This window comes from Sciurus vulgaris (genome assembly GCF_902686455.1).
Source record: "Sciurus vulgaris genome assembly, chromosome: 11".
Taxonomy (NCBI): domain Eukaryota; kingdom Metazoa; phylum Chordata; class Mammalia; order Rodentia; family Sciuridae; genus Sciurus; species Sciurus vulgaris.
In genome coordinates, this window is record NC_136472.1 from 12,662,186 (window position 1) to 12,799,373 (window position 137,188).

Below are 137,188 nucleotides of genomic sequence, written 5' to 3' on the forward strand. Positions count from 1 at the left end.
TGTGAATGTGTTTTGTAAACGAATTGCCATAAACAGGAGGAAGAATAGATAAGAAAGCTTAGTAGAAGTGCTATAGGGTAATCTTGGGTTTCAAGAAAAGCTGACTTTAAAAGTTGGTGTGGGGCTGAAGACCTGAAAACAGGGATCATGTCTTGCAGATTTACTATTCTGATGACAACAAGGAGTTCAAGGTTAACAGCTTGTCATGTTACCCAAGTATGTAGCCAAGCTGATCCTTATAATCCATTTGATTTCTGAATCTGGAGGAATCTTGGCATTCAGCAGTCAGGGATGGTACATGATACCATACACAAACCAGAGCTTTCACATCTCGATTCACATGTTCCAGCTGCCACTACCCAAGAAGCCCAAAGAAATGAACCTGACAAACCACTTATTTTTTTTTTTAATGAATAAGAAGGTAAAGAATTAAACCAAGGACCGGATGATAATGTGTACAGTAAGATCAGTGTGAAAGTAACCTTTAAGAGAAGGAAAACTACCTGGCGAGGATAATTGTGAAACTAAATGGAGAGGAAAAATAACTGGTACCTCTAAAGAGTTTATTTTTTGGTGGTACTAGAGACTGAACCAGGGCCTCATGCATGCTAAAGCTCTACCACTGAGCCACATCTCAGGTCCCCCTCAGAGTTTAAACAAATGTTTTCAAGTTGGGTTCCACGGACACTTGCTAAAGTCTAGTAATCTTTTTGTGCCCCATATGACCTTTCTTTTTTTTTTTTTTCCTTCAGACTAAAGTAATGACTGGTAGCTAAGAGAGTACGTTCAGTATGACCTAAGCAGTACTATGGTGGTGTAGAAAGGAGGGACCTGGCCCCATGTGGTTGTGCATGCTTGTAATCCCAGCTACTCAGGAAACTGAGGCAGAAGGATGGAAAGTTCAAGGCCAGCCTGGGCAACTTAGTAAGAACCTGTCTCAAAAAATTAAAGGCTGTATCCCATTTGTTTACAATAAAAAAAAAAATTAAAGGCTGGGAGCAGTGGTGAACACTAGTAATCCCAGCAGTTCAGGAGGCTGAGACAGGATCATGAGTTCAAAACCAGCCTCAGCGAAAAGTGAGGTGCTTATAAGCAACTCAGACCCTTGTCTCTAAATAAAAACGGCTGGGGATGTGGCTCAGTGGTTGAGTGCCTCTGAGTTCAATCCCCTGTACCCCACCCCACCCCCACAAAAAAAAGGACATGTGTGGGTTGCCTATAGGTTCAGATTCTAAGCTGGATACCCTGAACACAATGCACATGACAACATGAGTGTATCTCCTTCTGCCCCATAGGATCATTATATGGGTTAAATATTGCTTACAAGGCACTGGATGAATTTGCCTCCTATAAGTTTCAGTCATGGTATGAAGCCAGAAACCTACACTGTGTTTTCTAAACACTTCCTCATCTGGACTAAAGAAGTCCATAGAGATGACCACTGTAGTCCACTTGCTAGTTCTAGCTGAATGTGAGCAACTGAGCAGTCTGCCAGTTCACATAACCAGGCCCTCTCCACTGTCCTAAAATGTTTGTGTATGGGTTATAAGGTGGCTTCCCTCACATTCCAATGCACACAGCCTCTGGCCACAGTAACTGAAAAGACTTCCGGTCCTCCACTGCCTTGATTTCTATTATTACAGTGCTCTACTCCAGTGTGACCAACTATCTACATAAGAAGCCCCAACAACTTCCAGAAGAATAAACTTTTGTAGAGCCACCCTCGGGAAACACAATGGTCTATGCTTCCACTTAATCATGTCCTTGTTTTTAACCATTATTCTCACCTGCAAGTGTACCTGGTGAGAAATGGAATTTTCTTCATCCAGAAAGACTCATACAAACCTTCCAGTTCCACCTGTCAGTAACCAGTTGTGCAGCCCTGTGTCAATTCTAAGCCTGCAAAGTTAGGAATTGGACCTACTTGGTCTCTACAGTCCTTTTGAATTCTAATGTTGGGATTTGATAAGCCAATTCTATACTTCCCGCTGAACTTTACATTAGTTTATCTGTGCTGCTCGAAGGATGGACTTAACCACTGAACCTCTAAATCAAACTGGGAGGTCAGGAAGGGTGGACCCTCCAGTTGGTTGCTGGGATTATTTCAAAACAGATCCAGAAAGCAAGTGTGAGAAGCAGCAGCAAGTTGGTCTTCATGGAATTTGAGATTGAACTACCAGGGAAGCTCCTGTTGGACTCTGTTACTATTTCATGGCTGATGAGACCTATCCACTGTAGTTTTTGAATAGACCCCAAGGGCAGCTAGGAGGTAAGAGCACAGAGAAGAATCAGGGAAATGCATCAGTGCTTTGGACAGTGGAGACCATAAGATAAGAAGGGTCCTAATGAAGAGGAGAAAAAAAAAGCCAAGTTAAAAACCATCATAGAGGCAGGAGCAGTAGCGCATGCTTGTGATCCCAGAGGCTTAGGAGGCTGAGACAGAATTGCAAGTTCCAAGCCAGCCTCAGCAAAAGCAAGGCACTAAGCCACTCAGTGAGACGCTGTTTCTAAATAAAATACAAAACAGGGCTACGGATGTGGTTCAGTGGTCAAGTGCCCCTGAGTTCAAAATATATAAGGTTAAAGGTCAATTTTTTTTTTTTTTTTTTTTTTAGTAAAAGCAGATATTCTAGGATACTCTGATGACTGACACACAGGTCTCAAGATTTCCTAAAGTGGATGCTGTCTTTCATGACTCCTGGTGGCTTCCTGGGATGAAAAAACATGGCCACTCCCAAGCAAAATATAGAACAGTTCTAAAGATTTCTTTTTACTTGGAAAAAGAAACGATACACTCATCTAGGGCACCATTCTCTCTAGTTTGGAAAAAAAAAATGTGTTTAACTCAAAATTTTAAATGACCAAAAGAAAAGAAAAAAAAAAATGTGAATGTGTTAAGTTTTGAATATGCTTCTTCCAACACATGGCCCATACTGGAAAGGAGCTACAGTTATCTGTGAGAGCAGTATAAGACAAGACGCTGCCTTGGGGCAGAGGTACAGCATTTAAGCAGACTTGCAAATGACAATTGAAGACAGGATGGCAGTGCCTTTCAGGCCTGATTCAGGCTGCAGCTTGGGGAAGGAAATCAGTGGGACACCTTTGTCACTGCCTTTGTGTCACACTATCACTAAGTACTGTCTCAGAACGTACTGCTGTGACAGTCTTTACCTTCTCTTGGAGAGGATGAAATTCTAGGGACAGGTGTCATAAGGAAAAGACTGCCAACCCCACAACCAAAAATACACATTTATTATAAAATAGTGTTTGCTTCATGATCAGAGTAGAAAAATAATACCATAAGTTACTACAAAGGTTCTGGAGCTCAGTGTCCTTGAGAGATGGGGTAGGAGGCTTTGCACCACTCCCAGAGCCCACCACCATGAGGCTCTCTGTGCGTGCACAGGACAGGTGTGGCACGGCATGTATGGGGAGTATATTGCTCAGGTCCTGCTGGAAGCCCAAGGAGTCTAGATGGTCCACACAAGATGCTCTAGTCACAAAAGTCAAAGAGGAGACTTGAGGTCAGCAGGAAATTGTTCTGGGATAGGCCAGGATGGGGATAGCTTTGCCTCTCCTAGGAATGGAGTGTAGAAGAGTCTCTGAGGCTGACAGTCCTGGTCTAGCAAATCACGCCCACTGGCCTTATGTCAACTCGCTGCCCAAATGTCAGTGCCGAGGAAAAGTTGCACAACCTTTCCAGGCCAATGTGACCCACCGCTTCTCAGAGGCGCAGGCAATAGTACCAGAAGCATGTGTGTGGTGTTGCACGCTGGAATTTTTCAAATCCTGTCCATACTGATGGCAGAAAGAAAGAAAGAAAATGTTAAAAGACCAGGGAATGAGAACACCTGGCCTGAACTGTTTCATATTTGAAATCTTTTAGCCCTAAATAACCAGAGGAATACCTTTAAGAAGGGACCTTCCCACCTAGCAAAATGGGAAAGGCAGTCCCACGGATACCCCTTTACATACAGTCTTCTGGACCCCTTAGGCCTCCAAAATACAAGGAATCCCTCCCTCGGGTGGGAACCCAGCCCTAAGGGTAGTACCTGGAGAAAGCAGCCAGGGTAAGCACCTCAAGCAGCAGCTCTGAGCCACAGAAGAAGAGCAAGATGCCGTTCATGATGGCTTCTAGGCGGAGCACATAGGTCTGCAGCAGCAGGTAATAGGAGGCCATCATGGCGGAAGGGAAGGTCAAGGCCACACTAATGCCAAGTGGCATCTTTCGCTGGCAGAGGTTTCCCTTTGTACCTGTCAAACATAGTCCATGGAGTCACCTCCCTCCATAGTCCATGGAGTAACCTGCCTTCCCTGGCCTCAGGGGAAAGGTGGGAAGGATATGAAGGACTGGTGAGCAGAGAAAAAGGATCCTGAGGTGGAGGGCACATTTACAAGTGAATCCCACTGTCCTAAAAAGCGTGGGGGAGTTACAGAATTGGGGTCATTTACTCCAGAGGTCCTGCTTCCAGTCTGGCTCTCACACACAGGACAATGGGTTCTTTCTTCAGGGAAAAAAATTAAAAAGTGTAATTATAAAAATATATATAATCATTGAAAACTGTTCAACTAATTCAAAAAATAATTTTAGAGAATATAAAAAGCATGTGTTTTTATACACCAAAGTGTATAAAAAATATCTGTTCCCACACCTTCTTTAAAATTCAGTACTGTAAACCTTTATTGCTACCAGTCCAATGGGTGAAAAAAATTTGCCTTCTTGTTTCAATTTGCTTTTTATGATGGAATTTGGTCTTCTTGTCAAGTTTACTGGTTGTCTGTAATTATTCTCATGTGAACTATTAGTGTCCCTTACCAATTTTTAACATTATTTTGTATTCTCCTTAGTGATTAATGTGAGCCTTTTTTTGGTCCTTTCCCGTGTGTGTTCCAAGTACTTTCCCCTCAGCTTGTGCTTAACACTCTTTTCAGGGATGAGACATTCTAAATAATAAGCGTTTTACTCTACATTTCTAAGAAGATAAAACTTGTGCAAGAGATTCTTATTCAGCTGAGTGCAAAGGTACATGTCTGTAATCCCAGGAACTCAGGAGGCAGGAGGATTGCAAGTTCAAGGCCAATCTGGGCAACTTAGTGAGACCCTGTCTCAAAATTAAAAATGGGACTGGGGATGTAGCTCAGTGGTAAAACACCCCTGGGTTCAATCCCCAGTACTGCAAAAAGCATTAAAAAATAAAAAATCCTCATTCAGAGAAGTAGAGAAGATCATAGTGCTGTACAGGCATGTACTGCACTAGACACAGTTTACAATTTAATCTTTTCACCCAAGCAAATCAATAAGAGGAAACAGGCATTCCTGCAGTGGTTAGGCAACTGGGAAGGAATTATCTAGGATACCATGCTACTGTCTGCCTTTACCCCTGCAGAACAACAGATACAAACCCTGACCCAAAAAATAAAGCAGCAGCTTGAAGCTGGGGATATGGCTCAATAGTAATGGCCCTGGGTTTCATCCCCAGCACTAGGGGGGATAAAAAAACATATATATATATATATATAATATATGTATATGCACATACATAAATATATAAGATATTTATATATATGTACACATATATATGTGTATATATAAAGTAGCATCTTGACGCTTGAGAGAGGGAGTAATGGAATATATCACCAAATCTAATCTGTAACAGTGAGCCCAGGTTATGTACTTTGTCTTGTGAGTCAAATTACAGATAGCAGCTCACCTCATAAGGAATGGAAATAGCCTCTGAACAACACTCACCAAAAAACAGTCGAATTACTTCAATTCCAAGATAAAGGAGGAGCATCACCACATCCAGTCCTAGGTTGGCTGTTGGATATGGCAGCAGGAGACCTGCCAATAACAAATCCAGTCTACAAACAACAAATAACAACACCCACAAGAACTACCATACACTGGAGAACAAAGAGGACATTAGTCTTAGCTTTCCATGAACTACTTAAGGAGATGTGGGCATTATTACAGCTGCAGAAAATGTTAACTCATAGTGCACCTATGTCTGTGAGAGGAAGGTTTTTACTTCTAAATCTATGGGAACTCCTGCTCAAAATGATAGTATTTAAAGGGATACATAGACCACTGAATAATTTCTGAGGATCACCAATGGAATGAAACTGGAGTTCAGCAAAGAGAAGTGATGGTGAAGAGTCAGATGAAGAAGTCCACATTTCCCAAACTTCAGAAATTCTTGTTAAGGGTTTTCCTAAATAATCATTCTCAAAGTAGCCATCTGATGGACAGACTTCAGCCTTGTGGTGAAGAGGAGAGGCAGGGGACAGAAAAGATTGAAAAGTTCTTGGTAGGAGTTTGCTTTGGGCTGAAGTGAGAAAAGGAAGCTGGGGCAGGGGTAGTCAAGCGCAGTCTTACCTTTATAGAGGAATATGAAGAGTTCCAGCAGGAAATAGGTAGCATAATACCACCCATTCAGGAAGAACAGGATTTCCAGGGGGGTTGAGGACAACCGGTTACCTGAAAAGACAAGCACAGAGAAGTGGGAAGGGTGGGAGGGACAGCTCAAGCTCTGTTCCTTGTATGGTTCTGTGTCTAACGTCGAGAAAACAAGAGGTGACAGTCAGTGAGGTGGGTTACTTAAAGGCACTTCCGATTGCTGGCAATGAGTGTGTGGTATTCATGAGCTTCCTCTCCTTCTTTCCCAAGAATTACTGTCAGTCTCTGCTCTTTTGCCTTCAGGGGAGAAAGTCAAAGGTAACTCAGAGGTCATCATAGGTGCTAGGCACCTCAAAGATCTAGCCCCGTCACTACCTGGGAGGGGAACTTAGGATGCAGAGACCAGCCAGCAGATTCGTAACTGAGCCAGCGCAGAATAGGCCCAGCCAAGGACGTAGGGGCGCAGTATGTCAGACTCGCACCCCGAGACCTTCAGGCACTCAAGGTGGGCGGGGTTGCGAAACCCCACTTTGCACACGTGAGGAGCGATGTCCCTAACCCTCGAGCATGGGAGGTTCAGGAGGCGCTCTGGAAGAGAAGGAGGGTGGCGGGGCTGGCGGGATACCGATGGGTCGGGACCAGAGATTCACACACCTCCGAAATCTCACCTCGCGGCGCCATCTTCAGTCCCCATGGAAACTGCGTACGCGGCAGCAGCCACTCCCAGAGCAGCGAGGTTCTGCCGGAAGCAGGGGACGGAGCGGCCCGGCTTCTGGCCTCTCTGCCAGCCTGCGATACTCTATGGTTACCCGCGGCCCGGGCTATCGCGGGCCCAGCGCGCATGCGTAGGGACGCCCAGCCGACAGATCGCGGTTGGCCTGCTGTCAACCTCTCATCCTGAACGAGAAACGATGGCAGCTCACGAAGCCATCGTCCGCAGGTTCCTAAGGACAGGGGCGGGGCCAGCTTTCAGGCTTCCCTTACCCTGGGTTACAGGACGTTGAGCACAAGCGGCCAGTTGCTGTAGTGCCGCCAGAGAATTGGCCCTGGTCCCACGATTCTCTTTTCTAACCTCCGGGTGAAAACTGAGAAACTGTATGCGCGACCGTGACGTGCAGACGCGGCTGGAGGTTAGCATTGGTGTTTCCTGCAGCCCATTTATGTACCAGGAGTTATAGACACCAGAAAGAGTGGGGAATAGAGCGACTTTTCCTGGAGCACAAATAAATAAGAGCAAGCGAAGCTAAAACATGGTCACCAGACCCATAAAGTGCAGGGGAAGGTGAGGAGACAATGTGCTCCCATGTGGAAACTGAAAGAAGTTTCCAAGAGATGGCCTGTGAGCTGAGCTTTGAACTCCGATTGAGATTTCAAACAGAAAAAGAGTGCCCCTGTGGGCAGGGGAGTGGGGAAGAGAGGGTTTTGAAAGGACTAAGGCCGACTTGACTGTTGGCCCTTTGTCAGGGTATGGCAGGCAGGTAACAGATGGCATGTTCGACTGGGTAATTGGAGGAGAGTGACTCACCTGTAAGGAAAGTGCTATGCTCCTGGCTAGTTGGAGTGTGGGTGGGACAGTCTTGTTACTTCCAGGTTTAAGCAACCCCTGAACCTGGAGAAAATACTGTGTGTACAGGGCCTCCCACCAGGCCTGTGAAGGCTGGGAAGCTGGTGGATAAATACTCGACCTTCATTTCTCCTAACTTCTGATCTCTGCTTGGGCCTTCCATTGGCAAAACTGCAAGTGGGAGGGTAGGGGAGCCCTTAACTCCATTCCCTGCTGGAAATTAAACCCAAGGGATGCTCTGACCCTGAGCTACATCCTTTTTTTTTTTTTTTTTCTTTGAGACAAGGTTTCACTAAATTGCTGAGACTGACCTTGAACTTGCAATCCTCCTTCCTCAGCCTCTCAAGTAGCTGGGATTACAGGCAAGTGCTACTGCCCCAGCTTTAACTGCATTTTTTTAGGGTCCCTTTAGCAAAGTGATAAATAAGGTGATAAAGAGGAAAGGGATTCAGATCTTCCATCCCCACGTCTACTAGACAAAAGATATTAGACAAGTTCTTACCCTGAGCCTCAGATGGAAGGATGGTGGGCCAGTCACTTATTTTGTAAATAAAGTTCTAGTGAGGAACATTTCCATACTGACATTCACATATTAGATATTGTTGTTGCATGTTGTGATGAAAATTAACTATTTGCAATAAAGACCAGACTTAAATAACGTCTAGCTCTTTTAAGAAAAACATTGCTGATCCACATCAGAATATGCCACAATTCCATAGGTAACAAAAGTGGACAGTGAGACCAAATCACTCACAACACAGCAAACAACCTCAGCATGGCAGTCTGGTTCATCTGTCCTTAAGTCCTATGAATAACACGATAAGCCCAGATAGTGGCATGCACAATCAGTTTTGCCATAGCTGAGGAGCCCAGGGCCAAGGGTTCAACACCTTTTTTTAGCAAGCAGCAAGTCAAGCTAAGCCCCTTCCTCTGGGGAGAGAGAAACTGCACGGTTGTCACATGGTTGCCTAGACCTACTAAACTACCTGTGTGCTCAGTATTAGGGCCTTTGAGGGCCCTGTATCATCAGTAAGAATGTACAGGGCCTCTGAGGGCCCACGGCAGACTGTTCCAACATCCAAAGACCTTGCTAAACTGATTATTCCTAATAGGCCATGGTAGATGATTTTGGCTTTTTATGTACGTAACACATGATCAGCAAATAAAGTCATTTTTATCTCTTCTTTTGAAGCCTTCAATTTCTTTTTCTTGCCTTATTTTACTGGTTAAGACCTCCAGTATAAAGTTGAGTAGAAGCAGTTATAATGGATATTATCTTGAATATTGTCTTCTTGTGTGTGTGTGTGTGTGTGTGTGTGTGTGTGTGTGTGTGTGTGTGTGTGTGTTGGGTATCAAATTGTTATTCCTATCTTCAAGGGGAATTATTTAATATTTCACCATTAATATGTTACTATAGATTTTTATAGATACTTAGAAGATTACTAAATTCTCTTATTTTCTTAGTTTGCTCAAAGATTTATAATAGCCAGGCGTAGTGGTGCACACTTGTAATCCCAGCAGTTTGGGAGGCTGAGGCAGGAAGATCATGAGTTCAAAGCCAGCCTCAGCAAAAAAGCGAGGCACTAAGCAACTTGGTAAGACCCTGTCTCTAAATAAAATACAAAATAGGGCTGGGGATGTGGCTCACTGGTTGAGTACCTCTGAGTTCAATTCCCAGTACCTCCCCCAACCCCTGCAAAAAAGGAAAAAAAGGCTTATAATACATTTTTTTAGTGTTTGTTCTATTTAGTTATATTTAGTTATACATGATAGCAGAAAGCATTTTGATTCATTGTACACAAGTGGAGTACAACTTTTCTTTCTTTCTTTCTTTCTTTTTTTTTTTTTTTTTTTTTTTGTTGCAGTGCTGGGGATTGAACCCAGGGCCTTGTGCTTGCAAGGCAAGCACTCTACTAACAGAGCTATGTCCCCAGCCCCAACTTTTCTTATAATACATTTTATTAAGTGCTTTCTCTGTATCTATTGAGATGACCATATGATTTTTTTCCTTTTATTCAGCTAATATAGTGGATTATTACATTGATTGTTCCAGAGTATAAGCAATCTTGCCTTTCTGGAAACAAACCATTTGGTTATGATGTTGTGCAGGAAAGACTTAAAATAGGCCAGGTGTAGTGATGCATGCCTGAAATAGTAACTTGGGAGGCTAAGGCGGGAGGATCTCAAGTTGGAGGCTAACCTGGGCAACTTAGACCCTGTCTCAAATTTTTAAAAAAGAGCTAAAACAGCAGAGCTGACACTACTATCCTAGAAAGGCCTGTTTGCAAGGTTGCTATTGGCTAGCTTTTGAAAACTTGGGGTTTGGAAGGGTTCCCAACAATCCAAAGTGGCCTCCTGGGGTAAACTGTACAAAGAATGTGGCTTATAATGAACATCTGTTTTCCTTCAGGGAGTCTGGACTTTTGGTAGGCAGAATGTGCCTCGGTAATCAGCTCCTGATAAAAACCTTGGACACGGAATCTCTGAGTTTTCCTGTGGACGACATATCACTTGTGTTGTCAGAACTCATTGCTGAAGGATTAAACACAACCTGTGTGATTCCAGTGGGAGAGGGCTCTTGAAAACACACTCCTGCTTTCCTTGGACTTTACCCCATGCAGGTTTCCCCTCTGCTGATTTTGCTTTATTCTTCCCCTGTTATCAGTCACAGTAGCTGGGTGCACTAGTGCCTGCCTGTCATCCCAAGGGCTCCGGAGACTGAGGCAGGAGGACCTTGAGTTCAAAGCCAGCCTCAGCAAAAGTGAGGCACTAAGCAGCTCATTGAAACCCTGTCTCTAAATAAAATACAAAATAGGGCTGGGGATGTGACTCAGTGGTTGAGTGTCCCTGAGTTCAATCCCTGGTACCGCCCCAAACAAAAAAGTCACAGCGTGAGTACAACTGAATGCCAAGTCCTGTCTTCCTAGCAGGTCATAGAACCTAGATGTGGTCTCAGAGGTTCCAGATACAGATATATTATCTTTTATATATCACTGGACTTCATTTGTTAATATTCTGTTCAGGTCTTTATATGTGTTCATGAGAGATTGGTCTGTAATTTTTACTTTCTTGTAAGAATCATGTAAAGTGTGTATCAGGTTTAAGTTAGCTTTATGAAATGAAAGAAAAAGTTTCTCTTTTTAATCCCTGGAAAAGATTGTAGAAAGATAGGTGTTCATATATATTTGTTTTAGTTGTAGGTGGACACAATACCTTTATTTTATTTTTATGTGGTGCTAAGAATCGAACACAGGGCCTCACTCATGCTAGTTGGGTACTCTACCACTGAGTCACAATCCCAGCCTGAAAGATAGGTATTCTTATTTAAATAGTTGGAGGAATTCATTGATGAAGCCATGTAAACCTGGAATTTTTTTGTGTGTGCAAAATAACCAAATCCCTTCAATGTATGTAAGACCACTAACGTTTTCTACTTTTTTTTCTTTGTGAGATTTAACCCAGAGGTGCTTTACCATTGAGCTACATCCCCAGACCTTTTGGATTTTCTGTTTTGAGGCGGTGTCTTACTAAGTTGCTGAGGGTCTTAAGTTGCGGGGCTGACCTCGAACTTGCCATCCTCCTGCCTCAGCCTCCTGAGTCGCGGGCATTTCAGGTGTATGCCACTGCACCAGGATTTCTTTTTTCTTTTGTGATAAAAACTGCATCACAAACATTTTGATATACGTTGGATTTTCATTTTCATTCCGTTCAAAATATTTTATAATATTATAATTTATAATCATTGGTCCACAGATTATTTACAGGGGTGTTGTTTAATTTCTAAATATTTGATGGTTTCCTAGTGCAGCACGCTCAATACCTTGCCTTCAACCCCGTACCGGTCCTTCAGTGTCTCAGGTGGGATAAGAGCTGGAACTCAGCATTTCCCCTTACAGTGACTGCAGTGTTGATCTTGGTCAGTAGAGGGCAGTGGAAGGACACCGCAGGAAGAGGCCGGCTTGCGCCGGTGAGATTTCCCCAGATCCATCAGCAGTGCATGTGTTGGGGGGCATCTGGTGGTGCCCTGCTCCTCTTTGGCCACAAGCAAGCACTGGGCAACCTTGCAGACTTGGGCTAGGCGCGGTACTCACCTTGCTGTGGCCCTCTGGTCAGGCCCTTGCACCCGAGTCAGTGCCCGACCTCTGTGCATCTGCCCCTCCCACTTTGGTTTGCCTGCGCCCTGGATGGTTTTTCCCAAAGCCCTCCAGGAATGGACACCGTGCCACACAGCAGTGTCCCACCTCCCTCGGTATGTCTGCTCCCCAACTCAGTTTTTCTGCTCCCCACAGAGTTGACTGCGCATACCCTGTGTGGACAAAAGAAATCCAGTTCCTTGCGCATCTGCACAACAGCCTCGGCTCACCTGGATGCCTTCCAATGTGGGTGCTGTGTGCTCTGGGCCTGTCTCTGTAGGTGATGTCCCTGTGCTACCTGCATAACTGCCCACCAGCCTCGGCTTGCTGTGCCCTGGAGCAGGGGCTGTTTCTTGCCAGGCAACTATAAGTCATCTCTGACCTGAGCAAACCAGCGACAAACCAATGACCTTTCTCTAGCACTCAGTGGGCTACAGTGAGGTCTGAACTCCAGCCTGCAGATGGGGACTCTGTCAAGTTGGTCCTCCTTGACTGTTCTTCTCTTTACATCTGTATAGTTCTTCTGTTGTCATTTAATAATCCCCACCCCCCAGTATGGGGACTGGACCAGTAGGGATACTGCTATTGATCCACATCCCATATGGCCTAGCCAAAGAAACAAATGACCTTTTCAAACAAAGTCAGTCATGTTTAAACCCTTGCTCAAGTCCTTCAGAAGTTTCCACCGCCCTCAGAATAAAACCCAAAGTCTTTTTCTCCTTCCTCTCCCTCCTCCTCCTCTCCCTCCTCCTCCTTCTTCTTAGGACTGAACCCAGGTTTGCTCTACCACTGTGCTACACCCCCAGCCCTTTTTATTTTTTATTTTGAGACAGGGTCTCGCTAAGTTGCTGAGGCTGGCTTTGAACTCGAGATCCTCCTGTGTCAGCCTCCCAAGCCACTGGGATTACAGGCCTAGGCCACAGCACCCAGCAAAGAACATACTCTTTATTCTTTAAATTTATTCTTTTAAGTTTATTAAGGGCTGGGGAGATATCTCAGTTGATAGAGTGTTTGCTTAGCATGCACAAGACCCTGGGTTCAATCTCCAGCACCACAAAAACGAAAACGAAAACAAAACAAAAAAAACTATTGAGAGTTGTTTTATGGCTCAGTATATGGCACATATTGGTAAATATTCTGTGTATTTGAAAAACTATAATTCTGTATTTATATATTGTTAAGTAAATTCATTGAAAAAAAGAAAAATTAAAAACAATCTTTTCATTTGGACGCAGTGAACCCATACCTGTAGTCTCAGATGCTTGGGAGGCTGAGGCAGTAGGAGCTCATAAGTTTGAGACCAGCTTGGGCAACATAGGAAAATCTCAACTCAAAAAAAGAAAGAAAGTGGCTGGGGATACACCTCAGTCGGTAGAGTGCTTCTTGCCTCACAAGCACAAGGCCCTGGGTTCAATCCCCAGCACCGCGAAGAAAGAATCTTACATTGACTCAGACACCCAGATATTCACTATTTCTGATGTGCTTCATTCCTTTCTGAGGATCTGACTTTCCATCTTTTATCATTTCCCTTAAAGCCAAAGGAAAGCTTTATTGTGTTTTATATTACAGACTGTTGGCCATGTTGGACCTCAGAAAATGGTACTTCAAAATGAAGGCCTTAGAAGCAAAGATTCTCTCTTGTTTTTCCTGCATTCCTATCTTTCACTCCTCATTTTCTCCCAAGGCAAGCCAGAGAAACTAGAATTCTGTTCCCCAAGAGAAACCACAGACACCAGAACCCCCTTTCCCCAAAGCCAGTCGTGAAACCTAAAAATATTCTTCTAGCTCTCCCTCCTCAGCCCCACAGTCTTGCCTTACAATAACTGTCCATAGAGAAGCCAAGAGCCTCATTCCAGAGAGATCTTGCTCCACCCAGGAGGAGGAAATGCTAGAACCTGGGGGGCTGGGTTTCCCACCCAGCCTGTCTCCGGTAGCTCAGACCCTTCTTGTCCAATCTCATTGGTTCACAGCTGCCCCCTTCATTGAACCTAAGCATGAAAATGGAGAGTTCCTCCCTGGTCTTTGGGTCTTCCATCTGAAGCTCCCGTATCACATAAGACTAAGATCAAATACATGTGTCATGCTTTTTTCTTGTCAACCTGCTTTATTGTTGTTGGAGTGTAGGCCATGACCTGGTGAGATGGGCAGGAAAGGGATCACGACCTTTTCCAATCCTGCAGTAACTAATTCTCTTAGTTTTCTTTTATATGACCACATTTTTATTTGAGCTACATTCTTGAAATTTTGTGGGGTTTTTTTGTTTGTTTTTTGTTTTTGTTCTTGTTTTTCAGTATCAAATATTTAATGTAGGACCTTGGGCATGCTGAAGTCAATTTTTGATGAATATAGAATTCTGGGGGAATCTTCAATTAATGTTTTAGAGATGTTTTATACTCCCTTCTGGCCTGTGATTTCTAGTGAGAAGTCAGCTAAAAGCTATTCCTCTGTGTGTAGTTTGTGATTTTTCTCTTGCTGCTTTCAAGATTTGCTCTTGGGCCAGGTGTGGTGGCACACACCTGTAATCCCGGCCACTCAGGAAGCTGAGGCAGAAAGACCACAAGTTGGAGGCCAAGCTCCACAACTAAGAGAGGTCCTCAGCAACTGAGTGAGACCCTGTGTCAAAATAAAAATAAAAATTAGCTCTGTGGTTAAGTGTTCCTGGGTTCAATCCCCAGTACCAAAACCAAAAAAACAAATAAGATTTGCTCTTGGGGTTGGGGGTGTATCTTAGTGGTTAGAGCATGTGCTTAGCATATTCGATGCCCTGGGTTTGAATCCCCAGCACGAAAAACAAACAAATAGATTTGCTTTCCATCTCCAGTTTTCAGTACTTTGACTATCATGTGTCCAGATAGACCTTTTGTGTATGTTTTCCTTGGTTCGTTTATGGAATATGTCAAATCTGTAAATTTCTTCCACCAAATTTGGAAAATATTTGGCTGCTATTTCTTTTAAATATCTTTCCTGCTCTCATCCTTCTCTGCCTCCTGTGACTCCAGTGACGTGTGTGTCAGGCCGTTGATGTCATCTACCTAGGCTCTGAGACGGGTGTTATTTTCCTTCCCCCCTGTTCTTCTGTTAGGCTAGTTTCTCTCGGTCTGCCTTCTAGTTCATTGATCATCATTGTATCTCTCTCAAAATCTGTTTTTCAAAAATAATTTATTTCTTGGTTGAGGTTTCCTGTCTTTAGTCACTGAGAACATATTTTCACAGAAGTTCTACTATCTTTGTCAGTTCCAATATCTGAGATTATCTGAATTATCTCAGATAGTGGCAGGTTTTTTAAAAATACTTTTTTAGATGTTGATAGACCTTTACTTTTATTCTTTTTATTTTTTATATGTGGTGGTAAGAATCGAGCCCAGTGCCTCACACGTGCTAGGCAAGTGCTCTACCACTGAGCCACAACCCCAGTCCCTAGTGGCAGTTTTGAATGTTAAGTTGTAGGGACTCTGGTTTCTGTTATTTTTCCTCCTAAGTTTCATGGGGCATTTACCTTGGGTGGGTACCACTGCGAACCAGGCTTAGATCTCCTGCTTCATTATTGTTATTGCCTTCCTTTTGCACTGCTGGGGGTTGCAAATGCTGTACATGGAGCTACACACCCAGCCCAGATGGCTTTCCTTTATGGAGGCTGCTTTGAGTGTGAATCGCGTTCAGAGCTTTGAAGACGACTTAAGTAGGTTAAATCTGGGAATTTCTCTGTCTGGCTCTTTGCCGCCCGAGATTCCCATCTTTCCACTGACTTCTGGGGCCTGACTTCGGTACTGTGATCTTCCACCAGCATGCCATCCACACCGCGCCGTGGCCGGGTGTTGGAAGGAGACAGCCGAGCGGTTCTCGGTCCTTGGGTGCTGATGCCTAAGATTAGGGCACTACCCGGGCGCAGGAACAGAATCACAGTGAGACACACAACACTTAAAGCAGGTTTATTGCAAAGTGAAGGTGCACGTAGGAATCCGTAAGAGACCGACTATGCAGAAATGGGTTGGACTTTGGGGCTTTTATTGGAATAGTGGGTGTGATCTCAGAGTGAGCCGAAGCTTGGGCGCGACATTAGCCACTCCTTCTCCAGCGCTGGTGCCCTTGCTGCCCTTTGTCGGGGGAGCCCTACGCTTGCGCCAGGTGAGAACTCAGCACCGGCGTCTGCGCACTCGGCTCCTTTTGCCCTCTGGTCTGGTGCCGCCGGTGGAGTCCCTTTTTGCCCTCAGCTGACCTTGGTTCAGCCCGTTCTAGCTTGTGCTACCTTGCAAACAGGATGTGCGCCCTGCGAAAGAAGGTGCGTGCCCATGTGCCGGGCGCAGGTCCAGGGTGATGGAGTTTGAGTTACTTGCCCACCCACCCCGATGAGGCTCTTCCAAGCCCCACCAAACGCGAGGGAAGGCGGGATTTATGTGCTCAACGGTTCACCTCCTTGCAAGATGGGGTCCGTGCACGATGGGTGCACAAGATGGGGGAGTCCTCTGCGTCCGGGGCCCTTTTGCAGTCGTCCTCCTTTCCCCGGTTCCTGTCCATTCCTCGCTAACTGCCACGCACCACCAGCCTTGCCAGATGCCAAGGCCCAAGCAGCGAACACAAAGGACGTTCCCAGCCTCGTGCCCCGGCCGCCCTCAGATGGGGGACCAGCAGGTCTTATCCAGGTTTGAGGGAGGCACGTCTTACACGGTGGTGTGAAAGCCAGGTCGCCACGCCCATGAACCCACGAAAGGATGGATTCCCTCTTCTGTGCCGGCTCCTTCGCGACTCCCTCCCTTCATTTTGCACTGTGTTCACGTAGCTGCCTCTTGTGTTATGTCCAGATTGCACAGTTGTACGTGGAGAGGCCACCTCCATAGGATGGACTCAGCCATCACTAGACGCAGGGTCCCTAGGGAGTTTAAATATTGTTTTCTCCCTATTTTCCTATATTGTCTGGACCATCCCACCCTACTATCCTCCGTGCCTGCCTTTTCCAGCATTTGGATCACTTGTTTCTATTTTCTTCTTTTTCTCTGGCTTGATATAATATGGTCCTATCACTTGGCATGTTAGTAATTTTCATTAGATACAGAAATTACCTCTAAAACTTCATGGTGTTTCTAAATTGTTTTTTCTTCCACCATTTCCTCTACTAGGCAGAGAGAATGGGGCCTGGTCACCTTAATCCAATTAGGGACTATATGATTTGGGGCTACAGTGAGATTCTTTTTTCTCTTCTCCTTCTCCTCCCTCCCTGCAAAACTGGAGATTGAACCCAGGGGACTCTACCACTGAGCTACATCCCCAGCCCTTTTTATTTTTTATTTTGAGACAGGGTCTCAGTTTTCCAGGCTGGCCTCAAACTTGCAATTCCCACTACCTCATCCTCCCAAGTCACTGGGACTACAGGCACATGCCACTGTGCCCTGCTTCAGCATTTGCCTTTGACAAATCTTAGTCTGCTTGTTTAGTCCGGTTCCTAGTAAGGAGCCCCCTTAGTGCGCAGCTGAAAGTCCTGTGGAGTCACCCCGGGCCCTGGCAGGTCCTGAATTCTAATCAGAAGCTCCATCAGTCAAAACATCTCTGTTTTTCAGAGTTTGAGGCTTAGTTTGTTCTAGCCTCTGGCCCTGTACACAGCTTCAGAGTTTGTTATGATTTTAAGGCTCTTCAAATCCCCTGTTTTCCTCCTCCAGTGTTATGAGACTATTCAGCTCCACTGGCTTCTGTGGTCACCAGCTTCTACCCTCTGGGCAGTGCTTGGATTTACCCTCTTGCTCAAATTCAGAATCAGCAAATGCCCCAGGAGAAAGTCTGTTGCAATTGTCAGCTCAGTTCTCTAGGATTATCCTGACTAGAATTTTAGATCCTCTGGTCCTCCTTACTTCAGTACCTTAGACTATACAGAATACATATATATATATATATATATATTTTTTTTTTCCTTGTTTTGGTGCTGGGGATGAAACCTAGGGCTTGTGCATACTGAACATGTGCTTTACCCTTCAGCTACAACCCCAGATCTCTTTGAGACTTAATAAACTTTAAAAAAAAACTCTTTGTTTCTTTTTAGTACCTGACTGGAGATTGGTTGGCTAGAAGCAACTTCATCCTACTAAAAGTGGAACTCTGTAATCACTTTTAAAGTGCTCATTTCCTTTCTCTGAATTTGGAAAATCAATGATCCTTAGGAGTTCATTTATATCATATCATAAAACATACTGTTGTTGCTAAGAGAATAAAGGGGGAAATAAAACATTTCCTCTATAGTCATAACACTTCACTTCTGACACACGTGTGGGGTTTTCCTACTGACTCATTCTTGGGCACCAACTGAGTGCCTGCAATTCCATTCTTGACACTACCAGGAGTCAGCTTTGGAGATCACAGGACTGTTCTCCGTTCCAGATGCCAATCCCAAGTCCCCGTCTCTGGTACTTCTGACCCACTGGCTCTAAGTCAGGGATTCCCACAACATTCTCCTTGAGTTCTGTGATGTGTTAGGATAACTCACAGAACTTTTGACACAAAATAATGTGCTGATTCGAAGGAAATAAGAAAATAATTTATTCTAAGCCAAATATGAGTGACCTGGGCCCAGAAGCACAGATGCCCTGAATGAAGGTTCCAAAGAAAAAAAGTTGTAATAACATTTATAGATAGAGAACAGAGATAATTGTGAATCAATCCCTTCAGGGAATGTGTTGATGGGGGCATTACACAGGTGGGGCAAGTACAGTGGGGAAATTTGGGCCATTGCCCAAATGGTATCTCACTGCATTCTTGGGGAGAAGATCGATCAAATCAGGGGTCTTTTGTTGTTGTTGTTGCTAGCTGTGGATAGTTAACCAGACCAAACATGCATCCCAGAAAGTTTGCCTAATAGTCACGAGCATGTTAGGTAAGATACACGACTTGTTTTGAAAGGCCCTGAACAGCCCTTATCTCATAAGCCTCCCTGTGCTTATCTATTGTTTTTTTGACTCCTTTTGAGGAGTTGTCCAGTCTGTGCTTGTTTGAAGAATTCTCTTGTAATGTGGTTTTTTGTTTTTGTGTGCTGGGGATGGAACCCAGGGCCTCACACCTGCTAGGCAAGGGCTCTACCCCTGAGCCACATCCCCAGCTTTATTGTAATATAGATTCTTTGCAAAAACTTAATTTCACAGAACTCAAATAGTTTACTTACTAGATGACTGATTTATGATAAAGGATATAACTCAGGAACAGCCAGCTAGCAGAGATGCCCAGGCAAGGTATGGAGAATAGTCAAGGAACTTTCGTGCCCTCTCCAGGTGGGGGTGCTACACTCCTGGTACCTGGATGTGTTCACAGGAAGTTCTCTGAACCCTGTCCTTTAGGGTTTCTACAGAAGTTCCATTACATGAGCACAACTGACTAAATCTTTGGCTTTGGTGATTAACTCCATCTCTGGGTCTCTTCCCTCCCCAGGGGTTAGGGTGGGGACTGAAAGTTCCAACCCTCTGATCAGATGGTTGGTACCCTGGCGACCAGCCCACATGGGGGGCAATCCAGGAGTCTCAGACACCATCAGCTCATCAGCATACAAGACACTTGCCAATTTGGAAATTCCAAGGATTTTAGGAACCATGTGCCAGGAATCCAGGCAGAGACCAAATTTTAAAAATTATGTCAGAGTTATCGGCAGGGTGGTTTCTTATGCTCTCCATCAGAAGAATCAGATAAAGGCACAACTGCTGGAGAAGAAGGGAGACACAGTACTGACCAAGAGAGTGTCAGGCTGGCTCCCAGGACAAAGGGGACAGCTAGTTTTAGTCATGTGAAGGGGTCTTTGCAAGGGGACTAGGCTTAGGAATGCTAATTGAGTTTAGGTACAGTTCACAGTTGTGTTTCTCCCCTGCACTTTAACTCTGCAGGAAGGGTAGTGAGCCAGTCCTTCTGGCGCCAAACCTTGCATCTCTCTTATCTCTCATGTCGAAGTTGCATCCTGTATAAATATCTCTGTACTGTGATAAGGATGAGTTGCTGCAGCTATAAAGAGAACACTTAGGTGCAGAGTAAAGAAAACACAAATCATGGCAAGTAACAGGTTACGGCTCCTGGGAACTTGCTTTAGCAGTTTCAGCCTTTCATGTTCTTTGTCCTTGAAGAGTAATGATGAGGGCTGCCAGGCTCTGAGACACCTGTTTTGCTTTGTTTTTTGTTTTTCTGAGGCCAATAAGACTGAGAGTGAGTGAGAAAGTAGGAAAGGGCGTATACCATGCTCTTAATAGTTAACAAGCAGAGAGTCAAGGCCCAGGAGTGCATTTGCCCTTTGTCCCTGTGATAGTCCCTGTCTCATTCCCCTCTCAAAGATTTTACTCCCTTAAGGGGTACTGCTTTTTATGGGGTCCCTGGCTTTCCCAACAGTGTAAACAAACAAAAAAGGAAATGTTTTATCACCTATTCCCCATAATCACAAGTGTGTATAAAATGTATATGCATGTTGTCAAAGATTTGTGAAATAAGTGATTGATGTAGGATGATAGCAAATTTTTTCTGTGTAAAAATGTTTCTGCAAAGTTTTTACATTGTCTGTTGAAAGTTGTTGAGATTCCACAAGTCAATGGCCAGAAGGCTTGTTGTTCCTGAACTAAGGAGTCCAAGAATGCGTTGGGGGGCAAGGAGAAGGGGAACTGGCTGCTTCCCTTATCTCCAATCTTTATGTGGGGATCAAAGCAGGACAACCTCATTCGTGAAGTCAAGTCATGTACTCAGAACATCTGAAGAAACCCCTGTGCCTTTGGCACGCAGTCTATCCCGGAGGTATTTCCGGTATATTTGGCTTGTGGGTGCGGGGCAGTCCTCCCTTATATCCTGGCCTGCCACTGCCCAGGAGTGTAACAGTAACGAAATGCCCGAACCCTCTCTGTTGAGTCCTCTGAGCTTTCTTTGGAATTACCAAACAGTTTTCTTTGCAAACCTGGGGTTGATCAAAGGGATAAGGGCTGGGGATGCACCTCGGTGCTGGGGCCCCTGCCTGCATGAGCAAGCCCTGGGTTCCATCCCCAGAACTTCAATTTAAAAATAAAAGCTAGGAATAAATATAGACTGTTAAGGAGAAGGGGGATAAATTTATTTATCTTTGCAGTTGGGGGGCGGGGTGGAACCAGGGCCTCATGCATGTGAGACAAGTGCTCTACCATTAAGCTATATTCCAGTCCTATAAACTTATCAAGAAAGGATCTTGCTAAATTGCCCAAGCTGACCTTTATCTTGCAATCCTGCTTCAGCTGCCCAAGTAAACTGGGATTTCAGGTAGGCATCACTGTGTCTGATTTAAACTTTTTTTTTTTTTTTTTTAAGAAATTTCAACTTTTTTTTTTTTTTTTAACTTTAGTTTTGTATGTGGTGCTAAGGATCAAACCCAGCGCCTCATGCATGCTAGGCAAGCACTCCACCATTGAACCACAATCCCAGACTCTGGTTTAAACCTTTTTGGTTTCTTTTGTTTGTTTGGAATTGCTGCGATCTACCAGTGCTAGGGACTCGAACCCAGGTCTCGAGTTTGAGAGGCAGGCACTCTAAGTGTTGGGCTATATCGCCAGCCCTAAACCTTTTTTTTAACTTGAATTTTGTGTCATGAGACTTTATTAACTGTTAAGGCAAACACACACACACATTCCAGAGTCTCAGAGGGCCAGAAGGTGCCATAAATATTGTGAATGAAGAAACGGGTAATTGGTTGTACTTGTTAGCTGTAAAGACAATAGGAAACAATCTAGCTGTGATTCATTTTGGGGCACAGAAAATTGACTATTTTTAAGAGATTGTCACAAGCAAAGAGCTTTTAATATTCCTGTAAAAAGTTTTTATGAAAAGATATAAAATCAGTATGTTGTTCACCCTTTGTCACAAAGGGTCTAATAAATGCAGATGGTGGCTTTTGTTAGAACTTTAGAGGCATCTTATTAGTTTTTGTTGTTGTTGTTTTGAGATGGTGTCTTGCTATGCTATCCAGACTGGTATCAAACCATGGGCTCAAGGGATCTTCCTGCCTCAGCCTCCCTGAGTAGCTGGCACTATAGGTGTGCACCACAGTGCCAGACTTACCTTTTCCTTTTATCATATGTCAAAATCTTGACATCTGATGACCTAGACTCCTTTTTGTGAGGGGTGCTAAGGATTGAATGCAGGATGCTCTACCACTAAGCTATCCCCAGCCTTTTTTTAAAATTTATTTTGAGACAGGGTCTTAGTAGCTGAGGCCAACCTCGAACTTGATTCTCCTGCCTTAACCTCCTGAGTGGCTGAGATCACAGTTGTGTCCACATCCCTATATTTTTTCAATACTCTTCCCACAGAATTTTTTCCAGTCTTCCAAAGAAGTCAGTAAACTATTGCCTGAAGCCAAATTCAACTTGTTTTTGTTTAGCCCTTTACAGCTAAAAATAATTTTGACATTTTTCATGGTTGAGAAAAATGAACAAAAGAATATTATGAAATTCAAATTTCAGAGGCCATAATAATTTTATTGGAACACAGCCATCATGGTTATTCTTTTTTTTTTTTTTTTATTGTAAACAAATGGGATACATGTTGTTTCTCTGATGGTTATTCTTTTTATGTGCCATATTATCTGTGGCTGCTTTCATGCTCCTTTGTCAGGGTTGAGGATGTTCACTGTCAAAATCTGAAATATTTGCTATCTGGTCCTTCAAAAACGTTTGCCGTCCCTTGTACTAAAGGGTTCTGAATAATAAGTCTCATTGGGCAACTACCGTCTGGTGTAATGGACTGATTGAATGTAGTCTCTGTCTTGATCACCCCTTCTTCTATCTATTCCACGCACCCCAACTTTTTATGGTGCTGGAGATTGACTCCAGGCCCTTGTGCATGCCAAGCTCATGCTCTCCCACTGAGCTCCACTCCCTGTCCTTATCATACCTTTAGTCTAGAACTTTGTATTGCTTCCACACAGGCTCAGTCTCATGACTTGCTTTGACCAATGGAAGTCTAAGCAGAGGCTAGAATTGTATTGCACACTGGGGATTTTTCTCTCCTGCTCCTTTGCCTCCTCTGCCTCCTGCTCCTTTGCCTCCTCTGCCGCTGTGGTGTGAACAGACCCAGGCTAGTCAGCTGAAGGATGAATCATGTGACCCAGAGTTGAGTAACCTGCCATTTCGCCTGAGGTCATCGTGGGTTAGCCAACAGTTAAAGGACCTCAAGATCATCACAACTACCTAGCCCACCCACAGCTGACCACAAACAGCATGTGAGCTAGCCCTGCTGAAATCACCCCTGCCCATCCCAGATCAGCTGAACCCCAAGACTTTGGAGCCAGGGGACTGTTGTTTGTTCTATCCCACTGAGGTCTGCCAGTGGTTTGTCATACATTATTCTGCCAGCAGAAAATAGCACATGAATTTTATTTTTAGTTTCAGGGATTTTTTTGTTTTTGTTTTTTTTAAGCACAGGGGATGGAACCCAGGAGTACTTAACCATTAAGTTATATCTCCAGCTCTTTTTATTTTTGAAACAAGGTCTTGCTAAGCTGCTGAGGGTCTTGCTAAATTACTGAGGCTGGCCTTGAACTTGTGATCCTCCTGTTTTAGCCTTGCTGGGATTAGCATATGAATTCTTATTTTATTTTATTTATTTATTTTTTTGTACCAGGGATTGAACACAGGGGCACTAACCACTGAGCCACATGCCCAGTCCTTTTTAATGTTTTAGTTAAGAGACAGGGTCTTGCTAAGTTGCTTAGGGCCTTGCTAAGTTGCTGAGGCTGGCTTTGAACTTGTGATCCTCCTGCCTCAGTCTCCTGAGTAGCTGGGATTACAGGTGTGCACCATGGTACACAGCTTAGTATATGAATTTTTAAGATGTCTTTTGCCAAAAAAAAGCTAAGGAGCATTTTATTCCTCTGAGGACAATCTCAGCCGCTGATAAGTGTCTGAATGAAGCACAGGCAGATGTCTGGAATCCAGGGGATAAGCAGATTATTACATCTTGAATTTCTAGAGAAACACCTTGTCTCATAATGAACTCAATAAATATCCACATTTGCCCTGTGGCTCAATCTACCCACTGGGTCAAATAGGTGCTGAGGCTAGGATTTGGTACGCCTCTTAACCATGGAGAAATCTAGCTAGACAGACTCCACCATTTATGAAAAAAGAATTCAATTTATTTCCTATTTACAAAATGTAAAAAAGTACATTGGGTTATAAAAATCTAAATGTCTAAGAGGTGATCAGTCAAGAACACATAGCTAACAATCTTTGCATCCTTTAGTCACCAGAGTGTGGTGCCAAGAAGGTGGGGATTGGTAGGTTCAGGCTGAACAAAAAGCTTCAAAGGGTGAGCCACAGAGTCAGCAGAGAGGAGGGGTGGAGTGGAACAGAGCAGGGAAGGAAGGATAGGGCAGAGCTGAAGTCAGGGTGAGGCACTATGCACTGAGTCTGCTGGGGAACACTTGAACTTGCAAGAACATAACTGGTCCAAGCCTGACCTAGGGAAGTCCAGCTGTTTCCTGGTGCAGAGGGCCAACCCTCCCTGCAGAGCTTCTTTCAGGAAGGAAAGGCATCCATCAGTGCGACAAGCAGCAGTCACCTTCGGACTTGCATGAACTCCTTGCGCAGCCATAAAGAGTCCTGGTAGAAGCGTGGGTCGCCCAGTCTCATGGCTGTCCGCTTGTAGAAGTAATAGTACAGCACGGCCGCTGAGGACAAAGCAGAGGAGAAGCCCGGGGTGACCTGAGTACTCCTTCAGGGTGGGAACGGAACCCCCAAGCTGAGAACCCGCCTCGTGGCTTCCCACTGTCTCCCAGGAAGGACTGCGCACAGTTTTCTCTTCTGTTCCTGACATGACTGTCCCAACCACCCCAGGTCAGCTGTGAGGGGGCTGAGACCAGGATCAGAGCCAGCACAATAAGTAGGCCTGAGGTTGCTATGGTCCTTACCTAGTCTCTGGAATACAAACAGCGTTTGAAGTCCATCTGTCCAAACAAAGCTGTTGGAATTTTTCCAGCGTAAGTTCTGAAGGAGATATGAATAGAAAGGAAAGGGTTAATGGCTGCATGTGGCTCTGTCTCCAGCTTGCTTAGGAGCAGAGATGCCACTTGGTTGAACATTGTGCTATTCTCTCCTCCTTCTTGGTTTCTGTAAGCCCAGGGAGTGTTTCTTTTTTGGTACTGAGGATTGAACCCAGGGGCACTTTGTCACTGAGCTGCATCCCAAAACCTTTTTATTTTGAGACAGGGCCTTGCTAAATTTCTGAGGCTGGCCTTGAACCCACAATCCTCCTTTCTCAGCCTCCTGAGTTGCTGGATTACACGTGTGCATCACACACCCAGCTCAAGGAGTGTTTCTGAAAGGAGCCTCAAGCTCCCTTTTCTGCTACAAAAGGATATCCTTTAACCCTGAGGAAGAAGCTGAACTAAGGTATTTATCCCTTTTCATTCCACTGCCTTTGTCAAGGAGAAAGGATATGCATTGTGTCAGGAGTTCAACTGCTCACTGTCTTGCCTTGAAAATATCAGGCTCAGCTCCTGTCAGATCAAGGCTTTGGAACACTCAGGATATAATCAGATCAACAGCTTTAGAGGGCAAAGCCAGGACCTATTTAGGTTCCAGGACCCAGGGCACAAAATCCCCTGCAAGAGCTAGGCACAGTGCCACATGCCTGTAACCACAGCAACTCAGGAGGCTGAGGCAGGAGGATCACAGTTTGAAGCCAGCCTTAACAACTGAGCAAGATCCTCAGCAACATAAGACCCTGTCTCAAAATAAGAAATAAAAAGGACTGGGGATGCAGCTCAGCAATAAAACACTCCTGGGTTCAATTCCCAGTTTAAAAAAAATCACCTGCAGGTATGACCTTGAGACTTCAACACTGCTCTGCTTCTGCCCCGTAAGCTTATTTATCTCCATGAGATCACAAACTCTAGTAAAGAAGTGACTACAGACCCTGGGGTACTTGTTTGGTGCTGGGGATTGAACCCAGGGCTTCATGCATGCTAGGCCCAGGCAAGCACTCAGCTAAAAAGTCACATCCCCAGCCCAACCCTGAGGTTTTAATGTGCTCCAGCAAAAGGAATATGTGAGCAATGTCCAAGATATCCAGAAATGGAAGAATTTGTGAAGCAGAAGAAATCTGAAACTGGATCTGATCCGTGGCCTCTGTTAGAAGCAAAGGGGCACCGTAGGAGTTGGTTCTCCTCGTACAAGTTCTCCTAGTTCTCGGCAGAGGGCATGAAGCGCTAAAGGGCACGAGCATGCTTGCTTGGCTACTGCTCACAACATCCGCTGCCTGTAACGTTATGGGATGCTGATGCCTAAGAGAACTCAGCATCAACACCCATCCACCCAAGTACTAATGCTAAAACAGATTCAACTTCCTGTTTAGTTCTGACAGGCTTCTTTGGGGCAAAGGTAAACTGATGTTCCAGAAGAGTCCTTAGACTCTTGGATAAGGCTGTTCTTCAACACAGAGAGTTGAGCCAAAGTGCCTCATGAAACTCTCACGTGCCTAGTGCTCTGGCAGGTCACTTTCATTTCACCCATCTCCCACCAAGGAGGCTGAGGCAGGTGTCTGAGTGATGCTGGATTCCCAGAGAAAAGATACTACTAGCTCTTTAAAGACTTGAGAATCTACAGCTGCACTCTTACCATGACCCAGACATGAAAGGAGATGCTGAGTGCAAAGTACACGGCTGTCAGGATGATGGTCCCTTTGAACTTGTGGAACAGGAGGTTGACCAAGCCAGCCTGGAAGACGAAGGTGTTGAAGAACATGAGGAAAATGATGATGATGTTGAAGAGGATTGCAATATCCTGGATGCTGCAGACACAGAAACACAAGTCAGCCCAATGGAGGCCTGTGTGAGGACCCAAGAGCTGGCCCTAAGGCCTAAGGGACACCATGAGATCTGCCCTGCCTTGACATATAGCCACCTGGAACCCCCACTGACAGCATCAGCTTTAGGACCCAAATGACAAGAAGCTGTAATTACCCACTGAGTTACAGTCCACAGACACAGCTTTCCTCCTCTGAAAGTCTTCATTTAATAAACCATCCAGGCATTTCTGAGAACCTAGTTTCCTTCCCCGCACACCAGATCTGTGTGCCACACAACCTGGTCCTGTCAGATGATTTCATCTGGCAAGACAACAATGTACTTTCCCCATCTTTGTGTGGCTCATGCCGTCATGCCACCCGAGTCCCCATTCAAATGTTCCCTCTCTAGAGAAACTTTCCTGCAACTCCATTGACTAAATTCCACCTCCCACCGCAGCTACTTTACATCCAACGTATGATGTCACTATATGAAAATCTTATTTTGCTATACTCTGCAATTGTTCCCTGAGAGTGGGAACTTGTCAGATTTACCATTGCACCTGGAACACTGGCTGCCAGGCCAATGACTACTCATTGAATGAAGGAAGTTTCTTCCAGGATTGTGGTTTTCAGCTTATGAACTGCCTTGTGAAGTCTGTAAATTATTGTGGAGGATAAATGTCAACCATTTCCATCCTATGGGATTCATACATATTATTAATGTGATTGTTCTTTTAACCTGCTATATTATAATTCTCTTATAAAAGAGAATTTATAAAAGAAAAGACAGTATTTCCATCCCCAGATGGACAAAATGTCAGGGTTAGAAGACCCTCATTTCCTATCTAAGTGTTCTCCAATCCTTGTTATTAGAACATGAAAACAGAAAAAATATAAATAAATAAAGTCTATAAAAATAGGACCTGTGACTATGTCTGTATACCAGGAGAACTCAGGACATTGGTAAATTTTATATTCCCTGATATTTCTCTGATAACTATTTCACGTGGCAGGAACTGAATACAGGGCCTCATGCATGCTAAGGACACATTCTACCACTGAGCTACACTCCAAGCCCACCTACTAATAACTTTAAAATGCTAAGTCATGAACTTAATTAAGCAGGGCCTTCAAACTGCTTAAGTTCAGCTTTCCAGATCTATCCCTACACTCACATGAAGAGCACCAGCTGGATGACAGCAGCCATTCGGAGTAGCTCGGAGAAGGAATTGACAAAGAGGTCATAGGACAGCAAGAGGAACTGCAGGGATAGCACCAGGCTGTAGTTACTGGTCTGAAGCATCTTCCTTCTGCTTTCTTGGGCCTCCAAGAGCACATTCCACAATTCCCCAGAAAACAGCTCTTGGTTCTCTCCCCAGCACTGAGGAGAGTATCTAGTTCTTACAAATCAAGAGCTGTTGCCCTTGTTCTTAGGCAAGGATCTGTTGGGGCAAAAAGAGGGGCAAGGTTAGAAATCCGTTAATAAACACTGAGCACCTACTGTGTGTCAGGCATGATTCCAGGTGATGGGGATATATTAGTTAACAAAACCAACAACCAAAAAACCCACCTTGTCATTCCTTCTAGGAAACCTCACACTCAAACTTTCTCCATGCCTGAACCCTTCTAAATGCAGAACTTTTTATAACCAAAAAACCAAGTGGTACTACAGAGAAGAGTGACTGCCTTATTATGTAGTAGTAGTAATGGTGACAGCAGTCATATATATCACTTGCAGTGGGTCAGGGAATGTTCTAAGCACTAACATTCAAATTTCATAATAACCTTATGAAGTAGAAGACACATTTACTACTTTTCCCATTTTACAGATGAGAAAACTGAGTCCCAGAAAGACAAAATAATTTGTCCAAGGTCACAAAGCTAGTAAGTGGCAGAACTGGAATTCTCATCCAGGTGGCCTGGGTTGAGTCTGCTCTTTTTTTTTTTTTTTTTTTTAGTCCTAGGAATCAAACCTAGGCCCTCCTCTCACATATTAGGCAAGCACTCTACACTGAGCTACATCCCCAGAGTGTTTTTAACTAACTACTGCACTAAGCTTAGATCAAATCACATTTTCAGTGTGCTTTAAAGTATTGGAGTGACTAAATTAACATCTGTAAAATGTTCAAAATTTACAAACTCTAAATTTAACCTAACCAGAATAAGATTTATTTTATGCTTGCATAGTTATATTGAAAGAAATTCTACTGTAAAAACTTTTTTACAAATCTTTTTAACTACTTAGTTGTAGAACTCTCCTGACAAGTAACCTTTTTAATGGACATCCTCTCCATTTGCACAGCGATCCTGAAAGGTTACTGCCCCTCACCTAGCTCACCGGGTTTAGCCCCGACTTTCTGGGTGTGTGAATGCGGCTTCTCTGAGCTTGAGTTTCCCCGCTTATTAAATAATATTGGGAGCTACCACCTAGGGACCAGCACCAGAATCTGCTTGTTAACCTTCGCAACAATTTTGCAAGGTAGGAAAGAATTCTCCCCATGCTACAGGCTGGGACACCAGGTCAGACAGAGTTCGTCACTCCTCCCGGTCGCAAAAGAGCAGAGCCGGGATTCCTAGCTTGGGTGACGCGCACGCCGCACTTCGCAGCCCCCGGCGAGGCCTGTTATGTAGCCACGCGTCGCTCGCTACGTGATGCTCATCCCCTCCCGTTTAGGGCGGCGGGGATTCGCAAGCCCAGCAGCGCTCGTGGCAGCGCGTCCACCGCCACCTCCGGCCTTCGCCTTGTTGGTGCCAGGGTCCCTCGCCCTTCCCAAACCACTTGCAAACGGGCCTGCCGCGGCAGAAAGCCCAAGCCAAAAGGAAGAGCAACAAAACCCCTGACTTCTGGGCACTCTACCCACGTCCCATCATTCACTCTCACCTCAGAGAACCGACGTCGGTTGTCATGGCGACACCATTCCGGCTTCCGGAAACCCGCTTTAAATTCCGGAAGTAGGTGGCCGACGCGGGCTCTGTCAGCCCGCTGACCTCGGCTTCCTCTCCCCGCTCTGCCGCGGCCCTGCAGCCATGTTCGGGCCTTGGATTTCTGGGCCTGCCAGGTCCTGGCCATCCCATTGTCGCCTTTCGCTGACCTGGGCTCCCACCCACGTCTCGTGAGACCTGGCTTAGGGTCCGATCCTGGCGGGAAGCACTGCATCGACCCGAACATTTCGCTTCCCTCGAGATGGGGTTGAAGGACCGGGCAGACGCGTTGTGACGCTCCGAAGCCCGACCCGGGCTTTGGGGTAGAAACACCCGATGAGGAACTGGGTCGGGGAGCCAGCACCTGGGCGCGCAGGGAGCAGGCGGGCCCGGTGGCCCGGACTGCATTTCCCAGGAGGCCTCGCGCGCTACCGGAAGTGCTGCGAGCCTATAAGAGCGCGAGGCGGTGCCGGGCGCTGGGCTGCCCACTGACGGCGCGCCTTCTGGAGAGTCGGCCCTCGAGCTTCCAGGAGCCTGGGGAGTGGCGACTCAGGTGTCGGGCACAGAGGCGGGTCTCGGAGACCCCGGCCCGGTTGCGTCCCACTGTGGTTAGGGGTGAGAAAGAGCCCGGGCTGGGAGTTGAGGGACCTGGGTTCGACTGCTGACTCCGCTACTACCTCTCCTGAGTTTTCCCTTTTAGGAAATGGACTCGCTTCTCCGCACCCTTCCTTCCTTAGCTGGTGGTTATAAAGGCACGGACGCTGGCGGAACCCCCACACTTTTTTTCAACCAAGCGCCCAGCAGAGGAGTCAGGAATAGGCCCCCGGGTGCCTGGAATGGTCAGACCTGATACAGTCTGAAGGACGGTCTGCGACCAGGGGTGCTAAGGAGGACCTTGTTTGCTTGCCTTCAGACTTCACTCCTGAGTCCCGACATACAGAAATACCTTTGGAAGAAGGAGCCCTAGGAGCCGAGGAGGAGTGAACCTGAATGCCTGTACCAGCTCCGCCAGACGCCCTGGCCAAGTCACTTTCCTTCTTCGGGCCCCAGTGTTAACAGTGTTTTTAATCTGTTAAGATGAAGGTCTAGGGCTTGAACCCAAAGTTTGCGTTTCAGATTTTTTTTTCCCTTCAGTACTGGTGATGGAACCAGGGGTGTGCTACCTCTAGCTACATCCCCAGCACTTCTTTTTTAAATTTTACTTTGAGAGCTGGGGATATAGCTCAGTTGGTAGAGTGCTTGCCTCATAAGGACAAGGCCCTGGGTTCAAATCCCCAGCACTGCAAAAAAAATTTTTTTTTATTTTGAGACAGGGTTTTGCTAACTTCTGGAGACTGACCTGAAACTTGCAGCCCTCCTGCCTCAGCCTCTGGAGTTGCTGGGATTACAGGCATATGCCACCACACTAGGCTGGGTTTCAGGATTCTCAAAGTCCCCCCATCCATCTGTGAAGGAAAAGCAACAAACTGACTCTCTGTCCCTTCATCTGTTTGTGGTTGTAAGTAATAAAAGTAACATTACAGGAGTTTGAAATAGAGCTTTGTCCTAAGATTAAGGGTTGAATGGTGAATGGCTGATACTTATTTCTTTCTTCCTTCTTTGGTACTGGGGATTCAACCCATGGGAACTTTACCACTGAGTTACATTAGGGATCTTTTTATTTTATTTTATTTTATTTTTGAGACAGGGTTTCACTAACTTGCTTCAGTCCTTGCTAAATTGCTCAGGCTGGCCTCCAGCTGCAACCCTCCTCCCTCAAGCTCTCCAGTCTCTGGGATTAAGGCACAAGTGCCACACTGCACCTGGATAGATACTCATTTCAAACTTCTAGGCTGATCCTGGTTTCGCTCAGCCTAGGAGAATATTTTCTGCCAAGGAATTGAGGAAAGTATTAGGTTAGTGAGTAGACCCCTTTGAACAGGGTCAATAAAATATAACCCACAGGCCAAATCTGGCCTGCCTGAATGCTTTTTACATATTTAAAGGACAAAAAATTTTAAAAGATAGATTTTGTGACGTGAAAATCATGAAACACGGATTCAATGTCCATAAATAAATAAAGTGTTATTGAAACCAGTAATGCTTATTTGCTAAGTTATTGTCTATGGCTGCTCTGTACTATAGCAGCAGAATTCATGACATGGTTGTGACAGACCACATGTCCTGCAAAGCCTAAAATACATATTACCTTGTTCCTGCAGAAGAGTTCACTAACTCCCACCTTAGAAAGGACTGTGTGCAGTGAGGGCAGAGCAAAGCAGTTTAAGTTTCCTGCCTCTACTAGGAAAGTGTTCTCATCATCTGCTCTAAATCTTTCACAGAGCAGTAAGTAATCCAGGGCTTCCAGGGCTATAGGTACAGTCCCTTTTGGATTATATTTCCTTTTTCCTTTTACAAAGGAAGAAAAAAATGTAGAAAGAGATACTGTCAGATAGATGGATCCTGCTGACCAAGAGCTCCTTGATGTCAACTTAACACTTCACCAGTGGAGTGGACGGTGTGTTAGCTAAACATGTGGTGACCTGAAGTTTCCTCTGCCTTTGCAGGAATTGGGGAGGCAGCTCTGAGGCTGGGTAGCAAATCTCTGAGCTTAGTAGTTGAGTCATGAAGCTGGTGGCATGATTTTTCTCCTGCCAGCCTTCCTCAAGGAAGCTTGTTTTTCTTTCCAGGCCCTTAGACCTTACTTTCTCAAAGATCACTGCTAATTTGGATCACTTTGTGAGAGTCCAGTGTCTGTTCCTGCTTAGATGGATACCTGACATGGCATGGCATGTAATCGGAGCTATGGAGAAGCCTGGACATGCCAGGACCATGAGATTTAGGTTCTTTTTTTTTTTTTGGTACCAGGGATACTTAACCACTGAGCCACATCCCCATCCTACCCCCTTTTTTATATTTTATTTAGAGATAGGGCTTCACTAAGTTGCTGGGGCTGGCTTTGAACCTGTGATCCTCCTCCTCAGCCTCCCAAGCTGGCCTTAACCTGTTGGCTCAAATGATCCTCCTGCCTCAACCTCCCCAGGCATGTGCCACTGCACCTAGCTAGCATCCGTTTTCTTCTTAGGATAAAACCCTGCAACAGCAGTAACTAAGAAGAGTTACAATGCTTGGCTCTCATGATGCCTTTACGTGTTTCTTCACTTGGTCCGACAGCCTGTGCTCGAGGAGAAAGTACGGGGCTGCTGGCCTTAAGAACAAACAGACAAGGCTTTGAAACCCTCTGCCCACTTACTGGGTCCTGTGCTAGTTACTTCATCATTCTGAGCCTTAGTTTCCTCATGTATATGATGGGGATGACTCTCCTCATGGGGTTGTCAGGAGGAGAAAGTGGGATCTTGTGTGAGGTTCTAGTGCTCATAGGTGGTGCTCAATAAATAGTTTTCTAATTGCTGTGCTTTTCTTTCAGATGAGAACAAGTCCTGCAGATGTTCAGTGTTTTGCTCAAGGTGCCCAGTTTGTAAGAATCAGAGGCCAGGCCATCCCCTTGTTGTCAGTCTACTTCTGGGTCTAAAGGTGATGAATCAGGTGTTGTCTCTCCTTGGGAGCTATTGGCTGTTGCTTCTGTTAGCTGGTTTAGAAGGAGGGACCTCAACTGAGGGGAACCACAGTATTCTTGGTGCGAGTCCATGGGACAGGGTGACAGCCTGGAAGTCTGAGCACATGCTGCCCACATTTGCTGGAAGCAGGGCAGGGCTGGTCCTAGTCCTGTGCCTTTGCCCCCTTGTTTTTTTTTTTTTTTTTTTTAAGCACTGGGGGTGGAACCCCGGGCTTCACATGTGCTAGCCAAGGGCTGTACCACTGAGCTGTACACCACACCTCTTGCATGGCATTCAGGAGCCAACTGCTCAGGGGTATAAACATTCACCAGGCCTGAAACCAGAGTTGGTGTCTGAGTTTATCTAGCACACGTAGAAGTCTTAAAATAAACCTCTTGCTTTCTAAACCATGAGTTCTTGGTTCCTCTTTTCTCCTCTGGACTTTCCCCAGTGGCTGAGAAAGCAGAAGTCTCAGGCCTGGAGATAGCTGAGGGGTATCACTCCATTCAAGGAGTGAAGTGTGAGGATTCAGGTGAAGGCTTGATTTCACTTCCCCGTAGAGTTCACCATCTGGGAAGGAAGAACTTTTGTTTTCTTTTTGTGGTACTGAGAATTTTACTCAGGGATACTTCACCACTGAGCTACATCCCAGCCCATTTATTTATTTATTTATTTTTGCGGTGCTGGGGATTGAACCCAGGGCTATATCCCCAACTGAGCTATATCCCCAGCCCGCCCTTTTATTTTTGAGTCATGGTCTTACTAAGTTTCCCAGGCTAGGCTCAAACTTGAGATCTTCTTGCCTCACCCTTCTGATTACAAGCATATCTGGCTTAAAATCTAAATATTTTTGATCACCAACAGATGCTCAAAATATTCAATATGCAAATACTTCAAATTTCAAAACTCTCTGAAATTGAAAACACTTCTGCTTCCAACCTGAAGTGTGTTTACCCCTTTCAGATTGTGCTGTTAGAAGTCAGGGCCTGGGAATTTGCAGTCTAGTCTAGATTTTGATTGCTATTTCTTCTTTCCTGGGTTGCTCCTGGTGAAGGGAGACTAATCCCAGGGTTCTGGATCTAGGCCTTGTCATCCAGCTGGACCCCAAGCTTGCTGCTCTGTACACTGCCAGTGCTGGGGTGGGGCCTCACTCATGGACTATAATTAGCCATGGAGTCCACCTTGCCATTGAGCCCTCATGGGGGCTGAGCCCAGGCTGATAACAGGGGAACTGAAGCAAAAAGTTTCCATCCCGTGGGCCCAGAGAGAGATCAGTGTTATTTCCGTTAGTAGGTGTGTGAGGGTATACCTCAGCCAGTTGTGACATGTGATTTCTGCTTCTAGGACTTCTTAATCAGAATGGCTTCAGGATGGTTTTACCTGTCCTGCCTTGTGCTGGGATCCCTGGGCTCAATGTGCATCCTCTTCGCTGTCTATTGGATGCAGTACTGGCGTGGCGGCTTTGCCTGGGATGGCAGCATATACATGTTCAACTGGCACCCAGTGCTCATGGTGTCTGGCATGGTGGTACTCTACGGAGCTGGTGAGTAAGAGGTTGGCATGGGAGGTGTGATGTAGCCTAGGCTGGACAGGTCAGCACTCTCCCTCTCCAAGGCTGGCCTTTGTCAGCATTGAGTTTGGGGCTACTGGGGTACAGTGGGTTGGACTGCTGTTGGGTCCAGCTGTCATTTGGGGGAGTAATGGTAAGAGTAGGGGCATCTTGGAAGGGCAGCTTCACATATATGCTGGGACAAGGGTCAGCAAACTTTCTGTAAAGGGCCAGAAAGTAAATATTTCAGACTTTGCCTGCCATAGGATCTGTATCACAACTACTCAGCTCTGCCATTGTATTGCAAGAGTAGCCACAGAAAAAAAAGAAACAAGTCGGAGCCTTCCAGCTACTGGAGAAGCTGAGGAGGAGGATCATAAGTTCCAGGCCAGCCTGGCAACTTTGTCAGACCCAGTCTCAAAATTTTTAAAAAGGACTGGGATATAGTTGAGTGTAGGAGCACTTGCCTAGCTTGTGTGCAGCCCTGCATCTGACCCTGAGTGCTGCAAAAGAAAATATATAAGCAAATGAGCATGGCTGTGAATCCAGGAAAACTTCACAAAAATAGGCAGCCGGTGGGATTTGGCCTGTGAGCTGGGTTCTGCTGAGCCCTGAGCTCTGAGGAGCAAGAGGCTGTGCTCATGGCACGGGCAGGCTCCCTTGAGGAACTCGTTTCCTCTTCCAGAATGCGTCTTTGCCTTGAAAAATGGGAAGTGAGCCTTGTTTCCCCCTCTTGTAAAATGGCAACATTGATGGCATTGCTGCGCACTTCACATGTATCATCCATTTTGCTTACAAGTTTGTGGGGTGGGCTCTGTTGTCCCCATTTTATATGTGAAGAAAAAGAAAGGAGGACCAGCAGCTAAGAGGCAGAGTCTGGATTTTTTTTTCCCGTGCTGGGGATGGAACTCAGGGCCTCGTGCATGCTAGGCAAGTGCTCTACCAGTGAGCTACATCCCCAGCCCTTGGTATTTTTGAGACAGGGTCTTGCTAAGTTGCCCAGGCTGGCCTCAAACTTGTGATGCTCCTGAGTCTCTGGGATGACAGGTGTGCATCATTGTACTTGTGGCCCCTCCCTTTTTAACTGGCTTTTCTCTCCTCCCTTCATGGCTACCCCACGGATGATGGGAAGGTTACAGATGCTGAAGAGTTGATGGCAGTGTGCTACAGTTTCCTCCTTCCCTCACTGGGAGGCTGGGCGGGATCACATCAGGGTCATTCCCCTGAAGTGTGGCTGAGCACAGGGACTGAGGCTGAACCCCAGGACTGCTCTTTCTCTGCAGCATCGCTGGTGTACCGTCTGCCTCAGTCCTGGGTAGGACCCAAGCTGCCTTGGAAGCTCCTCCATGCGGCCCTGCACCTGATGGCCTTCATCCTCACTGTTGTGGGGCTGGTTGCCGTCTTTCAATTTCACAGTCACTCAAACATCGCCCACCTCTACTCCCTGCACAGCTGGCTGGGTATCACAACCGTCGTCCTCTTCGCCTGCCAGGTGGGTCATCTCTGCCCTCTTCCTTTGGGTTCCCACTGACAGATCTACACAGTCTTGGGCTCTTTTGGGGGCCTTACTAGCAGCAACTGCAGATACTCCCTCTGCTCACTGCCTGGAGAGGGTCGGTGGCTTCCACACTTGCTCTGTTCCTTACAGCCATCACGTGGCCTGTGTTTTATCCCAGAGTCCTCTGGGCTGATTTGGTCATAGCATGTACCATGCTGACTCTGATGAGCCGTCTCTTTTCTGCTTTGCCCACTTCTATGTCTCTTTGAACCAGAAGCAGTTCTAGAAGTGGTTTCTGTATCCCAATGTCATTTCTGTACTGGAAAGGAGTTTATGAGCAAGGACTGGCAAGAAGCAGAGACAAACAAGGATGACTGGGTTTGCTGGGAGAGCAGGGCTATAGCTAAGGGTTTCTTGTATGATTCTTGTTGCTTGTGTAATAGAAACAGACAGCCCGCCAGGCGGCAGTGAAGGATGGTGGTGGGGCAATGCTGGTGGGAAAGAAGGGCCAAGGAACGGTGACGGGCAGGCAGTGCTCGCGGGGTGGATGAGCTGCTGCGTCTTTGGTCACACATGGTACAGCCAGGGACTTCCTTCTATTTCCACAGTGGTTCCTGGGCTTTGCCGTCTTCCTCCTGCCCTGGGCATCCCTGTGGCTGCGCAGCCTCCTGAAACCGATCCATGTCTTCTTTGGAGCCTCCATCCTCTCTCTGTCTGTGGCATCTGTCATTTCTGGCATTAATGAGAAGCTTTTCTTCAGTTTGTGAGTGCTCTGGGATCCCCACCTCTTAAGACATGGGGGAGGCAAGAGGGTCTTCAGAAGATGCATTGTATAATCATGAACCCCCCCATTGGCTTGGGCCCATTCCTGATCTGGAAGGTGAGAGAATTGATCTTTAAGTTGAGATTGGTAAATTGGTCAACAAATATTTATTGAGTTTTGGGTTGATTTAGCACCTATTGTGTGTCAGAAACTGTTCTAAATACCTTACATTTAATCCTCTCGACTACCCTGTAACATTGGTGTTGATGTCATTACCACCAGTGAGGGTACTGAGGTCCAGAAAAGTTAAGTAACATACTAAACACACAGACAGTAAACTGCAGCACTGGGACTCAGGGTCAGCCGTGGGACTCCAGAGATTGCATGCCTAACCACTGCTGACCGTTCTTTTGAAGCAGTGAGGCAAATAAGAGGCTGAGGAAGTAGCTCAGTGGTAGAGCACTTGCCTAGTATGCACAAGGCCCTGGGTTCAAGTCCCAGTACTGCCAAAAAATAAATAAATAAATAGATAGATAGATAGATAAATAAGGTTGAGGTCAGCCCTGGGTTTACATCCTAGCTGTCTCATTTATTGGTTATGTAACTGTGGGTAAGTTAATTTCACCACTTTGAGCTTCAATTTCCTGATAAGTCAAAAGCATTATATAGAGTTTTGTTATTATAGCAGGGACTTATAAAGTATGTTAAAATTTCAGGTCATGTGTGGCCCCGAGAAGCTTTTCTTTCCTCTCTTAGTAGCATCAAGTCTTCCCCTGGCCAAAAACCGGTGGAAAAGTCTCTTAGGGATGCACATTGTTTTGTCATCTTTAGGAAAAATGCCACCAAGCCATATGCCAGCCTGCCCAGTGAGGCTGTCTTTGCCAATTGCATTGGGCTGCTGGTAGTGGCCTTTGGGCTGCTGGTTCTCTATGTCCTTCTGGCTTCATCCTGGAAACGCCCAGAACCAGGGATCCTAACTGACAGACAGGTATGGCTGCTTGTCCCCCATTCCAGGGTGCGGTGGGGATAGGGCCAGGTCTGGAGAAGGACCAACTGGAAAGATGTGGGCCTTGCTGGGAAGATGAGCCCAGTGGTCTGGTGAGAAGCCGCGTAGCCTAAAGGTGGAATTGGGGTGGTTGACGGGACAGTGGTTTCAGAGCAGCACACTGCAGCATTGTGGCTGTCCAGGCTCAGCCCTTCTCAGAATCCCCTCCCCGTTCCTGTGGCTCTGAGTTCCTGAGAATGACGAGGGAATGTAGTAAATTCTGCTGGGACAGTTTTGGGGCTAGGCTAGTGGGACTGGTGCTTGGTGACAAGTTGGGTGCTCGGAGCAAGTCTTGCCTATTCTTGGCCATTTGGGCTTCTGGCAGTTGTGGGGAGATAGGGTGTGAACCAGACTCAGGGACTTTGGGGCTTTCTGGAGAGATCTGGTGGCTTGGGCAGGGGCCACCCTGCTAGTTGGGGGTCTTTATGAACAGCTCTGGCCTGGTGTGACTCCTGCAGGTCAGGGGCGGTTTTAACCCCTGTGCTCTGCCTTCTTTCCAGCCCTTGTTGCATGATGGGGAGTGAAGCAGGGTGTCCCAGGAACAATAGGTGTCGGTCTGTCCTCGCTTCAGAAGCTCTGCTCCACCTTGAGCTCCTGGCCGGTTTCAGTAACAGACTTTCTTCGGGAGCTGGGCCCAAAGTTCTCCTTGCCTTGCTGTCAGGCCTGCTGTCTCCAGTAACTTACTACCATTTGCTTTTCTTGGTGGCTTTGGCTTCTCGGCGTGGACTCCTCAGAGCCTCCATTTGCACAAGACCTTCCTTACCCTAGCCACCCATGCTGCATCTGTTTGTTCTGTAGAATTCCAGCTGATTTCCCCCTTTAAATTGTTAGGGATGCGGCAGAAAATCACAACAGCTTGGGAAAACTGGGACTTAACCGTAGTCCACAGTGTGGACCAGGAGGAAGGTCAGCTTTCCTTTTGAAGACATGCGTTTCAGTTAGGCCACCCACCAGAGAGCGGACTTTTTTTTCACCCATCTAGCCCTGGCTGGGTGTGCATCTGGGTGAAGGCATGGTGGGTGTGATTGAAGAAGGGGAGGGTGGAGCAGCAGCATCTGTGTGCTGTGTTGACTGCTCTGCGATATTGTGTGTTGCGTTTTGACCATATGGCTCCACCTCTTCTAGCTGCTGCTTCAGCTGGGGCCTGGATCCCGCCCTTTCCCTGTGACTTACATGCCTGTCACCACTAGGCAGCCCCGTGAGCCCTGGTAACCTGCTGTCCCAAGAACAGACAGTCCGTCCCCAGATGTCCTACAAGTGATGAGCAGCAGAGGTTTCTGTGGCCTTGCTGGCAGGCACAGCCTTTTCTCCTGGCAGGTCCTAGACCAGCAGGTCTTCCCACTTCAGCCCACCCTGAAACAGGCCAACACTGTGGAGCCTCGTGCCCAGCAGAGCCCTGCGAGCCATCGCCACCTTTGGAAGAATCTCCTGCTGAATACTGGGGTACTTCTGCCCCAGTGGCTGACTGCTTGGCTAGGCCAGCTCCTGTGGCATGCTGCAGTCTGAGCGTTGCGCTTCTCTTGCCAGAAACTGGGTGGGGAGGGAGTCTTGCTCCTAAATGCTGGCATGTGGCTCTTCTTGCCTTCTCCAAATAAGCCTGCCAGGCCCCAGGCTCCAGACTGCTGTGCTCAGTAGATAAGAGGGACGAGGCTTAGGGTTTGCAGCCCTGCACTCCCTGGCAGGTAGCCGCAGGCTGTTTACCCCAGCCTCCATTGCCAGATGTTGGCAAACGGGTTGCAGCTGAACTTCCTGGTTGCATGAAGCCTTCAGTGCTGCTGGGATGACTGCCAGGCACCTTGGTTGACTTGTCCCCTGTCTCCATGTGAGTGGGCTTTTTACTGTTTATTGAAGCTTGATTTTCAATAAATGTTTCTAAGATTCAAAGGTGGTCATCATCTGTTCAGCCCGCTGTAACAAATACCATGGATTGAGTGGCTTCAGAAAACTTGTATAGGCTGGGTGTGGTGGCACACGCCTGCAATCCCAGTGGCTTGAGAGGCTGCGGCAGGAGGGTTGCGAGTTCAGAGCTAGCCTGGGCATCTTAGCGAGGCCCTAAGCAACTCATCAAGATCTTGTCTCTAAATATAAAAAAGGGGTGGGAGTGTGCTCAGTGGTTAGGCTCCCCAGGGTTCAAGCCCCAGTTCCAAAACAAACAAAAAACCAAGAAAATCAAAAGAACAAAAAAAACAAAAAACAAAAAAACAAAAAAAAAAAAACATGCATTAGGCTGGAAGTCTAAGACCAAGGCATGAAGCGGTGGTGTCTGGTGAGGGCCCCTTCCCAGAACTCCTCCCTGGGACCTCAGGCGGAGGGAAGTAAGCAGCTCTGGGGCCTCTGCTACCTGAAGGCACTACTCTCGCTGAGGAGGGCTCTACCCTCACGACCTCCTCACCTTCCTAAGTCCCCCCTGGTGACCCCATCACACTGGGGGCGAGGATTTCCACATATGGATTTGGAGAGAACAAAGCATAACAAAAGCTTTCTTTGCTGAAACGACACTGCTCTTAAATGAGCACTGGGGCCACCGTGCAAACCTCAGGACAGGACTGACCCTCAGACAGACCTGGGGAGGGCCAACCAAGGTGCCAAAAACCTGCACAACGTGTGTCTTCTGGGAACTGCATGTGAGCATGTGCCTGTGGATGTCCTAAACAGTGGCTTTTGGGCATGGCTCATCTTACGAGGAAGGAAATGTTTCCTATTTTATAATCTAGAAAACAAGACTCAAAAAGGACAGATGATTGGCCTGAGGTCACCAGTCAGGAAATGGCATAATTGGGCTCTACAGTCTGTTGCCAGCATTCTTCCTGACTTCTGGGCACACACCTGTGCATGCTGACACCAGCCTATGGTCAGGGACCTGGGACGCAGCTGGACAGGGACCCTGGGCAGAGAAGCTCAAGAACCAGAGGAGTCTTGTTTGGGTGAAGCAGGTGATGGTCGTGAGGAGGCTCTTTTCCTAGTGTGATCAGCTGAGACATCTCGTGATGGTGGAATGGCTGACCCGGGAGGGGTAGGAGTCTGATGCCAGTCGTGACACTGACCCCAGAGAGCCAGTGCTCGGACTGCACAGGAGCCTCACCTTACTGGCTCACTTGAACCCTTTTGCATCCCCACGAGACGGGCACTCTCTTCTGATTTTACAGATCCCAAGAGGCTAAGTGTAGGCCCAAGTTCATGGAGCTGCTTTAAAGCAGAATCAGATCTCAAACATGGATATTTGAGTCTATGGCCGGTGCCATCAGCCACTCTGCCAAGGACATACCTACCATGTGTGGCTATGTGCATGTGGTATTTCTGTCAGCACCAGTCAGCAGTCCCTCCTGCCAACTGGGGTCCAGGGGCCACCAGTGATTGCTCTAGAAAGAACTAGGGCCTGGCATGGCTACAGTTTCCAGTCTACAGCTGAGCTTTAGAGTACAGTGGTTTTTCTTCCAATGTCCCAAATGTCCACCCAATCCCTAAAGACTCAATAAACTGTTAATCTGGTGAAAGAAAAAAGTGTGGTGTGTGTAGGCAGGAGGATGGGAACAGAACCAGCCCGGCCGAGCAGAGCCTGCCTCGGGCACAGGTAGTGACACAGGGCTTGGAGGAGAGGGGTCATGATCACAGAAACCAGGGCAGAGATCCCTGGGAGAAGGCCGTGGCTTTATGGCTTCACCATGGTTTATTAGCTTTCTTTTCCATACTGACTTGGTTTCAAGCACAGAAGGCCTTTTGCAGAGAGAGACTGGAATCTTAGAACCGAAGGCCGTGCTGGTTCTGCCAGCACGTCAGGAGCTGCCTTGTCACTGAAGCTCGGGGCTGCGTGAGGAGAGCCAGGGGCCACCCTCCCTGAGGAGGGCGTGGGGCCCACTCCAGCTCAGGATCTGTCTGCAGTTTTTAGAGGCCTGGTAGAGGACACGCCCTGCGGTGAGTGAGCGGGGAGGTGACTGCTGAAGGCAAAAATAAGTGAGGTCGAGCACCGCAGCCCAGCAGTGAGAGAGCAGTGGAGACTGAGGGGCCGTCACACACCCTGGCTCTGCAAGACCTCCAGGATGGCACGGAGGATGGCGGCCGCTGCCACTGCCCCGGGGTCTGGCTGATCTAGCCGCGCAGAGCTGATGTAGCTTGCTCTTCCAGCTCCAGCTTCCATGTTCTTGGTGGCCTCGGCTGCAGCTTCAGCACTCTAAGGGGGCAGGGCAGTAGGCTTGAGGACGGCCACTAGGCCTCTGCCCTGTCACTGAGGGGAAAGGTCACCTTTCACCTCCTCCTTCTGGTAGGGAAAGGCACCACCATTTACTGAGGCCTTACTGTGTCCCAGGTGGGGTGTGGGCTCAAGATCTCTTTATCTCACAACTGCCTTCTGAGACAGACTTGTCCCCATTTTACAAAGGAGGAAATGGAGGCCCAGGAGAAAATGGAGACGGGAGCCCGGTAGTTCCAAGCCTGTCTCCCTGGGTGGATGGCCTGGCCTCACTCACCTTGACTGCTTTGGTCAGGACTTGTAAGAGATCAGCCCCTGGCTTCTTCCAGGCTTGGAGCTCCTGCCCTGCTGCCCACAGAGAGTCCAGCTGGACAAGGTGAGGAGAGAGGGGCTGAGCAGGGGTCCTCCCACTGAGGTGGCCTACAGGGCTTGTAGACTTAAACGGGGGAGGCAGGGTCGGGGGCCTGGCCCAGTACTCACCATAGTCCTGTCCCCTGGCGCAGCCTTCCCGTACCTGGCAGGAAGAGAATGAACGAGGTTTGCTGTAGGCAATCACTTTGGGGTAGGGAAGGGTTTGGGGATAGAAGCAGGGGAAATCTATCAATTGCCTCCCCAGCACACCCTGGGCTCTAAGGGATGGGGCTCTGGCTCACTTCTGCATGGCTTCCAGGCCGGTGTCCATAGCAAGAGACCAGGCTGGGAGGTCAGTCTTGGCCTTGAGAGGCTGGGCAGCTGCAGTCAGAAACAGGCCATAGAGCTGGGGAGGATGCAAAGGCTGAGCGTGTGGAGCTGGCCTGGGCCCCACCAGGCTGGTATCACCCTGTCAGCCCTTCTGCCCCTGGAGGCTGCCAGTACTCACCGCCCCAGATGAGCCTCCCATCTTCTCCAGCAGCAGGACAGACAGTTTGGAGAGTACCTGCGCAGGACTGGCAGGAGGTGGGCCCTCCTTCAGCCACCCCTGGATGGCTGCAGGAAGAGTGTCCAGGAATTCAGGGTGCTCTGCCTTGCTTTCTCTCCCTAGCCTGTCGTGCTGACATCCTACATATTTTATTGATTGGTCTTATTTACAGGGGGTGGTGATTTCTTTTTCTTTTCTTTTGTTTTTGATAATAGGGATTGAATCCAGGAGTGCTTTACTACTGACATCCCAGCCCCTTTATTTGATCTTTTTTTTTTTTTTTGAGACAGGGTCTTGCTAAGTTACTTAGGGCCTCACTAAGTTGCTGAGGCTGGCCTCAAACTTGCAATCCTCTGGCCTCAGCCTCCTGAGTCTCTGGGATTGCAGGTGTGCACCACCACACCCAGCAAGGGTGGTGAGTTCTGTGTGCTTCATTCTCTCTTAACCACAGACATAAAAGCATGGCCCACGGGAGGCACTAAATACATTTTTCTTGAATGAGTGGTGCTGGACTATTAAGAGCTTTCCCTCAGCAGGCAAACTGAGATAAACAAGGATGCCAGATGAGTCTGGCTTGAATCCGTAGGTTATTGTTTACTATAAAGGATTCCATTTTCTTCCGAGACAACAACCTCCCACATTGGTAGCATGAGAAGTTTCTTTCTTTCTTTCTTTCTTTCTTTTTTTTTTTTTTTTTTGGGGCTGGGGATGGAACTCAGGGCCTTGTGCACACTAGGCAAGTGCTCCCCCCCTGAGCTACACCCCAAGGCCAAAGCTCCTTTTCTTGAGAAAAAGAGGTGAGAGGGATGCTGGGGTTCTGCAAATGACCATACTTGGCAAAGGAAAAGTTGGCAACCCAAAAACAACCCTCTAAATATTTTGGAAACTTCTGTTTCATGACATGCCCGAGTCTGAGAGCCAGTGTGCCACACCATCCCCTGCTGTGGCCCCAGAGGGGCCGGGCACCAACCTCGAGCAGCACCGCTGTGGGTGGAGCCACAGTCCCCATCGCCAGCAGCCCGGTCCAGGGCATTCAGGTGTTCCTCCAGGCCCAGGAGGGTGGTGCACACCCGCTCCAGCACAAGGACCATCTGCTTAGAGGCTACGCCTGGGAAAGGAGGACGCTGGGGCAGGGGACCACCTGGCCCTTCTTGCAACCAAACCTGACCCACAGTGTGGGAGGCATGGGTGCCAGGGCTCAAGTCACAGCCCTGTGCCACCAGTGATGCCTGCTCCTTCCCCCAAGGCAGGGCCTGGTACCTCCCACAGTGGTAGAATCATGGGTCTCCTTGGGTTCAATGGGGGCTGCCCGGCTCCGCTTCCGCCCAGTCACAGACACCTTGGCCACGTTAGGCCAGGCTGCAGCAGTGGTTTCAGCATCTGGGGACAGCAGAAGAACTCAGACACAACTGGCCAGCCAGAGATGAAGCCGAGGCTAGAATCCCACCCAACCCTGAGGCCTGGCTCCCTCAGCAGCCTGGAAGAGGGCAGCACACTTGGACAAGCATGTATGAGAGGCTACGGTGGGGGAGGGATGCACAGAGGGCCCCCGGGGAAACGCAGGCAGATCTGAAGGGAGTCCTAGTTGTTCTTCCAGAGTCAAGTGAGAGCAGAGAAGGCTGAAGAGCCAGAAAGGGGGCCTCCACGGGTCCAGGACTGACTGTCACGGGCCGTCTAACAGGCCTCTGCAAGTCTCCCTGGCTCCTTCCAGTGACAAGAAGCCCTGGCCTGGATCACCCCAGGGTTCAGCTCTCACCTATCAGTTTCAGGAGGGACTCGTCCACCAGCAGGAGGGTGAGAGAAATGCCAGGCATCTCCAGTGCTGACATGAAGGTGCCCACCAGCGCCCGGGCAATCTTCACGCCGCGGCTCTCTGCAATACAGAGCAAGGAAGTCCATCGGGAGGGAAGGCCCTCCTCCCAAGTCCTCCACCCAGGGCATCAGGGAAAGGAAGAGAATAATAGAAAACCAGGATCTTGGAGGCTGGAGCCCTGAAGTCAGCAGGGAGATGGCCTGATCTCCTTAGAGCTTCTCTCATTAACACCCAATTTAACCACATTCTCTTGAGGTGTCCCCTCTTTGGGAGCAGCTGGGTAATTACAGGTCTCCTTTGCTGATTTCCAGGCACTGTGCTGTCTTACATATACTTAATTTCATTTAATCTTACAACCACCTTACAAGGCAGGTACTATTTCTCTCCTTTTATAAATAAGAAAACAGGCACAAGGCCCTCAGTTATTAAGTGGCAGTGACAATTTCACTCAGGCTTGTGTGACTGCACAGTCCATGTTTTGAGCCATCTCAAATACCCTCCTCAGCTGCTTTTCTTATGTCCAGCTTCCAAGGGCTGGGGTGGGTCCCCTTCCCAGTGTGGGCTTACCCAGAGAACGGACGGCAGCATCGGCCATGATGCCCAGTTCCAGGAATGACAGACCACCCAGGTTGTTGACCATCAAAAGCACTGAGGAGCCTGTGGGTATTTGTGGGTAGTGAGTCTTTTGGGTGCCACTTGCCCAGAGGAGTAAGGATAGACAGGGAACGACAGGCCCCTCACCTGACTTCACAGATACATGGGACACATTGGAGGCATTCATCATGTGGTCGAGCATGAGCGTGACAATCTCGTTGGCAGTTGCCATCTGTCAGAGGGAGCCAGGAATGAGCTGTGTCTGGGCAGCCTCAGCCTTGTGCTGGCCTGGGTCAGGGAGCCCACCTACCTTTACTCGGCGTACACCAGCTTCTCCGTGGATCCCTGCAGAGAGATGTGGTCACTGCTGACCTGCTCAGGGCCTGGGGATTCACTTGTGAGGATTTTATTGAGAACTTACTATGGTGTGGGAATAACAGTAAAATGAATTGGACATTATTACCCTCTGTGCATATATGATTACGTGACCTGTGTAACTATATCATGTACAACCAAATGAGAAGGTATACTCCGTCTATGTATGATGTGTCAAAATGCATTCTCCTGTCACGTACAACTAGTTAGAACAAATAAAAAAAAAAAAAGGACTTACTAAGTGCTCAGCACAAGGCTAGGCACTGTGGCTGCAGAAGTGGACAGAATAATGAAAGACACACAGTCTCTGCTCTTGGGGAGCTCATGACATGGTGGCAGAGGTAGCCAGGGACTGAAGTGGCTCTAACTGAAGGCAGTCTTGCCAAGGCCCCTGGAGGCTGGTGCCCATCACTTTGGAAGCACAGCCCTGAGAGAAGGGCTGCTTTTGGGCAGGGGCAGGAGGACTGGGAATGGGGTGAGCAAAGGCGAGAAGTGGGTGATGCAGTCACGTGGCTGGAGCCCCGGGGTGGATGGAGAAGCAGGAAGAAAGCAGGCAGGCCAGGCCAGGTTGGCCTTGAGTGCCCACTTATGAACACTGAGACCATCTGCGGGACAGCTCTGGGAGAGCAGAGGTCCAGGAAGATGGCTCCTAGGAGTGGGCGGAACTTGAGGCAGAGGAGCAGGCGCAGGGGGCGCAGGTGGCTGCAGGCTTACCCAGGCCCAGCTCCAACTCATCGGCGGCAAGCTCGAAGGTGGGTTTGGAGCCAGGGACGCTGCAGGAGGATAGGCTCACCCCCAAGGTACCTAGGAGGAACGAGACACTGCTCTCAGCGTCGGGCAGCAGCAGTGCCTCAGAAGCCCTCGCCATGGGCATCCTCTCCTCTGTGCAGGTCTCATTAAGGAGAGAAAACCCAGCTCTGGTACCCAGGCCACCAGGCCCTAGGTGCTCCCTGGGAGGCCTTCCCTCCATTCCTAGAGAATAAACGGAACCTTCCACACAGCGACAGGAACTTCCTCACAGCCCCCAGGAGTGTCCCAGGCCCACCCACTCCGTGGGCTAGTACTCACCCATGCCTTTGGCAACCGCGCTCACCCGCTCTGTGATCTCCTCCAGCCCTACACCTGCCTCAGCCAAGGCACCTGCCACCTGCAGTCAGAGGCCCCCAGGGGAAGGAGTCACTATACTACTTGAGGGCAGACAATGGGCTCGGGGGACAGAATTCTTGTTGGGGAGAAGGAATCTGAGAATTTCCGTAGTCAACCTGGCCTGTCACATTCAGGGCAGAAGAGTGTCCTCCCCCAGTCAAGGTGTTTGCCCGGAATCTTCAAGGATTCCAGTCTGTTGGGAGCCAGAAGGAACTTTACCAATGGGGAAATGGGCCCAGAAGAGACTAGAGGTGACTTGTCCAATGTCACATAGCCAGTCGGTGGCCAGTTTCCTAACTTGAAGTTTTCTCTCACAGAATATTATCCACACATCCACCCATCTACCCACCCAATTTTTGCCAATCATTTAGTATGTGCTGAAAAAAAAAAGAAAGATGCCTGAGCCACAGTGCCTGCCTTCAGGACACTCGCAGCCTGGGGGCGGTCAGGGGGAAGCAGATAGACACATTGAAAATGGCTGCACGGTGGCAAGAGCAATGATGGAACCCTCAGTGGGAGGTCACAGGAGCACTGGGCGCTCCTAGCCTGCATGGGTACTGTGGAGAGCAGGGAGAGCCTCCCAGGCTGGGGACAACCCGGCTGAGCCTCTACGGAACGGCAGGAGTTAGCAAAGTCACAGGAGGCTGGGCAGGGAAAGGCCTGCCAGGCCATAAATGCAGTATAAGCAAAGCCACAGAGATGAGCCCAGCCCAGCGGTACAGAGACCTGGCGCTAACAGAACAGAAAAGGTAGGGCTGCTGGGAGGTGCAGCAGGGGTGAGGGTCAGGGAGGGAGGGCAGGGGTGTGGTGGGCACCTGACTAAGAGGCTTGGGCTGACTCTGGTAACCCAAGATGTTTTCAGTGAGCAAACAACTGGTCAGATATCTTTTTTTTTTTATATATATATTGGGGATTAAACCCAGGGAGGCTTTACTACTGAGCCATATCCCCAGCCTTTTAAAAAATTTTTAGACAGAGTCTTGCTAAATTGCCCAAGTAGGCCTGAAACGGTGATCCTCTTGCCTCCATCCCCCAAGTCACTGGGATTACAGGTGTGCACCACTGCACCTGGCTCTGATACACATTTTTACAAGACACCTCTGATGGAGTGTGGAGAGCAGACTGGCAAGGCAGGAAGCAGGCAGGGGAGCCTGGTGAGGTGGCTGCAACCGTGGGGCAAGAACAGATGAGCCCTGAGCCAAGGCACCAGCAGGAAGGGAAGGGGAGGACATGTCAACACGGGCGTTGGAGAGAAGCGCCAGAACAGGGCCATGCCTGGCTGTGGGGTGGGGAAGAGAGGCGGGATGGGACAAAGCCTGTATTCTGGGCTTAGGTGGCTGAGGGATGGTGGGGCTTCCCAGGTCAGAGAGGAGTGAGTGGAAAGGTCTAGTTACCAGGTGCGGCCCAGAGGCAGAGCGGCCAGCCTCAGGGTCTGGGTGGGCGCTCACCTTGTGGATGAGCACTGTGCCACACAGGCCTCTCCGGCCTGCCTTCTTCAGGACCGTGAAGGCACTGTCATCCCCGATGACCACCATCTCCACAGGGATGCCTTCTGCCCGGGCCTGTTCCCGGGCCAGGCCAAAGTTGAGCCGATCCCCAGTGTAGTTCTTCACGATGAGGAGGGTCCCCGCTGTAGGAACAGCCAGCAGAGCCCTCTCACTACCTACTCTCATCCCACTCCCCAGTGGGTTCTCCCACACAGCACCCCTTCCCACCCGCCAGCCTGACCTGTGCCCGCCTGGGCCACAGCCCTGATGGCCGCCAGGATGCTGCCCACGGCTGGGGAAGCGAACACGGCTCCGGCGATGACCCCGGTCAGCATCCCCTTCCCAATGAAACCTGGAGACCGGGAGGGGCGGAGTGAGGGTGCTGGGTGGGGACTGTGCCTGCAGACACTGGGGCTTCCCACAGCCTGGACACCACGTTCCTGAGCCCTACTCTGTGCTTGTGCTAAAAGACCCCCAGATCTTCACACGGCTGACCCCTTCTTGGGGGTCATCTTGGAGAGGCCTTTCCTGACCTCCCATCCTAAGGCAGTCACCCCCCTCTAGTTACTCACTGGTGCTCACATTGTCCTATCATCTTTCTATGTCACTTAGCACTCTCTGTTTGCTTCTGTTTACTCAGCCACTGTCCACCCCAAGTAGGCTCTAAGCTCCGTGAGAGCGGGGACCTTGTCTGTCTGGTTCACTGGCACAGCCCTGGTGTCCAGGACAATGCCAGGCACATAGCAGGTCCCCTGATGTTTGCTGAGTGAATGAACAGGTTTGCTGAAGAGAGACAGGAGAGGTACAAATGACACAAGCCCTGGTAACTGTCAAGAGCTCTCAAGGAGAGCTCATGTCCCTGGCACCAAACAGGAGAAAACCCAGGACTGTCCTTGTGTGGGAAGCATCAGAGTGGGATGCAGAAGGGTCCTGTTCCGGCTGGAGAATCAGGAAGGCCGTCTACAGGAGGGGGGGTCAGCAAGGCCTGGGAGCTCACCTGGCCCAACCTCATGCTCCTGAATATAGAAATCAGATCCAGAGAAGGTTCTGACTGGCCCTAGAGCACAGCCTATGGGAGGGTAAGTGGGAACCAGGCCCCTGTTCTGTACCTGGCCTGCACCTCACATTAGCACCGAGGATCTCCCAGAAGCCCCCACCAACTCTGTCCAGCACCTCCCATCCCAAACCCAGCACACTCACCAGCGTGGGCAGGCTCGTGGCCAGAGCCCCCACCCGACAGCACTGCTACCCGGCCCTTGAGGGTGTCCAGGTCAGAACGGAGGGCAACTCGGTGGCCCTGTAGGAGCTGCAAGTTGGGGTTGCAGGCCACCAGGCCAGCAAGGGCATCATCAGCACAGCCAGCCACCGAGTTCACCAGTTTCTTAGAGGACTGAGAGAGAGGAGTGAAGAGGAGGGTCAGGATGTGATCAGCAGGGATACCTGCATCCTGCCCAGTCACAGTGCTACACTAGAGACCCCTCTCCATGTTCCCCCAGGAACTCCAGGGTGAGTGACTTTAATACAAAGAAAATGGGAGAGATGAGTCCTCAAAATCTGAAGAATCAAAGGAGATGCCTTGGGCTGAGGCCCTGCAGCAGGGAAGGGTCCCGGCAGGCACCACACCCAGCCAATGCTCTAGCTGGCCTCCAAGGCAGGGCCAGAGGCCTGGGCTCCTGGTGGGCCAGGCCCAGTGCTGGGCGCTGGGTGTAAAGAAAACAATGCTATTCCTGCCTCTGACGGAAACAGAGGTCATTTCCACACGCTGCACCAGAGGGATGCGCATGTGCCACGGGAGCACGGTGAGGACCTGGCCTCCTAAGGACATCTGGAAGTCTCCGTGAAGGCTAAGGAGGAGACGGGCAGGCAAACGCGAGTGGGCCATGGGGGAGTGAGCCAAGGCCTGGGGGCGTGAAATAGTACCGGGGCTCCAGGAGACAAGTTAGGCCCTCACAGGGGCTGCCTGAGGAGGCAGGCCGTGGGAGGTGGAGCTCAGCTGGGCTGATACGGGGATACAGGCAGAGGTGAGCAGTGTGGGGGCTAGAGGGGTTCAGAGCTTGGGCTTGGCAGTCATGGGGACTTGGGTTCAAATCCCGCTTCTCTCTTTTCTTTAGCTGTGAAAACTCAGTGAAGATACATCATTGTTCTAAGTGTTTTTATTTTATTTTTTAATTTTTGGTACTGGGTATTGAACCCAGGGGTGCTTAACCACCAAATTATATCCCCAGCCCTTTTTTATTTTTTATTTTGAGACAGGGTCTCATTAAGTTTCTTAGGGCCTTGCTAAGTTGCTGAGGTTGGCCTCAAACTTGCAATCCTCCTGCCTCAGCTTCCTTGAGTCACTGGGATTACAGGCTGCACCACTAGCCGAGCCAGAGCTCAAGCCTTTCTCTTCAAAACAGGGATTACTAGACCACAGCTTGTATGTGTGGTGTAGCAAAAGCTCAAAAAGAGCGCTATGCTGGGCTGGGGCTGGGGCTCAGTGGTGGAGTGCTTGCCTAGCATGTGTGGGGTGCTGGGTTCAATTCTCAGCACTGCATATAAGTAAATGAAAAAAATAAAGGTTCATTGACAACTATTAAACAAACAAACAAACAAAAAAGCAGCTATGCCTTTTCAAACAGGCTCTGAAAACCAAGAGCCAACTGAGCAAGGGTTGTGGCCTGGGATGCAGTCCCGCCTTTGTCCTCAAGAGACAGTGAGGAGGCCTACTGTGGACCCAGAGGCGCCCTCAGCGCCACCTAGTGGTCCAGGGGTGTCCTGCAGCTGATTTAGGTCTTAAGGAGGCCTCAGCTCCTTCCCAGGCTGCCAGCCTTTTCCTGAGTCCAATAAGGGCCAGGTTCACGATGCCAGGTTAAAGATGAGGTCAGTAGGCAGCAAGGAGAATAAGAAGCCTGGTTGGGCGCAGTGGCCCACGCCTGTAATCCCAGTGGCCTGAGGGGCTGAGACAGGAGGATTGTGAGGTCAAAGCCAGCCTCAGCAAAGATGAGGTGCTAAGCAACTCAGTGAGACCCTGTCTCTAAATAAAATACAAAATAGGACTGGGGACGTGGCTCAGTGGTTGAGTACCCCTGAGTTCAATCCCCAGTATCCCCCACCCCCGAAAAAAAAAAAAAAAAAAAAAAAAAGAAGCAGCAGCCTGGTTGCATCTGCCAAGCAGGAACCAAGAGCCAGGACTGTTTCTAAGTGCTTCTGAACATCTCTCTTAATTTTCCAGCAACCCTGGGGAGGAAAGATTAGCCCAAGGAGGAAAGTGAGAAACAGATCAATGACTTTACCCAAAAGTTACACAACTAGGAAGTGTCCAGGTCTGCCTGGCTCCAAAGCTGGTTCCCTTCTGGCCATAATAGGCTGCTTTCTCAAGTGTTTGAAGGGAGGTGCAGGGTGACAGAGGTCTTGCCCTAGGAAGAGTATGGGTCTGTTGCTCTTAGAGCTTACCAGGGCCTGGGGCATACAATAAAGTTGTGAGTTTGTGTCAACTCCTAGCCCAGCTTCCAACACCACTACCCTCCAAGAACCTGTCCTGCCTAAACTTCTCAACCATCCCTCTATCACAGCTAGAGAAGGGCCTGAGGACCAGTGCCATCTCTGATTCCCAGAGATCTCAGTCTTTATCCAAGAACAACAGAACTCTGCTCTGATCAACACCTCACAAGCAACTGATAGCAGGCCTTAATCTACCACACTGCAGAAGAAGAAAAAGAGGCTCAGAGGGGTCAAGAGTTCCATAAAAGGCCACACACACAGCTGGTGGGTGGCAGGCTAAAATCTAAACTCACATCTGTTTAATGCTTGCTTAGGTTCAGATCAGTTTTAAAGTGGGCCTGGAACAAAGGCCCAGAGCTTCCTACACCATAAACCCCAGCTTTGAGACCAGACCACATGTGGTTCAGGAACAGGCACAAGGTCATACTTCCTGATTCCTTTTGTGACTAGTACAGTGACTATTACAGAACAAGTAACTGTTATTGTTCTAAATGTATAACCCATGCCCAGACAGACAGGTTTCTGAGGGATGTAGGGGTAAGCCTCAAGCCTGGCTAGGACCAGTGGTCTGCTGAAGGGGAGGGAAGCAGAGATCCGGCCCTGAGAGAGGATGAGCCTCTCTCTTAACCTCCCAAACTCAGGGGGCCACAGAATCTGTGAGGTGTAAGGAACCCCAGCATGCCCAGGACTGGGATGTCCACTGCTTCCCAAGACCACCATGCTCTCCCCTGCCCTGGCCCCCATCCCCAGGACTCACCATGGTGGGGAGGCTCTGAAGCAACCTGAGTTCCCACTTCTGCACTGAGCTGCTTCAGGATGGGCAATCCTAGGGTGCCACCTGGGTCTGAGCACAGTGGAGGTGAAAGCAGCACCTGTGGGACCAGGTAACGATACAGGCTGCTGAAGGCACTTGCAGCTGAATGGCATGATCATGCCTGCAGTGCCTTAGGAATTAGGGAACTGCCCTAGACTTCGATCCAAGTCCAAATTCTAGTACGTGGGCTCAGGATGGAGAATGGCGTGGGGCAGACCAAGGTTCACTCTCATACTTGGCTGCCAGGAGAGATCGATCTGCACTGGGCACAGCTCTGTCTTTATGTCCAGGAGCAGAGCACCCTCCTAATCAGGGAGCAAAGTTACTCAGAGTAACTTCATTACTTACATGGGCCTCACTTATGGTGAAAAAGTTACAAAGGTCTTCACACACTCACTCTTGTTGACCTGGGCACCACACCAGGAGGGAGCCAACTGTGTGACTCCGTTTTATTTCTGGGAAACAGATTCAGAGCTCTAGTGACTTGTCCAAGTGTTTGAGTCAGGACTCAAACCCATGTGCAGTCTTTGTACAAAGCCTGTGTTCTTTCTACGGATAACGCCGTGCTCCAAAGTCAGGAAGTCCTGCTGTAGGAAACCCCATGTGTAAATCACATACCTCAGTTCAGCCTGGTTCCGCTGTGTCTTGGGGTCATCTAGGCCTTGGTTCACTATGCACACACACACTGAGAACCACCTAGACCCGGTTCTGCAACTACCTCTGCCTCAATTTACTGGAAGGATATTAAAACCATTTCCCCTCTAAGCCTCAGCCTCCTTATTTTTAAAACATAAGCTAGCTCCTTTCTGGCATTCTGCAGGTGCTGCAAGCCACAGCTGCTTCTCCAGCACCTTGGGGAGCCTTTCTGATGTGACCTGGCCTGGAGGATGCAGGACTGACAGGGATGCCCTCCGGGGTCATTAATGCTCTCACCGGTGAAGTACCGGTTTTGTGTTTGAGGTCGGAATTGGTACAACGGGGGCGAATGGGGGCATTGATAATGCTGTCCAAGCGTCCTGGTGGGCCCTTCAAAGTGTGAAGAACAAAATACAGAGGTGAGCATTCTGGTGGGTCCCAGGTGAGGCGGGGTGGGTGTTCGAAGGCCGGGCATCGGCGGGATTCGAGGACACTGGGAGTTAAGGAGAGGGAAGCACGGTTCTATTCCGGGATGTGCACAGATCCCTGTCACCTCCCTCCCTCTCAGGGCCTCTGCATTCCTTACAACTCCAAAAGGGGTTCAGTCCCGAGGGCTCTTGGAGCAATGAATGGGGGGGAAGAGGACGGGGTTGCGGATTGCGGCCAGGGGTCGGCGGGCGAGCTCCGAGGACGTAGGGGACAATGGAGCACCTCCCCAACCCGCTCACGCCTGCCTCGGCCAGCTCCGCAGCAAGTCCGCTTCGCTAGGACCCCCCAACGGTTCGCCCTCATCCGGGCACTGCGAGCTCCGTCGGCAAGAGACGGGGCGGGGCCCCGGGGGGTGGAGCCTCCCTTGGTTGGCTGCCTGGGGCTCCCTGAGTCCTCCAAGAGGCCAGGTGAGGCCGTCCCGTGATGCCCCGCGCCCCGGCCGCTCTGGCCTGCAACGTGTTTCTGGGGCGGAGGCAGCGGCAGTAGAGTTGGCTGCGCGCGGGTGGGGGCTCCCTGTCTCTTCGCTCGTGTCCATCTCTCTATCGTCGCCCTCGGCTCCCGACGGGCCGGTCCAGGCCTCGACATGTCGTATAACTACGTGGTAACGGCGCAGAAGCCCACCGCCGTGAACGGCTGCGTGACCGGTGAGGCTGCCAGGGCCGGAGACCCTGGCGAGGGAGGGAGCTGGTGGGAACCGAGGCCTAGGGAGGCTCGCGGCCCCGGGGCGGCCGGGCAGGACCCGGCCGGGCAATGGAAGGCGCTGTCGGCGGAGGAACCTCCCCAGCCCCGAGCTCAAAGGCGCTGTTCCAACACGCGCCTTCGGGGCAATAGAACCTGCTCTTGAGGGTCCCCTTTCGCCCTAGGAGGTCACTTGGCCTCGAGATCACGGCCGGGTCCAGGGGGACCGAGAGCCAAGTTGAGTTGATTGTGCAGTGTTGCTTGAACCTCGAGATTGGCCTCATGTGGTCGGGGGAAGGGGTGGTGGTGATGGCGCCTTGGGGACCAGAATTTTCACGTGGGGGAGCCTGGGGGGTCCAGAAGGTGGAGGAATGTGAGCAATGTCCGCACTCACCCAAAGAGGGAGAGGAGCCCTCTGCAGACCCACCCTTTTGCCCGGGGCTGTTGTTTACTTGAGGCCGCTGCTGGAGAAGAGGTTTTGGTTGGCCCAGCCCAGTGCTGGATTTGCCTTGTTGACTGTATGCAAGGATCGTTAAGGACACTGATGTTCAGAACCAGAGAATGTTCACATTCTCAGCTGAATATGCAGCCCCCTAACTTGTATGTTTATATCAATCCTGATGATGATTCTAGAAAAAAAACATCCGCTGTTTAGAGAGCTGGGGGTGGCCAAGAGTGGTATTGGTAGATTACTGGGAGGGCACGAAGTGTAGAGGAAATGCAGAAAGCTCTTGAGAATTTTCATTTGACCCAGTCTGTTTGGCAAAGTTTGGTGACGCTTTAGACGACTGGAAGAGACAAACACTTTCTCCTGCATCCTCAATTAGAGTCTGCCATCGTAATAGGAAAGTGAAATTCAGCAGTCATCGGAAGGGTTTTCACAGTCACTGTCCATTGAAGGACACTCTGCTCTTTGGCCTCCAGTTCAGTTTTCTTTGGTCTGATTAGGGAAGCAGCTTTGTTGAGTATGTGAAGTGAGACTCTTGCGGGTGCTGGATTTGGCAAGAATAGGAGTAAACAGAAGGAGTCAGAGAAACTCATGAATTAAATGCAAGTTCTGAGGGTATTTAGGTGTAGACAATGATAAGATTAGAGGGCTTGGGAGGCCCTTCCTTCAGCTTCAAAAGTTAGATGACCTGTTCTTTCAGGACATTTTACTTCAGCTGAAGACTTGAACTTGTTGATTGCCAAAAACACGAGATTAGAGATCTATGTGGTCACTGCGGAGGGGCTTCGGCCAGTCAAAGAGGTGGGCATGTATGGGAAGATTGCAGTCATGGAGCTTTTCAGGCCCAAGGTAAGTGTTCCCAGTTCCCGGGGATGAGCAACAAAGGAAGGACTGTTGGACTTAGGTTGTTTTGACAGCAGATTTCAGGATATACTTTTCCTAACAAGCTTCCTGGAAGTAGGGAAGATTCATTAGGAAAACATTTATTAAGTTGACTTCTTCAGGAAGGAGAAATTAAAGCAGTTTGAAATATGGGTCACCATAGTGCTTAGTGATTCAGAGGGTAGGATAGAGAGTGGAGCAGTCAAGCTTCATTCTTATTCTCACTTTAAGTGTCCCTTTATTTATCACTAAAGGCACCCTTCAGAGCCTTTATTTCCCCATCTCCGAAGTGGGGGGTAACAGTATCCAGTCCCTCAGGTTGTGAAGATTAATGATTCAATAACATAGGGTGTTGCACATGAGAAGCATTCACTGTCATGTTAACAGCTTCCATAATCATTGTCTTTATAATCCAAATGTCTTTATCCGGATAACCACCACATTGTTTCATTGTATCGTAACTGAATCTGACAAGAAAAATTTTGGGTTCAACATTTCAATTTTAACTCTTTGAACAAAACACCTATGTTTTTAAGGTCTGTGTTAAATAAGATTTTGCAGATCCATTATTGCTTTCATTGTTATTACCACATGTTTTTCTCTCCAAATACTTGGAAAGGAATGGGGGAGGAATTGCATTCTTCTTTCAGAATTTGAATGGAATGATTGAGATTAGCCTGAAAGCAAAATAGATGAAAACAGTGTATATAGAGCAGATATGGAGAATCATGAAAATAAGGACTAGATGTTTACCAGCTTCAGTTCTGGCCTCTTGTACATACCCTGAGGGCTTGTGTGTACATAGTGTATGTTACAAACTCACCATGTATTTTCTCTTTAGGGAGAGAAGAATTTGGAAAGTTCTTAAAGAGCTTAGCATGCTTAAAGAATGATGCTTAAAGGCTGAACAGGTTGTTCCTGTTTTTGAAAGACCTCTTTTGATGGCATAATGTTGGTTTCCAGGGGGAGAGCAAGGACCTGCTGTTTATCTTGACAGCTAAATACAATGCCTGCATCCTGGAGTATAAGCAGAGCGGCGAGAGCATTGATATCATTACACGAGCACATGGCAATGTCCAGGTGAGGTGGCTGCTTCAGGCTGATGAGAATTTTTCAGGTAGGGCTATCATGATTCAGTGAAGAACCCTGAAGTGCCAGGGCAGCCCTCTATATGGTCAGAGAAACAAGGAGAAAACCTTTAAGGTTTTGAGTTATTTTGAGAGTCCAAGGGACAGGGAATAATTTACTGAGATTCAGTGTTAAACAAAAAAAGTGTGTATTGTTATGTGGATTCTTTGGAATATCAGGTGGATGTTACTCATTCTCCTGCCTCTCTCAAACCTGTCCTCTGGGAAGGACAGGGTTTTTTGCCTGGTGTTCTGTTACCTTGTGGATGTTGAGATTCTTCCCTAATCCCGGTTTTGTTTCTCAGGATCGTATTGGCCGCCCCTCAGAAACTGGCATTATTGGTATCATTGACCCTGAGTGTCGAATGATTGGCCTGCGACTCTACGATGGTCTCTTCAAGGTTATTCCACTAGATCGGGACAATAAAGAGCTCAAGGCCTTTAACATCCGTCTGGAGGAATTGCATGTCATCGATGTCAAGTTCCTATATGGTTGTCAAGCACCCACCATTTGCTTTGTCTACCAGGTACCGAATTGGGAGGGGAGAGGGGGAAACTGGTTTGGAATGATGGGAGTTGGTTTTTGCTAATGAATTGTCTGGATTTGGTAGTAGCCGAGGGAGAAGTGTTGAATGTGTTTGTCCTGAGTGTTTTGAACAGTATAGTTAATATGGGTCAGAGTTTGGTTCCTTTGGAGTGCAAAGTCCTTATTGTAGAGGCAGCAAGCTCTCTAGGACTTGTAGCAGGTTTTAATCCTGAGATTATACACTGTTTATAGGCCTTGGAGATTTTATAGGGTGACCCAGTTTATGCTTTGTCTGAGTCTCTTACTGGAATGCTAGGGGATTATGAAAACTTAGTTGTGGAGAAATGATCTAGAATTGACCTTTGTGAGCAAAGAGCAAATGCCTGATTTTGTCTTCTAAGAAGAGGTTTGCCTTTGTCTAGTATTCATTTTCTGATCACTTGCTGGCTCTTGACTTCTATTTTAGTCTGTGCCTAAAACTTCAGCAGAGCTGATCCTGGGCAGCTGTTCTCTGGTCCAGATCTGTTCAGTGGGGGTGGGGTTGTGGAGCTTCAACCTAACATGCCAATGTCTTGGCAAAATCCTGGACTTTTAAAACAAAGGCCTGGCCAGCCTGAGGTCATTTCACTTCCATGTGGTTAAATAAATGACAGAAGGAAGTGGCTTTCTAATTCCACATAGAGAGGTAGCATGTGTGTCATGTAAATACTCTGGTAGCTGTGTAAAGTGTCGGAAGTACTCATGTATTTTTGTATATTTCTTATCATCATTGTAGGTGCTATAGTCCTAAGGCTTGTTGGAATAAAGTTTAATTAAATAAAGTCAAAACAAGTTTAGGAGATTTTATTTGGTCTACTAGCTTTCAAAGCTGAAACAAATAAAAACTGAATTTCTCCCTTTTCTTCAATATTGTAGATGACAGGTCACTAAAACATTGGTACTGTTGATTATTCAAGACTGGCTGACTGTTCCCAGCCCCAGGGTTGCCAGCTGTGGAACCATCTTCTTTTGTGTCTCAGTGGCCCAAATCCACCCCCATTTGAACTTCTTGTAAAGATGGGTCTTACTCCTTGATGGAAAAGTCTTTATCAACCAAAAATTACTGTCTCCTGTTTCATGCCAACAATTCAATTTGACAAACACTCGGGTGCCTCCCATGCGAAAGCATTCACGCTAGTACTTCAGGAGCTGTCTCCCGGATTGAGGTGTGGCCCCTGCCCTGAAATACATCGCTGAAGTCCTTCCATGACTTCTCAAACTCTCCTTTGGCCTTTGTTGAAGCCGACTTCCCTTGACTGAGCATAACCTTCTCCCTGTCCCTGCTCTTTAGCTTCTAAAGGTGACTTTGGCAGCCCCAAGACTGATGTGAGTCATGATTCCAAAAAAGGAGGGGAAGAGTCACGATTCAGAAAAAAGAGGGGAGGAACGGCACTGATAGTGGCAGGGCTGACGTTCTGACTCCTGTAGAGGAGCCATCCCGGCACCCCTCCGTGCCTTTAAGAATTGGATCCATTTTTTTTTTAAATCACTTAGAGTCAGCCTCTCAATGTGTTTTTCTCTAGCTATTTTGTAAGTTCCTTGAAGGCACGGAACACACTGCGTCTCTTCCAGTGCTCAGTGCAAGGTGACAGCTTCGTTTTTCTTTTTTCTGTTGAAACCTTTGTTGGTTGAGTTTTAGAGATAGTAGATCTCAGATAGCAGTGGTCGGCTCAGAAATTAAACAGGCTCAGGTGACTGTTAGCATGCTGAAGGGCAAGGATGGGGAGGGTGACATGACAGAATTGTCCAAACCTGGCAGGTGGTGGCTGGCTCCTTTCAGGACCCGGCAACTCAAGAATCATCCTTCCTAAGCACTAATCATTCCACCTTTTCTCCCCAGGACCCTCAGGGGCGGCACGTAAAAACCTATGAGGTATCTCTCCGAGAGAAGGAGTTCAATAAGGGCCCATGGAAGCAGGAAAATGTAGAGGCTGAAGCCTCCATGGTGATTGCAGGTTGGTCACGGGTTAGGGAATTTGTCCTCCTCAGGTCTTCCCATTCTTGTTACCTTCCTCACCTTCGGTGCTCAGCAGTGGTGGTGTGTGTTGCTTACTCCTCCTCACCCCCCTCTGTCTGTCTGTCTGTCTCTCTGATGTGTTTTCTTTTTTTAATTTAATTTAATTTTTTTTAGTTGTAGATGGAGACAATGTATGTATATATGTATTTATTTATTTTTATGTGGTGCTCAGGATTGAACCCAAGTGCTCTACCACTGAGCTATAGCTTTAGCCCTAAATGTGCTTTCTTGTGCTTTTTCTATTTGTCTTTGGATTTTGTTTTTACTCCTCCCCTCCAACGTATAACTTTCCTTTTACTTGAGATTCAGTGATTGACTACAAATCATTGAGGTGGATTTGCAGAGAGGCATATGGAGATGAGTGTCATTGGTTTATTGCTGGGCATAACATGAAAACTGAAGGAAACCAGTAGAGCTTATCTAATCTGACTTCTTTTCAGAGATGAGGAAAGAGGGCCAGAGGGACTTGCCCATGCCTGTCCATAAGTGACAAAACCTGGGCTAGAATCCAGGCTGCACTGCCCCTTATCCTGTGTTCTTCCCCCAACATTATGTCATCTGTCTTGCCTGGTAGTTTTAAAACACTTAATCAAGGGAAAATTGACTCTTCTAAATGGTGGCTCTGATAATGGGGGGATTTACCCTAAGGGACAATTTTAGGCTTGTTAGGAAGGGTCGATAGTTTTGGAGAGAAAACAGGGAGAGTGCACATGGAAGAACATGGAGAAGACTCCCTGCTAATGGGAACAGCAAAGCACTAAAAGAGAGGCAAAAGCAAACAAATAACCCTGCTGGGTGTCTGTAGTCCCAGCCTCGGGAAGACTGAAGTGGGAGGATCCATTGAGCTGAGGAATTCAAGAGCAGCCTGGGCAGCATAGCAAGGTCCCATCTTAAAAGAAAGGATGAATCCTTTGGCTGGGTGTAGCTCAATGGCTTAGTTTGCAGGAGACCCTGCCACCTCTGGCTTGCTAAGTCCAAAGTGCTGAGCATTCTAAGCTGTTGTCTTTCTCCTGCAGTCCCAGAGCCCTTTGGAGGAGCCATCATCATTGGACAGGAGTCCATTACCTATCACAATGGCGACAAGTACCTGGCGATTGCCCCTCCTATCATCAAGGTGAACAAATCTTTTACTTTTTCTTCCATCTCTTCTTTCTTAGTTCTTACTCTGCTATTCCTTTACTCCCCTTTCGTCAAAAGGAGAGTCATAAGACATCGGTCACGCTAGTCACTGTGTATATAAATGAATGTTTTTCCATTCCATTTTTTTTGGAAATGCAGAGTGAGATTGGCCCAGTTTTGCTTACAGAGATCTTCCTTGTTAAGTAAAAGAAATACCAATCAAAATAGATTTATCCTGTCCATCAACTTGGGCAAATTTTTGGTTCAAATCATGTAAGGTAACATACTGATGAATTATTGCTGTTATATTGATAAATTATATAGACTCTAAAAAATGAGTCTTAAAAAATTTCAATCCTCAACATATTCAAGTTATGAAAATTAAACCTTAAGAACTTGATTTTTTTTTTTTCTTTTTGAGAATAAAGAATAACATCTATGATCCATTCATAGTCTAGTGAAATTGCAGCTGTAGCTTCTTCTCTCTCCTTTTCTATTTTTTGCAATGCTGGGAATTGAACTCAGGGGCTCCCACATGCTAGGCAAGGGCTATACCACTGAGCTACGCCCTCTAGGCCCCCTAATTCTATATGTTTTTGTTTTCTGTAGAATGATATGTGAGTAAACATTTAGGGTATGTTAATTGAATGCCTCAGAAAATTCTTTTCATGGTTAAAAAAAAAAAAGCTGTCCATTTTCTATCATGTACAATGTTAGCAGACTGGATTCCTTGCTGGTAAAAATGGCTGGGTTTGGCAAAGGGAGTGGTCGGCTCAGGTTTGCCTTCTGGTTTGGAAGATGCTTACTCTAAGGGTTATTCCCTCCTGCTGGCAGCAAAGCACAATTGTGTGCCACAATCGGGTAGACCCTAATGGTTCTCGATACCTGCTGGGAGACATGGAAGGACGACTCTTCATGCTGCTTTTGGAGAAGGAGGAGCAAATGGATGGCACTGTCACCCTCAAAGATCTCCGTGTGGAGCTCCTCGGAGAGGTAGGGCTTGTCCCTACTCTGCCCCACCTTCTAGGTGCCTAGTGATCCTGAGTGTGTGTTTTCCTCACTTGTGCTCTGGGAATTATGTTGCTTAAAACCTTAACACTGACAGCAACAGTCCGTCAGTCCTGATGTGGAAGTTTATTTTCTAATGAGTTATATGTTAGGGGATCTCCCAGGCCCTTGGATACTACCTCAAGCATAAAAAAAGAGACACAGTATGGAATTAAAAGATTAATGTAGGGCTGACAGTCAGTCCTGGGAGGGGGTTCCCAGAAAGCTAATGCTTATGCAGTGACTTGTAGAGGTTTCTAATTATTTTGTGCAGATTGGTGCTATTAGGTTAAAGTTACTGTTTGGAGCAGGCATGTACGAGATAAATTATGGATTTTTCTGAGTGGAGGGATGTGATAAATGAATCATAAACTTCAGGGATATAGTGACATTTGCTTATTGTGGTCTGGGGATTTGAGTGGAGAACAGTTTCCAAATGGTTGCTTCAATAGGGAGTTTCTCAGGGGGTGTCAGAGACCATGTGGACTCCATCCTGATTTTTCATGTGCCGACTTCCTTCTAGACCTCCATTGCTGAGTGCCTAACGTACCTTGATAATGGTGTTGTGTTCGTCGGGTCTCGCTTAGGTGACTCCCAGCTTGTGAAGGTGAGAAGACATCTTTCTGGCTTCTTGTTTTTGCTGTACTCACTGTTCCTTCATCAAACTTCTCCGTTTGCGCCTCTTACAATTTCTCCAATTTATCCACATTCCTGTTCTGCAGCTCTCTACTTAGTTAATTTAACAAACTACCCTTGACTAACTCTTTGACTTATTGGTTCTTGAGCAAATGTGCCAGGCAAGGAGCTAGGTGTTATGGCTACCACGGTGAGCATGACCTGGTTTCTACCCTCAAATAGGTCGTAGTGTAACGTAATGGATCCCCTTTAGAATACTAACTCTGGACTTTCTCCTCTGAAATGTGCATGTGGACATTTTAGTTTAATTTCTAAAAATTGTCTGCTTCTCTAAAATCCATGTATGACTCCAGGTTGGAACTTGCTGGCTAGTCAGCGTGCTACCTGCAGAACAGCCATGCTCCTTACAGCAGCAGTCCCCTTCTTGGAGCATCTCTGGAGTCCAAGGACAGATCTAGGAGGACTGAGAGTTTCTTTGGGATAATGACCCTCACTAGGGTTGGTCTGTCAGGGGTATTCTGGGACTGATATTGTTCTTTCCTCTTAGCTCAACGTTGACAGCAATGAACAAGGCTCCTATGTAGTGGCCATGGAAACCTTCACCAATTTAGGACCCATTGTGGATATGTGCGTGGTGGACCTGGAGAGGCAGGGGCAGGGGCAGGTACGAGGGTTTTGTGGGAATGGATACTCAGTGTGCCCACTCAAACTGTTCTTGCTGTGCTTATCTAGAATGGGCAGTGTGTACCGAATGGACTTTCAGGAGCCTTGCTGACTAATCCCAGGGATGCAAGGAAAACTTTGATTTATTTTGTGCCTGTCTTCATCTGCCAAGCACTCAGTAGACCTTATCTGTAATCTCACAATCACCCTGTTAGTAAGGATTGATTCTTGGCCATCTCAGAAGTAAAGAAATTTAGGGCTGAAAAAGTTTGAATAACTTGTCCAGTGTCACCTGACTAATAATTGGCAGGAGTGCCTGGCTCCAGATCATTTGCTCTTTCTAGTAACTAGGCTTCAGATCTAAGCGGGCTTGTTAGGAGCAATGGTGGGAGCTTTGTACTGCCAGAAGTAAGACACCCTTCTTGGCAAATTCGAGGGACTCTGGAGCTCTACAGCTGCCAAGTCTGTGTTTTCAAACCTAGCGCTGTAGTAAGGGTGCTGGGATTTAAGGATCGTATGTTTGATCACACCAGTCTTGGGAGCTCTTAAAAACCTTTTCTCTACTTGCAGCTGGTCACTTGCTCTGGGGCTTTCAAAGAAGGTTCCTTGCGGATCATCCGGAATGGAATTGGAATCCACGAACACGCTAGCATTGACTTACCAGGCATTAAAGGTAGCTTCTTGGTGGACAAAGGATATAGGTCTTTTTGGCCTTTGACTTTATTACCTATCATGAAGACATTTTGGTGAGAGTTAGAGGAAAATAAATGAGTAAGAAGAGGCATGACAAATCTTGTGGTAGAAGCTTAAACTTCTTTTAAAGAAAAAAAGGAAGACTTAAAAAAAATTACTGATCAAAGTCAGGTAGTGGAATAGAGGAGTGGGGGAGGAAGAAAAGAGTATGGATTAAATGTTATGTTTAGATAGAAGAACTGATAGAATTCTTAAAGAAACATAAAGAGAAGTATATGTGTATATACAACTTTTTCAGTGGTGGTACTGGGGGTTGGACCCAGGGATGCTCTACTACTTAGCTATACCCTTAGTTCTTTTTATTTTTATTTTGAGACAGAGTCTTGCTAAGTTGCTGAAACTCTCACTGAGTTGCCAGGCTGGCCTCAAACTTGAGACCCTCCTGCCTCAGCCTCCCGAGCCACTGGAATCCTAGGTGTTTGCCATCACATTTGGCTTAAATGTAACTTTTAGAATGAGATATAAATCTTCCTGAATTCCAGAAGAATTATAATCAAAAGGAGATTAGAAAAAGGCTATGTAGTGAAAGATTTTTATGATGTATAAATAGTAAATACAAAACAATAATAGTTGATATCAAACATGTCATGTCACTAAATGTGGTGGGCTAAATTCACCTGTTAGGAGGGAAAAATGTCAGATTGAATCATAAAGCAAACCAACTCAAAGTTGTACACAGAGGCACATCTTGTGAAAAGTAAGTCAGAATAAAGAAAAAGGATGAGCTAAAATAGAGGTACACCAGAAAAGTTATAACTGTAAAACCTAGAGAATCATCTGGAAAACTTACAGATAAGGATTTGTGAAGGCAACAAGGCATAAGAATAATACAATGAAATCAGTAGTTTTCATGTAAACATAGTCAACTAGAAGGAATAGTTGAGGAAAAGAGGCGATTTACAATAATAGACATAAATACCAAGAAATAACTCTAGACTTTTTATTTTCTTCACCTAAAAAAGTCTAGGTAGAAAAAGAAAGAAGCAAGAATAGCTAGGAAACTTCAAAAAGAGCAGTGAGATGGAACTAACCCTTATCAGATATTAAAACCCACTCTGAAGCCTTGGTAATTAAAAGTATAGCCAGGGGCTGGACATGTAACTCAGTTTGGTAGAGTGTTTGCCTAGTGTGATCAAGGCTCTGTGTTTGATCACTAGCACTGCAAGAGGTGGCACACCTATAGTCACAGCTATCCTGGAGGCTGAGGTAGGAGGATCACTTGAACCCAGAGTTCAGGGCAATAGCAACATAAGGATACCCTTGTCACCGAAAAAAAAAGAAAAGAAAAAAAGTACAGTATTGGTGCATGGGTAGACAAAGTCTCGTGGAAGATTCATAAGTCCAGAAATAGACACAATGGCATGTGGAAGTACATTGTATGATAGTGGTGCCATCTTGATTCAGTGGGTTAGAGGTGGGACTTTTTAATAAGTGGAGTTCAGATGACTGGTATTGTTTTGAAATGAAAAATTTGGTTTTATACTGCTCATCATATACCTTGCTAGAATCCAAATCGATTTAATTTAAAAGATAAAGTATGAAATCTAGAAGAAAAAGTGAATTCCTTTATAATTTTGGAATGGGGAATGTCTTAAACTATGTATCAAAGAATGGAAGCCAAAATAGTTGATAAATTTAACTACATAAAATTAAGATATTTCTGCCAATAAAAACAGAAAACACTGCTTGCTGAGTCAGAAGAAATGGCATATTGGATAAAAGAGTTGTGGTTATCTTCCAGACAAAATCCTGGTCTCCCTAAATTTATAAGAAATTTCCAGAAAGAAACCACCGGATTTTCTGTCCCCCAATTGGCAAAGGATATGTATGGATAGGTAACAGGCTTCATATTATGAGAAAAATGCAAATCAAAAGTAAGCAGCAATACCATTCTTTACTAGTTGAGCCCAAATCTCAAAGTTCTCAATACATTGTGTTAGACTGTGTGAAATAAATATGCTCATGCACCTTCTAGAGAAGGGAATGTGTTAACATCAAGCACAGCATTTTGATGCATGTTTGTAATCCCAACTATTTGGAAGGCTTGAGGCTGAAGCTGATTGCAAGTTTGAGGCCAACCTATGCAACTCAGACCCTCTCTCAAAATAAAAAAAAAAAAGTGCTGGGGATATAGTTCAATGGTAGTGTGCTTCTGTAGCATATGCAAGGCTGTGGGTCCAATCCCTGGGACTACCAGAAGAAGAAAAACTTGCCTTTTGTGATTTCACTGCAATCTCAGTTCTGAGCAGCTACTGCACAGACCTTCATGTGTACAAAGTGCCATAAATGCAAGCTTATTCCTTATGGTATTGTATGTTAGAGTGCAGTTTTGAGAAAGTATCAGTGGAGACTTGTTAAATGGGTATGTCTGTTCAATTTTGCTGTGCAGGTATAGAAAATGAGGAAGTACTGTGTTCTCATAAGGGCTCCAACATAGCTTTTTATGTGAAAAGAACAGTGATAGGCTCTTATATCTGTATTTGCTTGTAATAGTGTTTATCCTATTTTCTTAAATTTGAAAAAAATTAGAAGGATAAATAAAAATTGGTTATGGATGACTTCTTTGGGGGGTGGTTTAGAAAGGTATGGCAGTGAGCCTTCTCTGTAAATTTTTAAAAATTTTTTGGTTTTTGTAGATGGACACAATACCTTTATTTTATTTATTTATGTGGTGCTGAGGATCGAACCCAGTGCCTCACACATTTGAGGCAAGTGCTCTACCACTGATCCACAACCCCAGCCCCTCCATGAATGTTTTAAAAATAATCTTTTTGTGTTGCTGGAGTCAAACCCAGGACCTCTACATGCTAGGCAAGTGCTTGCTCTACCACTGAACTACATTCCCAAGTTTAAAAAAATAAACTTTAACTTTGAGTCATGGAAAAATATTTTCCAGTCTAAAATCAAAATTAAAATGTAAAATATTGCTGAGTGTGATAGTGCATGCTTGTAATCCCAGTGACTTGGGAGATGAGGCAGGAGAGATGGAAATTCGAGGCCAGCCAGGACATCTTAGACTTGGTCTCAAAAAATTAAAAGGGCTAGGGATGCAACTTAGTGGTAATGACCTGTGGGTTAAGTCCCCATTACCGAAAACAAACAAGCAAATATATATAAAATATCAGGCTCAAAACAGTTGTTTTTAAAAAAAATTTTTTTGTGGTACTGGGGATTGAACTCATGGCCTTATGTGTGCTAGGCAAGTACTCTACCATAGAGCTACATCCTTAGCCCATTTTAAAATTTTATTTTGAAATGGAGGTTTCAGTAAGTTGCCCAGACTGTCCTCAAATTTGCAGTCCTCTTGCGCCCACCTCCCAGCTACCTGGGATTGTAGGTGTGAGCCACCTGTCCCAGCTCAAAACAGTTCTTTAAAAATCTCTAATTTCTTCAAAGTCTTAAAGCCAGAAAGACACAAAGGGAATTTGAGCTCAGGACTCTGATTCCAAGTTCTTGCTCCTGCGTGACCCGGCTGCCCTTCCCATCAGGTATGCACACAGCATTGGTCTGTGTTGTGTCTCATAATCCTTTCTCCTTGTTCTAGGCTTGTGGCCACTGCGGTCTGACCCCAACCGAGAGACTGATGACACTTTGGTGCTTTCTTTTGTGGGCCAGACAAGGTGAGGATGGTTCTGGCACTGGCGCTGGGCACTGGGGTGACGCTTGTGAGGTGGGTAAACTGGTCCCAGACTGATCCAGGCCTTTGGTCCTGCTGCAGAGTTCTCATGCTAAATGGAGAAGAGGTGGAAGAAACTGAACTGATGGGTTTTGTGGATGATCAGCAGACTTTCTTCTGTGGTAATGTGGCTCATCAGCAGCTTATCCAGGTAATGACTGAGGAAGGGCACACTTTACAATTTACTTAAATTTCAACTACAGAGCACCAGTGGATTTTAAAACTATCATGTTTTTAAAAATTTAATTTATTTATTTTTGGTACTGGGGATTGAACCCAGCATGCTTAACCACTGAGCCACCAGCCCTAGCTGCCTCCCTCCCTATTTTCTTTTCTTTTTAGTTAAATTTTTTTATTTTTTTATTTTGAGACAGGGCCTCACAAAGTTGCTGAGGCTGGTTTTGAACTTGGGATCCTCCTGCCTCAGCCTCCCGAGCCACTGGAATTATAAGCATGCACCATTGCATCTGGTTTAAAACCACCAGTTTTTATGACTCTGAAAATAATACAGAATTCAGGTGTGGGGGGATATTACCTGACAACCTACTCAGAAATAACAAAACACTCTTTTTTAAATTTAAAAAATTTTTTTTTATTTTGTACTAGGGATTAAACCTGGGGGCTCTTTACCACTCAGCTACATTCCCAGTCTTTTTAATTTATTTTTATTTTGACACAGGGTCTCACTAAGCTTAGGGCCTAAGTTGGTGAGGTGAGGCTAGCCTTGAACTTGTGATCCTCCTGTCTCAGCCTTCCAAGTTGCTAGGATTACAGTTGTATGCCACTGTGCCCAGCAGAAATAGCAATTCTTGACTTCAGGGTTGCTCCTGTTAGCTTTATTTTTCTTCCACAAATGTGCACATATATTTGTATTTATACATTGGGACTCTTTTACTCTTTTACACACACACACACACACACACACACACACACACACGTCTGGGTCCTGTTGTAGCCCTTTGTATTATGTCTTCTGAGACCATCAAACTTTTTCCCCTATGTAACACTGATACATGTGTATTTGGAATATACTGAAAGCACAAAGAGGGGAAAAAATAATGCAGCTCCTTCCTGATATTAATTGCATCCAGTGCTTTTCCTCTGTGCTCACGCTTTCTTGAAGTCTGCCTGTGACATAGGGCAGATAGACTTTTGGCATTCATCCACAGAGCCTGTTTTCTGAACACCCTCCAACCTCCCAGCATACTTTTAAGTTTGGAGCCTTTAGTTTTTTTCCATGCCCTCCTTGACATCCTAACTGTTCTGTTTTGTGGTCAGGGTCAGGGTCTTGCTGGTTGTGGGTTGGGCACTCAGAGGCCTGAGGAGTAATGAGCTATTCCATCTTTTCATCCACTGGTTTTCCTCTTAGCCAGTTAGCAGTGACTTACTGGTAAAAACTAAAAGGCAAGTTCTGTCTGCCTGTGGACCGGTGTGAGATGAGCACAATACTGAATTTTTGTTTTGTTCCTGGTGTCTTTGAATTGGTCTAAAGACTGGCACCAGCCTACTTACCCCATTCTTTTATCCTTGAGTATAAAGTCATGACAACTCAGATAAACCAGTAGATAAATGTTATCAGCCTATTGTTTGTCTTATTTCAGTGGTAAAATTAGTTTGTGAAATGTTATTTCAAGGAGTGGGAGCAGTGTTCAGTTGTAGAACAGATGCTTAGGAAGCATAGCATGCCTGAGAGCCTAGGTTCCCTCCCAGCACCCAAACAAGCAAATACATGTGACCGTCACCAAGGACCTTCAAGTAACTTTAATGGCTCATGCATAGTTAGGAACTTGGATATCCTAAAGGTCTCATTTTGGTCTTGAGAAAGACTGCTTGACTAGTCATCACAGGGCCTGACTCCATTGCTGCCTTTCCCCAGGATGCAGGTTGCCTTGTCCTAGCGCCTCACTTTGAATGAAATAGGACCCACCCATCTTGCTATGTAAGCAGCTTTAAGACAGTCTTCTCCAGGGCTGCATCAAAAATTATGTCTGTTATAATTAATCATTGTGACACTTTGGGAAAAAATATAGTCAAAAGATACAGTCAGCCCTCCATGTCCATGCATTATGCATCCATGCTTTCAACCAACCCTGGATTGAAAATATTTTGGGAAAAATTGCTGATTATATTTAACATGTACAGACACTTTTTCTTGTCCTCATTTTCTAAACAAAGTATGTAGCAACTACTTGCTAGTATTGACATTGTCTTAGGAATTATAAGTAACGTAGAGATGATTAGTGTATGGGAGAGTGTGTGTGTGTGTACAAATACCATTTTATATGAGGCACTTGAGCTCCTGCTGATTCTGGTTTCCACTGGGGTCCTAGACCCAATCCCCTGTGGCTACTGAGGGACGATGGGGAAGAAGAGGACTCGTGTAACTTATTAGGTCTCTAAAAGGGCAGCACTGACCCCTTTCCACTGCTGGTCCTTCCCTAGATCACTTCAGCATCTGTGAGGTTGGTCTCTCAAGAACCCAAAGCTCTGGTCAGTGAGTGGAAGGAGCCTCAGGGCAAGAACATCAGCGTCGCCTCGTGCAACAGCAGCCAGGTGGTTGTTGCCGTGGGGAGGGCCCTTTACTACCTGCAGATTCATCCACAGGAGCTCCGGCAGGTCAGGTGTGTGTTTATTTGTCGCTTGTTTCCTCTCCTATTCTCTGGGACATCTTTGGTCCTTGAATTTCCTTATTCTGCCATAATCCTCTTTGTTCAGCCACACAGAGATGGAACACGAGGTGGCTTGCTTGGATATCACCCCATTAGGGGACAGCAGTGGACTATCCCCACTGTGTGCCATTGGCCTCTGGACAGATATCTCTGCCCGAATCTTAAAGCTGCCTTCTTTTGAACTACTGCACAAGGAGATGCTGGGTGGAGGTATGTGTCATTTGGTGACTCGGGGTGGAATCAGTCAGAATGTGGAACAAAAACTTAAATGTCCCTCTTTTCTGCAGAGATCATTCCTCGCTCCATCCTGATGACCACTTTTGAGAGTAGCCACTACCTCCTTTGTGCCTTGGGAGATGGAGCCCTTTTCTACTTTGGACTCAACATTGAGACAGGTAGGAAGAGCGGTGGAGTGAAGGGCGCTTTCAAGATGGAGTGTTGAGCTACTTGCCGTTCTTAGCCTCGGGGCTCTGCTTTGATTGAACCTTTTTCTCAGCCAGGGGATTCTCTTGTTTTCTTTCTCCCTTTATCTTGATGCCATTCTTTCTGTAGGCTTGTTGAGCGACCGAAAGAAGGTGACTTTGGGCACACAGCCCACAGTATTGAGGACTTTCCGTTCTCTTTCTACCACCAACGTCTTTGCTTGCTCTGACCGGCCCACTGTCATCTATAGCAGCAACCACAAGTTGGTCTTCTCCAATGTCAACCTCAAGGAAGTGAATTACATGTGTCCCCTCAACTCAGATGGCTATCCTGACAGGTGAGCCTCTTTTTCTTTGTTCTGCAGGAGCCACTGATTGAGGTCATCATGTTACCTTCAAACCCTTCCACCCAGGTTTTCCCCCAGTGTCTAAGTCAGTCAGTAGCTGCAGTGGGAAGTATAGGGCAGAGTTTCTCACTTCTGGTTGTCCATTAGAAGCACTGAGAAACTTTTAAAAAAACATACAGATTTGAGGTGCTAGGTCTATGGTTGAGTGCTGGCCCAGGATGCGAGGCCCTGGATGTGGTCCATCCCCCGTGCCACAGACAGATAAACAAAAACAACTTTTTCTTTGTTCTTGGATTCTGATGGAGTAGGCCTGAGGTTGGGCTCTAGAACCTCTATTTTCAGAAAACAACTTGGGTTATTCAGTTGATTAGCTAAAGTCCAGAACCCCAGATCTAGGGATCATCATGTACTCCCCTGGAGCAGGGGTTCTCAAGGGTAGCCCCAACTCGCAGCCAGCACTATTTGGGAACTTGTTAAAAATGCGAATTCTCAAGCTGGGGGGTGTAGCTCAGTGGTAGAGGGGAAGCCCCGTGTTTGATTTCCAGCACCAGAAGAAAAGAAGAAATGTAGATTCTTGGGGACAAGGTTGGGGGCAGCAGGAACCCTGCATCTAGCTGTTTCTGATGCACACAGTAGTGTGTTACTACTTAGATCAGTAACACCTGGATTGTCAACCTTGGCTTCACATTAGCAGCAAGTCGAGACCTGTTAGAATCTAAGCCTAGACCCATCCAGTTTGGTTAAATAGGAATGTCTTGTGGGTGGGAGGAGGAATCAGAATTAAGTCTCCCCAAGTGATTTTTAGCATCGAGTCAAGGTTGAGACCCTGCCCTGGAGTAAGCTGGTATAGTTCTCCCTGTTCTTCCCTCCGTGGAGTTGCCTTGTGGAATGCTTCCTTCCTTGATCTACTCAGCCTAAACCCAGACCCTTCTTTCCAGCCTGGCACTGGCCAACAACAGCACCCTCACCATCGGCACCATCGATGAGATCCAGAAGCTGCACATTCGCACTGTTCCCCTCTATGAGTCTCCCAGGTGAGTGCAGGCCGAGGGTGCTGCAGAGGAGTCGGTGTGGAGCACCTCTGACTGTTCTGAACTTGTTGTGCAGGAAGATCTGTTATCAGGAAGTGTCCCAGTGCTTTGGTGTCCTCTCCAGCCGCATCGAAGTTCAAGACACCAGTGGAGGCACAACTGCCCTGAGGCCCAGTGCCAGCACCCAGGTGAGGGCAGCGGACAAAGACAAATGACCGTAGGGGACAGCAGGCTTTCTGCGAAGGGTCAGATGGGAAATAGCTTCAGCTTTGCGAGTCATGGATTCAGTCACAGCTACTCCCATTTGTCATGATAGCCTGAAAGACAGTCAATAGGTGGGCACAGCTGGGTGTGGTAGCATGACCTGTCATCCCAGCTACTCAGGAAGCCCGAAACAGGAGGACAGCAATTAATTTCTTCCTTCCTTTCCTCCCTCCCTCTTTCCCTCCCTCCCTCCTTCCCTCCTTCCTTCCCTCTCTATTTCTTTCTACCAGGGATGGAACCCAGGGGCACTTAACCACTGAACCAGCCTTTTTAAATTTTTTTATTTAACATTTTGAGATAGGGTCTTGCTGAGTTGCTTAGGGCCTCACGAAGTTGCTGAGGCTGGTCTTGGACTTGAGATCCTCCTGCCTCAGCTTCCTAAGCTGATTACAGGTGTGCACCACTGTCCCTGGCGAGGATGGCAGTTTTGAGGCCAGCCTGAGTAACTTGGCAAGACCGTGTCTCAAAACAAAAAATTGAAGGGGCTGAGGCTGTAGCTCAGTGAAAGCGTGCCTCTGGGTTCCGGCCTTGCTGCAAACAAAAGCAGAAATGGTTGCTGCTTGATGACTGCAGCAGGACCGAGTCCCGTTGCCCACAGTCAGTTAGACGACCGCATCTGCACGTGTGATTGAGGGAGTGCACAGCAGGCCAGGGCCAGTGCCTGGGACAGTCTACAGAACTGGTTTGAGGCTTAGTGCTAGCCATGTGACTGGACTGGGCAGCCTAGCCTTCAGTGTTTTTCATCTGTAAAGTGACTGTGATAGGACAGACGAGAGGCTTAGGGGAGATGAAAGTTTTCTGCTGCACGTTCTCCCACACATCTGACAGGACCTCCTTTCTTAATCCAGAATAGAACTGTACATTATGTTTTCATCTGCGGTGCTCCCCTGCTCCTCCTGTTGAGGGTGGCGCTTTGTCCCTGTGTTGATTGACTTGCAGTATCACTGTTTTTTGATTATGTTTGCTGCTCTTCAGATTTCAGGCCAGAATGTCAGTTGTGTACTGGCTTCTTATCCTTGGTTCCAGTGTCTTCTCTGAAGCACCGTTTGTCGTACTCCACTCACTCAGCCATCCAGCCTGCATTCTCTCCCCCCACCCTCTCTTTTTTCAGTGCTGGGGAAAAAACCCTGGGCCTTGTGCATGCTGGGCAAGTGTTAAACTGCTGAGTTACACCCTGGCCATTCTTCTCCTTGTGCTGTCTCTGCCTTGCACCCCAATCTGACAGCCCTTCCTGATGAGGTTCTTGGCATCTTCCCTGCTTTTGAGAGGGCTGACGCACCTTCTCTCTGTTCACAGGCCCTGTCCAGCAGCGTCAGCTCCAGCAAGCTGTTCTCCAGCAGCACTGCCCCTCACGAGACCTCGTTTGGAGAAGAGGTGGAGGTGCACAACCTCCTTATCATCGACCAGCACACCTTTGAAGGTGCAGTTGAGTGCTGTCCTTGGCACCTTACATCCTCCCTAAACTGAGCTCTTCCAGGACATCCAGCCTGACAGTGTAGCAGACCCTCCTAAGAGGAAAGGGAGGGGGAGGACCTTCGTGAGTTGCCGTGAGCGTGGAGTGCTGGTTCCCTTTCGTCGACATAGGTTGATGGGGATGGTAGCCTGAAAAGGCTTGCCCACGACAGGGGGCGGCTCCTGTTCTATCATGATATGAGCCTCCAGCCTCAGTGAAGTAAGGCTATGTGTGAGGAAGGCGCAAGGGACACCAGACATTCCCTGCTCCTCTGCTCCTCTTCCAGTGCTCCATGCCCACCAGTTTCTACAGAACGAGTATGCGCTCAGCCTGGTCTCCTGCAAGCTGGGTAAAGACCCCAACACGTACTTCATTGTGGGCACAGCGATGGTGTATCCTGAAGAGGCAGAACCCAAGCAGGGCCGAATCGTCGTCTTTCAGTATTCAGATGGTGAGTGGGCCCCGTGTGCTGCTTCCGAGGAATGCAGTGCTGGGGAGCCGAGCAGACCGTTGAGGCCTCAGCCTCAGTTAAGTCTAGAAGAACTGGCTAGAGGCCATGAAGAGGAATTCTGCTTTTCCTTTCAAGCATTTGATTATCTGACTGAGTTTCAGAATAGGTGAGCAGGGCACCCTTAAATCTAGCTTGAGTTTCTTCCCCTGTCTTCTGTGTTGAGAGGCGGAAGAAAGGGGGAGCGGTGAACTGTGGGTGAGAGAATCTTATGGCCAGAGTAGGAGCTGAGACTTCCCCATTGGCTTTCCCCTTGGCTGCCCAAGCCCTTAGGTGCTCTTTCCAGCTTCAGCACTTTGTGTTTGCATCTCGTCTCACCACTCCTACCCTAGATGTTTCTACAGATTAACTGTTAGCCCAGAAATCGGCTGTGAGGCCAAGGTGAAGTTTGCTCTCCACTTTGAGAGAGAGATCTGGAGCTTCAGGGTGGGAGCTGGGTTGGACGTTTTCTGGAGTCACTGCACGCTGCCTTGGAGCATGTCCCTAGGTGGTGGACACCTCAACAGCTGTGGTTTCTGTGTCTTGCTTTTCAGATGAGGGGCTGTAGAACTAGTGTGGCTCTTGCCACATGAGATAAGGTGGACTCTCATAAAAGACTCAAGAATTTTCTTGTTTCCCCCCAGGAAAACTGCAGACTGTTGCTGAAAAGGAAGTAAAAGGGGCTGTGTACTCTATGGTGGAATTTAACGGGAAGCTGCTCGCCAGCATCAATAGCACGGTGAGGCCCACACCACGTCAGGTTGCACATGACGTCTGCACAACATGTCTCCCTTACGTTTCCTGGGGCTGTGTGTGTGTGTGTGTGTGTGTGTGTGTGTGTGTAAGATTTTAAGGATAACACCCTAGTGGGAATGGAGGATGGAGCTCTAAGTTGGGAATTGGGGGAGCAGAGATAGAACCAGGCATTGCAGTTGGTTGTGTGTGTGTGTGTGTGTGTGTGTGTGTGTGTGTGTGTGTGTGTGTGTTTTTTTTTTTTTAATGGTACCAGGGATTGAACCCAGGGTGCTTGACCATTCAGCCACATCTCTAGCCCTTTTTATTTTGAGACAGGGTCTCACTAAATTGCTGAAGTTGGCTTTGAATTTGCAACCCTCCTACCTTAGTCTCCTGAGTTGCTGTGATTACAGGTGTGCACCACCTGTCCTGGCCACTGCACTTAGTTTTATGAACCAACTGTGTCAGTTCCTGAGTGTTGAGGGGCCTAAGTGACGGGAAAGGGCTGTGGCCCCTAAACTCAGGGTGTTCAGGGTCAAAAGGACATTTAATCTATGTGAACAAAATGAGCCAAACCATATTATCCTAACTCCATACTTGAAATACTAGCCCTGTAAAATATTCCACTTCTTTTTTTGGCATGACTTTATCTTCTCCCTTGCAAAAGAAAACCTTTTTGAGTTTTGGTGAGGTATAATCAGAAAAAAAATTGTATGTATTTAAGATGTACAACTTGATGTTGTGATTTAAAACAGTTTTTAATTTCATGGTCAAATAAGTTGGGAAAATGATGCATTCTGGAACCTCCTGTCTTGGAGGGTCACAGTGAATCATAGTTTATGAAAGGTGCTAAGAATTCAGAAAGTAGGGAAGTGTTACTTAAATACTTTAAATCAAACATTTCTAGTCGGTTTGTTCCTTCAGAAAATATCAGTTGAACACTTGCATGCCAGGCACTGTCGCTGGGATTTGGTTGTAAGTAAAATGGACAGAGAGGTGCCTTTCTGGAGCTTCAGAGCAAATAGACAAGCTACGGTACAGTGAGAGTAAAATGGGCTGGGACTGGGGGAGGGCCAGGAGGAGCGCAGGTGTGGGGTCCTTTCTCCTAGCAGATGGCCAGTAGGTCTGTTGGGTGCCCCTGCACTGGGGCAGGCTCCACAGGGAGGGAGAGAGGAGCCCTGGCCTGAGCTGAGGGAGATGACTGTGAGGCATCCAGGCAGGAGTAGGCCCCTGGTCAGGGGAGCAAAGTCAGAGAGGCAGCCAGCAGCTGGAACGTTCCTGGGAGGCTGGGTAAGGACCAGGGTTCTAGCCAGGTGCTGTGTCACATTCCTATAATCTCAGCTACTTGGAAGTCTGAGGCAAAACTGTTACCCTAGGTAGATGTGTGATTACACAAGTGGTGCGCTTCTACTTCATGTACAAACAGGGAAACAAGATGTGTCCTGTTTGTTTACAATAAAAATGAATTTAAAAAAAAAAAGAAAGTCTGAGGCAGGAAGATGACAAGTTTGAGGCCAACCTCAGTAACTTAGCGAATCTCAAACTACAAAAAGACCTGGGGATGTAGCATATAGCCCAGCCCTGGGTTCAAGCCTCAGTATGCCAAAAAAAAAAGGAAGGAAGGATTTTTAGTTTTATTCTGAGGGTGGTGGAAGTCTCTTGAGTAAGGATTTGAACGTGATTGAACATGTTTTGCTTCTTTGGCAAGGTCGCGGGGCACCAAGGGTCAAAGCAATTAGATCAGTTAGGAGGCTTTTGAAATATCCAGATATCAGTCTGTGGTTCTGGGACCAGGGGAAAAGATGCAGAGTATTTGGATTCTAAGCCTGGCGTGGTGCACATACCTCTAGGCCCAGCATTTGGGAGGCTGAGGAGGAAGATTAGTAAGCCCAGGAGTTCAAGACCCGCGTGGCCAACATAGCAAGACCCCACCAAAATTAAAAAAGTAATAGTCAGATTGTGCATGTTATGAAGGTGGGACTGGGGGTTCACGGTGCATTGAGATGCACTGAGGGGCAAAAGCTGGGCATAGTGGCATGTTTCTGTAGTCTCAGCTACTCAGGAGGCTGAGGTGGGAGGGCCGCCGAACCCATGAGTTTGGGACCAGCCTGGACAACACAGAGAGACCATCTGAAAAAGAAAACAAGACAAGGCAGTTGTTGGTATTCTAACGTGGATGTGAGTCTTGTATACCTCGTGCGACCTGGGTGTTTAAGCAACCTGCTTCTGTGCCCAAATGCAGACACGCGCTCCTGCAGTGAATGTCTGTGGGGTGATGCTGTGACAGGCGGGCCCTGCTGCCCCTTGCTGTTATCCCGAGCTGTTCTGATGTGCGTGTGATGTCCTTGTGGCATATTCTTTTACTGACATGCTTCTGAGGAAACAGCTCCATGTTATCCAGTTTCTAACTTCATTTTTTTTTTTTAAAGGGTGCTTTTAACTCTTGAAAATAAAAATCAGCTTGTTTCGTACATAAGGGGTTTTTTGTTTTGTTTTGTATTTTGAATAAATCAAGCACCACTGAAGGAAATAAAACAAATAAAACCTGAGGATGAGAGGCACAGAGTGAGGACCTTGGCTTCAGCCGCGGGAAGGTCAGAGCTGCCACTGAGGGAAGGTTGTGAGCGGAGCTGGGTTGAAGGGTGGAACCAGATGTTGGTTTTGAGCGTATTAAATCCCAGTGGTTGACCAAGTGGAGCTGTCAGCTAGGTAACTGGTGTGGAAAGATCTGAAATCGAAGGCACGGGAGGCTAGAGAGGGAGCAGGGCAGCTCTTAGGGCACACTGAAGTGAGAAGTCTGGATTAGCTCTTAGCATCGCCCCGCGGGGAGGGTGGTGGAGAAGGGGATAGCCTGCACCCTGCTCCACGGAAGAGATCTAGGCAAACAGGATGACCGCAGAGTAGGAGGAGAACTGCAGGAACACTGTTCTGGAAGCCGTGGGATGAGACTATTTCAAGCAGGAGGGAATTGGCAAGTTGCACATGGTAACGTGCACTCACTGGACCCCTGGTTTCAGCTGGCTGCAGTGGTGCACACCTGCCATGCCAGTGACTTGGGAGGCTGAGGAAGGAGGATCACAAGTTCAGGGCCAGCCTCAGCAATTTAGCAAGGTCCTAAGCAACTTAGACCCTGTGTTAAAATAAAGAAATAAAATAAGGGCTGGGCATGTAGCTCAATGGTAAATTGACCCCGGGTTAAATCCCTGGTACCCTGCCCTCCCACAAAAAAAGGCAGGTGAAATTCATTGTAATAATATGTTAACACTGTCTAAAATATTTCAACATGTAATCGTTATTGTTTTAGTCAGCATTTTCACTGCTGTGACCGAAGGACCCAACCAGAACAATTATAGAGGAGGAAAAGTTTAGGGCTCACGGTTTCAGAAGTCTCAGTCCATAGACGGCTGGCTCCATTCCCTGGAATGGAGGCCTGTCTTCCATATCATGGTGGAAGAGTGTAGTGGAGGGGAGCAACTCCAATGATGGTGGGAAGCAGAAAGAGACTCCACTCACAGGTACAAGTATACACCCAAAGCCACGCCCCAAAGCCCACCTCCTCCGGCCACACCCACCCCTTCAGTTACCATTCAGTTAATCCCTGTGGGCGATTAATTCACTGATTGGGTAAAGGCTTCTCACCCAATCATTTCTCTTCTGAACCTTCTTGCATTGTCTCACACATGAGCTTTAGGGGGGGACACCTCACATCCAAACCATTACAAGTGTAAACACTTGATATCTTACATTTTTTCATACTAGGACTTCTGGCATGCATTTTATATTCATAGTACATCTGAACTAGCCACATTGGTAGCTGGTAGCTAACATATTGGACAGTAAAGCTCCAGAAGCTTTGGGGAGAATGAGAGTCAGGCTTTTGATGGGTCTGACCTTGGTCTTGGCTGTCTCCATGGTAGATGGTGAGAAGGAGGTTGAGAACAGGGAGAGGGATTCGGGTGGGGTGTTGTCAGGGCATGTGGAGCTCTGACGAGCCTTCTTTACTCCCAGCGCCAGAGGTATGCTGGGATTACTTGAAGATGGGTGCCCTGGAGGGACCCTTGGCCCTGTGGAGGAGGTGCAGTAACAGTTATAATTATAGCAGGTGACTTGAGCAAGCAACTGTGGAGCTGGGGCTCTTTGGACATTGCTTGAGCTAGCGCGGCCTAATGTGTTCTGTTCAGGAGTCTCAGTGTGCAGATGCCTTGGCGGGATTACTTCGGCCCTGGAGGACCTGCCAGGGAAGGCCTGTCAACTCAGACAACTTGAATCTGTCTTCCCCTCACTCGAATCTGCCCCTCACTGCTAATTATAAAGCATCTTCATTCTTTTGGAGATGTGGTTGAAATTAAAGGAAGATTATAATGGAGAAGAAAAATAGGGTTTCTTTTGACCTCTTGGAGAATAGTAGGGGAAAGCTGCAGAATCTAGTTCTTTAGATTCTTTTAGTTATTGGCAGTACTTGCCCTTGGACTTCTCTGTTCAGTTTTCTCTACTCATTGGGTTCATATAAAAATTTTCCAGGAATGTATGAGTTTTGAGAAGGGTTCGGAGATGGCTGGGAGGTATTCTTTTTTCCTGATGAGGAAACTGGAGAAGGGTCTTGATTCTTTCTAGAGATAATTTGTGTCACTTGGTGCCTGAACTTCAACACAAGATGACCCATTCACCGTGTCCTTCGTTCTATGCTGGCACTGCTATTTCCTTTCCATGGGCATGTTTTCTCCTGTAAAGGACAACATCGTGTTCCTAGTTGGACCTGCTTGCCCTGTTTTCCTATTTGGGCAGTATGTAGACTGAAATAACCAGTGTTCACCCAGGACCCTGTAAGACACCTCCTATCCCACACCGCCTCTGGGCGCTGGATGGGGAACGGCTCCCCAGGCTGAGACTAAGTGTGCCCCCAGGTGCGGCTCTATGAGTGGACCACAGAAAAGGAGCTGCGCACCGAGTGTAACCACTACAACAACATCATGGCCCTCTACCTGAAGACCAAGGGCGACTTCATCCTGGTGGGCGACCTCATGCGCTCAGTGCTGCTGCTTGCCTACAAGCCCATGGAGGGAAACTTTGAGGAGGTAGTGGGGGTGCTTGGGGTGCAGACTGTGCTTCAGTCCCCTGCAGGTGTTTGGTGGGAGGCTATTCTAGCCCAGTGGGGGTAGGAACATTCTCCCTGAGCATACATTCTGCATCCGTAAGTATTTTTAGAACCCTCCCACCTCCACCCCAAACCTGAACTCAGGTAGGCTCCATCTCTGGAAAGTTGCAACCAAATGGTCCTTGTTGGCCAGAGATTTGGGGGGAAATCTCTAGGGCAATTGTGAGACATAGGACTACATCTTGCAGAGCAGGGCCTGGGCTTCTGACTAGAAGACAGACAGGTCTCAGAATTGGATTCCACACAAACTCGTTATATTTTCTTGTTGCATCTCGTCTGTTTTAAGATTGCCCGAGACTTTAATCCCAACTGGATGAGTGCAGTGGAAATCTTGGATGACGACAATTTCCTGGGGGCCGAAAATGCCTTTAACTTGTTCGTGTGTCAGAAGGATAGGTGAGTGACAATGGCTGGTGGGCAGCCTGGGGCCCTGGGGCTGTGGGGCTGAGGACATCAGTAGCTACATCAGGCTCAGTTGCCCTTGACGGGTAGAATTTCCTTCGTGAAAATCAAAGGCCTTGCGGACCTGCCGACCCGCCTCTCAGAGGGGCTCCAGGGCACCCAGGACAGGTGTTCACTGAGGGTGGTCGTGTCCGTCCTCGGGAGGTGGGTTTGATAGTGAGTGACTTCTGCTACCTTTCAGTGCCGCCACCACCGATGAGGAGCGGCAGCACCTGCAGGAGGTCGGGCTCTTCCACCTGGGCGAGTTCGTCAACGTCTTCTGCCATGGCTCCCTGGTCATGCAGAATCTGGGCGAGACTTCCACCCCAACACAGGGCTCAGTGCTCTTTGGCACGGTCAACGGCATGATTGGTAAGGCCACCCCTGCAGGGCTTGCTCCCACACAGTCCTCCCTCCTGAGACTGCCATTTGGAGGGATCAAGGAGAGCGAGTAGACAGCCAGGAGTTTGCCAGGGGCTGCAGCAAGCATGTCCCTCTGCGTGGTACTTGGCTGGCTGCCCTGGTTCTTTGTGGCTCACTGCCCTCTTCCTCCTTCAGGGCTGGTGACCTCACTGTCAGAGAGCTGGTACAACCTCCTGTTGGACATGCAGAATCGACTCAATAAAGTCATTAAAAGTGTGGGCAAGATCGAGCACTCTTTATATCCTTCTCCGAGCCGACCCTCGCTGGGGGCACATCCTGGCACGTGCAGGGAGCTGCTTACCCTCGGCTGCTTCCAGAAATGTTTTGACTGTTTCTGCACAGAACAGGCTCTTGTTCTCTAGTTTGTGTGGACGATTTCAGACATATATGGTAGTAGAGAGAAAACAGTACCACAGTGCCCATGCACTTATCAGCTAGCTACAGCTGGTCTGTCAGGAGCATGTCTGTTCATGCTGCTCAGCCGTCTGCTTCCGGCCTTCGCGGTTGCGCGTCAGACAGTTCAGATCACAGCATGGGAGCATCTCCTCTCAGGGATCTCATGAAGGGCAGCTTTCTCTGATTCTAGAGCGCCCAGCAGAACGGCAGAGTGAAGAAGCTGGAACTCTGGGGTCAGCCATGCAGGGACATGCCCGGCCCAAGTGCTGTTGGAAGTTTGTTTAGTGTGGGAGATACCAAGAGTTCTCGCCAGGGGTGGAGAGGAAGGGCTCCTGTCTGAGTCCTGCCCAGGGAGGGAGCAGGTGTCTTGGTTTTTTTGCTAACAATTAGGACTTTGGGCACTGAGCCCCAGCTCATTCATCCCTGATGCTTTGGGGCTGGACTTAGACAAGTGGTTCTTACCAGGTGCGTACCTCGTACTCACCAAGAGTACCTATGTGCCTGGGCTTTGTGCTGGTACAATCTGACCTGTATTTTCAATCTTACAGTATTTATGATCTTATTGTATTTTAAAGAGTACCCAATTAAGAACCATTGGATTAGGCTAAAATTTTCTTTTAGTTCCAAAAAGTATGAGTTTCAGCTGAAACTGTTGTTTTCCTGTTCAGTCCTGACAGTCATTGTAGATTGTGGTCTTGCTGAGAGGTGGGGATGACCTTGGGGGTGTTTCCAGGTAAGCACACATTCCTTAACTCACCTGTCCACCTGGAGATCCTTTCACACTGAGAGAAAGACAGAACCAGCCACAGGCTTCATTGATGGCGACCTGATTGAGAGTTTCCTGGATATCAGCCGCCCCAAGATGCAGGAGGTTGTGGCAAACCTACAGGTGAGCTGCGCGGAGTTCATTCTGGGCCAAATGGTATGGCAGGGGCCTGCCCGAAGATCCAAGGGTCCCTGGTGCCAGCAGACTTGTCTGGCTCTTAATAATCCTCACTGCATGAGGGAAAGGCTCATGGGTGCACACTGGGTGGCAGGCACTGCCAAGAGCTCTTGCCACGTCAGCCCCTCTGCTTTAGCAGCGAGGGTACCTTCGGGCATGTCTGGGACCTCTGGCACCACCTGGAGGTGGGAGGTAGGCTCAGGGTCCTGCAGGCAGGAGGAACTTCCATAATTCTGGAGTTTGGGCTGTTGCTCACTGGAGATGGTAGGTCTGGGGAAGACTGTTTTCCAGGGGCAACCTACAAGCTAGCTTTGCCTCAAAAGGCCTTGCCCAGCTGTGTGTCCCTGAGGGGGCAGGGTGGGTTTCTGGTGAGTGCTTTGTCCCTCCTGTGGCAGCAGTGGCTGGTGGGTATTTTGTTCACCAGCTGCGGAGGGGAACCCCGTTGGCCTCAGGCCCTGCCCATCCTCTCGTTGCAGTACGACGATGGCAGCGGTATGAAGCGAGAGGCCACTGCAGACGACCTGATCAAGGTTGTGGAGGAGCTGACCCGGATCCATTAGCCAAGGGCAGGGGTCCCCTTCCTGGCCTGCCAAAGGCTCTGCCCTCCCGCCCTCCCCTCCTCTCCACTGTCTTCTTGGCCGCGGGAGGCCTTTCCCTACGCCAGCTGCTCCCAAGCCGCAGTTCGCTCGTGTGGAAGTGGGGCTTTCTTAGAACTAAAACCGGTTCGCTAGACACCTGGGAATGGGCTGAAGGCGGGATATTTTCTCCCTGGATTTTTACCAGTCTTACATGATTCCAGCCGTCGCCTCGGACCACCAAGCCTTGATTGGTGTTGCCACTCGTCCTCCCTCCTGGGAGGGATTTTGTAGCTCTTTGGTTGAAAGGAAGCTCGTGTTTCTCTCTCTCTCTCTCCTCTCTCTCTCTCTCCCTCTCTCCCTCCCTCCCTCCCTCTCCTCTCCCTCTCTCTCTCTCTCTCACTCTCCCCCTCCCCCTCCCTCCCTCCCCCCCTCTTCTCCCCCCCCCCCCCCTCTCTCTCTCCCTCTCTCCCTCTCCCTCTCCCTCCCTTTCTCTGAGGGTGTGAGACACTCATGCTTTGTCCTCTTCCTTTATTTAGGTTGGGGGTGTGGGAAGGTTGCAGGCGGAGGGAAGAGGGTCAGGAGGGTTTCGTTGTCACTGAAGGGAGAGCTTCCTTTTACTTCTCTTGCCGCTGAGAGCATCAAGCCTGGAGACCTGTCCAGGGCCAGGGACTGCCCCAGTGGAGACCTGGAGATGGTGGATGATCCCCAAACCACAGCCCTTTGTCTCTGGGAACTCCCTTCTTCAGAGAGAAGGAGGTGGGAAGCTGGGAATTGGTTGTTAGTTTCTGAGTTTTACCAAATAAAGTAGAATCTAAGAAGAAAGATACACTGGTTTTGCTTTTCTTCACTCTGCTTAGCTGTCCAGCATCCCAGGTACATCTGCCCATGTAGTGCACACCTAGGCACTGTCCCCTGCTTTATGGCAACTGTTGCAGTCATTTGTCCTTGATATTGGAACAGTGCTTCTCAAGTAGTGAAATGACATCTGCGCCTCTCCTTTTGTTACGTGTTTCAGTGGGATTCCAAGCATGATGAGTGTGGGTTTTGGAAATTCAGTGGTCATTTTGATCACATTTGACTCGAGTCACCATTTGATTCTCGGTTAGTAATCTGCAGGCCGGGGCTGCTTGGGCTGCCTGGGCTGCCATTCCCGGCCTCCTTTTACAGCCAGCCAGCCCCTAGCCAGCCTTGGCTACCAAGTAGCTTCCATGCGCCTCTTAGCTCCTCCTTGCCACATGCCCTTTAGACTCTCATTTTATTTTCTCTGGTCTAAGCAAGTGAACGTTTGAAGTTCACCCCTCAGGCCCGCACACACAGCCTGTCATCTTTCAGCTTAGCAGGTCAGAGTGGACCCATACGCTGCCAGTGGTCCAGTGGGAATAAAGGGTGCTCTGTCCCAAAAGTGGAATAGAGTTGCCATACCGGCTGGCCCCTTTAAGTCCAGCCTTTGATACAGTGTCAGGAAAATTGTGGTTTCAAGTTCAAACTGTGGTTTTGAGAGATTCTAGCTTCAAGGGAAAAGGGTGAGGAGACCCCAGCTTTGAGGGTCTTCCTAAGCAAGGCTCCTTCCCAGGAGTCATTTCTTGGACTCTTTGCCTTTATTCTTTCCCCCTTTATTCTCCTGAGACTTCTGAGGGTGGGATAAGGGTCTTCAGAGAGAAAATAGTCAGCATGTCAAAAGCCACAGTTTTTAACTTGAAACTCAACACTGTGATTTGAATTCTTAAAGCCATGGTTTGAGTTTGAGAAAGGCCTGCCCCCATGCCAGAGACCAGCTTTAATGAGGCAGGCAAGCAGCAGTCTCCGATTGTGATTATTTTTAAAATTTAATCCTGGATGGGCGGATTGACTATAAGGTGCCAAGATCAAAAAGAATGTGGTGGGAGGCTGATTCTGATGCTCTTCCGTGGTCTGCCCTGTGGCCACGGAGACCCACTGCATTGAGTATTCCGTGGCCTCAGTGTTGAATTTGGAAGTCCTTGCCATGTTTCACTGTTTTTTGTTTCCTAGTCTTGGGTGTATTCACTCGGGATCGAATTCCAGCAACCCTTTGGAAACTGACATTCTGCTGCCACACTCCCACCCCTCTTAAAGACTATTAATCACCTCTCTAGGGGTGAAAGGTTGTCTTTGGAGCCTTGCTGCAGCCAGCTGGACAGGCTGTGTTCCATGTAGGCGCTGATGAGCTAGCCTCGCTCCAGGCCTCCGCACCAAGGGACCTTTGGGAGAATAATAGAAACACTGACTCATCACATGACCATTTGGAAGGGTCTTGAGCCAGAGGCCGTCAGTCTGCAGCCAGCAACTTGGATCCTCCACCCTCAGTGGAGGGTCCCTTTTGTTCCTGTGAAGCCACAAGCCACAGAAGTGAGGAAGAAACAGTGAGGAACTTCAATTCAAGGAGAAGCCCAAACTGGTCCTCAAAGATGAGAAGTGTTAAGTTAAAGACTCCTAGAATCCAAACAGAAGCTCAAGGTCAAACGGGAAGACCAGAAAAAGAAAACAGCCGAAGTAAAACTAAAGGAGCCAGCTGTGACTCTGCCCGCAGAGCCAGGGGGATGCCCGGAGATTAAAGAGGCAGCAGGGGGAAATGGAGGAAATGCCAGGGCCAGTGCAGGTCGCCCGGGGAGCCTCAAGAGGAGTTTCGTACCTGCTGAATATCCAGAATCCTCCCCGGTAGAGAGGGCTTTCTTCTAGCACAAAGCTGCACATCAGCTCTCCCTGCTCTGGAGGATGCACAGTGAACCCTACCTGAGATGCTTCTGCGGGGCGGAGGAGGGGTGGGGCTGCCTAAAGGATCAGCGTTCAGAATGGAGGTGGCCAGGTGTGCGGGAGGGTGGGGGAGAGGTGGCATATGCCATGATGGCCGTGTAAAGGACGAGGGGCCAGGAAGGACGAGTGCCTGTTTAACGTTGAGTGGTCTTGTTGGCAGTGGAGGGGGCAAGGTGGCCTTCGGGTGTTTGAATTAAGAAGGAAATTTGCCCTAGGACTCTGAGGGTCCTTGGGACTCAAGGCACATTCTTCCTGTGATGCAGAACACTCTGGCAACGGAGAGAAGTCAACACTAGCAAGGTGAGTTATAGGCCTAAATGTGAACATCTGCAAAAATCAGCCACTTGGGTTGAGGGAGCGAGACGGCTTAACAGCTTGTGTTTAATAACGTCAGCATGAACACACACACACACACACACACCCCTGAGGTTTTCCTTTACTGAAAACAGTGTGTCATGAACTAACAGCATCACAAGGTTGCCCAAACAGCCAAGCCATATTTGACTGCATTAAAGTGCGGTGCCTCTAAGAAGGAGGGGAGGGTTCAGGTCACAGTTGGCAGGCACCCAGTGTTCATTTGTGGCCACCAATGTCAAGGACATCAGTGACAGAAGGAGGCAGAACCAAAAGAATTGGCTTGTTTGGTGGGGAAGTAGACACTGAGAAAAACAGCTTATTAAAAATGGGATTGGGCTGCTTTTGACAAGTACTGAACTCCTCTAGGAATTTATGCAAAAGCTTGATTAATTAGGAAGATTCCTGGTCCCCGCAGAAGGTAAACTTTGGTTCTCCTTTCAGCTTCCCACGGATGGCTTGTGAGCCCATCTATCACTCCCTCATTACTTCCCTGCCTCAGTCCCTAGCAGCCTACCAGTCTCTGACCCGGCCAGCTGTACAAGGAGGCAATAGGAGCCTTCCAGTTCTGCTTTCACGGCTTCCTTGCCAGGGGCGCCCGCTGCTTCTTCCTCCCCGCCCTCGTGGGCCAGGAGGCTGGCCATCTGACCCCCAGGTGCCCATGAAGCCTGTGGGTTCAAGACCGGCTACTGCTCCCTGGCCCGCGGCCTGGCGGACCCACCAGTTCACGCACGCAGGGCTTAGGGGGCAGACCTGCTGGTAGTCTGTGGGCAAGCCTAGAATCGCCCAGGGGCGTGACGACCCTGTGTCTGTGCTCGGATTTCCAGGATTCTCCCGATTCTCCCAGACAGTAGAGGCGTCTAGGACTTCGAAACGGGCAATGCCCCAGGGCGCGCAGAGTCCCGGTGCTAGCCTTGTTCCAAGAGTTTCTTTCCGATCTGGGCCTCGGTCTGACGCCCTCAGCCCTTCGCAGGAAACCGACTTCCAAACCCGGGCTGGGGGTGTTGGCCAAGGGCTGAACTCCGCCCCCAGGGGTCCCTGATCTTTGCCCCCGCCCCGGGCTCTGCGCCTCTGGGAGAAGCACCGGCTGGCCTGCGGAGCCGCCTTTTGTGTGTTTCGCTCGGAGGTGCGGGAAACCTCCCAGGCGTTCGCCGTTGCCCCGGCCCCTCCTCTCGACGTCCCCAGCCCCCCTGCTCCGCTCCGCGTGCCAGCTCGGGATCGCTGGTTCGCTCCCCTCCGCGCCAGGAGGAGGGGCGAGGGCGGGCAGCCCCCTCCCCCGCGCGCGGCGCCCGAGAGGAGCGGAGCCGGGGAGACCCGCAGCCTCCGGTCATGTGGGCCGGACTGCTCCTCCGGGCCGCCTGCGTCGCGGTCCTGTGGCCCGGGACCCCGGCCCGAGGCTACACTGGAAGGAAGCCGCCCGGGCACTTCGCGCCGGAGAGGTAAGAGCCCCGCGCCCCACCACTGCCGCGCAGGGGGAGCGCAACAGGCGTGGAGCAGGGAGGCGCGGAGGGACGCCCCCCCCAGCCGCAGGCATCGGGGATCGGGGCATCCTCCGGGGCTCTGTCTGCGCGGGCTCATCCCTTGGAGTCGGGACAAAGACAGCAACTTGTGCCTTTGGTTGGGTGCCTTTTGTGCGCCCCTGGCTGGGACTGTCCTGCTCAGACTTGGGGGAGACGGAGACCCAGACACTGGATGAGCCCGAGGGCGCCGTGGGGGATGAACCCCTGGAGAGGAGACCCCGGGATATGCCCGCTGATCTCTGGACTGGCAGGAGTTCGCTCCCGAACGTGCCGCCTATGCAGTACCTGGCCTCCCGTGCTGCGCCCGCCGCTCTGGGGTTGGGGGCTTTCCTGGTGTGGACCTTGGAGCCACCGGCGTCTGTCTGGGTTGTGCCTCGGTTTCCGCCGCTGTGTGCGAGGGGGTGAGGGGTGCAGGGCGTGCCCCTTCGCTGTCTTCCCCAGGGCCGCCCTCCCCGCGTGTACCCCTCCCCAGCGGTCGCGGGCGATGAGCCTGTGTGCGTGATGCTTGGAGTGAGGGAACACGGTGTCAGCGGGCGGCCTGGCCGGCGGCCACGTCCTCCGGGGGGCGCGCGGCAGGGGCTGCCCCGCCAGGCTCGCAGCTCGCACGTGTGTTCCGCAGCCCCCGCCAGTTCCTGCTCAGATGATGCGGGCTGCGCGGTGGCTCACGGCCTCCCGCCACCTGTCTTCTGGTCACCGCCAGCCTAGGGAGGTTCCTTGGGACGCTCTAGCGGCGCTCCACCCCTTCCTACCTGAAGGTGCAGCTCCACCACCATCTCCCAGAACCCTGCCATCCGCCGCTTTGGTGGCACCGCCTGTCTCTTTCAGAGCCTCCAGCGGCTCATCTGGTTAGCTCTGAGGAGGTTGGAACTGCGGCCCCTCGCCGGCCCCTCCCCCAAGGCTGCTGCCAATATCGCTCCAGCAAGGGGATGGTGAGGCATCACTGTCGGACACCCGCCGCCCCATGGCTCTGGAGACAGTTTCCCTCAGGCTTTTCGGTACTGCCATGCTCCCCCGAGCTTCCCTTTCCAGAATCCACCACGTTTGCTACAGGTGATTCTCCCCAAGAATAGGGCAAACGTGTCTCGTCCCATGTTCCCAGTCTGGGGCAGGACCAAGCAGTGGTGAGTGCTCTGAAAGTGCCCAACTGGCAGAAAGACAGTCCCCCAGCCGCTGGACCAGGGCAGAGCACAGGGGCTGCATTTATTGCCCTCTGTGCAGCCCATCTAGGGAACCAGGTCCAGTCACCATCCGTGTCCCCCCAGGCTGCTGAGATCGCTCTCCCCTGCCTGGAATGCTCTCCCTCCCTCCCCTTTCACTGGCTGCCCCAGCTCCTCTTCCCACCTGAACTGCAGGGCTGCACTTCCAGGAAACCTCGCCGCCCTCCTCTGGGCTCCAGGGCCCATCCCACTACGACCCTGTCAGGCTGTATTCTTATCACCTGGTTCTTTATCTAACATTCCTTGTAGGTGGGACAGTGGCATGTTCGTGGCTTTATGTCCATGCCTGTTGAAGGACTATCTGGATTTCTGTCCTTTCTGGACACTGAGTTCTTCACTCCCAGCTTCAGAGTGTTCCTGGTTGAGCAGACCCTCTTTTGGGGTGCCCTGGGGTGCCCTCCGTCCCCTTCTGCCGACTTCCCTTCTCAACTTTTCCCTCAACAGCCATTTATTGAATGTGTATTATGTACCAGGCATGGCTGTGGGTGCTGGGGTGAACAACTGCAAAGAAGACCTGGTCCTCAGGGAGCTGCAGGGGAGAGACAATGGGCAGTCATCAAATTAGCAAATAATATCTTGGAAAGTATTATGGCCAAAAATAAAGCAAGGGTAGGGTAGAAGAAAGGCCTCTGTGAGAAGATGAGCAGAGACCTGGGTGAAGGATGAGAGTGAGCAGGCTATGTATCGGAGGAAGAAACTTCTCAACAGAGGGAGCTGCAAGTGCAAAGATCCTGAGGCAGCCGTCCTGGGGGCTCTGCATCCTGAGTTCAGAGTCCTCTTTCCAGGTCACTCCTTGTGTTCCTGGGGCAGACATCCATAGGAAGCTGGTATCTGTTCTCTCATACTTTTTCTGTCCTGCATCTCAGAAATACTGTGTTTTTCTTTGAGAACTTCCCATTGTTCTTCCCGGAGGGTGCAGGGGGTCTGGAGAACTGTTTGCTGATCTCGCAGACTGGCTGGGAGGCTTTGCTGTTGACCAGTCTCTCCCCTGTACAGAATGTGCGAAGTGCTCTCTCCTCTCTTGCAGACGCCGGTTGGGCCCCCACGTCTGCCTCTCTGGCTTCGGGAGTGGCTGCTGTCCTGGCTGGGCCCCCTCCATGGGCAGTGGGCACTGCACCTTGCGTAAGTGGCCGTCACGTGCCCAGAGCCCTCTCAGTGCGCATGAGCAGGGTGCATTGCCAGTGCGCAGTCCCTGGTCTGAGGGGCAGATGGGGCCCTGGTCCCCAGCTCCTTAGCTGCCTTTCTCCTCTCAGCTCTCTGCTCCTTTGGCTGTGGGAGTGGAATCTGCATCGCTCCCAATGTCTGTTCCTGCCAGGATGGAGAACAAGGGGCCACCTGCCCAGGTAAGGCCACAGCCCGCCGGTGACACTGAGATCATGAGCCAGACTCTGGGCACTTGAGACTGACACTAACTTGTCATTTTCAACCCTGCTGTGAGGAAGGCATTTGCCCATGTTAAAGATGACGAGTCTGAGACAGATGTTTTGTCTTACCCTGGGCAGCGACAGTAGTCAGTGGCAGGGCTGTTTGCCTCTAGGACCACCCGTCCAACAGGACTCAGAAGGAACCCCAGGGGCAGGGGGCTGGGATGGCCAGCTGGTGCCCGTGGCGTTGGCAGGTGCTCACCAGTTTGGTGCCATACCTGTTTCAGAAGCCCATGGCCCCTGCGGGGAGTACGGCTGTGACCTTACCTGTAATCATGGTGGCTGTCAGGAGGTGGCCCGAGTGTGCCCTTTGGGCTTTTCGATGACAGAGACATCTGTCGGCATCACGTGTACAGGTGAGAGGCCTGGGAGCAGGGGTGGGGGGACTATGTCTGCTGCAAAGATGGATGCCAGAGAGCTGGAGGGCCAGGCTGAGCCTGGTGTTATCTCTCAGATATTTACTAAGCTCCTCTTGAGGGCAGGAACTGAGCTTGGGCCAGGGGTCACAGGACAATCACTGCTCTTGTGGAGCTTCCAAACATGGGCAAGGGGACAAGGACAGGTCAGCTCAATGTAACAGGGACTGTCATTGGGAAAGTGCAGGGTGCTGGGGTCATAGTGGCGCCTAGGTTGGGGGTGGGGTGAGCAGGGATAACAACATTTGAAAGACGGGCAAAGTGAAACTCAGTGATCGTTCTTTTGTAAGAATATTATTTGCTCGTGATTTTTAGAAGTTCCTACAGGCAGAATGTGTTACTGTCCCCAGAGGCAGCTCCTGTGACGGGTTTCTTGCCCATCTTTCCAGGGCAACGAAAACTTTTTTTGAGTTTTAACTTTGTAAAAATACAATTTCACTCTGTGAATAGAAAAGTAAATGGTAGTTTATTTGCAAACACTTGGAAAGTGAGGGTGAAAAGATGAAAATAAACATCCCCGGGAGCCCCACCCAGAGATCCTTGCTATTAAAATGAAGTATTTTTCTGCCCTTTTCCCAGGTGTGTGTCTGTCTGTTTACATGTGTGTATAAGGCATGCTTCTATGTGTGTTTTATAAAGTTGGGATCATATTTCAGCTGTAGTTTTTGTTCATTAATTTTCCCACTTAACTTTATAGTAAGGGAATCCCCAAATATTCCTTTTGACATAATTCTTTTTTAATTCAGTACTGGGATTGAGCCCAAGGGAGCTTAACCACTGAGCCACATCTCCAAGCCCTTTTTATTTTTTATTCTAAGACAGGGTCTTGCTAAGTTGCTTAGGGCCTCACTAAGTTGTTGAGGCTGGCTTTGAACTTGAGATCCTCCTGTCTCAGCTTCCAGAGCTGCTGGGATTGATCACTGTGCCCAGCTTGACATAATTCTTAACAGCTACCTCTGGGGCTGCTGTCGTTGCTGTCTATACCCAGCTGTTGATCTTCCCTCTCTTAGGTGGTCTGTAATGTTTTGCTACTATAAACAATGCTTCAGTGAAGAGGCTTCTCTGTTTCCCAGAACTCTTGGTGGAAGGGTCTTGCTCAAGGTGTCTGGCTCTTGAGGCTGGTTGCACCGTGTCCTCTGGAAAGGAGAAGGGGTGAAGCCACTGATCTTCCCTCCATGCCTTTCTTGGGGACTACTTTCCACCCATGCACCTCACTGCAGAGGCCAACTGGGCCAATGAAAGCCAGAAAACAATGTCAAAGCAAGCTCCGGACAGGGTAGTGCTGGCCATAGCCTTGAGGGGTCCCCCTGGCACGGGGTTAGTCAGGGTGGGCTTCTTAGGGAGGGTGGGCATGGTTTCAAAGGGCCTGCCCCAGGGAAAAGCACTGAGATGCCAGACAGAAGGCCCAGCAGCGGCCACAGAGAGTCAGAGGTGTCCTGTGGGCATGAAGGCCAGGTGGTAGGGAGGCTCAGGTGCAAACCGAAGCGGGCCGAGCTGGTCCTTAGCCCTTGGAAGCCCCGCTGGTGCATGGGGAGGGACGCCAAGCCACAGGATCTGGGGAGTTCCGTCCCCCAGCTCCCTGGCCCCCGGGCAGAACTCCTTTGTGCTCCGCAGCCTGGTCTCCACCACCTCTCCAGCTCCTCCATAGGATCCTGAGCTTCAGCACAGGCCCTGCCGTCTGCAGAGTCCCGCTGCTGCCCTGCCCCTTCTCCACACGTCCCCTCCCGGGCGCCTGGTCCTCGGGGCCCACAGTCGCTGCTCCGTGAATATCAAGTCAGTGACACTGTGGGTCATTTAATCATCCTTGCTGCCACTGCCCCTGCCTTGGGGACCACTGGAAGCTCCTCTGTGTCCGCTGTCCTTTCTCGTCACCTGATCTGGGTGTCTGGCGGGCGTCTGGCGGGCATCCGTCTCTCCTTCCTGGGGTTTCTCCCAGTGCCGCTGTCTTTCCTGGTGCCTGCTCTTTCTTCCCGGGGGCTGCCCGGGCTTCCGTGCTGCCAAGGGCAGGCCCAGCGTGGACACGTGTTCCGCCTGGCTCAGTTTTCCCGAGCGATGGGCATGCTCGGAGTGAGCCTGCAGCCTTTCTCTCCCCAGATATCGATGAATGTCTGAGTGCGTCCTGCGAGGGCCACTGCGTGAACACGGAGGGCGGGTTCGTGTGCGAGTGTGGGCCGGGCATGCAGCTGGCTGCCGACCGTCACAGCTGCCAGGGTGAGTGGGCAGAGGAGAGACGGGGGTCTCCATGTGGCTGTGCCGAACCCTAGGCTGGCCCTGCATGGCACCCTCTCCACACCACAGTCCTCTGACAGACATGCTGTACCAGCCCCATTTTGCAGATCAGGAAACTGAGGCCCTGGCTCTGAACCATGACTGACTGGAGTGCCCTGCTGCAGGGTGCAGGGATGGGCGGGGAAGCAGGCTCACTGGGTGGAGGTCCCCCAGATGAAGGAGGGCTGGGAGGGGCCTGGCTGGGAGCACATCTGGGGGCCGTGTGGAGCCTGCTGCCCGGGGGTCATTGGCCTCCTGCATCCATTGGTTCTCCCTGCCTTGGTGCCTGGGGACACCCAGGCTAGAGAGCCCCATCCCTGTGTGGTAGCTTGGGGAAGAACAAGGCAGGGATGGGCCTGAGGGCTGTGAGAGCCCAGGAAAGGGACTTCCCTCCTACGTGAGCGGAAGATCTACGAGAACTGCTCGTCTTTTTCAGGTGACATTGACACGAGTTATATAAGGAGACAAAACACCCCCCTTATACTGTGCTGTTATTTCTTTACCTGTGAAATTCTCATTAAGCGTAAATAAGCTTTCACCACCTGAGAAAAACAATAAAAGTCACAGGTCCTCCCTCCATGGCCGCCCAGGGCCTTCACCAGAGACTGACCCTGGTGCTCCGCCTCAGTCAGCTCCGCTGCCGGGACACGTCCTGCCGTCTGGTGGTCCAACCACAGGGATCTCATCTCCCGGTTCTGGAGGGCCGGCGGTCCAAGCCCAGGGCACTAGTTGATGTGATTCCTGGTGAGGACTCTGCCTGGCCCTCAGCTGACAGTCCTGCCGTGTCCTCGCAGGATGGCAAAGGAGGGAGGGAGGGAGGGGAGAGGCAGCCTGGTGTCACTTCTGAGGGCGCTAATCCAGTCACGAGCGCCCCCCCATGCCTCCTCTCACCTACGTGTCTCCCAAAGACGGCACCCCGAGCGCCATCACAGGAGTGTGAATCTTGGGGGGCACAGCTCAATCGGAGTCCCCAGCCTCAGTCTAAGCGCCCTGCCTGCTCTGCTGGCCACACGCGCTCAGAGATGTGACAGTCCCTTGTCCCGGGTACCCGGCCCCATGCTTCACATTTTGTCCCTGAAATTATGCCCTGATGGTGCCACTGTTTATCTCCATGGTGTCAAGAAATTAAGTAACTTGCCCAAGATCATGTTAGAACTGGGACTGGAGTCCAGTCGTTCTTCCACTTTCCCCTTTTCCTCCTCAACTGTTGGTCTTGAAGGTCTTCCCAGCTTTGGGTAAATACACCCGCCTTGTTGCTTTTACCTACAGCCTGGTACTCCGCAGGGCAGGTGTCCCAGGGCTTGCCAGCTCTGACTGGTGAACAATTTCAAGCAAGAGCCCCTGGAAGCTTCTGCTGTAGGAACTGAGTTTTGAAGTAGGCATAGGAGTCTTCTAGCTGGACGAAGGAAGGGCATCCAGGGCAGACAGGCAAATGGGCCAGGGGGCACACGCAAGAGTGGGTTGTGTTTGGAAGATGGCGAGAACTTAATTAAGCTAGTGTGAGGGCAAGGGACTGGCAGGGATGCAGGATAGACCAGAGCCGGGATTTTTTTGTACCAGGGATTGAACCCAGGGGCGCCTAACCACCGAGCCACATCCCCAGCCCTTTTTATTTTTTATTTTGAGGCAGGGTCTCACTAAGTTGCTTAGGGCCTCGCTAAATTGCTGAGGCTGGCTTTGAACTTGTGATCCTCTTGCCTCGGCCTCCCAAGCTGCTGGGATTCCAGGTGTGCGCCACCCCGCCCAGCCAGGGCTGTCTTTAAAGGCCTCTGCAGTCAGGGTGGGAATCACAGAGAGCTTGGAGCAGGGAGTGGTCAGATGAGAGGTGTCCTTAGGCAAGAACATCCCAGAGGTCCTGTGAGGAGGCTGGGGAGGAGCACAGGTAAAGGCCGGGAGACACATTAGAAGCTGTACGTTCTCCAGGTGGGAGGGGCAGGTGGTCAGGGCTGGGGTGAGGCAGTGAGGGAGTCTGGGGCCTTTAGACTGGACATGGGGGTTAGGGAGCTCCCCCACAGCCCTGAGTGGGGTGGGGACGGTGCTGAGGAAAGAGGGACCACACGTTTCTACACTCCGCGGGGAGGTGAGTGCCAGCCGGTTCTCTCCCCTCAGACACTGACGAGTGCCTGGGGACCCCGTGTCAGCAGAGGTGTAAAAACAGCATTGGCAGCTACAAGTGCTCCTGCCGCCCCGGCTTCCATCTCCATGGCAACCGGCACTCCTGTGTAGGTAAGGTCAACCCTGTGGACTACACACCTAGGCTGCCAGTCAGGAAGATGGACAGGGTCAGTGCCTGGACCCGGAAAGGTCAACATTTGGACCTCTGGGTCCCCTGGCACCCCAAGGGTTTGAGCCTCTGCTCTGTCCCAGGGTCCACGCTGCTCTGTGTGGAAGACCCTGTGCTGGCCCCTCCTGGCCGCCGGCCCCCGCATCCCATTATGTATCTCCTTGCTCCTTCCTCTCCCAGATGCACCCCAAGGATTCCTCTCTGCTCACCCCTTTTTTGGCCGCCTTTGTTCCCCTGGGTGAACAAAGCACGTTATGTCTTGGTTCCTCTGGTTTAGGAGGAGACCCCGGTTTCCTCGGTCCATTAGCAGAAATTTCCTGAAAGAGACTGGCGTGCCTGGCTTGAGCTGGGCTGAAGGTGGGGTCTCCCGGGCCTCCAGAGGACTTCCTTCCGCAGAGTTAGGTGTCCTTCCTGAGGTCCCTTCTCAGGAAGAAAATGGGTGTGGAGACGAGAGCCCCAGCAGCCTCGCTCCCGTCGTTCACGCTTAATCACGGCTGTGAGGTGCTGGGATGAGGGGTGGGTGCACCTATTAGATGACTGCTGGATGCATGGCCCTCTGGCGTGACTCTGGCTGGATCTTGGCCTCATTGTTAGCCCTCTGAGAAGCTGGCGGGAAAACTCCCCCAGTCTTTGGACTAAGGGATGGGGGAAGGCGGGCTCCCCAGCCGGGACTAGCCGCTGGGTCTCCCGCAGACGTGAACGAGTGCCGTAGGCCGCAGGAGAGAAGAGTCTGTCACCACTCCTGCCACAACACCGTGGGCAGCTTCCTGTGCACCTGCCGGCCTGGCTTCAGGCTTCGAGCGGACCGCGTGTCCTGTGAAGGTGAGTGCGGGTCAGCCCAGCGCCCAGGCCTGGCCGCCCAGCGCCAGGCCCTCGTGGTTCCGTTCTTGTCTGTTGATCCCGGCGCCGCCTTCTTCCTCCTGTTTCCTTCCACTTCTGTCTTCATTTTTCCAAATGGTAAAGAGGAAAGAAACCAGTGGTCATAGAGGAAGGTGTGGCATCGGAGGCCCAGTCACCAGAGCTCCAGGGACAGCCGTGTAGCACAGTGGTGCCAGATGGCTCTGCCGGGCGTGGGCGCCCGGGCGCTCGTGTGTGGTGCAGCGTGGGCGGCCGGTGCCGCTTCTCGGTGTGCGGGGAACCCTCCCCGGCAGTGCTGCAGAGCTACCTGGCCACCTCCCCGTGGTCCCGGCCCTTCCCGCTGCCTCTCTCCCTCGCCTCTCCCTTGCTCTCCGGCCTCCTTCTGATCCAAGTCCATCCTTTTCCCTCTCCCTCCCCCTCACCTTCCTCTCTCCCAGTTTTTCTGACTTTTTCCTCCTGGTCCTTCAGACCTTCGGGTCATGGTCGTGCTGTTCCTCAGCGTGGGCATCAGTGTCCACGGGCAGGAGCCTCCTCTTGGGTGCCTCCATTGTGAGACTGGAGAAGACTGGGCCAGGGCTCAGTCCCCAGCTCCAGCCGTGTGTCTCCAGGGAAGCGGCAGCTGGGTGGGGCCACTGGGGACACACTAGCCCATCAGGACATAGGATCTGGGGGACAATTAGTCCCAGGATGGATCCCATAGGGCTCGGGCTCCACCAGGCTCAGGACAACTTGTGTCCACCTGGGGCCAGAGAGGAAGGGGACCTGGTGAGTCTGGTCGTGCGGCATCTGAAAGCCAGGCTGGCTGCGGCTGGAACCTCCTGCTCTGTGGGGCTTTTCCTTGTGTCTGTCTCCCACCTGGTCGTCACGGTTGGAACCCTGTGCCCGTGTCGTGAGGTCCAGAGACAGTAACTGGTGGTGGAGCTGAACCCCGCCTGACTTGACCCCCACCTGCACCCCGCCGTCTCCTCAGGAGACCCCTGTGCTTCTGTTCCAGCTGTGCCGAAAGCTGCGCTGGCCCCATCTGCCATCCTGCAGCCCCGGCAGCACCCCCACAAGATGTCTCTGCTGCTGCCGGAGTCGGGCCGGCCTGCCCTGTCCCCAGGACACAGCCCTCCTCCTGGGGCCCCAGGGCCTCCGGCAGGAGCCAGGACCACCCGCCTGCCACCACCCACCCTGGCCCCGCCCACGCTGTCCCCTTCTGCTCCTACCTGGCTGCTCTCTACCCTGATGGCCACCCCAGTGCCTAGCGCCTCACTGCCGGGGACCCCCAGACCTCCCTCCTTCCTCCAGGGGGAGGTGGTGGGGACCCCTTCCTCACCAAGGGGCCCCGAGAGCCCGAGGCTGACCACGGGGCCCTCTCCCTGCTGGCACCTGGGAGCCGTGTATGAATCAGGAAGCCGCTGGACAGAGCCCAGATGCTCCCAGTGCTGGTGCGAGGTGGGTGTGAGGTGGGTGCGAGGGCTCCTGGCTCTCCTGGCTGGTGTCGGGGTTCCGTGGTGGCTGCAGCTCCCGCTGTGCTTCCAGGATGGAGAGGTGACCTGCCGAGAGGTGAGATGCGAAGCTGCCTGCTCCCACCCGCTTCCCCCCAGAGACGGCGGGTGCTGCCCCTTGTGCACAGGTGAGATGGGGCCTGGGAAGGACGCGCCCGGCCCTTCCGTCCCGCCCTCCTGCGGCCCAGGGCTGTCCTGCACTTGTCCCTTACATTGGAATCGCTTGGGGGACTGAGGGAATCACAGATGCCTGTGTCCCCTGGGTTAGCAGCTCCAGGGGGGTGAGAATCTACATGTCTAACCGACTCTCAGGGGCTGCTGGTCTGGAGACCACACTTTTATCCCCCAGTACTGGGGTCGAATGCTGGGGTGCTCTACCACGGAGCTGCATACACCCCCAGTCCCTTTTAAGTTTTTATTTTGAGACAGGGTCTCGCTGAGTTGCCAAAGCAATAAGGCCCTCTCCTGCTGTCACCTGAAAGCCTTGTATAAACTTGATCCTTGAACTTGTGATCCTCCTGCCTCAGACTCTTGAGTTGATGGGATTACAGGTGGCACCACCAGCCAAGCTCTGGGGATCACGCTTTGAGAAGCCCTTGTCTCTGCTGTGGTACCCCTCAAGGGGAGCCGTTCGACTCTGAGCATCCTTCTTGAGCTTCGCTAATTCCCCGAGTCTCCAGACTCACTCTGCCCTCTCCTTCCCCCACCCCACTCCCCTCCCATGACTGTTTCAACTCCTGGCCTCAGGCTGGGGGTGTGGCCTCACCTGTACAGGCCCTGGGTCCCCTCCCCGGCCACCAACCACAATGAGCTTACAACTTTCCGTTTGCTTCCTATGGCTGCTGGGATAGGGACCCAAGCTTCTCAAAATTTGCTGTGTACACGAATTGCCCAGACTCTTATTCAAATACAGTCTCCCAGTTGGTAGGTCTGGGATGGGCCTGAGAATCTGCGTGTCTCTGAATCCCCTGGTGATAAGATGCAGAGGTTGCTGGATCTTGAGCAGCAGTTATAAAGTTTTCCCAAGGGGCTTGGGAATATGGCTCAGTGGTAGAGCCCTTGCCCAGCCTGCCCCGGATTCAATCCCCAGCCCTACAAAAAGAAAAGCAGTCTTGCCGAGGTTCGATGTCGAAACATACATTCACTGATTTTACTGATTTTCTTAATGACGTCTTTTACTGAGCCCTGGATGTAAAGTACTGGGGCCACTTTGTGCTGAGCATGCAGGTCCTTCCAAGTCTCCCACTGGGTGGCATTTCCATTTTATGGTGAAAGCAGCTGAGTTCTGGAGAGGTGAAGTGGCACGTCCAGGGTCACTCAGGCAACCTGAGCCGGCAGGCTAGGTTTGAGCCCAGGGCTGTCCTGTCTTTCCTGCCTGATGGGAATAAAACGCTGTCCTCTCCAGACGGTGTGGCTTTACCAGATGTGAGAGGACCCTCCTGGGGCCACCGCAGCCGATCCTTGCAGACGACCATAGGTTGTTCCCCAGGGTTCCCCTGTTGTCCCACAGTCCAGGGAACCTGCTGAGGCATCCTGGACCATGACGGAAGGGCCAGGTGCGGTATGCCTGGACAGGCGGACACCCGTTTCCTCCCTGAAGAGGCTTACACCCTCCTGCCTCTCCCCCAGGCTGTTTTCACAGTGGTGCCGTCAGAGCTGAAGGGGATGTGTTTTCCCCTCCCAGTGAGAACTGCACTGTCTGTGTCTGTCTGGTAAGTGGCACCGATCCCCAAAGACTCCTGGGTGTTTTCTTAACCTTTGGGGGTTTTAGAGAAGGGGAGCGTCCGGATGTTAAAGGTGAGCTTCCCCCCCACCCCCGGAGGGAGTGTCCCCAGCTGTGGATTTTCGTCGGAACCTGTAGAACTTAAAAGGGTGGAGGCAGCGTCCAACGCGGAGGCTGCAGGGCGCCAGAGGTCTCTGCTGGGCAGAGAAGAGCCACCAAGCAACAGGGTCCATCTGTTTGGGAGGGAAGGGAGGGAATTCCCTGGAAACCCCCGCTCCAGGGCGCCTGCTCTCTCCAGGCAAAATATTTGCCAGCACAATAACAGGCATTCAACTGGGAGGGAGAAAGCTCCTGTCCACGCTGGGCTTGTCCAGCAGATTCTGCTTGAAGCAAGTTCACTCCTGAAAGGACAGTTATTAAGTGCCTACTGTGTGCCAGACGGTGCCAGGTGTTGTCACATGTATTTGATCATGAGCACCCACTGTGTGCCAGAGCAGAGTTGGTGCTATCCATTTGATTCCTTGTCCGGGGTTCCTGGGACCAGCTTTACTGTCCCTATTCTGCAGATGCAAAGACTGAGGCTGGGAAGTAGCTGAGCTGGGATTTGAGCTGAGGTCTGAATGGGTCCAATGTCCAGCTTTGTCCACCAGCCTTCACTGCCACCCTCTGACCGTCTTTAAAAAGGGTTCCTGGCCTGACATTGATGGTAGAACTGGAGCATAAGATCAGGGGCATGTGGACAGCTACCAGTACCGAGTTCTTCCTGTGTGCCAAGCACATGGTGGCCCAGTGTCATGTGTGACCTCATCCTGTATATGAGAAGGAAGCCAATTCTACCCATCTCACAGACAGGGAGACTGAGGCTCAGAGTGTGGTGTACTTTGCCCAGAGTCCTGTTGGTAGAGGAGTATACACTAGAACTCACATCTGGTTGATTCCAAAGTTGATTTTTAACTTCAAGTTTTAAAAATTTGTTCTAAAATTTAATTCTTTGAAGAGCCAGTAAGAGCCACTAGGGTCCAAACTCTAATGCATGTGAAGGTGCAGGAGGCTCTCCTGTCCTATGGGAGGGTCCTAGGCTCTCCACTGCCCAGTCTCCTTGCTCTTGGTGGTCTGTCCTGGCCTTTCTCAAGAAACCATGTGTCTTGGAAAGGTAGGTCTTCTGAACCCCGCTATAATAACACAGGAACAGGTCCCTGTGACCGTGCGGGATTTGAAGTTCTCAGGTGGTGTTCTCTGGGTGGCTCTCATGATGGAAAGGTGTGGTGGAAGGAGGGAATGAGCTGGTCTGTGGGGACCCGAAGGTTGGCAGGACCTATGCATCCTCCTTCCCATGTCCCTCTTCGACCTCCTCAGGCTGGAAACGTGTCCTGCATCTCCCCCGAGTGTCCTCCTGGCCCCTGTGAGACCCTCCCACAGTCGGATTGCTGTACTTGTGTCCCAGGCAAGTGACTCTCTTGGAGATTTGCTTTTCTGTGTGTGCAGGGAGGGTTGTCTTGTGTGTGTGTTGGGTGGTGGGCGGGGAGAGATGGGGAGAGATTGATTTCTGCTTTGGAGATTCAGATCGAGGGAAGCGTTCAATTGCCCTCTTTTATTGCGCACCTATTATGTACCCAGTGGTGTGGATGCTGGACTGCGTTCACTGCCAGGCCCGCCCCCTGCCTCAGGACGTAGGCAGGAAGGGGTTCACAGTCCACCCTTGGCATTGCTTGGTGGCTAGATGTGGAGGGATCTCTCTTTACCACCAGTGAGCTTGTCTTTTGTTAAAACATGGTTCTCTTACCTGAGATGAACTCGCCATTGTCACAGATATTCCCTGCCACCCCTGTGCCCCTCGCTGTGTGGGCACCCGCCGGCACTCCATCTCACTGGATCCTTGTGTCAGCAGTCTGAGGGAATACTGTTCCATGCTCCCTTCTACAGATGAGAAAACTGAGGCTCAGAGAGGTCAAGTCACGCCCAAAGACACATAGCCAGTTAGTAATGGAGCAGAACTTGAACTCGAGTCTGCTTTCAGAGCTAGCATTCTTCTAAAATATTTTTTCTTAACTTTTAAATGTCATATTTTTATTATTTTTTTTGAATAGTTATATAGTATCCACGGGTAGGAACTGTTATCCCCATTCCACAGATGAGAAAAACAGGCTTAGAGAGCCGTAGGTATCTTACCCAGTGTCACACCCTAGTGCATTGCGTAGCTGGACCTTGAACCCAGGGTATGCGACCTTCAGTCATGTTCCTGGGCTGGGGATGGAACCCAGCTAACACAGCTCCGTCTCCAGCCCTTTTACGTTTTTATTTTGAGACATGGTCTTGCTGAGTTGCCCAACCTGGCCCTGAACTTTCCATCCTGCTGCCTCAGCCCCTGCGTAGCTGGGATTTCAGGCCTGCACCGCCGTGCCTGCCAGCCTGGGCTGCTTGTCCTAGGCTGTTTTTACCCTTGGGGGAATCTTCAGGTCCAAGGCTCTCCCGTCCCCCCAGGCTTTTGTCATAGGTGTCTGCGACATTCCCCCCACCCCCTAATTTTTCCTCTTCCTCTTTAGTTCTTTGGGGCTTCATTACCTTTTGGGATAAAGATTTGTTTTTGCTTTTTCTTTTGGTACCAGGGATTGAACCCAGGACCCTTGACCCTGAGCCACATCCCCAGCCCTTGTTTATATTTTATTTAGAGACAGGGTCTCGCAGAGTTGCTTAGGGCCTCGTTAAGTTGCTGAGATCCTCCTGCCTCAGCCTCCTGAGCCTTTTCTTCTAGCTGCCCAGCCCCAAGGCCTTGAGCCGCTTCTCCCTCTCTCCCTGCAGTGAGGTGCTATTTCCACGGCCGGTGGTACGCAGACGGGGCCGTGTTCAGCGGGGATGGTGACGACTGTACCACCTGTGTCTGCCAGGTAGGGTGGCCGAGGTGACGGGGAGTGGGTGGGGCAGCAAGGAGTTTGCCCGGGATGCTGTGACTGGGGAAAACAGGCCATGGGCACTACAAGGGAGATGTCCCCCAGCCCCAGGCTCCTTGAAGCTCAGCCATTGGTAGAGCTCCCGCTGTGTGTGGGGACAGTCTAGGTGGGCGTGGCCAGGTCAGCCTTCTGGGAGGAGGGGTGCTAAGCAGGGACCTGAAGGGAGGAGCTGAGGGCTGTGCCAGGTGAGCATCACCTGGCAGAGGAGGAGCTGGAAGACCCAGGGTGGGGTCCTGGTGGGGATGGAGGCTGGTGTTAGGAGAAGCCAGCCGGGCAAGCGGGACAAGCAGGAGGAGGCCAGGGTTGCTCCCACCCGCACCTCGGAGGGAGAGGGAAGGAGATCTGCAGCTGGGGATTTTGTGGCCGAGTGACAGGACCAGACTGGGCCTGGGACGACTCTCTGGCTGCAGAGCGGGTGCAGATGGGACAAGCGGAGGGCAGTGGGGCTGGGCGGAAAGGCTTCCAGGAGGCAGGGCGAGAAGGGAGGCCCAGCTAGGGCGGGGGTGCCCCGTACAGCCCCCAGGAGGGACGCGCCGCCCTGCCCGAGAGGGGCTGGGTGGGCCATGGCCGCCCGCCAGCCTTCCTCAGCCCTCGTGGCCCAGACTGGGGAGCTGCCCTCACTGGCCGTGCCCTGGGCTCTCTTCCAGAAGGGGGAGGTGGAATGTTCCTTCACGCCGTGTCCAGAGCTGGACTGCCCCCGAGAGGACTGGTGGCTGGGCCCCGGCCAGTGCTGCTTCACCTGCCGGGAGCCCACGCCCACCGCAGGTGAGGCCGTGCCAGGGCTACACCGGGCCAGGACTGGGGTGGCCCACGAGGGAGGCTGGGCTTCCCCGCCAAGACGGGTTGTGTATGTGTGCCTGTGTGTGTGTGTGTGAGTGGACGGTGTGTGTAATTTTGTGTGTGCGTGCTTTTGTGTGAGTGGTGTCTGGGTATAACTGTGTGTGTCTGTGTGTGTGTCTTTGTGGTTTTTAGTGCGCCTGAGTGCGTGTGCGTGTCTGTAACATCTTCGTATGTACATTTGTGTAGTACATGTGCATTTGTGTGAGTTGTGTCTGGAGAGCATGTGTGTAGGTTTGTGTGTTTGTGTGTGATGTCTGTGTGGGTGTGTTTGTATGTGGAAGCATGTTCGTACAAGTTTGTGTGTGTCTGTGAGCATGAGGGGTCCCCCATGTTGGCTGGCAGTTCTGCCCACTGTCTTCCCTCCCTTGCTGTCCCTGGCCAGGCTGCTCTCTTGATGACAACGGGGTTGAGTTTCCGATTGGACAGATCTGGTCACCTGGTGATCCCTGTGAGTTATGCATCTGCCAGGTGAATGACAACCGGCTCGCCTTCAGCTGCTTTACCCGGCTGTCCCGCCTGCCTGGCCCAGAGGAGGTCCCCTGTCCCTCCAGAGGTGGAGCTACCTCTGACCAGGCCTCGGTCTCCCTCCCAGGAAGGGCTCCTCCTGTCCTGGGTGGCTGGTTCAGGACAGTGCAGTTGGCTTGTGCAGGGAGCAGACCTCAGAGCCCTCCCAGAGGGTCGCCGGGGCATGGCTGGCTGTGGGCTGGGGCCGCTGCTCTGTGAAGCAGCTTGTGTTCCTGACCCTGAGTGCGTGTCTTACCGGAAGTGGTTCAGGAGAAGGTGCGTGCCAGAAGTGTTTAGCTCGTCATTTAACCGCACCCTGGACTCCTTTCTACTTTAGAGGAACTGTGAGTCCTGGGAGCTTTATTTCTCAAACTGAGGTCCTCGCACCAGCAGCAGGGGCCTGTGGTGGTCCCCTAGGACATGCAGTCTCTGTCCCTGCCACCTCTCTGGAGGCAGAATGTGCATTGTGACCTCCAGGAGATTAGTGTGCACACCAGCGTGCAGAAGCCAGGCCTGCAGACCTGAGAGCCTCAGGCCCTCACGAAGCTGGAGCACATTTCCCGGGCATTAGAGTGTGAGGAAAGGCCATTTCATGCTGTTTCCCTCCTTTAGGGCTGATTTTGTCACTCATTTTACAAGAGGGTAAAATAAAGGGGTCATAAACATTCAGATTCTTTTAAAAAAAGAAGGAAAGAAACCTTGTCTGGCATTTTTCTCTTCTGAAATAGACATTTCCGGCAGGATGGTTTTCTATAAAAATAGGATTTTATTGTACTCTCTAGGTCGGGGTGAGCCAGGGTTCCAGGGAAACACTGAGAGGAGCATTTGGATGGGGTGGTGGCGTGGCCTTTGGCTGCTGCTGCAGAGGGACAGGAAGCTGAGGAGACTGAAGTCCCAGCTCCGACCTCCCCTCTCCTGAGATATGCCAAACCTGCCGGGAAGGCCCCTGTCACTTCTCCTACGCAGCCGGTCCTCTCTGGGGGGACCCGCCACCTCCCAGCTGCATCATGGCGCCCTTGAGGGCGAGCCATGGCTGGTGTGCAGAGTTGCCTCTTTGGGGCGGGAGGCAGGGCCTGGCATCCTGGTGGGTCTTAAGGAGTTCCTCCTTCCTCCAGGCAGATGGCTCGGTCAGCTGCAGGAAGACAGACTGCGTGGACTCCTGCCCTCACCCCATCCGAATCCCTGGACAGTGCTGCCCAGACTGTTCTGCAGGTAGCTCCCGGCCCAGGCCCTGCCCCCGAGGCTACGGTGCTCAGGGGATCCCAGGCCCAGGCCCTCTGCACTGAGCACCCGTTGAGCCTCCCAGCAACCCCATTTTACAGAAGAGGAAACTGAGGCTCTGAGAAGTGGAGCAGTTTGCCCAAGGCAGGCGCAGTCTGGGGGTGCTGGCAGAAGAAGCAGACTGAGGGCTATAGCGGTCTGGGTGGGCGACACAGGAACCACATCCGCCAAACGACTAGAGAACAGTGAGAGGGAATGAAAACAAGGCTGACCTTTTTAATAGTAATTTTTACCTTTTTCATGATCTCAAAATTAAGTTTGTTGTCAAAAATTAAGAAAATAGAGAAAGAAAAAATTTAAAGTTCCATCACTGCTGCTAATCCTAAGGTTACACACACACACACACACACACACACACACACACACGCACACGCATTTGACAAACGTGTGCTGTGTGATGGGGTCTTACGAAGCCTTCCCCTATGGTGCCGTCCCCTGTGTTCATGCGTACAAGTCACGTGATGACGGTCATCATGGTGGAGTCCTTCGAGGGAGCCTGGGGGTGGCAGGAACCAGAGGCTGTGGTATGGGGTTTGGGTTCAGCTGAGTGGGGAGGGGTAGGGACCTACTGCCTCCAGGCCCTCCTCCCGATGCCGCCTACCCTCTGCCCACAATCTGGGGTGACAGCACCGAAGGCCAAGGTCCTGTGATCCCCTTGCCAAATCCAGTGCAGAAAAAGTCAACACCAGTTCCCCAGGGCCTGGCCCCTGGGGCATCCGCACAGGGAGGCGTGTGGCCTGACCGTTGTCATTTAGATAAGCTTCAGACCTTTGCCCCGGCTGGGAGCCTGGTCACCGCGTCCACAGCCCTGGCAGCTGCTCACCACGTGCTCTGTTTGGCAGGCTGCACGTACACCGGCAGAATCTTCTACAACAACGAGACCTTCCCGTCCGTGCTGGACCCGTGTCTGAGCTGCATCTGCCTGGTACGAACCACCCTGACCCGACCCCTGGCTCTGGAAGTGTCCCAGCCACCGACATCAGTTCTGACCACAGAGGCCAAACTCAGCCCTCTCAAAAAAGGGTCACTGCTGGGTCCTGGTGGAAGACGGCTCCCTCCAGCCTGCCCAGGGGGAATCGTTAGCTAGGACCAGGGAGCTGTATCACACCATGGCCGGTTGATGTCCTCTGCTTCTGGGTTACCAGGGAGTGTCTTGGGGGCCAGTTCCTTGCGAGTGAGTGTAAGAGGCGGTTCAGGGACTCATTTCATTCTTGCGGAGGGGGTTAGGAGTACACACAAGCATTTCAGGATTCCCTGTGCACTGTCCCTGTTCTCAGCACTCGGATGCATGAACTACTCAGCAGGTGGCTCAGGCCTGTCATCCCAGGCCAAGGCAGGAGGATCCCAAGTTCAAAGCCAGCCTCAGCAACTTAGTGAGACCCTATGCAACTCACCAAGGACCTGGCTCAAAATAAAAAATAAGAAGGGCTGGGGATGTGGCTCAGTGGTTAAACGCCCCTGGGTTTAATTCCTGGTACCCCCCCAAAAAAAGCCTGACCTGAGTGAATTGGAGGGTTCCATGAGACCATCCCTCATTCTTTCTAAAGAGAGAACAGAGGCACAAAGTCCTTGGCTCATGATTCCACAGCTAGTAAATCAAAATGCAGAGCACGGGGCCTTGCTCGGGGGTCCCGGTGTACACCCCTGAGCGTCCCAGGAAAGACCCGGTCAACAGCACACAGTGTAATTCGGTATTTGGATAACGAAGCGGAAAAGCCCCTTGCGCTCGTCCTGCCCCTTGGCGGCGGGCGGTGTGTCCTGGGTGTTGACAAGCAGCGTTCCGGGGAGCTCGGAAAGGGGCAAGGCGTACAGAAAGATGGAGACGCTCGGGGCACACATCCGGGGCCCCTGGTGACCCACCGCTGCTCCCCACATTCAAGCACAGCCATGGCTTCCAGGAGCTCTGGCGCTGTGTCTTTTCTTCCCCTATCTCTCTTTCAATTTAAATTTTTAATTTTTTCCAGTGCTGGGGGTGGAACCCAGGGTGCCACGCGCGCTGGGCAAGGCTCTGCCCGGCCGCACCCCCGGCCCCTTGGGGCTCTTGGTGCTCCCCTGCCCTGCGAGGTCCGTGCACCCGTCCAGCAGGCGTCCGTCGGTGGATGAGCCTGTGGACAAGGCCAGGCCCTTGTCCTTGTGGGGTGTGCGTTCTAGCAGGAAGTGGACCCTAACCAAGTCCATGCCACCACGGCCACCCCGCCGCGGACAGCTCCCTGGTGCTGCCCCCCCCCCCCCACTGGGCACTGAGGGCTACGTGGGCTGCGCCCTCCTGAGTGTCCCATCAGCTGCCCTCTGTGAAGGGCCGGGTGTGTTTTCTGTGTCCTGCAGCTGGGCTCGGTGGCCTGTTCGCCTGTGGACTGCCCCATCGCCTGCACCTACCCTTTCCACCCAGACGGCGAGTGCTGCCCCGTGTGCCGTGGTGAGTGGGCCAGCCGCCTGTGCCCGGGGCTCTCCGGTGGCCCTCGGCTCTTACAGGCCTGTCCCCTCTGCTCTGCAGACTGCAACTACGAGGGAAGGAAGGTGGCGAACGGCCAGGTGTTCACCTTGGATGATGAGCCCTGTACCCGGTGCACATGCCAGGTGAGCTGGGCCTGGCCCGGCCGCTTCCGGCCACCGGGGAGCCCCTGAGCCAGCGCACCTGCACCCCCCGCCCGCCACGATGCCTTTGGTTCCGGCCAGCTCCCTCCGTGGACGTCCAGATGCAGGCGCTGCCACGCTCAGCCTCACCTGCAGCCCGGGCTGGGGACCTGTGGGGACCCGCGGCTGCCCAGGAGTTTCTGGAGGGCACTGCTGCGGGCGGGCAGGGTGCGCTGGGCTTCTTCACGGGTGTCCTTGTGCTTCGCAGCTGGGAGAGGTGAGCTGTGAGACGGTCCCCTGCCCGCAGGCCTGCCCCGACGCCGCCCCGCGCCCTGGGGACTGCTGCTCCTCCTGCCCAGGTGAGCGGCCCCGCGGCCCGAGTGGCGCCAGCCTCTTCCTCCACTTCGTTCTCAGGAACGAAGGGAAAGGGCTGCGGCCAAGAAACCCAGCTCGGAGAGGGGGCGTGGCTCGCTCACGGTCACACGGGGGCCTGCCCGAGCCTCCTTGAGCCTTAGCTCTACCCTGCTGCGACGGGCCAGCGGACATGTTGTTCACTTCCCGTTCTTTTTTCTTCTCCCTTGTCTTCTTCACCAGCCCTTTTTTCTTTTTCTTCTTTTAATGGCGTCCTGGGGATCGAACCCAGGGTTTCTTTGCCACTGAACCGCATGCTCAGTAACTCAGTTGCACAGGTTGGCCTCAAACTTTTTCCTGCCTTGGCTCCCAAGTAACTGGGGTTTTTCTTCCTTATTTTAATCATGACTTTGAAATGGAATCAGGTTTGTAGAACAGTCATTGCCGGCGTGTGAATGAGGACTCATTCTGTGTTGCTCTATTCCAGGGTCCACCTCCCCTCTTGGTAGCATATTATTAGTGCCACCCCCAGCCAGGCAAAGACACTGAGGCACAGAGAAGGGATGTGATTTGACCCAGGTCACAGTTGGTGGTAGAGCCAGAATTTGAGCCTTGAGTTAATGCTTCTCAGCTACTATAAGGTATCGATTCCTGAAAATTATTCCCTCATCTGTCATTTTGCCCCATTAGGTATGTATTTTTTTTAGATTTATTTTTATTGTAAACAAATGGGATACATGTTGTTTCTGTTTGTACATAGAGTAACAGCATACCATTTGCATAATCATACATTTACATAGGGTAATGGTGTTTGATTCATTCTGTTACTTTTTCCTTCCCCCCCACTCCTTCCACCCCTCTTTTCCCTCTATGCAGTCCCTCCTTCCTCCATTCTTGCCTCCCTCCCACCCCCCATTATGTGTCATCATCCGCTTATCAGTGAGATCATTCGTCCTTTGGATTATTGAGATTGGCTTATCTCACTTAGCATGATATTCTCCAATTTCATCCATTTGCCTGCAAGTCCCATAATTTTATTATTCTTTGTAGCTGAGTAATATTCCATTGTATATATATATACCACAATTTCTTCATCCATTCATCAATTGAAGGGCATCTAGGTTGGTTCCACAGTCTGGCTATTGAGAATTGAGCAGCTATGAACATTGATGTGGCTGTATCTCTGTAGTATGCTGATTTTAAGTCCTTTGGGTATAAGCCAAGGAGTGGGATAGCTGGGTCAAATGGTGGGTCCATTCCAAGTTTTCTAAGGAATCTTCACACTGCTTTCCAGAGTGGTTGTACTAATTTGCAGCCCCACCAGCAATGTATGAGTGTACCTTTCTCCCCACATCCTCTCCAACACCTATTGTTGCTTGTATTCTTGATAATCGCCATTCTAATTGGGGTGAGATGGAATCTTAGTGTAGTTTTGATTTGCATTTCTCTTATTACTAAAGATGGTGAACATTTTTTCATATGTTTGTTGATTGCTTGTAGATCTTCTTCTGTGAAGCATCTGTTCATATCCTTAGCCCATTTGTTGATTGGGTTATTTGTATTCTTTGTGTAGTGTATGTATTTTTAAATTTTTTTGAGATGGGATCTTGCCACGTTGCCTAAGAGTCGGGTCTACAAGCATGCACCACTGCATCTGGCTTGTCCATGTGGATCATTTTTGTATGGCTATAAACAGGACATGACGACTTACACACCATTTTGAAGTATTGCTGTCACCCACAGCTGACCATTTAAAAAACTTGTAAATACAGTAGTCCTTCCTTATCCACAGGGGATACGTTCTAAGATCCCCATTGATGCCTGAAACTCTGAATAGTACTATGTGTGAGCTCTGATACTGCAGCAGTTCATTTGATAACGGAGGTTATTAAGTGACTCACAGGCTGGTAGCATATACAGCATGGATACGCAGGATGAAGGAATGATTCCTCTTTCAGGCAGGTCGTAGTGAGATGGTGGGAGATTTCACCACGCTACCTAGAATGGTGTACAATTTCAAAGGCATACATTGTTTATTTCTGGAATTTTCCACTTAAAATTTTCACAGTGGTTGACTGTTGGTAACTGAAACTGCTGAAAATACAACCTGGGGTGTGGGGGGACTGCTGTATTCTCTTGTGTTGCTTTGTGTCCCTCCTGTTGACACTTGACTTCTTTCGTTTTACCATTCATAATGAACCTACTGGGAAAAATCTTTGGTGGGACGACTCTTTTTAAATCTTGAGTTGTGTTGGGACTGTGTGGTTAATAGAGGGAGTAATGGGTCACACGATGTCAGGAACACAACGTATACCAGATGGGAGTCCCAAAGAAGGAGCAAACACGGTGACATAGATTCTGCATATTATCCCAAAGGGTTTAGATTTTTTTTCCCTGTGGTTCTGGGATAGAACCAGGGCGTTGCTCATGCTAGGCAAGCACTCTGCCGCAGAGCTACACCCCAACCACGTTCAGAATTTTAACTTCTCCAACTTACTGTGTCCACATGAAGTACCTTAAATGTGGCTGCTTTTAACATTTTCTAAACTTCTAGAACAGTGAATATTTTCATTGACTTGTGGCCTGAATTTCTTCTTGTATAAAATACCTGTTTACGTCCTGTAACCTTCTGAAGGGTGCTTTCTGAAGTTTGGGTGGGTGTGGTGCTGGCCACACCCGCCGAGCCAGTGGGTCCGTGCTGCTGGGACTGCTGAACTTTATGGATTTAATTCCTGCTCAGCACCACAAACTCCTTTGCAAGCAGATCGATATCATTCCCCTGGCTTTCTAGAGTCCCTGGTAGGAAGCGTGCCAGGCAGCGTACTGAGCATCTTGCTTGTACTGCCTCATTGAACTGACTGCTCATGGAACATTCTGGAGCGGCTGCAGTGGGGATCTCCATTGTGCAGATGGGAGATAGACGCTCCGTGGGTGGTGTTGGACTCAAGCCCAGGCCCTGCTCTCTTTCCTTACTCTGGGCTCTCCTGCACTCTGCTCTCTTGGCTCCACCTGGGGAACCTGAGGCCGGAGGAGGCGATGGACGCAGCCTGCCCCTCGTCCTGGTAGCGCTGCCTCCGCTGCACTGTGCCTGCGAGCTGCTTCCTGACGAGAGCTCTCTGAAGAGAACAGCTTCTGACGGGAGCAGACTAGGAATCGCTTCCTTTCCATCATTCAAAGATAATACAGCAGATTTCTTTGAGATCTAATTCACAGACCACAAAATCCACACGTCTAAAGTGGTTTTCAGCCATTCACAGAGCTGCTGACCATCCTCGGGATGATTTTGAAACGACAGCATTCCAGTTTTCTCAACATGCTGGATGACGTCCGTCTCCCCATCAACCTTGCTTCAGGATTTTTCTCTCACTTCTCATTCTCTGTTTTCTTTTGGCTTAACCTTCCCCTTCTGTGTTTATTTTTCTCCCATGTACTGAGCCCTTGTGGTGCACCAGGCTCTTGGTCAAGACTTAAAAAAAACATTTATTTTTTCGGTGCTAGGGATCAAACCCAGGGCCTTCTTTGCAGGTGCTGAGCTATACCCCAAGTCCTAAATTTATTTTTATTTTTTAGGATAGTTTAAGTTCACGGCACAATTGAGTGGGAAGTACAGAGTTCGCACATGCCGCTGGCTCTGTGATGCTCACCCCACCTCCCTGCTATCAACAGCCCACCCCAGAGTGCTCCATTGTTGTCCTCAGTGAACCTGCACTGTCATGCATTACTATGGAAGTTCACAGTTTACAGTAGGGTTAGGCCCAGACTCCCTCTGCACGCTTTCGGTCGGGTTTAAGTCATTATTATTGTGCCCGTTTTGCAGATCAGAGCATGGAGGCCCAGGGAAGTTACATGTGAGGTTGTACTGCAAATCCCTGGCAAAAGCCACTCTGGTGAACTGCCTCCCTCTATTCATGTCCCTGGAGGCGGAGGCTGGCGGGTCCTCCCCAGGTGCACTGAGTCCCCCTGGGGAGGACGAGCATGGGTGTCTGTCCCGCGTGACTTGTCCCAGAGCCTCCCCAGCCACTAAGGAAAACCTTGTATGTCTGTTTCCCCCACTTCTCTCTAGATTCCATCCTTCCTCTGGGAGAAACTCAGGTGCTCACCCCTCATGGAGACGTGACCGTGGGCAAAGCTGCTCGGAGCCCCCGTGGAGACACCCAGGTGCCCAGCAACTGCAGCTCCTGCCCGGGGCCCTCGCCAGCGGTGCCTCCAAGGCCAGCGCTCCACCTCCTCCAGCTCCTAAGAACAAACTTGTCCAACACGCAGACTTTACCCTCGGGCCCCTCAAAAGCCCAGGCCCCACCCTCACCTCCCCTGAGGCCGGGGGATACTTTTCCGGGGGAGCCCAGAGCCTCCCAGCGCCCTCGGCTCTCCCCAGGACCTTCCACGCCTTCGGAACCCTCCACTCTACCTCCAACCTCTCCAGAGGCCCGTCGGCCACTTCCTGTTACTCCAGAGCGCTCCTCCTCAGCCTCTGGGGCTCAGACAGTGTCCAGGAGACCTCTGCCTGCCAGCCTCTTGACTGAAGCGTCAGCACCTTCCACGATAGCCCCTGGCCCCTCAGAGACCCCCACCACCTCCCTCAGGCCTCACAGACTCTCCGCAGCCCTTGTGGCTACCACTCGCCCTGGCCCCCAGCAGCCCACAAAGGGGACTTCGAGGGAGGAAGAATCCACCATCTAAGCTGGTCACCATGCCTGGGAGACCCCAGACAGACGCTCTACTAGTGGCCCAGGAAGCGTGCAGGGCAGCCCCCGGGCAGCCCTGGCAGAGGATGCCAGGGCTCGGCTCTCAGAGGGCTCCTGGTGGGGATGCAGACCCCCAAGCTGAACGCGACCTCGTTACTGAGAAGCATTTGGAACGTGCCGTAGGAAGCACACAGCTGGTGTTCTCCGTGCCAGCCAGCAGCCTTCCTGGACGCGGGCCGGCCTGTCTTTGGAGAAAGGCTGGGTGTGCAGAGCCTAGGGGAGGAGCCACAGGGGCCTGGCCGGCTCACCTTCCCTGAGGTTCCTGATTAAAGGTGTCTCGGTTTCCCCAGGCTCCCCGCTCATTTGCATCTCGCCCTGCGGGCAGGTGGGAACAGTGCCCCACATCTGCAGGTGGTGAAGCCCGGCTGCCATCCTGACCCCCTGCTGGGGAGGGAAGCTTGCCCCACCCTGAGGCCTCTGATGCTGGGGGACTCCCAAAGGCAGAAGGGGAAAGATGGGGGCGAGGGCTTTGCAGATGGGGGCCCCCGGCAAGGCCCCACTGAGATGGATGAGTAGGAGGGTGTGTTCCCGGCAGGACCATCGGTGGGGGGGTGGGGACGGCCACAGTCTCAGCCGTTCTCCTCTGGGAGCCCCAAGGCTGGGTTGGCCTGCAGGGTTGTCCTGGGCTGGGGCAAGGGCACAGGGCTGGTGCCCCATGTGGAGTATAGTTTTATCTGGGCTGTCCCAGGGGAGCGAGCTGCAGCAGCTCTGCAGCCAGGGCAATGCCCTCTGAGGGTTGGTGGCTGATAGCTGCCAATCACAGCCTTCTTAGCAGCTGCGGAAACAAATCCTTTGGTCCTGAAGGGGCGTCTGGGTGGTGTAGCACAGTGTCCGTGACAGGTGGGGACAGGATGCTGCCATGGAACAGGAGGAGGAGCCCTGGAGGGTAGAGCTCCCTGGAAGGGCTGCTGAGTGAGCTGCAAGCGGTCCATGCCCCCATCCCTCTGGGACCACCCGCTTCTTAGCCCTTCCAGGCTGCTCACTATATCCCAGGGCGACGGATCTGCCCGTGGCTCCCGGGTGTCCAGCCCAGGCGCGGGGGTGCTGGGCCTCAGTATCCCTGGGGTTCGCTCCAGGACCCCGTGGACACCAACCTCCTGGGATGCTCGGTCCCGCAAAAAGTGCAGCTGCATCTGCGTATAAGCCCGCTGTCCTCTCGTGCTCATCTCTGGGTTGCTCATGCCCGATACGTGTGTTATGTAAATAGTTGTCATTTGTTGTGCTGTATTCAGGGGAAACAAGAAACAAAAGGTCCGTCCATGTTCAGTACGGGAGCGACTTTTCTGGGTATTTTTGGTGGGTGGTTGGTTGAGTCTTCAGCTGTGGCATTGAAGGCAACGGTCTGCTGGCAGGAAGTGAGCTGGAGTCAGGAGGTGGGAGCCAGGCAGGAGTAAAGGCCGTGCTGTGATTGTTTTGTCCAGCCAGACAGGGTGGTGGCTAAGAGTGAGGTCCGGGGTGCCCCAGAGCCCCGCTCAGCCCTGCGTGGCTGATGACTGGCAGAGGGATGGGCAGAGGGATCGGGCTCTGTGGAGAGTGGGGACGATCATAGTCCCACCACGTGCCACAGTGCCTCTGTGAGACTCAGGTCTGTGCTGGTGGCCCCGAGGGCCCGAGCGTCCTGTGGTCCCGGCTGCGAGCCACCACTCAGATCACCCGATCTCGGGACGAAAGCCCACAACAGCCACCGCTTCGTGTCGCAGCTTAAGAAAGGCTGGCGTGGAGATGGTAGAGGCTAGAGGCTGTTGCCGGTCTCCCTGTCGCTCTGCCTCCATTCAATAAAGACTCAGTCGAGGTTTTAATGCGAGTCTCCGCCTCGGTCACTGACGCTCTTTCTGAATGTTTACAAGCAAGCATGGGGTGCAGGGGGTGGCTGTAAACAGTTCCCCAAGTTGGTCCACGTGTGAAACACACTTGTCTGGATTCCCTTCTCCCTGGAGACGCAGAGGCCGGCCCGTAGCTCGGGAGACTGTTCTCAGGACGCCCGGGCGGGAGCCTCACCCTGCAGCCGCCCGGCCCAAGCTCTTCTCCCGGTCACCTCCTCGATTCAGTTCTTCAGCTGGGGTTCGGAGAGCACGTGGACAGCCAGTTCACTGGCGGGGTGCTTTATCACCTGATCTTGGTTTGGGTTCCCTAACTGCAGTGTCAGAGGTCAGTATTTGGGCAAGAGTGAGAAGACAGCCAGTCAGGTGCACCAATGAGCCCGTCCCTGCTCAGGGCAGTTGGCTCAGTCTGGGGACTGGGAGACTGTCGTCCATGCTTCAGGATTGTCCCCCAGAGCGTGAAGATGCAGGGGGAGCAGTTCCCTGCAGCTCGTCCCTCCGGGTGGAGCCTTGCCCCTGGACTGTTAGCGTCCAGCAGGTGCAGCCCACCTCACAGAGGACTGATCTGCCTCCATCCTGCTCACTCCCAGGCTCAGGGAACCTCTTTGAGAGGAGGTTCCAGAGCTGTCTGCCGAGGACCTTTGCTGGGCCAGGACTATTACTGGGATGTGGACAGTGTGGTCCCTTCTCAGCAATACTCCTTCCCCCTTTCAGCAGGCAACATCACTGGGGCACGTTGGGGGGCTCCGGTGGGATCCAGCTTGGTAAGAACCCGTTCTGGCTGGGTACCATGGTGAACACATGATCCTGGTGACTCGGGAGGCTGAGGCAGGAGGATGACAATTCAGAGGCCAGCCTCAGCAACTTAGTGAGAATCTGCTCAAAAAAAAAAGGGCTGGGGATGGAGCTCAGGGGTACAGTGCCCCTGGGTTCTATCCCCAGTTTGGGGGTGGGAAGAACATGTCTGCCCACGGTAAGCCCCAGTGTGCACTGCCCCTGCCCAGGCTGGCTGTCACCAGAGGCTGGAGACATGTTAGGGTCCCTGGCTGGGAGTGAAGGGCTTTGAAAGGATGAAGTGGTCTGAATTTTCAGCAGCCTGGGCTCCAAGAAGCAGGGAGCTATTTGTTCTGGATAGAAACACCCACATTTCCCCTTACCTAGGAGGACATTTTTAGGGTTCTGAGAAACTACTGGATGGAGGAACTGCCCCCTGGGGTCAGTTTCCCCAGTCCTGGGAGCTTCCCAGGGAACTGAAGGAGCAGGCTTGTTTCAAGAGAACTGATTTTGGAGGTTATCAGATAATCAGGTCTGCAGGCAACACACGGTAGGTTTCTAGTTAGGACAAACTTTCAGAGGTTGCAAAATAGCTTTCAGTAACCTATTTTTTGATTGTACAGTATGCCCACCTCATTCAAAGTACAAATTTGTAAATTTATAAATATTACAATTGCAAATACGTAAAATTGTAAATCACATTTGGTTAGCAGTCTCCCCTGCCCCACGGCAGCCTGCTCCCCTCTTCTGGCCATGGTTTCTGGTTCTTGGAACCCATCCTGAGTTCCTTTCTGCACATGCAAGCCAATCTTTTTTTTTTTTTTTATTGTAAACAAATGGTATACATGTTGTTTCTCTGTTTGTACATGAAGTAAAGGCATACCATTTGTGTAATCATACATCTACACAGGGTAATGGTGTTTGATTCATTCTGTTATTTTTTCCTTTCCCCCACCCCTACCCCTCTTTTCCCTCTATAGAGTCCCTCCTTCCTCCAGTCTTGCCCCCCTCCCACTCCCCATTATGTTTCATCATCAGCTTATCAGCGAGATCATTCGTCCTTTGGTTTTTTTGGGATTGGCTTATCTCACTTAGCATGATGTTCTCCAATTTCAACTATTTTTCTGCAAATGCCATAATTTTATTATTCTTTATAGCTGAGTAATATTCCATTGTGTGTATGTGTGTGTGTGTGTGTGTGTGTGTGTGTGTGTGTGTGTGTATCACAGTTTCTTTATCCATTCATCAATTGAAGGACATTTAGGTTGGTTCCACAATCTGGCTATTGAGAATAGAGCAGCTATGAACATTGATGTGGCTCATAGAAGCCGATCTTATCCTGGTATAGGCCCTGGTGAGCCTTGGTTTGGCTCTCTCTGGTTTGTGCAGTCATTCTATCCTGGCCTAAGCTCCTATTTTCCTTCCTACAGCTGAATGGGGCTCACTGTGTAGGCGCCACACATGCAGAACCATCCCTGTGGAGGGACATTGAGGTCATTTTCAATCTTGCTTTCACACGGGACGCTACAAAGAACAACCTGTTCTTACACCCTTCTGCACGTGTGCATGGGTGTCCTTAAGATACAGTCCCAGAAGCAGAGTTACCGGGCCAACAGGTAGACACAGCTCTCATTTGGACAGATATGGCCCCATCACCCTCCTCCCACCGGTAATGTGCGAGAATGATCTGGGGAGGGATGCGATGAAAGGCCCAGAAACCTGTGTGATTAAATAGCACTCCCAGACATGTGGGAGTGAAAGGGACGGACGGAGCTGGGGAGCTCTCTTATCTGCAGAGTACGTGAGAAGTATCAGATCAGACATGTCCGCACAGGGGTTTCCAGTCTGAATTATCTTCCTGATGGGCCATCTCTCTAGATACTGAATTCCAGGGAATTGAATTCGTAGGAATTCCAGGGTGAGGGGCAGGAAAGGGGGTTAAGAGAGAAAGGGGAGGGGGCATCCAGGAAGACTTGGCTGCATCTCCAGAGCCTAGCCCAGTGCCTGGTTTATAGTTGGTGCTTGGGAAATGTCCCCACCAAACCCCAAATAAATTAAAGGAGCCCAGGTGTGGCAACATTCCTCTGCAGAAAGCTGAGAGATCACCTGCTTGTCCTGTGACCAAATATGCCTGGGAAGAGTGTTGGTGGCAGCGGGGACCAACAGATCCACTCTCCGGTAGGCTGAAGTCAGACGCTATCCACTCTCTCCTCTTTATCTTAGGTATTTCCTTTTGTTTTGTTATTTTTATTTTCCAGGGCTGGGGATGGAACGCAGGGCCTTGTTCACATTAAGCAAGTGCTCTACCACTGAGTTGTTTCTTTTTAAAAAGTTATTTCTAGTCATTCATTCAACAGCTATTTATTGAGCACTTACTATATGCAGGTTCGATTCAGGCTCCTGAAGCTTCAATCATAAACCAAACAACCCCAGTCGCTTCTCCCGTGGGTCTGACACAGACACTCACACCAGTGTAAGATTATCTGTGGCACCGGTGCTACGAAGGGGAAAAGGGGGCTGGGCTCTCACACGGAGAGGCCCTGGAGCGCTTCACAGGACAGCGACATTTCAGCTGAGGTTGCAGATTCTAGGTGACAGCAAATCAAGAAAAAGGGCCGAGGAACCCAAGAAAGCGAGCGCTGAGATCCGGAGGGGGTAGAACTTGGGTTGTTTGTGGAGGTGGGGTAAGGCCAGTGTGCAGGGAGCTCTGAACCAGTGGGTCCAAGTGAGGCAGGGGAGGCGCAGCGGAACCGGAACCGGGCCTGGAAGACATGCCAGGGAGGGTTCTTCCAGGGGCAATGGCAGAGGGCTCATTAAAGGTTTTAAGTGTTTGATCCTCAGCACTGCAAAGAAAAAAATTTTTTTCAGGTTAAAAATGTGATTTCAGGAAACTTGTATCTGCCATTGTGAATTTTGGTTTCATGATACTTAAAATCAATGATGATATTCATGATTGTGATTTTATTGTGTAATGAAATGGGTCCACTCAGTTGGCACTTCCCAAATGGCTAATGCATGATGTCACCAAATCATATAGGATAAAAGAATCCAAAGGGAAAAGTAGATCAATGGTTATTAATATAATAAAGGAGAAAAGTTAAAAAAAAAAAAAAAAAAGGTTTTAAGCAAGGGAAGAAAGCAATCAAATTGATGTTTCCAGGGCTGGGGATCCAGCTCCATTGGTAGAATTTTTGCCTTGCAAGCACAAAGTCCTGGGTTCGATTCCCTAGCACTGCAAAAAAAAAAAAAAAAAAATTGATGTTTCCAAAGAATTGATCAGTTGTGGAAAATGGGCTGTGCTGGGGTGCTGGGTGGTTGAGCCCACCCCAGCCCTTGGGCCGGCATCCCCAGCAGACAACGTGGGTCAGCAGTGGACAGCCGTGGGCGCTGGGGAGTCTTGGGCATGCCCAGGGGCTCAGGACTAGCAGACAGGTCTGCTGGTCAGACAAACTGAGATCCAGCTGAGCGGCAACGGGGACACAGACCGCCGCGCCCAGGATCTCTCAGAGCTTTGGCGGAACCGTGCTGGGAGCCGGGAGGAGGCCCGGAGGAGGGCATCCCACACTGGCCTTGAAGCTGTTTTCATTGAACATTTTGCTGCCAAACCCACTGAGAACCACTGCGGCAGAGCTTCCCGTTTGCCTTCCTAGGACGTGTATGCCCACGAGCCTGCCCAGTTCCTCTTACAAACTACCCAGGACGGGGAAACCCTCTGAGGCTACGGGTAGGGACAACGGTCAGTTCTGTGTCTTGGGCCCAGACTCGCCTTGATGATCTGGTAACCAAAGTGCTGCCTGGATGACTGTGGGCGTCGGCTTCTGTCACTTTCCTGCCTGTGTCTGGCAGACGACTCTGCCCAGTCCTGTCTGCTTATCCATGTCACCATTGGGTTGTCCCCACTTCCTTTCCTTTGGCCTTGGGAGAGGTAAGAAGGTGACTCCCTCCCCAAGAGCCCAGGTGCTCCATTCCATAAGGAGACAATGCGCCCAGCGTTTCTGGTCCCCAGGCCCCTAGGATGCTTCCAGGTCATTTCCAGTGGTCTTACCTCCATCGTGAGAGGTCTGCCACTGGCATCACTGTGTTTGGTCTCATCCAAGGGGACGGGGTCATTTCTGGTCCTCTGACCTGATGTCTGACCCTGGTGACGTGAGGAGAAAGATTAACGAACCAAGGAGCCCCAGGACCTTTTAAGGGTTTATGTTTCTATTCTAAATTACTAACATGACAAAGGATGGGACCAAGAATCCACCTCCATGGTTCCAGAGGAAGAACGATTCCTGTGGGGAAACACAAACACCCACAGCGGGCGCTGGACGAAGCCAGCTCTTCCTGGGAAGTGGCCGGAAATCCTCAGACCTGAATCGGGGATGGGCTGACTTGATTGATTGCCCTGCCAAGGGTGACAAAGGACAGGTGGGTGAGGATGTTGCCCAGGCCCCAGAGCCCTGAGCTGCCACTGGAGGTGTTCACGCCCTGGAAGCCACTGGCCGATGCAGCCCTGTGGGTCTGGGTGAAAGGACCAGGAAGCCAAAGACGGAGGAAGGCCCAGCAGTGACTGTCACGGGGTAATGCCGTATCCAGGCTCCAAGTCCTGGCTGCGAGGCACGTGCAAGGAGCTTCCTGGCCCGGCCTCGGGGCCTTGGCAGTGCTCAGCCTGGTGTCTGCCTCTGTAAGCTGTTCACTGTGCTGTCGGTCTCCACGGATGCTGGACATTACCTGGCGTTTCTGGTGCACACACCGACCCAATGTGAGGAGGAGACATTTAGGGAGCTGCTAGGTAAAGGTTTGGGAAAACCCGATGACCTGGCTTTTCCTGTTATTCCCATCGCGTCCAGGGGCACACCAGGTCAGCTGCCAATCCCTCTCCTTCACCAGGTGACTGGGCTGCAACTTGGTAACACTTTGAAATCAGCTGGGGGGCTTTGGACCCCCCATTTCTCAGGTCGCACTCCCTGCTAATTAAGTCAGAATGGCCCGGAGAGGGGCTGGGCTTCGATACTTGTTGATGGATAATGTTGACCCACTGGGTAAAATTAGTTTTCCACTTGGCATTATAATAAAAAAAGGTTTCCTGTGGCTCATGTGACTAAAGATTTGGTACTTAGTAGAGATGACAGGAACCTTAAGAAACCCAAACCTATAAAAAATATGATTTGCGTTTGCCTTGATAGCTTTGATGTGTCAGTCTCGCTCGGGTAGCCAAGCGAGGGTGGGAACAGCGGACCTCTCTGGTGTTGAGAGGAGGACACCGAGGCTGAGAGCTGTCACTACTTGCTCAGCATCGCTGGGTTATGAAGGGAGACTGGGCTTGGGCCCCGCTGTGGCAATGCCCGGAATCCTCCCAAGCCACCAGCTTCTGTCTTGCTTTTCCCCTTAGGGGTCACATCCAAATTCTTCTTCATGCGCTTAATTTTGGGGGAGGGGGGCACCAGGATGGAACCCAGGGGCGCTTAACCACTGAGCCACATCCCCAGCCCTTTTTATTTTTTATTTTGAGACAGGGCCTTCACAAGTTGCTCAGGGCCTCACTAAGTTGTTGAGACTGGCCTTGAACTGGTGATCCTCCTGCCTCAGCCTCTCCACCTGCTGGATTTATAGGTGTGCGTCACTGTACCCAGGACCATGCACTTTAATATTCTTTCTTTCTTCTTTTATGGTATTGGTGATGGACCCAGGGCCTCGCTCATGCTGAGCAGCTCTTCCCCTGAGCTGCACCCCAAGCCCTGTGCACTTGGTTTTAATGTATTCTTTCCCTCTGGAAGCTGCCAGAGAGGGGTCAACCTGTCCCTTGGCTTCAGTGGTAGAAGAGCATTTTCCTTGTGCAGAGGGGAATATGTGGGCATATTCCATGTGGCCATCTCTGGGGCCTGGCCCAGCGTCCCCTTAATGGCAGGTTGTAGGCGTTGTGGGCAGAGGGTTCTGGATGTGGTGGTGGTGAGGTTTTGGGCAGGGTGTTGGTAGCTCAGGCCTGATCACCCTCCGAAAAGAGTGAGGCAGAGGGTCAGGAAGGTCTTCATGCCACTTGAGGCACCTGAGTCTAGGACAGGACTCGGGCTGTGCTTACCCGGCCACGTGAGTCCTTGGCGGCTTCCATGGAGCTCTGGATGTTGATGAGGGCTTTGGGTGGGCGGGTTAGTGGATGGGTGCCGGTGCCTGTGACGGCCTGGCAGCTCCGGCTGCAAACGACAGCCTCTACATGGCCGGCGGTTAGCGGGTGAGATGAAGCAGCGTCCCCTGGACCCCGGGGCTGCGTCTCCGCGGGAGAACCCGCTGACCCTGCACGGTCCCACCCCCATCCACGGACAATACGGAAAGTTCCGGTTTCTGTCGCTCACGAGCGCATTCATTCCTGTTGTCATTTGCTCAACAAGCATTTCCGGGGCGCCTGCTCCGTGCCAGGCACAGGAGACGCGCGGCGAAGGCAGGGACCAGATGACTGGAGGGTTCGGGCTGCAGGGAGCTCCCAGGCTGAGCGATGGTGCAGGGTGACCAGGCTCAGGGCAGGCGAGCAGGAACCGCAGGACCCAGGAGGGCTGCTGGGCAGGCCACGATCCCAGCACCTGACGGCAGAGGGCGCGGGCGTGGGCGTGGCGGGAGCAGGGCGGGGCTGGGGACCGATGGGTGTCGCAGCGCTGGTTTCCCTGCGCTGCCCTGGGTTTTGTGCTGCGCACCTTGGGTCCCGGGAGACTGCTCACCGCTGGGGAAACCTCCGCGGGGCTTCCTCTTGCCCAGGGGCAGAGCAGCCGGGAGGTGGGCTACACCAGGGAGGTGGGCTACACCAGGCCCCGGGGCAGGCCCTGGAGGGAAGGGTGGAAAGCAGTGGCGGAAACACTTCCCAGCCACTTTCCCTACCCTTGACCGAATGTGCCAGTGCCCACCTCTCCTGCCTTCCCTACCAGGAGGAAAGAGGCTCCATCCTTGCAGAGCCTCCCAGACAGCTCTCCCCTCCCCTTCCAGTGAGGCATCTGGAATTTTCTGGGGAACATTCTGGAGTGTGTTCCCTCCGGGCTGCTACCTGTTCCAGGGAGATTCTGGAAAGTTAACTAACTAAGAGCCCATAAAGAAGCAGGGTCTGGGGCCCATGCCAGGGGCTGCTCACCCATGGTGGTCTTGCCCATCCACAGCAATCTGCCAGCAGCCCTCAGCAGAAACAGGCGCCCGTGCAGATTTCCACTGTAGTAAGAGTGGACACTACCGAGGGTCACCACACTCCTCCGATGGCTGCTGAGGAGAGCTGGGGGAGAAGACAGGAACGTATTCATTCTTTTGAACATCTGCTGCAGGCGTCCTACGATCTTAACTGGGCAGCTCTTATTTCTTATTTTGAGACAGGGTCTTTAAGTTGCTAAGATGCTGAGGCTGACTTTGAATTCACCATCCTCCTGCCTCAGCCTCCCCAGCCTCTGGGATTACAGGCGTGCACCACTATATCCAGCTGGAGATGTTACTAAACATCCCACAAGGTACGGGGAAGACCTTGACCACCAGGAATGATCCAGTCCAAAATGTCAGCAGTGCTGAGGCTGAGAAAGCATGATCTAGCTGGAGACGGAAAATGGCCCCACGTGAAACACTGAAGTATTTATCAAGGCAGATTATGTTCAGGAGCCACCTGGGATAGTTAAGCGGCTGAGAGGATAAGAGAGCCCTCATGTAAATTGCAGGGGTCTTTGTTATTGAAATATTCATTTTCTAAATCTGCAGTTTCAGGTTTAGACAGGGAAAAAACATGAACAGCAGTGACAATGGTTATCAAAGAACTGGCCATCTGTAAAACATGACCCTAGTCACTGATGCACCCCGAATTTGCTGTACCCACCTGACAGTGCAATCTGATCAAATGAGCAGCTGGTGGGAAAGTTTCCTGCAGAAAATCATGAGGGGTGGGGCATGCCTACAATCCCAGTGACTCTGGAGGCTGAGGCAGGAGGATTGCAAGCCGGAGGCCAGCCTCAGCAATTTAGTAAGACCTTGTTTCAAAATTTAAAAAAAGGGCTGGGGATTTAGGTCAGTGGTAGAGTGCCCTGGGTTCTCTCCCCAATACTGGGAGAGGGGCTTTGGTGAGACAGAAGCAACGACAAGCTGTTTTCAAAGAGGAGAGTGTCTGTCAGAGGGGAGGGGAGGCTCTTGAAACCCATGAAACCCTTCAACATTCTTGCATAAGACTCTACTTAACCAAAACCAACTGGGTCTAGTCTTTGTTCACACTTAGAATGAACTCGTCATCATGACCCGAACCTAGATTTTGCTAAATAATAAAAGAAACTCGCTTTCATCACTTTAAAATCTCACTGTTCAGGTCGGGCATGGTGGGGTGCACCAGTTACCCCAGCAACTCAGGAGGCTGAGGCAGGAGGATCACAAGTTCAAAGCCAGCCTCAGTAATTTAGCAAGGCCCTAAGCAACTCAGCGAGACCCTGTCTCAAAATAAAAAAATGAAAAGGGATGGGGATGTGGTTAGGTGCCCCTAGGTTCAATCCTTATACCAAAAAATAAATAAATAAAAAAATAAAATAAAATAAAAAGTTTCATAGTCCAGATAAAATCCCCACCAAATCACCTCATTTTTTTTTTTCTTTTTGTGGTGCCAGGAACTGAACCCAGGGCCCTGGGCATGCAAAGCAAGCGCTCTACCAAGTGAGCTCTATCCCCAACCCATTGCCTCACTTTTTGATACAAATCTTGGTTCTCGATTCAAGTTTTAAGTGGATTCACTTTAAATGGTGTTTCTGGCTAAGGATGAGGGAGCTGGTGCTGGACAGCAGACAGCCAGTGGCACTTGGGTTGTGCAAGTCAAGGGGACAGAGACTGATCTAGGGAACGAAGATGGAAACCAGATGGCCCACCAGGGGAGCCTGGGCAATGGTGCTGTCCAGGGCTACTTACCGGCAGCCCTACAGGGTGGCTTTTCCAGTCCTTAGCTTCTAACTCCCTTCCATGCTACCCAGCCCTGGATTGCTCCCTGCTGGCTAGGTGACCATGACCTTTCTGGGGAAAGCCCCTTCTTACCCATAGTGTGGGCTCACATAGATGCTAAAGAGGTGCCAGGGCACCAGGTTCCGGTTCCATGAGGCGTCACTGATGGATGATGGGGCAGGCCAGGCCCAGGACCCCATGGAGGGAGAGTGTTTCCTACAGAACCCAGCTCCAGCAGGGTCTGCACGGACATCGGGTTGGTGTTGCCACTGATTCCGACCTGCGTGGGGGGACCCAGGATGGTGTCCCCCACCAGCTCACATTCACTGAGCACCAAGGAGCTCAGAGACCAGGCTTTATTTCATGTAGGACTTGGGCTTCTGGAAATTAGTCGAAAGGGACAGGACTGTCCCCTGATAGGCTCGTGGTTCCACCGGAGTTAAACATGGAGCTGATCTGTGACGGGGGATGTTTTACCACAGAACAGATGGTCGCTGTGCACCTGTGTTTCTTATGAGCCGAAGAAAAGCAAATTAAATCCTGGAAGTGGAGCTTCTGTGACTCAGAGGGACTGCAGGGGGAGGAGGGGCAGGAGGGAGGCTGAGAGAAGGGACTTCACTAGTCTTCTCTCCACCCTCCCAACGCTCAGCATGACGTGGCTTAAGGCTCCAGGCACTGCACCCTCTTGTCCAAGACTGCCCCAGCTGCAAACGTCTGGGACACATCTGCCACTTCTCACCACCCCAAGGCCCAGGGCCATGAACATGCGAGGCCAGCCCTCAACTCAGCTACAACCCCCGCCCAGATGGCTCTTGTGATCACTGAGACTGATGGGGCTTGAGTGAGCTTGTTCTGGAGGATTTGCATGGTTCCCAAAGTCCCCAGGGCTGGGCAGGATGAGGTGCTAACCCAGACAGTGTCTATCAGGGACACCACAGCTGGTGCTGTGGGCGGTGGGGAGCTTCCGGTCGGTGGACGGACTCCAAGGTGGAGGACTCGGAAGGGTTGAAGCTGGCGTGTCTGGCTGCAAGGGTAAGAAGTGACATGGTCACTCCTGGAACTGGCTCAGGGTGGGACTCTGGAGGAGGAAGGGGACCTTTCTCCCAAGACCTTTGGAACCTGAGATTCCACTTGGAACCCCAGGTTCCATTCCTGATTCGTGGGAGCGCTGAGACCCTCTCACGGGGGTGGGGGGGAGTGGAAGGTCACATGTCAACCCCCAGGTCCTCCCTGAGGACCCCCAGGCGAGCCCTAGACAGTGCAGCAGACCTGCCCTGGTGACGGGCACTCGACAGCCAGTCGTGAGGAGGGAAGTGCCCCAGGGGCCTCCTCTTAACTGAAACTCGGGTTAGAAAGCGGCTCAGCGCTGGAGGGCCTGGGTTCCAGCCCAGCACCGCGAAAACAAACAAAGGCGCCCGAAGAGGAGCTCCGAAACCCTGTCCACCACTTGCAAGGATGAAGTCCTTGTCATCAGCAAGCCAGCGAGGCCCTTCTTAAAAACCAGTCTGCTCACTCAGCTCCAGGTGCCGCGGCCGGGTTTGGAGCAGACCCGCACCTGTGCATCCCTGAGGCCTGTCTTGCTTTGGGCCCTCGAGCGGTCTCTCCTCTCCGCCCGGCACCTCCAGCGCCCTGAGGGCAGGAGCCACGTCTGCTTCATCCTTTCATAGCCCAGAGCACTTGAGCACAGCTCTTGGCACCTAGTAGGTGCTCAGGAAATGCTCATTGAGTGAATCCCTGAGCGACTCCGGCAGGCTTGAAGCCCACGAACTGAACATTCAGGGTTCCCCAGGGCCAGCTGGGCGGCAAGGGGAGGGTCCCCCGGGCTGCCCCGGGTCACGTCCCTTCCACCTCTCCTGTAGCATGCTGCCTTTCTCTCCTATCCAGTGTATCCGTCTTTCAAAGGCCAGCCTTGGTCTCCACTCCTCCCGGAAGTCCTCTCTGAGCCTGCGGGCTGCCCTCTCCCATGGTCCATTAGCCCCTGACAAGGACCCGCTGTCCCTCCTCAGCCAGCCCTCGAGTTCCGTCCTGCCATCCTGGAGAGGACTCATTCCCAGAGCACCTGGCAAAGCAAAGATGTAAATGCTTGTTCATTAAACTGACAAGTGGAAGATACACAAATCACCCAAAGATGGAAACCCGCTTAGATCTCTTATTCCTAAATCTAGGTATTTTCAGAAAGGACATGGTCAGGGTTGGTTTGTTTTTTAACCCATCTATTGTCCTTGCGAAGCTCCTTTGATACAGTTCGTCCGGCAGCTTTGCTTCAGTCCTTTAAAACATCCGCTGGTACCTCTGCTCAATCGGCACAGGTTGTATAGGGTTTCCTTGAGTTTTATGAGCTGTTGTAGCAAATTAATGGAACCCCAGGATGGAGTTGTGGGAACCCCAATTTGCAGCTGGCTGGTTTGCCAGAAGTTCCAGAGGCCCAGACTTGCCACTGGGTTTGAAGTGGGGCAGCCTGGGGGGCTGGGGGACGGACCACTGTCTGTGAGATCTGGCGTTGAGCATTGACGGCTTGGTGTGTGGGGACACCCTCCCACGACCTCTGGGTCAGCAGCGGTCTGAGTTGTGAGAGTGACAGTAGGAGAAAGTGAGTCCGAGATTGAATTTAAGTCTATTATTTTTTTTTCCCCTACAGGAACTTGATGTCAGCGAGGTGGGATTCGCTAGAGCAGCCCTGGCTCTCAGAGACACGTGGTTCTGGAAGAGAAGGGATGAAATGGGGGGTGAGGCCACATGGCCCCCATCATCCTGGACTGCAGACAGTTATTATAAGGTTTCTGGTGGAGTTTAGAGGTGGGTCCCCCTCCCGGGGAGGTGGCTTACTGGACGTCTAGGATTTCAAATTGATCAGCAAAATGCAAAATGTGCAATCCCTTGCTTATTGTTATCTGTCAAGAACTAAATTGAAAGTTAAAGGGGCGCCAGGCTGAACTTAATCAAGAGCAGGCTCAGATTCCACTGGCTCTGGCTTTGGCCACTGGCCTCAGAGCTGCCCGCTAGGGGAAGACTTGTAGGGACAAAACGGAAAGTACCTGTAAGACCTATGGGCTCCCAAGAAGGTGGTCAGTGGTGGTGGTGGGGAGGACCCAAGAAACTGTTGAAACCAGAGGGTGAGCGCAAAGGACCTGCTTCATCCCTCGATCCGAGTCATCAGCTCCCTGGGGAGCCTCTTACTGGAGTGGATGGACAGTAACTCGTTTAGAAACCATCGTTTTCTTTTCCTACCTTCCACTATGGGACCTGAATCCAGAGCGTGGTTCACACTAGACAAGTGCTCTGTGGCTGAGTGAGTGACATCTGACCATTTTCATCTGGAGACAGAATCTAAAGTGCCCAGGCTGGTCTCGAACACACCATCCTCCTACCTCAGTCTCCCCAGCAGCTGGGATTGCAGGCGTGCACCACGGCACCTGGCTCTGCAGCTTTGGTTTTAAATGTTGCCGAGTGGCTTGATCCAGGATTCATAGCTCTATTGAACCCTTGCAGGTGGTTGTATGTGAGCCAGACACACAGGTTATTCCCAAGGGACTAGCCAGCCCGGCGCCTGGATCGAAGCCACTCTACCATCTGTTGGTCTCGAAGAGACACCAAGCAACAACGGCAGAACACCCCAGTCAAAGTCGCTCGTGTGCTTCAGATGCCAGCCACGAGGCACTGGCTTCATGAGGACAACCAGCAGAGCACGCCACTACCCAGATCACGGTCGATGTTGTGATGAAGGGGGGTCCTTTACTGTGGACCCCCCAAGTAACCTCACTGCTGCAAAATCAAAGACAATTTGGGGAGCCTTACCTGATCTGCTTGCCCATCTCCCCTCGTGGGTCTTATAGATGCTCATAAAAATATTAGTTCACTCAAGCAGAGAAGCGGAAGGGCGGAGGGGAGAGTCAAAGGACTCCCCCAGGAAGGTGGAACATTTTAAATAGTTATTTATTTATTGGTACCATGGATTGAACTCAGGGGCACTCAGTCACTGAGTCACCTCCCCAACCCTATTTTGTATTTTATTTAGAGACAGGGTCTCACTGAGCTGCTTAGCATCTCGCTTTTTGCTGAGGCTGGCTTTGAATCCCAAGCCACTGGGATTACAGGTGTGCGCCACTGTGCCTGGCTTTCAATGGCTATTAAGAAATAAGAGGAGACTGGGGCACAGACTCAATAACTTAGCAAGACCCTGTCTCAAAATAAAAAACAAAAAAAGCGCTGGTTGGGGATGTGGCTCAGGTGTAGAGTGCTCCTGGGTTCATTCCCCAGTAAAAAAGGAAGAATAAACTAAAGAGAGAAAAGAAAAAGGAAAGTCACAGGACTGAGGCCAGCAGGTGGAAATCTTTAGGTGCTTTTTAAGAAATGGAAAGGGGCCAAGTAGAGCCCTTGCCTTGCATTTGCAAGATCTTAGATTTGATCTCCAGCCCCGAAGACAAAACAAAAATGAGATAGGCTTTTAATGCAGCGCTACAAAACGAGAGGACCCAGGGAGCCCCGGATGGTCACCATGCAAGGGCTCCAAACAGGTTTCTCTGCATCCTCCCCCGCTTGGTAGAAATTGGAAGAATCAAGAAGCAGAGATTACAATGAGATTCCTGATCTGAAATTGACCAAGGCAAGAGTCAGGCAGGTGACTCAAGATAAAGAGAGTCAGAGGGTCCCTTGGGCTCAAGCCCCTTTTGTCCAAAAGGACAAAGCCTTTTGGAGCCGAGAAGGTAAAATGGCCTGCCACCGAGAGAGGTTTCTGGGACGAGAGCACAGACCCGCCAGGCTGCGTAGGGTCATGAAAGGCGGCCAGTTTAAACAGGCCTTAGTAGAGAAGTTGCTGCCCTCATGGCCGGGATGGGACGTTGCGCCTGGCTGGGGAGCTTTTCCCTACCTACTGCTGTGTAACCAGAACCGGCATAAAGTTCTAGCCGAGGACACAGGTGGGGGAGCCAGGGTGGAGGCTGCAGGCAGGAGTTTGCAGGAGGCCGGGTCCAGCAGGGCATCCCCCCTACCTTGTTGTATTATGGGGACAGACAAACTGGGATGCATTTCCTCTACATAGCACTACAGATCAGGAGGCAGGTAAAGCCACCCTCAGACTCGCCTGGTGGGAGCCAGTGAGGCTGCCTGAGCGCAGAGCGAGGGTGGCATCTGGAGAGAGGCAGGGGCACCTTCTCCGCTGCACGGCCCCATGTGGAGCCCCGTCGGGGGCTGATGGCAAGAGTCTGGGAGCTTCCCCCAGTGACACCACCAGGACTTTGGGCTACAGGCACTCAAGGTGTGCTTGGCACTCGAGATGGGACACTAATGGACTGAAGGACATAAAATGATCTTGGACCCTGAGATGCCCATAATGTTGAGGGTGACATCAGTGTGTCCAGAAGAGTTCCATAGTGAAGTGGAGATGCTCTGTCTGGGACCATGCCACCTGGGAACACAATGACACACAAGCAAGGCGTCCCTTCTCCCCCAAGACTGACTCAGGAATTGCACGAAGAGCGGCTGGACTCTACAGTGCCCCATGCCCAGATCTCGATTGACCCACCAAAGGCTGCTTGGTGTGTAGACAGCAGTTCCAAGGGGAGTGGGCAACACTCCACTTGGAAGGATGTCACTGGGCACGGTGGTGCATGCCTGTAAGCCCGGTGACTCCAGAGGCTGAGGCAGGAGGATCTCAAGGTTGAGGCTAGCCTCAGCAACTTAGCAACACCCTGTCTCAAAAAAAAAAAATAAAAAGGCCCGGGGGTGTGGCTCAGTGGTACAGCATCCCAGGGTTCAGTCTCCAGTACTACAAAACAAAACCAAAAACAAACAAAACTGCCCTGTAAGCAGCAATTTGGTTTCTGGCATTTACTGAAGAGAATGGGAAGCAGGGTCTCTGGGAGATATTTGTATCCTCACGTTTGTAGCTGCATTGTTCCATTGATGGATAAATGGGTGAGTGAAAGGTGGTCTATACATACATTGGAGTCTTAGGCAATCTTAAAAGGATAGAGATTCTGAGAAACACTGTAAATCCATGAACCTTCAAACACCACGTTAAGTGAAATAAGCCAGACATGAAAAGACAAGTACCAGCTTCCAGCTACTTAAGGGGCCTTAAGTAGACAGATGCAGAGACAGGAAGTAGGATGGGGTGGCCAGCCACTGGGGGAGAGGGAGCGAAGGGGAAGTTATTGACCAAAGGGGAAACAGTTTCAGTCTTACAAAAAACACTGAGTTCTGGAGATGAAGGGGCGGGAGAGATGTGGAACATTCTGCTGGTCGGACCCTTAAAGTAATTAAAATGGTTAATGTCATGTGTCTATTTTTACCACAATATACCAAAAAAAAAAAAAAAGAAAGAAAGAAAGAAATAAAACACCTTTCTAAAGCCTGATAGCTCTGGATCTTGGGGTCCTTGGGCAGCGAGGGCCCAGGGACTGTGGTCCAGGGCCTCAGGGGACCGTCAGGAAGCTGAGGAGGCTAAGGTTCCTGGGGCAGGAATGTGCTCACACCAGGGTCTGGAAAGGGAGAGGGACGAGGGGGTGGGGCCTGAACCCTAAGCTCCCAACACCAGCTGGCTGGGACCCGTTTAGGTAACATGCAGAATTAGGGCTTCTCCGGAAACCCCAGCAGACATTCGGTCCTGGGCAGAGCAGGGGTTAACTGGAAGCAGAAAAGGAACCGTTTGGAACCTGGGAGTGGCCTGGGGAGGATGGAGAAAGGATGGAGCTACTGAGCAAGCAGCGGAAAATTCCTGGGAACTGGAGCGTAACCAAGGGATCAGCCTCTGGGCTCTGGCAGGGACAGAGGAATCCTGGGTAGGCCTGCTCCTCCTGGTGCCTCCCCAGCACACCTGCCAGGGCTCTAGGGTATCCTTGGTGACAGAGGTCAAGGTCCTGCCCACAGGCCCCAGCTCCCTCACCCCTTTACCCCTGCTCCCTCTCCAGCCACTTCTCTCCCAGCTGAGTGAGCGCCTGGCCTCTGCTGCCTCTTCCGAGCCAGTCTGAGCCTAGCTGTTCCTTCTCGGTGGTGGCCTGAGTCTGTCTGTCCGTCTCCCTCTCAGTACTGGGGAGCTAATCCGGGGCCTTGCGTTGTCCACCTCTGGAGTCGCTGGGATTACGGGCGTTGGCTTTTGTCCTACTGGGAATCGAACCCAGGGCCTCACACACGAAGCTCTGATCTACACCCCCAGTCCTCTGTATTGAGTGGTCAGTATGGAGTCACAGAGTTTTGTTTTAGCCAATGAGTCAGAATCCGTTCTTGCTGTATTTATTTTCACGCTGAAATTGCTTTGGTCCGAAGGAGCCCCTTTAAGCTGGATTTTGTGTTCTTTTAACCCATCCCAACATATTTTTGTGCTTATCGGTGTTACGGGCTGAACTGGATCCCCCTCGAAGTTCATATGTTGAAATCCTAACCGATCGTGAGATAGGGTCTTTAAAGTCCCAGACAAGAGAATCCCTGGGGATGGAGCTCCCGGAGTCTCTTGGTGAGAACTGCAGGGGACGCCAGGAGGGGGCGCACGTGCACCGTTGAACTGCTGGCATCCTGTGCTGAGTCCTGGCAGCCAGCAGAGGGCGCGTACCCGCCGTTCCTGATCCATCGCAGCCTCCCCAGTGCAGAGGCACTGAGTCCAGGGGAACAGAGCTGCTTCACTTTAGGACTGACCGGGAAGGCGCCCCCCTCTGCTTGGCAACGGTCTGGGGGAAGCTGGCCTTGGGTGTCGCTGACAACTGAGACTCTTTACCGGAGTAAGAAAATACACGTATAAGAAGAGGTTTGCAATCTTCTAAACACCAGGTCTCTCCACTGAAGAGCTCTAGAAATAGGGCCCACCTAGGAGCAGTTACCACCCCCAGCACCAGCTTATGACTTTTATTTGTGTGCCAGGGATTGAACCGAGGGTACTTAACTCCTGAGACACATCCCCAACCTTTTTCATTTTTTATTTAGGGACAGTGTCTCGCCAAGTCGCTTAGGGCCTTTCCAAGTCACTAAGGCTGGCTTTGAACTCATGCTCCTCCTGCCTCAGCCTCCTGAGTTGATGGGCTCACAGGTGTGGGCCACTGTTCTCCACCCAGTTTATAATACTGATATACGATTTCCCACTGAACCAAACTCTTGGCTGGAAAGGCGAATTGCGCGTTTTGAGCAGAAAATGTCCAAGATGGGGGCGAAGCATCTGATCACGGCAAAGCCAGGAAGCCATCAGAAAGGACCTGGATTGTGTCAAAACTCCCTTTTGATGTCCCCAGAGGCCAAAGATGGAACAATTGAAGTGTTAATAAAGATAATAACCGCAATAATCGAAACACATCAAACATGTTTAGAGCCATGAGATCATAATGAAACTAAGAAAAAAACCCTGCCTAATTAGTTACTAATTAGAAGATGCTAGTGAACAAACTTGTTATTTTGAAAATGGGTGAATGAAGGCGCAGAATCCAACAATTTCCTTCTTTCCTGTACAAAATTTATCATTAAGTGGTCAAGAAACAGGTGAAGGAAAATCTGATTTTTATCGAGTTAGTGATAAAGAAATAGCATACATCTCACAGCATTATTTTGTAATCCTTAATAAATTAATGGGCAGCGGAGACATTACGTGCCTCTTGGTAGAAGGACACACCAGGAACCCAAAGTAGTCTTTCCACAAAAAGTGAAGCCGAATTAATCAAGGCTCTGGGTTAAATACAGGAAATGCTGAGAAAACAGAGCATGTTGAACAATGCAGTAGGGAAGCTCTCAGCAAAATCCAGGCTGCAGAAAACTCTAGGAGACAAACGACCCATTGTCCGCAGCAAAGGATTTACAAGGGGGACAAAAAGAGGATGGAATAAAGAACCTACAGATTAAGAGACTTGAGAGAAATGTTGATTGATCTTGATATGTGAATCAACAGTATGACAGTTACGAAGTCACTGGAAATTTAAACACCAACCGCATACTTTATACTTTTTAATGAGATACATGGTGAAATATTTTATGGATAAGATCATACCTGGGGGATTTATTTTGAAATATGATGGGGGAGACTAAGGGTTGCAGATAGGTTGAACATGGTCATTGTTGATGGGTGTGGGGACACAGAGGGTCATCATATTGACTACCTTTGTATAGGTCTGAGCATATCCAAATAAAAAACTAACACACACATACAAGTGGTGATCGAGGTTCAGTGGATTCACAAGGGTGGGTCCAATTATGACTAACAACCTTCCCGGAAGAGGAGACAGGACAGAGGTGTGCAGGGAGAAGAGCTTGTGAAGACGCTGGAACACAGGCCTCGGAAGAAGCCTCCCCAACACCTTGACCTTGGATTTGCCACCTCCAGAACTGGGAGATCGGAAGTTTCTGTTGCGGAAGCCCCCCTCTGCCCCTGGTCTGTGGGCTACCCCAGTGATCGGGAAGACAGCAAAGTCACGTTTCTTGCTTGTACAGAGTTTTAACCCAGTGTCTTGTTGGACCTGTGTCTTGTTTTTTTTTCTCTCTCTCTCTTAAGGTTTATTGGTTTATTTATTTATTTTTATCAGAGCTATATAGTTACACACAGTAGGTGGGTCCACCCGACCCGCTCATATGAGCGTGGAATTGACTTCAGTTCCCCATCCCCCTGCCTTCCCAGTCTTCCTCCCCTCCCCCGCTCTCCTTCCTCTACTCTGCTGGACTTCTGTCGCTCAGCTGTTGGCTTACATGCGATAGACTCTTTTTACTTAGGTGAAATTCCCTGTGGTGTATTCCACATACGACAGAAAACATTTGACCTTTGAATTTCTGAGTCTGGCTTGCTTCACCTGGCACGATAGTCTCCGTTTCCAACCATTCACTGGCAAATGCCATAATTCATTCTTCATTATGGCTAAGAAGAACTCCATTGTGAATATCTACCATTATCTCTTCATCCATTCCTTTCCTGACGGGTACCTGCGTTGATTCCATAATTTAGCTATTGTGAATTGTGCTTCTATAAACATTCGTGTGGCTGTATTGCTATAGTATGCTGACTTTAGTGACCAAGGAGTGGGCTAGCTGGGTCACATGGTGGTTCCAACCTTAGTTTTTGAGGAACCTGCATACTGCCTTGCAGAGTGGCTGTACTAGTCTGCAGTTCCACTAAAATGTATAAGCCTACTTTTCTTCCCCACAAGATTGTCAGCATTTATAAATTTTGCATTCTTTAATCATTGCCATTCTGACAGGAGTAAGAAGAAATCTTAGTGTTGTGTTGATTTGCATTTCCCTGATGGTCAGGGATGTGAGACTTTTTTTTTGTATATTTTTTGGCCATTTGTGTTTCTTCTTTAGAGAGGATTTTTTATTTATTTATTTTTGCCCATTTATTGATTGGATTATTTGGGTTTTTTTTTGTGTGTGTGTGTGTGTGTGTGTGTTAAGATTTTTTGAGTTCTTTATATATTCTGGATATTAACCTCCTGTTGGAGGAGGAGCTGGCCAAGATTCCTCCCACTCTGTAGACTCTCCCTTCATGCTCTTAATCATTTATTTTGTTGTTCAGAAGCTTTTTAGTTTGATGGCATCCCACTTATTGATTTGTGGTTTTATTTCTTGTGCTTTAGGGTCTTCTTAAGGAAGTTGATACCAGGAGTTATCATATGATGGAGAAACCTGATGTTTTCTTCTATTAGTTGCAAGGTCTCTGGTCTAATTCCTAAGTCTTCTATCCATTTTGATTTCACTTTTGTGCAGGGTGAGAGACAGGGGTCTACTTTCATTTTTCTACATATAGCTCGCCAGTTTTCCTAGCACCGCTTGTTAAAGTGGCTGTCTTTTCTCCAAAATATGTTTTTGGCACCTTTGTCAAGTATTGATGGCTGTAGGTATGTGGATTTGTCCATGTCTTCTATTCTGTTCCATTGGTCTTCATGACTATTTTGAAGCCAATACTATGCTGGTTTTTTGTTTTTGTTTTTTTTTTTAAATTTGAGCTTTATAGTTATACATAAAAGTTGGGTTCATTGCCACAAATTACACATGCTTGCAATTTGATTTCAGTTCATGTGCTGTTTTTGTTACTACAGCTCTGTAGTATAATTTCAAATCTGAAGCCTCTTGCTTTGCTTTTCTTGCTTAGTATTACTTTGGCTATTCTGGGTCACTTATTCTTCCAAATGAATTTTAGAATTGTTTTTTCTAATTCTGTGAAGAATGCCGTCGGTATTTTGATGGGAGTTGCATGGAATCTGTTTATTGCTTTTGGTAGCATGGTCATTTTTTTGTGTTTTGTGGTTTTTTTTTTTTTTTTTTTTTTGTACCAGGGATTGAACCCAGGGGCACTCAAGCACTGAGCCACATCCCTATGTCGTATTTTATTTAGAGACAGGGTCTCACTGAGTCTCTTAGTGCCTCACCGTTGCTGAGGTTGCTGAGGCTGGCTTTGAACTCTGCCTCAGCCTCCCCAGACCCTGGGATTACAGGCGTGCCACTGCACCTGGCTAGTATGGTCGTTTTGACACTATTAATTCTGCTTATCCAGGAACTCGTGATGTCTTCCATCTTCTAAGGTCTTCTTCAATTTATTTCTTCAGTGTTCCATAATTTGCGTTCTAGAGGTCTCTTACTTGGTGTAAGGGTTGATTTGAATGGTCAGCCTGATTGGATTAAGAGATGCTGATGATCAAGAGGCTTCTGGGTGGGTCAGTGAGGACGTGTCCAGGAATGATTGGCATGTGGGATAGTGACCTGAAGTGGAGCACCTCCCTACGCGTGGGCAGCACCACCCAATAGGATGGAATAAAAGCTGGAAGAACAAGGAAGCAGATGCTGATGCAAGCTTGGTTCTTCTTGAACGGGTTCTTGATGGCTGCTGCATTTTCCTGAGGATATCAGACTCTGGCTTCTTCGCTCTTCCAAAGTGAACTCTGCCAGTGATTCTCCAGGGAGTTTCCAGAAGCCTTCCATTTCAGACTAGGGTACCCTCTTGTTCTGGGGCTTCTGCCTCTAGGACTGCACAGCTACTGGTTCCTCCAGCTCTCCAGCTGCAGATGGCCATTGTGGACCATCCAGGTTCTGGTCGTGTGAGCCAATCTAATAAATCCCCTTCTTATAATCATACTTCCTGTTGATTCTGTTCCTCTAGAGAACCCTGACTAATACACATGGTTAGATTAAGTCCCAAGTATTTTATTTTTTTTGAGGTTATTGTGAAAGGAATGGTTTTCCTGATTTCTTCCTCCATTGAATCACTGTTGGAGTCTGGGAAAACCACTGATTTATGGATGATCTGGTATCTTGCTACTTTGCTCATTTACAAGCTCTAGAAGTCTTCTGGGGGAGATTTTGGGTCTTCTATACATAGGATCTTGTCATCAGCAAACAGATAGTTTGGCTTGTTTTCCTCTTTGTATCCCTTTGCCTTTGCTCTCTTACCTGAGCGCTCTGGCTGTTTCAAGGACTCTATTGACTAGGAGTGGTGAGAGTGGACAGCCTTGTCTTGTTCCTGATTTTAGAGGAAAAGTTCTTAGTTTTCTTCATTGGTATGATGTTGACTTTGGGTTTGTCACAAATGGCCTTTATGATGTTGAGGTAAGTTTCTTCGATCCCTAGCAAAAAGGAAAAGAACCAAAGTAACGCCATTTTGTTCTGACCTGACTCCATTATATGCTTGCTTGTAACGTTTTCCTTTCAGCCTCCAGAAGCTGTATCTATGTTGACAGAACAGTAGGACCTTCCTGTGATCCTGATTCGGCACTGAGGTATAACAAAAATGACTCAGACATGTTTAGTCAAAACTATTCTCTCATGTAATCATGTATCTGTCTCAACAGGGTCTTTCTGACCTACATGTGCCTCAATTGTTCTTGTGGTTTTGCCTTTATAAACCCCTGCACTCCCATGTTCCAGACTGTTCTCCCAATAGCCATTTTGGGCTTTGTGTGAGATAGGCAGTCGGTCGGCTAATAAAGACTCTTAATTTTGTACTTCTCAGTGGTGATCGGTCTGTTCTTAAATTGTGCTCCACGAAACCTAGCTTTCCCAGCATTTTTAGCATGAGTCTGTGTGGGATTTTATCAAAGGCCTTTTCTGCATTTCTGAGATGATCATGTGATTCTTGTCCTTTATTCTGATTAAGTGGTGAATTACATTTATTGAC

General features: G+C 50.0%; 6 protein-coding genes across 16 annotated transcripts; 3 read left to right on the forward strand and 3 right to left on the reverse strand.

Annotated features, from left to right (window-relative positions):
• Positions 1 to 3,229: 3,229 nt before the first annotated feature.
• Positions 3,230 to 7,122, reverse strand: TMEM216 (transmembrane protein 216). 3 transcript variants are annotated; one of them, XM_079104072.1, is made up of 5 exons: positions 7,052 to 7,122; positions 6,377 to 6,478; positions 5,750 to 5,862; positions 4,053 to 4,254; positions 3,230 to 3,798 (listed from the first exon to the last, which is right to left on the reverse strand). In XM_079104072.1, the coding sequence occupies exons 3-5, from the start codon at positions 5,793 to 5,795 to the stop codon at positions 3,783 to 3,785; spliced, it is 264 nt and encodes an 87-aa protein (XP_078960198.1). In that variant the 5' UTR covers positions 5,796 to 5,862; positions 6,377 to 6,478; positions 7,052 to 7,122; the 3' UTR covers positions 3,230 to 3,782. The 3 variants fall into 3 exon arrangements, with proteins under 3 accessions (XP_078960198.1, XP_078960197.1, XP_078960199.1); XM_079104071.1 differs by having other exon boundaries at positions 5,750 to 5,842; positions 7,066 to 7,116; XM_079104073.1 differs by having other exon boundaries at positions 7,066 to 7,084.
• A 17,053-nt stretch (positions 7,123 to 24,175) lies between these two features.
• On the reverse strand, positions 24,176 to 29,866 carry TMEM138 (transmembrane protein 138). The gene is made up of 5 exons (XM_079103942.1): positions 29,730 to 29,866; positions 28,024 to 28,290; positions 26,680 to 26,851; positions 24,972 to 25,047; positions 24,176 to 24,731 (listed from the first exon to the last, which is right to left on the reverse strand). The coding sequence occupies exons 2-5, from the start codon at positions 28,149 to 28,151 to the stop codon at positions 24,619 to 24,621; spliced, it is 489 nt and encodes a 162-aa protein (XP_078960068.1). The 5' UTR covers positions 28,152 to 28,290; positions 29,730 to 29,866; the 3' UTR covers positions 24,176 to 24,618.
• A 385-nt stretch (positions 29,867 to 30,251) lies between these two features.
• On the forward strand, positions 30,252 to 41,658 carry CYB561A3 (cytochrome b561 family member A3). 5 transcript variants are annotated; one of them, XM_079103938.1, is made up of 8 exons: positions 30,259 to 30,385; positions 31,084 to 31,268; positions 33,177 to 33,295; positions 34,651 to 34,849; positions 36,139 to 36,347; positions 36,962 to 37,116; positions 37,948 to 38,104; positions 39,287 to 41,658. In XM_079103938.1, the coding sequence occupies exons 3-8, from the start codon at positions 33,287 to 33,289 to the stop codon at positions 39,371 to 39,373; spliced, it is 816 nt and encodes a 271-aa protein (XP_078960064.1). In that variant the 5' UTR covers positions 30,259 to 30,385; positions 31,084 to 31,268; positions 33,177 to 33,286; the 3' UTR covers positions 39,374 to 41,658. The 5 variants fall into 5 exon arrangements, with proteins under 5 accessions (XP_078960067.1, XP_078960063.1, XP_078960065.1 ...); XM_079103940.1 differs by having other exon boundaries at positions 33,177 to 33,283; XM_079103941.1 differs by lacking the exon at positions 31,084 to 31,268 and having other exon boundaries at positions 30,252 to 30,385; positions 38,662 to 41,658.
• Positions 41,659 to 41,666: 8 nt separating this feature from the next.
• Positions 41,667 to 54,340, reverse strand: TKFC (triokinase and FMN cyclase). Of its 2 annotated transcripts, XM_079103936.1 has the most exons (18): positions 54,322 to 54,340; positions 52,901 to 53,015; positions 49,861 to 50,050; positions 48,902 to 49,012; positions 48,622 to 48,803; positions 47,096 to 47,174; positions 46,742 to 46,831; positions 45,963 to 45,997; positions 45,800 to 45,884; positions 45,626 to 45,715; positions 45,002 to 45,118; positions 44,506 to 44,625; positions 44,216 to 44,353; positions 43,207 to 43,313; positions 43,001 to 43,104; positions 42,828 to 42,861; positions 42,625 to 42,714; positions 41,667 to 42,329 (listed from the first exon to the last, which is right to left on the reverse strand). In XM_079103936.1, exons 2-18 carry the CDS (start codon positions 52,901 to 52,903, stop codon positions 42,168 to 42,170), a joined length of 1,737 nt encoding a protein of 578 aa, XP_078960062.1. In that variant the 5' UTR covers positions 52,904 to 53,015; positions 54,322 to 54,340; the 3' UTR covers positions 41,667 to 42,167. The 2 variants fall into 2 exon arrangements, with proteins under 2 accessions (XP_078960062.1, XP_078960061.1); XM_079103935.1 differs by lacking the exon at positions 54,322 to 54,340 and having other exon boundaries at positions 52,901 to 53,097.
• A 181-nt stretch (positions 54,341 to 54,521) lies between these two features.
• Positions 54,522 to 83,076, forward strand: DDB1 (damage specific DNA binding protein 1). Its single transcript, XM_079103934.1, has 27 exons — positions 54,522 to 54,726; positions 55,909 to 56,057; positions 57,054 to 57,170; positions 57,523 to 57,744; positions 59,623 to 59,737; positions 60,816 to 60,913; positions 61,753 to 61,911; positions 62,489 to 62,572; positions 63,149 to 63,265; positions 63,835 to 63,937; positions 67,562 to 67,637; positions 67,736 to 67,844; positions 70,136 to 70,314; positions 70,409 to 70,572; positions 70,650 to 70,757; positions 70,915 to 71,122; positions 72,070 to 72,165; positions 72,239 to 72,350; positions 73,723 to 73,846; positions 74,166 to 74,330; positions 75,011 to 75,105; positions 80,006 to 80,176; positions 80,543 to 80,652; positions 80,900 to 81,069; positions 81,256 to 81,358; positions 82,282 to 82,405; positions 82,936 to 83,076. Exons 1-27 carry the CDS (start codon positions 54,666 to 54,668, stop codon positions 83,017 to 83,019), a joined length of 3,423 nt encoding a protein of 1,140 aa, XP_078960060.1. The 5' UTR covers positions 54,522 to 54,665; the 3' UTR covers positions 83,020 to 83,076.
• Positions 83,077 to 86,509: 3,433 nt separating this feature from the next.
• On the forward strand, positions 86,510 to 112,893 carry VWCE (von Willebrand factor C and EGF domains). 4 transcript variants are annotated; one of them, XM_079104221.1, is made up of 21 exons: positions 86,840 to 87,602; positions 88,509 to 88,733; positions 89,928 to 90,022; positions 90,154 to 90,243; positions 90,552 to 90,680; positions 92,835 to 92,951; positions 95,118 to 95,234; positions 95,986 to 96,114; positions 97,145 to 97,587; positions 97,675 to 97,768; positions 99,270 to 99,352; positions 100,720 to 100,811; positions 102,167 to 102,248; positions 102,959 to 103,076; positions 103,534 to 103,619; positions 104,771 to 104,867; positions 105,779 to 105,861; positions 107,262 to 107,352; positions 107,431 to 107,513; positions 107,779 to 107,869; positions 111,925 to 112,893. In XM_079104221.1, the coding sequence occupies exons 2-21, from the start codon at positions 88,645 to 88,647 to the stop codon at positions 112,539 to 112,541; spliced, it is 2,826 nt and encodes a 941-aa protein (XP_078960347.1). In that variant the 5' UTR covers positions 86,840 to 87,602; positions 88,509 to 88,644; the 3' UTR covers positions 112,542 to 112,893. The 4 variants fall into 4 exon arrangements, with proteins under 4 accessions (XP_078960349.1, XP_078960347.1, XP_078960348.1 ...); XM_079104222.1 differs by lacking the exon at positions 88,509 to 88,733 and having other exon boundaries at positions 103,534 to 103,599; positions 104,775 to 104,867; XM_079104220.1 differs by lacking the exon at positions 88,509 to 88,733 and having other exon boundaries at positions 86,841 to 87,602.
• The last annotated feature ends 24,295 nt before the right edge of the window (positions 112,894 to 137,188 follow it).

Bases quoted from the DNA above. Each gene is read 5' to 3' on its own strand.
- TMEM216 (XM_079104071.1), bottom strand. The intron at 5,843-6,376 runs GTAAGACTGCGC...TGTTATTGGCAG, and splicing joins CTTCATATTCCTCTATAAAG to GTCTCCTGCTGCCATATCCA. The intron at 4,255-5,749 runs GTGAGTGTTGTT...TATGTTTGACAG, and splicing joins AGTAATTCGACTGTTTTTTG to GTACAAAGGGAAACCTCTGC.
- TMEM138 (XM_079103942.1), bottom strand. From the start codon at position 28,151: ATGCTTCAGACCAGTAACTACAGCCTGGTGCTATCCCTGCAGTTCCTC. The intron at 25,048-26,679 runs GTAAGAGTGCAG...TATCTCCTTCAG, and splicing joins CCTTTCATGTCTGGGTCATG to AACTTACGCTGGAAAAATTC. The intron at 24,732-24,971 runs GTAAGGACCATA...CTTTGTCCTCAG, and splicing joins GTTTGTATTCCAGAGACTAG to CGGCCGTGCTGTACTATTAC.
- CYB561A3 (XM_079103937.1), top strand. The intron at 36,348-36,961 runs GTGGGTCATCTC...CTATTTCCACAG, and splicing joins TCGTCCTCTTCGCCTGCCAG to TGGTTCCTGGGCTTTGCCGT. The intron at 38,105-39,286 runs GTATGGCTGCTT...CACCTCTTCTAG, and splicing joins GGATCCTAACTGACAGACAG to CTGCTGCTTCAGCTGGGGCC.
- TKFC (XM_079103936.1), bottom strand. The intron at 45,998-46,741 runs GTAAGCCTGCAG...ATCTCTCTGCAG, and splicing joins TGAGTTGGAGCTGGGCCTGG to GGATCCACGGAGAAGCTGGT. The intron at 45,716-45,799 runs GTGAGGGGCCTG...AAATACCCACAG, and splicing joins CCATGTATCTGTGAAGTCAG to GCTCCTCAGTGCTTTTGATG.
- DDB1 (XM_079103934.1), top strand. From the start codon at position 54,666: ATGTCGTATAACTACGTGGTAACGGCGCAGAAGCCCACCGCCGTGAAC. The intron at 60,914-61,752 runs GTGAACAAATCT...TCCTGCTGGCAG, and splicing joins TTGCCCCTCCTATCATCAAG to CAAAGCACAATTGTGTGCCA. The intron at 63,938-67,561 runs GTAGCTTCTTGG...TCCTTGTTCTAG, and splicing joins TGACTTACCAGGCATTAAAG to GCTTGTGGCCACTGCGGTCT.
- VWCE (XM_079104220.1), top strand. From the start codon at position 87,493: ATGTGGGCCGGACTGCTCCTCCGGGCCGCCTGCGTCGCGGTCCTGTGG. The intron at 95,235-95,985 runs GTAAGGTCAACC...GGTCTCCCGCAG, and splicing joins CAACCGGCACTCCTGTGTAG to ACGTGAACGAGTGCCGTAGG. The intron at 96,115-97,144 runs GTGAGTGCGGGT...CTTCTGTTCCAG, and splicing joins GGACCGCGTGTCCTGTGAAG to CTGTGCCGAAAGCTGCGCTG.